The sequence below is a fragment of the Vidua chalybeata genome, chromosome Z (genome assembly GCF_026979565.1).
Source record: "Vidua chalybeata isolate OUT-0048 chromosome Z, bVidCha1 merged haplotype, whole genome shotgun sequence".
Classification (NCBI taxonomy): domain Eukaryota; kingdom Metazoa; phylum Chordata; class Aves; order Passeriformes; family Viduidae; genus Vidua; species Vidua chalybeata.
In genome coordinates this window covers 11,432,158-11,576,336 of record NC_071570.1, presented here as the reverse complement: position 1 = coordinate 11,576,336, position 144,179 = coordinate 11,432,158, and the positions used below count along the sequence as shown (strand labels likewise).

At 37.3% G+C, this 144,179-nt stretch overlaps 1 protein-coding gene across 8 annotated transcripts; it reads left to right on the top strand.

The window, feature by feature from the left end:
• The first annotated feature begins 67,072 nt into the window (after positions 1–67,072).
• ERCC6L2 (ERCC excision repair 6 like 2) lies at positions 67,073–120,866 on the top strand. 8 transcript variants are annotated; one of them, XR_008428619.1, is made up of 20 exons: positions 67,073–67,306; positions 69,800–70,224; positions 74,440–74,559; positions 76,008–76,201; positions 79,231–79,392; positions 80,561–80,768; positions 82,181–82,321; positions 83,857–83,970; positions 85,399–85,518; positions 91,608–91,679; positions 92,852–92,997; positions 97,883–97,978; positions 99,344–99,443; positions 100,406–100,558; positions 101,212–101,292; positions 102,599–103,751; positions 104,455–104,609; positions 107,434–107,564; positions 117,284–117,453; positions 117,816–117,901. XR_008428619.1 is itself a non-coding variant. In XM_053932076.1 (19 exons), the coding sequence occupies exons 1-19, from the start codon at positions 67,285–67,287 to the stop codon at positions 120,539–120,541; spliced, it is 4,584 nt and encodes a 1,527-aa protein (XP_053788051.1). In that variant the 5' UTR covers positions 67,073–67,284; the 3' UTR covers positions 120,542–120,866. The 8 variants fall into 8 exon arrangements, 4 of the variants coding, with proteins under 4 accessions (XP_053788051.1, XP_053788053.1, XP_053788052.1 ...); XR_008428616.1 differs by having other exon boundaries at positions 107,428–107,564; XR_008428617.1 differs by lacking the exons at positions 117,284–117,453; positions 117,816–117,901 and adding an exon at positions 108,492–108,724 and having other exon boundaries at positions 107,428–107,564.
• Positions 120,867–144,179: the final 23,313 nt, after the last annotated feature.

Below are 144,179 nucleotides of genomic sequence, written 5' to 3'. Positions count from 1 at the left end.
AGATTAGCTGTACTAAGAAGCTTTGTAAGAGTGGGCAGCCATTTGTGGGTTGGTTCTGCTTTGTTTTTTCATGCAAACATTTTGAAAGGGGGGAAAAAAGTTGGTGTCTCAGAAGTTGTTTGCTATGAAAATTAATTTGGTTTTTTTTTTTGGTTTGGTTTTTTTTTTTTTTTTTGAGGATTTGAATATTTAGAAGTAGTATGTTTCATAGTCTTTGAAAGTATAGTAAAAGCAATAAAAAAGAAAAACAAAAGAAAATATGCTACTTAATCTCACCTCTGTAGGAAAAATGTCTATTTGGGTGAAGAAAAAGAAAAGAGTTGTGAGAAATTCCCTTCCTTGTCTTCTGATACAGGACAGTATGTGTCTTATAAACACATACTCCTTCTGTGGTAGTCTACTTCAGGTTGAAGGAGCATCACACCAGCAGTGCAGACTTTTGCTGACACTACTTCCTACATATGGTAAAACCATATTCTTAATTACTTTTAGCTGTTGTTGACCAATAAGCATTTCCCATTTTGGAAAGCTGATCAGGCCAGCAGGCATTATATGTTCTAATATGGAAAATGAAGTCTCCCATCTTCTGCTGACATGTTTTTGGGAAATAGGTTGATTTGAGCTTGTGGGTGATGTCTGGCATCACTGACATCTCTGCTAGAGAGTGACAGTTTATAAGCGTACTTTTCCTGGAATAATCTATTTTTTTCTAATAAGGATGAGATGCATTTTCAACACATTCTGCTAAAACCAGATACCAAACGCTTGAACTATATATAACATGTGGTGTTCTCTATAGAGGTTTACTAAAAGGGATATGGGAAAATCTCTCATTTATATTCCTCCATCTACTCCTATATTTATATAAAAGCTTAATCTTGTTTCAAAAACTGAATCATGTACATTGGCATTGCAGGCTCCTTGTGTTTGCATATGAGGTCCATAACTATGTCTGTAACATCTGGCCATACACCTTACAAATGCACACTGAAATTACCCCTTAAGAAACCTGAAATACTTAATAGTAGCTACAGGTTATAACAAAGAAAGGTTCTAAAACTGTAGACACCACAGAGATATAAACCTAGCCGTGGTCCTTGATAATCAATTCAAACTGAAACAATTAAAATTTAGCTGACAATTAAGTAATTTTAATAGTTTTACTATGAAAAGAACAGTAAGTATGAAAGTAATTAATCCTGACTATGAGGTAAGGATGTTTATCTGAATAGGACCTGTAACTAGCATGGGCTTAAAGTCTGAGAAAAATGTGACTGTAACAATTAAACTGCTTTGAAGCTTTGGTTTCAAATGTCTACCTCCCCCTCTTTCAGTTTCATCATAAGAATCCATCCACTTTGTGACATTTAACTATCACAGGTCTTCTGATCAGGGAGCTGTTAAACCAAACATAGACAAGTCCATACAAAGTCACTCACATACTCAGATGTGTGTTACCCTACAGATCTGGAGTGCCTAGGAAACCCTGCACATAGCAAGTGACTTCTTTGTGACATTGCAGGCGGTAACCACCAGTGATCAGAGGCTCTTATGTCTTATTCTGTAGACATGAAACTAAGTATCCTATTTTCTCATGTGACAGTCACTCACTGTGCATCTTGGTGGTATGTACAGCACAGCTCCTGCATGGGCATGTCAGCAGCTGCTCTGCTTTACTGGCCGATGTTTCTCAGCCTTTCTAGATAATTACCTGGCCCTGCACTTCATGAGTTTGCAGAGGCACTGCAATTCCTCCTACGATCCATGATTTTTCCACACAGCTTTTTTTTTCCTGTCTTTTGAGCCAAGCAAAGTAAAACAGTAGCCATACGAACTGCTGGGAGATTTCCCAGTGGCAGGACTCCAAGTACAGCGCCTTGCAGAAATAATGCAGACTCAAGCTAGAATTGCTGCATTTAAGACCAACTCTAATAATATCTTTTATTCTTAATTATTTCAATATAGACAACATTAATATTCTCTCCTACCTCCATGGAATTAAAAGCAGCCATCTATGTCCACTGAGACCTGTTTAACATTTTTTCCTCTGAACCTTCACTTTTCAGTTCACAGGACACTTAGCTTCTGCATTAGACATGAAAGGAACATCTCAGACATCAATATTTGAGATCAATGTACATTCACAAAGACAATATATGGAAATTCTTACCTTGCAGCTCAGGCTTTTAAGTTTCTCCTTCATGATATTTCATGGAGTGCTTAAAATGTTCTGCCTGGCTAAGCACAAGTTAGTCATAGTGAGACCTACAAAAATGCTGGTCTCACTCAAAAGTTTCAAAAGAGAGAGATGTGCTGCTCAATGAGAGGGAATGATGAGCTATAACAACTTTTTTTACAGAATACACATTCAAATTTTTTACCTGTGTAAACACTAATGTCAGAATCAACTCTTCATATGTTCCAACAGTTTCTGGTTTATTGTTTTGAAAATGAGAATCGTAACAAAAACATTCACTTAAATATAAATGGAAATATTAAGTGTCACAGTTATGTTTATTTTAGCCTATGTATGTCAACACAGGACTCAGTCATCTTATCCCAGGGATGACATTCTGTAAGGTAGGCAGATTTGCCACTAGACTCCCTGAGGCCAGAGGACAGGACTCATAGTTTTTTGACAGCTTCCCCAACCTTTTAAACACAGAAAAAAAAACAGCTGGTGATTTTGCTGCTGGTAGCATGTTGGTCACAGCAAACCAGTCTTGCTGGTAAAACAGCACTTCACTGTCTGGATTCAAAATAATTCAGACAGGGGAATTTTGCCCTCTCTGTAGACACTGCTGAGCCTGAAAGACAGTCTCTAATGCTTTTTTTCCATCAGGTACTAACTAATTTAATTTTCTCTAGCTGAATGACTAAGACACAGTTCAGTCTTGAGTAAAACATAAAGTAAAGTTGTACTGTATTAGGTGTGTCCAGGATCTGTTGTGCTTTAATTCTAGACATTTCTGGGTCTTTCTAGGTAAATTGCCTTCCCCTCCACTTTGTAAGTGTACAGAGACATAGTAATTCTGTAATTCTTTTCCATGGCACCTTTTTTCCTTTCCTCTGCATGAAGAAAGCAAAACACTGCAGTGTGAAGCCTGTGAGTTACTTTGGTCCTAAACTGTTCTCAGGTTCTTATGGACACACAAGGCTGTTTTTACTCCACTTTTATGGGGGAATTTACTGTTCTATATTAGAAAGATCTCTTCCTTTGAAATGGTTAGTTTGTGGGCTTTTAGCAATTAAATAAAAATAATCCTAGAAGGAAAGAAAGAGTTTCAAGCAACCACAATGTGGACTGTGAACTTGAATGCCAGTTGAACCTAATCCTCAGCAGTATTCGTGTTGCAGTAATAACAGAGTAACTAGAAACGGCTCCAAAGGAGAAGGCCCCTAACCCACTTTAAAAAGCTGGAAATAGAAACACAACATTTAATCTCTTTTGGTTTGGTTCAAGAAATTAAGAGCCAGTGTTAAAACTTTACAAAACTAGCTCATGAACTGTCCATTCATTGCACCATCTACTATGAAACCACTTTGACATTTAAAGCTCAAATTCAGACTCAGTTAAGCACTTTTGAGTGGAAAAGGAGAAAATAGGAAAATATGCAAAATGTCTTAAAGCATTATCTGCCAATTCTTTCTCAGTTATTTCCATATTAAACTTAGATCACAAATTAAACTATTTATCCTTACTTGTAACATGAAAAACAACTTCAGAGTGGAATATTCTGCCACTTGCACTGTCATTAATATTAATGCTCTCTGTATGTACTTAGACTTTAATTAACATGTTATTGTTACATAGGAAAAAAAGGCCATTTACCACTTACATATATTGTATAGGACTACAGAACAGACCGGTAAAATTCTTGAGAATTTCTGAAAATCCACTTAAATTTACCACCTATTTTATGTGCAATGCAAACATTTCAGTTTGCTTGCTCTTTTGCAGAAGAAATTCAGGTAACTTTAACTTTGTTTTTCCATAAATGACAATTTCTCAAGAGGAAGTGTGTATGATAGCTTTATGAACAGAAGAATATTCATTTTATCCATGTAATAATTATTTATTGTTTCGATCTAGTCCAAATAGAAAACAAAATTAGTTTTATTCTTTAAAGAAAACAAAAATAATTGTCTGCTGCTCTCCTTTTTGAAGAACATTTACCAAATGCTTCAAAAGGACGATGCAAGTGTTTCCTATATGCTTGTTGAGCATGACATGCTGAACTTTTTTGTTTTTATTAAGTAATATTCATCACTTTTAAAGATGTCAAACATATAATCTATTTTAAACAGTTGTGAGTTTACTGCAGCAGCCATTTATAGCTGTCTTTAGGTCAGATTGCTTACCAGAAAGCATTACTAATTACCCCTCACAATTGTATTGCTATAGGTTCATCACAGCATAAAACTATACATATTCATTCTTTTTATTGAGTTGCATTGAAAATACCAAGAGGGGCACACATGAAGGCATCAGAACACATTGTCCCAGGACCTTCATTTTACTTTTTTTATTTTAGCACATTCTCCTTTTATAAAGTCAAATGTGGTTTTTTTTTGTTTTTTTGTTTGTTTTTTTTTTTTTTTTTGTTTTTTGTTTTTTTTTTGTTTTTTTTTTTTGAGGGGCCTTCTCTCCGTATTTAGTATTTCCTTCCTCAACTGAACTGTTTAAATTAAAACAGTTTAAATTAAACTGTTTAAACCTGTATTTTTTGTAGTGTAATAGATTTTTTGTGAATCATAACAACATAAAGAATTGCATCAAATGCAAAGAGGAAAATTTTAAAGAACTTGAGTCTGGATTATGTTGCATCCTTTCAATTGTAATGGTGATAATAGAATAAAAATTGTATTTTCATAGTACCTTAGAGTCATTGTTCAAAGATTCAAGGAATGAAAGAGCCAGGCTGATCTCAGTTTTACAAACAGAATGAGTAACAGGGACATGGAGAACATACTGGTTGAACAATTGCTAATAAAGTTACTTGTGGTCCTGATACTGACAGTGGAGATAAGTACAGCTGCAGAGAGTATTCTTGCAGCACAGAAAAAAAAAAATCAGAACTGTTTCTTTTATTCTTATGATGACTGGTGCATCAAAGAGCTGAAATTAATGTATTTTTATGAACTGTTTCTTGCATGTATTGAATGACTGCTCATTTTTGGACTTTTACAAAGTCTGTGTTCAAATGAACACAAGCATCTACTACTTCCTTGTAAATTATGACAATTTAGCCATTAAATGTAAGTCCAGAGATAAAAATAAATTTTACATAAAGAATCTTTACTCTATAGTAAAGATTATTTGCATGATGATGATGTAGGGTAAACATATAATAACAAAATATAACATTTTTGTCTTTATTGCCAGTTATATGAGCCACATAATTGTAATAAAAATCCCAATATTCAACTCTTGCCTTGCTTTTATTAATTCAAAAGTTTTTGCAAAGAATAAGGACCTTGTTTTGAAGACGTCAAGAAGAATGGATCATGTAAAATCCCTTAAATTATTTCCTATAAAATTCTGTCACCCTTGGCTACTCTGAACAGCCAGACTCATAACATTTTTTTCCCTCAGTGAACATATACAAAAATTGCTGTCTTCTATGGTTAATACTTTAGAGAGCATGTTATAATTCCCCATGGCAAAGTTTTCATAGTAAAATTACAGCCTAAGAAAATTAATGATGAGCAGCAAAGTGCTCCAGGGATGTAGTGCAATTATTTTCATGATAACTCACACACACCCTCTATTTGCTTTACTTCCTCTGTCTCACGTAAATTTTATTTTAACAAAGAACTGCTCAGTCTATCAGTAAAACATGAAGGTTTATAGAAGGACTTTCAAAAGGCTTACATTTAATTGATGTCCAAACCCTCTCAGTCTGCAAATCAGTAACAAAAGATGTTTTGCCTTCTTTCTGCAAATAGAGCAGATGTCTAAGTAAAATATCACCTCTGGAACAGAAGCAACTGACTTTTATGTTCTCATCACAAAAATGGAAGCTCTACACTGGTGGTCTTTCTTATTTACACCACACACATGGCAATCTTTGACATTCATTTCCTTGAATATAAACAGAAGATACAGCCTCCGTCTCCAGAAGTTAATGAATTGAATGATAAGACCCCTTAATTCACATGCCTAATGACCCTTTAGTACTTCCACAGTTCTGAAAAGTAAGTGTGTTAAAACTGATTTTAGGATAAAGCAGAAGATTGGTGAAACAGTACCTTTGTGCTTACTATGAGAGGACTTGTTCACATACAGCCTTAAGCCAAATTAGACACAGCAATTTTAATGCTGACTAAAACTATGTTTTCAATTTGACTAAAAGCCAATTTAAATAATTGGAGCACCGGGGTAAAAGTTTTGTAACTTATCCACAGGACCCTTTAACATGAACAGGATACCCAGTAAAAGGATGTTAACAGTATTGAGATTACTGGACATAAATCAACAGATTGAAAACTTCAGAGAAAAAATGCATTCATTAGAACTAGTCAGATGTTTTCAGGTGGGCTGTTTAGACTTAAAAAAATTACAGAACATGAAACCTTCAAATGTGTGCCAGTTATGGGGAAAAAAATGTATTTCAAGTCACACAGAGTAATACATTATATTACTGGAGGATGTTCGGGATATTCATCTACAGTGTAGAAAATCTGCCTGATTCAGATGGAGGACTTAAACCTTGGCTCTATCTATGTCTTTGGGGCTAAGCAAATGTTTTGTAAAAATATCTGCTTTGATTCACTTAATTTTTGTGGAAAACACCTAAAATTCCTGTGAAAATCTACATAATCTTTTTTGTCCAACTGTGATGTGAGAATTTTTCTTTTTTTAAATTTTGAAAAAGGCTTCTCATCCAACTCTGACATGATCCCCTGCTGAGCTATTGGTCATGAGACTTGTTTAGTGTGTAGGAATGACTTAGCATTCAGTTTCCCATAAACTCTTTTGTTCCCAAACCATAAAAATGGAAACAGATCTTTAATTTAAGCAAGATTTTAGTTGCTGTTTGTTTTGTAACTAGCTCTGCATGAAAAAAAAAAAAAAAAAGAACATTACACAGGTATGAAGCATATTGGATTGGTAAAAAAAACAGAAAAAACTGTCCATATATGTAATCTTTTGGCATGACCAAGAATTATAAAAGATCTCCATAATCCTATCCATTAGCAGGTTAAACATAAAACTTCAGCAAATTCATGCCAATGAAATTGTCATTCATCGAAAACAAAAGCTACTTCACTTGCATTTCTGGTGAGTATTTAGGTGGCCAGGAAGGCAGGACTGAAATAATGCAGAGAATGAGGATGATCATACAGGTTTTATTTCATAAGACAGCAGAAACTACATCTTAAACTCTCCTTGCGCTGTGATACACTGCCTTCCATGGTGGCATCCCTTTTGTAATAATCAATTATATCAGCAAAGGATAATTATTTGAGAAGAACAACCTTATGTAAGTAAGATGCCAAATCTGAAAGCAAATATTTAACTGTTGTGTTGTATCATAACCTGTACAATGAGAGATATTTCATTGAAGAGTAAAACTATGTGTTTCGCCAGTTACTTACCATTTTCTCTGCTTTTTGAAAAAAAAAATCTTAAATAAAGGTTTGAAAATCTATAAGATTTAAGTTTTATTTTATCCATCTGTTAGAAGAGTATGTTATAACTAGAAGACACTAGTAAGGCTGAAGGAATGTGTTGCAAAACTGGGCAAAATGAATATAATATTAACTTTAATGTAAATATACTGAATTCAGCAAACTGAATTCTATTGCTGATTTTTGGTCTTTAATGACATGGGGGACAATGAGGCATTGCAGCCTTGATCCTTTAGCATATGCCCGTCCTCTTGTAAAGTCTGACAGAATCCCAACCTGCTATAAAAAAGCAAATTCTGGTTTTTTGAACCTGATTTTGTGTAAATTCTCGAAACGCATCTTGTTGACTAATTTATATTTTTACATTGCTGATTGACTCCAAAGCATTTTAGTGGAGAGCAATTGAATCACCATTGCCATACTGGCAAACTCTGTTCCACTGTAAAGAAGTAGCAGAGCAGACAGGACTACCAACTAGCTGAACACATGAACTTTACTCTAAAGCAGCATGAATTACACCTTACAGTCCTTAGAAAACAGTGGACTGTGCTGGAGGGGAACCACCAAACAATGAAAAAAGACTTTACATGTGTAATCTTTCATAATAGCATATGACTTTAAACTACACATGAATAATCAAGAATGCAAACGTTCTCCAGTCATTGCTTGCTGTCAGTGTACAAGCAGTTCAAGTTTCAGGACTGCTGTCTTTTTTCCCTTGATGTTAATAGAATAGAAAATGAAGTTTAACAAAATTGATTATCAGTGATAACTCTACTACACTAAGGCAAAAGAAATTAAACTCTTAAATATTTCTGAGCAATTTAATGCATAGCATTTGATTTTGTTTTTCATAACTGGTGAAGCCTTGCAGTTCCCCCTAAGCTCATGTGAAGTAGTGATAAGTTAGCAGTTCTACAAACCCTACTTGTTCTATTGGCAGTTTACAGGTTAAATGTAAAAGGATTTCAAACAGTGGCCACTTGAGAAATTTTTGCTTTTACATGCAAACTACCAAGCAGCTCTTAGCCCATCTGCTTGGGAGCCTCATATTTTATAAACATTTATATTTCACTCAGTTGATGTTTCAGAGGACTTATGCTCATTGATTTACTGTACTTAAAAGGCAATGGTTGAGAAATTGAGTTTTTATGCATTTTTATCCATTACTGTCAATGTTGTGTGAATGGTTCTACAGCTGGCATTATTTGTAGAGCTGTGTAAACTATGGCTAGACTTTGTTTCTCAAACAAGTTCTGAAGCAGGCATCAGTATTAGCTCAAAAAGAAAAAAAAAGGGAAAAAACCTCTCAAATACCCAACAAACACATCCTTCCTCTTACAGATCACTGTTGTTTTCTGAACACCATACATAATTTTATTCTAATCTTCTGATGCAAGTGGGAATCTCCAGAAGAAGCAGCTCCACACCACCACTTTCTTCAGAGGGCAACTAATACCAATACAGATTTTAGGACAAACCTGACCAATTATGCAGTACGATGCATCAAACACCCTACTGTTCATCCCATGACTGAGGCCTTTTAGATGGAAAAGGAAAACAGAGTTTAGTTTCTTTACTGCAGGAAAGAGTTGTGTTTTTTCAGTTTGTTCATTTATTCCTGTTTCTCTCACCAAAGAAGCCCCTTTTTTAGGAAAGTTAAAACTATAATGCCCTCACTGGTACCCTAAAACAGTTCTATATCAAACACATCTCAATTTGTTCTCCATATGTACTTCAGCATTTCTTAGTTCCTAAACACATGCACACTCATGGAGATTTGGAAGCAATTTTTACAACCACACAGCTACAATGTGAGGAGTAACAGCTGAGCTTAAAGAACATTTGCACTGCACTGCAAGATTCACTGTAACGGATGATGCTTTTTTTGTCACAAATCCCTTACAAATATGTGATGATCCTTTGCTTCATTTATATATTATACTGCCCATAATTTCAAAGAAAGCTTGAAAACTTAGCCTAAATATAGCCCAGTGCCTGAAAGGTAAAAAGCAAGTAAAAGATCTCAGTAACAAGTTTCTTCCTATGTTAATGCTGTAACTTTGCTGAAAGTACTGTCTCTTGTCTGTTTTAATTTGTATTTAAGGACTATCTTACTTGGCTAGGCATCATTATTAGCTAAGATGTTTGCAGAAACTTTATGTTCAATAAGTTAGTAATTAATTTATACCACTGACTTCACAAGTTCTGTAGAACAGCAGTAGTGAAAATTTCAAAAATGAAATCAGAGTAGATAGGAGTATATGTCAATATAAACACTGTTGGCATATATTTCAACTTCTCCTGAACTGGGTATCAAAGTAAACAAGAAAGCTATGAGGAAAGTTACTGGGAGGACCAGTGGTAGTGTTTCCATGTATTACCTTCAGTCCTACTGCTAGGAACTCTTAGGTAGGCACACTCATTTAACATTCAAGCCTTTGAAAATCTGTTTTCCCTTGTTTTCCGCAAGTATCTGGGGCCTACAGCACACATAATCCCCAGCAGCAGGGACAAAAAGGCACTTGAGTTAGACCACATTTGTCTCTACTTTTTTCCTCTACTTTTCCAAACAAGTACAAGTTCACAGTGTCAGTTGTCATGGGGATACTCCACAAGTACAATCTGCACTGCAAAGTCACCATAGTCCATTGTGTCAGTTATCTTAAACTGTATTAATGAATTTGATCCTTTAAGAACACACCATTCCTGCTGTAATAACAGCACAATCAGTGGAAGCAGCCTAACATTTCTGTTATAATTCTCTATATTCAGTCATTTCCTGACATTGATAAACTAATCACTTGAACTGAATTTCCCCTTTCTGGTATTCACTGCAGACTGAAATTTCTTAACAAAAGCTTTAATTAAAAAACACAAAACTTTTCCAGCATGCAAATAAGGGAAAATAGCAATGAAAAGCACACATCTGAAATCACTAGATGTTGCATTCCCTGAATAATAGCTGTTGTCCGTGCTGCCAAAGTTGATGATCTAGTGGAAAAATAACTGAATGTTTTCATAAAAACTTTTCAAAAGACTCCCAAAGTGGATAAACTTATCAGAGACCACTTTAATTCTGCAGCTTACAAATTTCTGGACATGTGATTTTATAATTTCAAAGTATTTTTGATAGGTTCTTTTGACATGGCCATGAAAAAAGAATAACATATTTATGTCAGTAACAATAGGAAAATGAAAAAGTGCTTTCTTTTCAATTTATTTTGAAAGGGCAAGCTAGAATTCCAATATAAGCTCATACTGGAAGTGTCAGAACAGTATAAATTGTAAATTTTTTGCGCACTACACAACCGTAGTCCATTAAAACCTGTCTCTTTATTTGTGTAAACTCAGACAAATAGAAGAATATGGTAAATTAATATTGACATACAGATGTAGAAAACATTATTTGTAGAAAGAGTTAGCTTGTCAAAAATTATTTCATAGCCAAACAGCAAGAAACTGATATTGGCAGTAATTCTATAATATTTAAGTGTGAGCAGCAGGCATCACTTCTTGCCTGGAATTTTAGAAATTATCAACAGAAAACAAAACGGTATTTATTGTCCTACACTGACTAACATTCCGGACTATTTGAAACAAAAATTGCAAGAAAGAAAAATGCCAAAAGGAAATCTGGTCTTTAGGAATATGAGTACAGTGACTTTAAGTGATACTTAAAGTATCACTTAAAGTCATTAAGTATGACTTAAAGTCATTAAGTATAATTTAATGTTATACTGTAAGTTATACGGTATAACTTTAAGTTATACAGTATTTTAAGTTATCTGTATTTTACTGAAGCACAAAGGAATTCTATGAAGGCTGTATAGCCAACCTTTCTGATACATGCCTCATTCAAAATTATTATGGTTCATGCACTTTTTCTCTACAGATTTACTATTTGCCCAGCTCAGTCAGTAATACTGAAAACATTTTGGTAAAATAAAATGCATAGATCTGTTGTTGAACTGTTCTTGGAAGTATATGCATTGTAGACAGAAGACAGCACATGGTACTTAAAATCTTTTACTACAGTGCACGCTCTTTTTCCTGAACAGTAATTGGAAAGGGGACCTGGATAAATACAGCTGTGTTGAGAGGGAGTAAAGTGATGGAAGGGGTAATACAAGACTCTACCATCTGTAGAATATCCTCTCTATTACTTTGCTCCTTTTAGTTCTTCAAGAGTTATTTTAATGGCTGCTGAAATCCGAGATGTGCATTCCTATTGTAACTCTATGGCAAATATTTGAAGTCATTTTTGTTTCTGTACAATGGTGAATGGCACCCGTCACATCCAAATGCAGGGAAAAAGTGGAACACACTCCGAGCTGTACTATCCCCATTAGAGAGAAACAGTCTGACAGCACTTACACTGTCCAAGGCAAACAAGCCCTTATCAACAACAGCATTGAGTTTTGAAATTACTTCAAATTAGAAAACCCCTTTTCTTAGACTAAAAAGCTTTATACATGTCATAAATAATTTGCAAGGTTTTACTGTTAGTTTAATTCTTTCTGATTGGATTACTAATCACAACACTTTATTCTTGTTTTGCTAAAATAAAAATCTGAATCCAGAGTCAGACAGTACTATGTCTTTAAAGGTGGATATTTTTAACTGAGTAATAGGAACTTGCAAAGAATCTTCTCTAGAATATTTCTATGATGAAACTACAGAAGGGTTTTATCCCTCCTTGCAAAGAAAATTAAACAACTCATGCTGATATATCTCTGAAAAGCCAACTTATTCCAGCAGGCTTTGCTGCAAAACCTCTAAAGATACACTGGTAACATGCAATTCCTGCCTTGGCCAACTGATCGCTTTCTGAGCCTTGATAAGAAAACAGCTTTACACTGTATCACTGGACAGTTACTCAACCACACTGATTACACATGTGAGATTTAAAACTATTTTCAGAGTTGCATTGAGTGAAATTTGTTCTTAAACATAGATTTTGATAATTCTGAACTTTTAACCCTTTAGCAAAACTATTTACAATCCAGAAAGACCCCACCTGCAAAGAAAGTCCATCTAGGGCAGTACTCAGGTACAGAGGCTGATAATGTAACTTTGGGACTTTTACAATGCCTTTGTATGTGGTCAGTGGCTTTGCAAGAGACCACACACACACAAACAGAGGCTCTCATAATTGCCTAACATTTTCACCACCTGTTCTCAAGCCATGCTATCAGATGTGAAGGAACCAGTAAAAGACAGTTTATAAGCTATAAATGGAAGTAGCTGCGTCAGAGAGCTGATAAATATTTCACTGCAAGTTATTTGCGTAGCAGACTATAATTTAAATGGTACTAAACTGCTTTGAAGTATCGGTTTCAAGTTACAGGATGTCACAGTTGCTGTTTTGGGGTAGGAGATATGTGTATTGGGATGATCAAAGAGGTGATATTTCTTGTTTAACTGATCCTGTCAAAGATAAGGTCATCTTTCCCTTGCCTTTCTACTTCATCTTTACCCCTGTCTGCTGCTTAAGTGTGAACGCTTGGTTTCATTTAGAAAAAAAAAGAAGAGTGCCTACTGTGTTCAGTCATTCCACAGCCTTCAGAGGTGTTGAGTTAGTATGGAAACGCTGATATCTCTATCCTTATGGGAGTCAATAAAATTAATCTTTAAAAAAAGATAACCTTTGCCTCACTCTTAGTTTAAATAGACTAAATCTGAGTGGAAAACATATTTTATATATGACCTAGGTGATTATAAAGAGGAAACTATATCCAGATCTAAGTAGAGCTATAAATTTCTTACATGAATCTTTAAAGGCACTTGCTTTAGAAATTATTTTAATAGTAGGTCCTCTGTCACTGCTGACTTGTGCAAAAATTGTCTTCTATAACTAGATATTTGGTATGATATATGATGTAAATGAAGCATTCATTAGGGATATGCTGAATATGTTGTGAATTTCACACTTATTTCCCTTCACTTAAATCCTATTTGTTACTTAAGCCCAAAGGTCAGAACTGACTGATTTCCAAGAGAGAAGAGAAATTAAATATTTTCATACCCAGATTCAAGTTGATCCAGTTAGTTTTGCATGTCTCATTCAAGAAAAATCTGACAGAATTTTAGTTTGGTCTCAGTGACCTTATTCTTGAAATTGCATCCATATGCGCTGGCTTATTGATTTGGGTGTAAATTATCAGCGTAGTGAATCCTTGCCTGTAATGGACTTTCAGTCTAATATTGTATATATAAGGCCTTACAATTACAACAGGTAAAAAGATTGTTGAAAAATTTTTCATAAATTACTTGCTGCATTGTTTTTGGAATTTTAGCCCCTCCAAAGTCATATTCCTAAATGTGATAAAACTATTCTTACATTGAAATCTTGTAAAATCATTATTTTGTAGCTGTACAGCTCTGTGGACATCCAGACTCAGCTTAAGTTAGCACTGAAAGTATTCCTTACTGTTCTGGGTTATCAGTTATGATATTTTTTATTCACTAGCCAGAGCATGAGTATTGGCATTAATTTTTATCAATGAGTCGCTCACTGAACAGTGTACTTATTTGGGATGATTGCTTGGAAATTTAATTAAAAATTAAATTCTCAAGTTTTACTCTCAGATCATTATCCACATGATGTAAGAAGTGTTGTGCTGTGGAATATTCTGTATCTAGATTTGACAATTTTGGGCAGTTTTGGTACTACTCTCTTAAAAAAACTATTGTAGAAAAAGGAAAAAAAAAAGCAGAGAATGATGACAAAAGAAGAAGACTATAAAAGAACTAGAAAATAAAGCTCATACTAGAAAAGATGAGTAAAAATGATTCTTCACTTTGCAACATGAGGAATGGGGTAGGATGAAGATAGGGGAAAAGAATCACAGATGTTGATGACATTATTACTGTAGTGAAGAGATGTGAAGAAGGATTTAATGACATGAGTAATGGGGACTTGCACAAAATTATCATAAACAGACCTAATAAGAAGTATTGACTTTCTCCACATCTCCAAGTTCTGGAACTTAGATGCTTGAGATATAAATATCTCGAACACTGGGTACTGGAGGCTGGGTAATGCATGCTAGGAAGTCATGCTATTCTCACTATAAATATATCAGATGCTTTTCTAGACTGTCTGTGGTGCTAGGTAGACTTGGATCAAATCCATTGCAGCAATTCTCTAAGTTAGATTGTTTGCAAGGGCGTTAATACTGCTTTTCAGTATGGAAAGCTTCTTTTTTTGTGCTAATTAGCTGAGGAATGAAAGTTTGAAGCTTTGTGCCTGCAGAGATTACAGCATGATCTAATTCTCCCAGCTAAAGCTCTTGTGCAATATTAACCTTTTAAATTTCAGCAGTACTTTCTGTTCAGATGAACTATAGTTTTCCTGGAAAGGATGCATTTTTCCATTAGCAAAACCCCCTTTTAAAATACTGACAAAATAAAACAATGTTTTTGGCAAGATAGGCTCATTTACAAGTTTGAAATGAAGTGTGAAAATTGCTGAAAACTGTTACTTTTATTGCAAATATTTCCTGTGTTTCTAACAGAACAGATTTAGTTCCACCAGACAATACATATTGAGGAAACCTGAAAATATCAGAACCTTAAAGGGAGAAATTTAAAAATAATAGTTTGTCAAGTTTTTATTTTTACTCAAGTTCAGGTTCTACCTGAACTTGGAGTGTTATTCTGTCTTCTTGTATCCATTGTCTCTCCCCTCTTTCCACTTCTTCCCATGACTTTAATCTCATGACCCATGAACCTTACTGTCGTAGTTTAGGAATAGTACTTCCCAATACAGTGTCCCTAGTCTCCTTCTACCAAACCGGACACCCTGGCTCAATCCCCATCTCATCCTGTCCCCCTTCCTTTGGAGGCACAAAGGTGAAAATTACAGGTTGAGAGAAGAACAATTTACTGGGAGCAGCAATGAGATAAGAAACAGCAACAGTAACAATGTTAGTAACAATAACAAAAGGTATAGGACAAAGAAAATATTTACATGGAAAGTGAGGCAATACCCACCAACTAAGTCTCTTACTTCCACTAAGATTCCCTTACTCTCACATGAGCTAGTATTCTAACAGTAGTATCTGACCATGCGTCGTCCTAGCTACTGTTAAACATTAATTCTGTCCTGGCTGAAACTAGGCACTTACTAAGGAGGATATTTTATATTTTCTCTAATGGATGACTGTGTTCTGTTTATCTAATTTTGTCATGAATTCTATAATCTCCAGAATGCAATGCATCATTATGTCCTTTCTAAAGAATCAACAAATTTGGTATTTATTATATCTTTTACTAAAAAAGAAGCTTTTTCCATCATACTACCCTAGTCATCTGCTTCCCTGTCAAATGCTAGGAAAGGAGCTTCTCCTGCTTCTTACTACCCCCGATTTATTGCAATAACTTTGGATATTCACTATCAAACATTTAAAGTGAATTTATCCTCTGAGGCTATCACAGATCTTGGGAATTCTTCTCCAAGAGCACTCAAGCAGCAGGAGCTGAACCCACATAGATTTCAATATAACCTGACAATAATCACATGGAAGAGAGCTTGGAAACTGAATGAAGTTTCTGAAGTGAAAACAAAGTATTGCACTTCTTTGTTAAACAGTCAGGCAGTGTCTTACTTCCCAAATAAATTAATTTCTCATTAGAATGTGCAATAACACCTAAAGCAAGGATGAAAAGCCAAAGCCAAGTCCAAAACAGGACAAATATATCTTGGATGGCCAGAATTTTTTATACACAAACCTGGATGCAAATCTGTGTTCTTGAGCATGGAGCTGCAATAAGAATTGATAACAAACTGAACTGTGAACCCCCCACCCACCCCGAGGATCCCCTCATGGAGAAACCCCTAAAAAATTCTGTCCTAGGACTGAGAAATGAACGAGACTTTTGGGTTTTTTTTGGACTTCAGGTTACTGTCTATTTTTTCTCTTATCAGAAGTTCAGTACCCTGTCTACATGCCAAACTTAGCATACAAAGAGAAGGCACCAAAAGCCACAAGACATAGGTTCAACATCTTTTAAAACTATTTTGTCCAATTAACTCTTAGAATGTATTTTATTTCTACCTTTCTACCAATAACTAATTATTTGTCTGTTCACGCAATATCTGCATTGTGGCTCTCCCCAACCAATCACTCTGTGCTACCAACACTGCAGATAATGGAGTAGATGAAACACAAGGAGATCAGGCGACGCCCAAAATCCTCCATCTTCTCTTCTATCTACCTCCATACTAAAAGCCCAAACCAGATTTTTCACCCTGTGATAAACCACACTAGTATCTATTTCACACACTCGTAGATTCCAATTAATCCCAAAGTCTTGGAGGCTTTCTCCATGGACAAAGGTTAAAAGCAAGTGTTCTCCTGGAGATCAGAACTTCTCAGGACAGGCAGAGAAATATTCCCTGTGCCCTGGGTTCCAACACTGAACTGCTATCTCTACAATTGGAAATAGATGCATATCATCAGCTCAAATTCAGACCAGGATAGCCATAATTGAAGCTCATTATGTCATGGGAACAACTGTGTATTTGGTTAAAGAGTGGTTAATGAGTACAGGAAGATTTTCATTACACAAAACTATGTGGACACTATTGTGGAGGATGAATAGTATGACACAGTTCCTCTCTCAGTCCTTCCTTGGATGCATTTCAGCAAAGTGAAAGCTAGGTGGAAAGACTTGCACTGCCATTACCTACAGTGTATAACTTATAAAACAAAGGGAACACCAAGACCTACTAATTTAAAGAAAGATATAATTTGGAAATTGTTTTGGAATTGTATCCAATCCCTACTCATCCCCCTACTTAACTGTCATGTTGGTTCCATTCAAGAGGTGACTCCATTAGATTCAGAAGGGATACCAAATAATGGAGCAGTGCCTTATGTATTCTCAGGGTATTAATTTTGTTTGGAAAGAATACAGACATCATGACCTTTAAAGAAAATGTACCGTTCATATGTTTTCCTGTTTTTCTTTAGGTGGCTGGGAATCACCTACAGTACATAATTTTCAAGATCAAAGTTCTCTGGTCATCTAACCAGGCAGAACCCTGGTTATTACTGCTAATACATTACTCAGCATGGCTGAGCAGACAGCTTTCTATGGCCTTTCAGAACGGGTATTACAAACAGCTGCTGTAAAAGCATGTGACTGGCTCCACATGAGGAACAATGACATTTGCTGCACAGTGCCATCTTCTCGTGACGTCTCTAATGTTTTCCTGTCATGTCTCTAATGTTAATTCTGTGTTGGTAATAATTTTAAAAGGCCTGTCTCTATCATGAGGCAAAAAATGTTCTGTACATGTATCATATGTATGCTGAGTACATACTGTTGCATCCTGGGTTTTGGGTTCAGATTTGGGGTTCTGGTCTTTGTTAGCTTACCAGTTCCATGTGTCCTCATGCATCCCCCATGTTATCCCCCCCCACGGAAGTCACCCCCAGGCTGCCGGCCATTGAGTTTTCTCCCCTGCCACTCCTGTGACCACTCCCCCATCCAGTCCCCGGCATTTCCATGGTCGTCACCTCATTCGCGTGGTCCCACCGGCCCTGAACCCCCATGTCCGCCCCCGTCATGTCCCCATTGGCCATTGTGGCAGCATCACAGCCAGAGTGTCTGTGTTCATTGGGCTGTGTTCCTGTCCTCCCCTGTCCCACCCCTATATCCCTCCACAGCACCCCAGCCTCGGGGCCAGATTCGTCCAAGCGAGGCTGGGAGCGGCCGTGGCTTCTCCATCGCGGCTCCTGCAATAAAGCGTCCAGCCACGATGCAGACGGGTTTGGACAATTCCCTGCCTCTTCGTTTCCTTCCCTCGCGACGACGACAACGCGCAGCCAGCCCACCCGGAGCGCAGCCGCAGAAGCACCTGGAAGTAACAGCAGCACTGACCCTGATGAGAAGCTGAGGCGCCAAGCAGCGTTCTCGGGAGCTGTTCGGGGCGGGAAAAGTGACGCGCCACTGGAACATAACTTTCTATTACTACTTTCAGGAATTTTAATTTGATTGATTTTTTCTATTTACACATAAAATATATGATGAATGCTTTTTTGTAAGACTGATTCTTCCTTTACCTGCAGCAGAGGGCAGAGATAGAGAAAACATATTTTGCCTTTGATAGCCAGAATACAGCTATGAAATTATTGTGAATAGTTTTTGAGATCCACATTTTTCATTGTTCATTGTTATTGTTTCTTCATCTTGAACAGAAGTAGTATCCTATCCACTTAGTGCAACCATCCACCTAAACTATAGTCTCCCCATTGTTTGTGGTGTTTTTTGCTTTCATCAGGAGACACTCAGACTTGGAGATTTACTCTGGATTCAACCATTTCCCCAAGCAGGTACAGCATTACTTACTCTTTGCTCTCCTAGGCTCTGTTTTAAACTTCTGATCACTTTCCCATTATCAGAAGGCTCTCTAATCTCTGGAGGCAGGAAACACCATTAATCCCCAGCTGATCAAGAGCATGGGAGCTGGGCAATGAACCCTAATTTGGAGACCACCTCGCCATATGGTTTTCAATTCATTCTGTAGCATCATCAGCAAAAAATTACTGAAATAAGATGGTAACATCCTGAAATTTCTCACCTGGGAAAAAATTCTACAGTAAAATTTTTGTTTAAAGTGTGATATGGATTTGTTCTAAATTAAAAAATGATTAGGAGTAAAATAGTGACCTCATCCTCAAAAAGTTGTGGCATTGAACTGAGATATGGAAACAAGATTAAAATCTTGCCATTACTGATATCTCCTGCTTATTGGTTGCAACAAACCCATCATGAATAACCAATAGTGCTTTTCCACCTTTGGAAGGTGGGAAACTCAGGCTGATGTCACTGTGCCAAGTGTTGTGACATGTGGCCTCCAGTGATGCTGTAGGCTGCTGAGTTCAGAAAGGGCTCTCTGCTTCAGGCTTGGCATTCCTCACATGCTGGAGTTGCGTGTGGTCTCTCCAGAAGAACACTCTGGAAAATAAAAAGGTGCATTTTTTGGACAAATTCCTTACTGTCTTTCTCTTAGTGCTGATTTTGGAGCATGCAGTAAAAGGCTCAAAACTACAAGAGAGCAAAGAAATGGTAGACAGAGAGGTACATGCACAAGATACATAGAACTTGTTCCCCCGTCTATCCACTGGGACTGATTTCAAGATTGAATGAGAAGAGGAGCGCAGGCTTCTGCTTTCTTGTGTCTCTTATTTCAGGAAACTCTGGTAAAGCATTGACCACAAGAGCCAAAAGCAAAATATAATTTATGGATAAAAGAGATTGGGCTCTCATACAAGCCCTTGAAATACTGAGTGACTTTCCCTCTTGGAGTTGATTTTACTTGCCTCATACACTACTGGCATAACTGTAGGCTGTTCTCTTTACTTCATTTATCTAGTTACAGCACACACACATGCACAGACAAAGGCATGTGGAGCCTAAGGCCTGCAAGACACAGTTAATGATGACACACATCACTATTACATCTGTGTGGAAAAACAGAAATAGACAGACATATATCCCCCTTGCCTTGAGCCTGGAAATCCACATATCCTAGGAACATTTTGCATATTCAGCAAGCATATTGTATGTTTATTTCTAATATAAAGCTTGTGCTTTCCATTTTGTTCCATCTCTTTCTCAGTTTTCCATGACAATCTTTTTGATGTCTGTGGAGCTGCCTGAACAATAATCATAAAGGCCTTAATCCTAAAGCTTTTTCTGGCTCTGTGGGTGAAGTGCAGATTTTTAGGATGTTTGCCAAGACAGCCTGTGCAAAGGATTTGTTTTTGCAAGTGTTTGTGTGCATATGCGTGCATGATCCATGTGTGTGGCCTGTGTGAATACCAAGTGCATTTACCCTTAAGGCTCTCTAAACCTCTGCCTGTGTAGAAAACATCTCCCTGCTGCAACGAAGCAGAATTAGTTATTTGCCTGTTTTTTCTTTTATGTACATGCAGTCTGAGCAGCAGCTGGACGTCTCCTCATGTTATCAGGCAGATAAGGCAGAGCTGAGAGGGGAGGAACAAGGCACTGGAAGCACATTCATTACTGTTCTTTGTCTTGAAGAGCAACTGCTTCAAACTTCCTCCCTGTTGCATCAAGACTCACAGAAAGCTGCTTTTCCAGGCATGTTCCTCCTTCCTGCACTCTTGTTGTTACTCCATCTACTTCATCTCCCTCACTTGTGTTATGCTTTTCCAGCACTGTAATTGATTTAAGACTCTCACTCCTCAGAGGCTTCATGCATGAACTTCTTGGAGAGTGACATAGGAGCTCTGCTCCAAGGGCCATGAAAACATTGTATTTTTCTATGCTATTAAACTGTTTCTTCTAAACAACTAAGAAAGACATGGAATAAAACCATAACAAACTAATAACCGCCCTCATGACATGATTGCTATAAAACTTTGGAAGTGATTTGTTTAGTTGCTTTCTTTCTCATGCATGCTTGCTGCTAGGAATCTACTGAGTTCAGTTAACTATCAGTGCAAGCAGTTTTACACCTCATTATAAAGCCTTGGGTAAATACTCTAATTTAAAAAAAAATTAATAAAAATGTTGCTTGCGCATGAAGTTCATTGGCAAAGTAATGATTCCACTTCACTGCTAACATACTGAAAATTAGATTTTTCTGTCTTGAAATCTGACATAATTGCAATTCACTTTATTGCGAGTAGTCAAAAAATTGAAGTCCTGTTTGCTGCACAGCACAATACTTAATATTCAAACACTGTCTTTCTTTTAATTTCATTATTTTTAAAAAAGATTGGGAGTGTTTTATCCCCATTTTTCTGTTAGAGAAACTGGTAGAGGGAAGATAAATGACTTTCACAAGGATTTGAGAATCTTGCTGGTCTAATGGTTTTCCACTAGCCTATATAGCTTCCATTTTAGGAAGGCAGATTGCTCAGATTCTTGTATTTATGTTCCCCACCTCAAAGCTGCTTTGAGATGATTAAGCACATGGCCTGGAACCACAAGTTCTTCCTCCTTCCACATCTGGGTGCTTGTCATATTTTATGACTCTGTCAAGCTCTGAACACAGTACTTAACTTTTAGGAGTGAGGAAAAAAGGGTTTGAAAGAGTGATGATGCACAACTGTCCAGGAAACTGGTACCAGTATTTTCACCTGCAGATACAATATAGATATATAGGAGACCACAATAACTGATGATGAAATTGCATCAGTGCTTTTGGTGGAAGCCTAGATCCTTTCACTGTATGCCTCAATGGATCCAAATCTTCCTCTTTTCTCTTTATTTTTTAACTTAATCAACGACATTTATATTGGTCTGTGCCTCTGTACCTTCAGACTCATGACACTTAGCACTTTTATTTCAGACAATTGTTTCCCACTTATAAAGATCAAGAAAATTTTATCACAGAAAATCAGTGAAGCATGCGTGTGAGAGGAACGCCTTTCAAAGGCATATGAAGAAGCAGGCTGGGACTGGATGTTTTTTTAATTTTGTCTTTGGCAAATCAAATATTGCTTACTGTTTGGGAAATTGTGATGGAAATGCACCCAGGTAATTACATCCCAGTCACTGATGTAAACAATGTAATAATGAAAATCTAGCTGATATAGTGGTGCTGTCATCTGAAATTTTATTGCAGTTAGCTTCAGTTCTACATCCTTTTATGTCTGAAAGTACACAAAAAAACTAACTCAGCATTTTTAAAAGACAAGGTAAATACATCTCTCAGAACCATTTGTGTATTTGAATAAAAAAATGCAATCTTGTGCAAAGGAAATGAAGTATAGAATAATCTCTCGGATTAACTGTAGTCTTTGTAATGTGTAAAAGTGGTGCTGATGATGGAGGAGATGATAAAACTAACCTGTATTTATACTACAGGTTTGTAATCATAATAAAGGCTAATCTTTGCTATTTAAGCCAAGCAATATGCTACAACTGACAGCGTAGCATGGGCAGCAGACTTCTCCCTACAGCACAGTCTCTACTTGTATTATCACCAGACAAACTGAAATGGAAGTCCCCCTCTGTCCTTCCTTCCCAGTAGCAGGCCAAGGGTGGTCAAGAAGATGGAATGGGGTGGAATCTGGAGAGCTGACCAAAACTAACCAAACCTTAGATTTGCTTATCTTAGCTAAGCTTAGTTTAGTTTAACTTAGCTTAGCTTTATCTTAATTTAGTTTACCTTAGCTGCTGACTGGCCCCAGAATTCATTTATTTAAATAAAAAAATTTAACTCTTCCAGCTAGAAGATACATATAATAGAAGGTCCTAGTTTTGGTGAATCTGGAATTGGTCATTGATAAAAACACTGCTGCACCTACTTCATAGAAAAAAATGTAAGTATTATTTAATCTATTAAATAATAGCAACATACTTTAGAGAGCACTGAATTACCAGAGCCCATGTCATGCTAATTTGTCTTGATTATACATGGATCTTGTGTTCTCCTCTAAACTTTTCAGAGAATGATTACTATTCCAAGGGATCTTTACTCCAAGTATTACTGCAGATCTGATTTGTTAAGGAAAGAACCATCAGGCTCAGACTCTGACAGTTCACCTAATTGCTACTGCTACTATACTCCAGACTTCTCTAGTTTCTTCTCTGTTTTCAGCTGAAGAGCTCAGAAATATTTTCAGAAGTGCTTTGTTCTTCTCCACATGCACTTTCCCACAGGCATGAGCACAAACAGAGCTCATCTGATGTGTGTTCTTCAAAGCAGCCACATTATATATCAGAAAATGACAGAAGATCTGTCATTTTTCTAGATAATTAAAGTACTCAACAAAACTTTAAAATAATTCTTAGTAAGTATTTTAACTTCTCTTCCATACTGTTAATATTTTATAAATTTTTGCCTGGGTTAACCAGTAATGCACATTATTTGAAAACAAAAATCGTGACAGATTTTAATGCTACAAAACTAGCATTTAGCAAAACCTTTCAAAGATATACTGTAATTTCAAAAATATCAAGCCATTTTTAGCAGAAAGTCTGAGGCAAGTACTTATTTGGTAGTGTGGTAATTTAGAAGAAGCCAGCTTGTAGCTGAATTATTAATGAAAGTTTCAAAACCTGGGGAAAAACCAAGTTTATAATTCCATTGTTTCTGGTCCTCTTGCTGAGAGTGTATAGAGAAACATATGCAGAAAGATGTGGATGTGACAACCAGGTCAGAGAGTGAGAAAATGAGATTCGTTTTCTCACAGTGGACTTGTGAGACTTTTTAAGGAGTTGTAGAGAAACGACAATAACTTTTTAGTATAAACAACCTGTGGGTGGTGTTTTCCTACTCTGTTTTTCTGTTCTTCTCAAGGACTGTTTGTGAGAAAGATGTTTTTGTTAATTAACCAATAAGTAAAATCTGTCAAAACTGATTATAAAAAAGAAGGCTTTTCGTATTAAAGCGTCTGTTGTGCAAACTAGCCTTCTAGTGAATCTGTGTCATTTCTTGCTCAACAGCAACAGAAAGAGACAGATCTGAAAAGAGAACTTAATTCCTCTCTTTGCTTATTGAAATGTTAATATTTTGATTTCCCAGAGTAAAAAGGCACTGCCACTACCAAGAGCAATATCTTCAGAAAGAAAAGCCTGTGTTTCTTTGTACCCTTCTTTGCTTTCTCTGAGGATAAACAGACACTCATGGCACAGGAATATGCTCTCCTTTCTTCATAAATCTTATGCCCATATAACATGTTTGTTAGAGCCCAAGAGGAGTTCTCTTGGAGTATGCTTGGAACAGCACCAGCATCAAAGGTGAAGTAATTATCTCATTTATTAAGATTCAACTTGTACAGCAGCTAATTTCAAAGAAATCGGGAGGAAATTCAGCAAGATGTTGTATTTCTTGCTGCAATTTCTACTTAAGTGACATAGGAAATTGGCTTGTTTTATTTAAATGGATGTCAGATGTTGCTAAAAGACGAGAAAACTCAGCCATGGGAAGCAGTTTCCTAATACAGCAGTTATTGTAACTGCTGGCTAATCATGTAGGTAGAGAAGCCAGTGAACTGAAAAACACTTTACCTTCCAGCTTTTCTGAAGACCCTTTCTGGAGGACATCTTACACCTTTAGGTGATTTGTGTAATTTCTGCACAGTGGAGGTAAATGCCGAGGTTCTAATGACTGGACTAGTATCCCGTAGCAATCAGGACAATAGTATCCCTGAGAAAAAAATTAACATTTAGCAGTAGGTCTATATACTTGCTATACTTCTGTTGCAAAGAAATCTATTAAAATGTTCTAAAACTTGATTAATTCTTGAAATAACTAACATGGAACATCTTTCTTAGGAAAAAGCTGGTAACAGATCTATGCCAGATATGCCTGATTTTCAGTAGCAAAGTACATTATTTTTTTTAGAGATTGCAATTTTAGAGACTGCAAATTCAGTTATGAAAATTAACAGAAGCAGAACCTAGAAGGGACTTAAAAATTAGCACAGGTGAGCTAAATTCATTAAATCAGTAGGAAATTTAATTGAAGTGAGCATTCTAGTTCAGCTTTTAGGGGAGCCAGTGGGACAGGGGCCATACTGAGCACTCTGTTCACCATGCTACACAGCAAAAATAAGTATTTTAAAAAATAAGTATTTTTGGCCTAGGCCAAACTTAGATCTGTCCACATATTGAAGTTTCATCCACATGATTTTGGTTACGATACTGGTGAGAACCTATATGTATACTTTATTTTCACCACAAATATTCCCCTTTAGCAAACCTCTCATCTGTGAGGCCACTTTTGCTGCTCAATCTACATGTAAGCACTGCAGAAGAGAGGGCTTTGCGAACTAGCAAGCAGACCCAGTTGTTTGCATTTAGAACTATCCAGCTTAACTAGCATTAGTTTATACTTAGTCCATGCCATATTAACTCAGTATTTATTTCTTAATGAGAAAAACATTATCACCAATGCACAAAAGCTGGTAGATTTAATTAATCCAGATTCATGGATTCATGGAAGAAGATATTTTTTATGCTGGTGTATCAGAAATTAAGTTATATATGATTAGCAGAAGAACTGGAAGATATGGAAAACATTAACTACATAGGAAAACACTGTGAGTTAGGCTTAAAGGGAAAATTCTTGACTAAAATAAAGCCATTCAATGGAAAGTAATTATTTCAGGAAATCCATTCTGGGGATAAAAATCATTATTCAGATAAAACATTCATGTTTTATCTGACTAAAAGATCATTAATACGTGTACAGATAAAAGCATTTGCTGTTGACCTAGAGAGTGGAGGAAGATGACACTCATCCAGAGGGGAATCCAAACATGACACATGAATTAGGCAAGTTTGAGGATGGGAGCCATGGCATGAACTCAACAGTAAAAAATGTAAAGTCATGCATTTAACACCTGTTAATAAGAATTTTCTCTCTCCCAAGAGGTTGATTTTTGGTAGAACAGGAGGTCTAGTGTTCTGCAGTAAGATTTGAAAAATACTGATTTTTTAATGAGATGTTCCTGTGTTTATTAATACAACCCAGGTACAGTAATCATTACAGTTCCTCTCTCCTGTGATTCCCATGAACAACAAAACTGGGAAAAGAGAAGGGAAAGCAGGAGAAAGAACAAGGCAGCAGGAGTGTTTTGAAAGAAATGTTTCATGAGCATTTTTATTTCAGTGTGACTTTAAGAACGAACTGAGCATAGCATGCCTGAGTCTAGCAGAATCTTGTGTGGCATATTCACTCACATTGGTGGTATTCCACACAATTTAACACGTGACTGTATCTCAGCTGAAGCCAGAGGCGACTCAATAGTCTTTCACACACAGACAGACACAGGCAGTTACACTCCCTGGCTGGCATGCTCACTTTGTCTCTGATGCTAAACAAAAGGTCTCTGTATGAGGTCACTATATAATGAGCCATAGTTCAGTTTTAAGTGCATCTTCAATGTTTCCATCCCCGTGCAGAACAAAGAGGAGTGCCCCAATTCAGGTCAACACTTTCCAACATCACCATTTGAGGAAAAAAATTATTTTTGTCATCAGTTGTCTCAGCATCACCGTTTCATTGGAAGCAGGCTTCCTGAACACATTTGATATTGGCTGTGATGTCAAATGTCTGTCACTGGCTTCGTTAATCTTAATTGGTAATCTCCTCTTTGAGCTTTGCCACATTTCTGCACACTCAGTATTATATGAATGAATCCTGTTTTGATAGTCCTTCAAAACTGTATTGTTTTGGTTATCAAATATTTGCTTACTTTGCTTGCAAGCATGTGAAATCTGGGGTGCTAAACAAAGAAACCAACAAAAACATGCTGGTAGGTTTGTGCTTATAAGAAGGTGATTTTTCAAGTTGCACTACATCATTAAGAGTCCTTTTCCAGAATGTTAGCTCAGCTTTCAGGTCTGCAGGCTCATAACATAGTGTGTTTTCACTTACAGTTTCTACACAGACTTTATATCTTAATTTTGAAATTTTCTCAAAACACTGAATTTCTTCTAGTTTCTGGGTTGGAATTTAGGATTTGAACTGCTGCATGCAATGTCTTAGGTGTGCTAATGTACTATTTTCAGACAGTACCATTAAACATTAGGATTTCAAAATTAGATCTGCTTTAATAAGCACCAAAGAATACAGAAATTATTTTTTCTGAATTTAAGATTATAGAAGACTTCCTATGAATCATCTAATTAATGCTGTGAACTAGAAAAAACAGTTTTGTTTTCAGCTGAATATGTTTACATATATCTCACTGCAATTTACAGGCAGAGCAAAATGGAGGGCTATTTTAAAAGTATTCAGCTTTATTTCAATAATTCTTCATCACAATGGGGCTTAAAGAGGTCTGTTGCATTAGAAAATCTGAACTTAAAATCTTTGGCAAATCTCTCTTCCTTGAATAATCCCAGCTCCCTGGTACATCTCAGTTCTGCTTTTGCTCTTTTATGTTCTTGAATCTGTATGTACTTTGCTTAGCAAGTTTACAGGTAGATGCACAGCAACAAGTGATTAAATGTTGCAGTAAGTATTCTACGCACTCCAGTAGTATATGAGTTTTGCTCTCCTGGAAGTCCTTACTGAATGGTTTATATGATATTGGTCTAAGCTTGCAGTAGAAGCAAAGCATATTTTCAGGTGTCACAATCCTAGTATCAGATAGATCTTTGCAATTACACTGCTGAAATAATGGACTTGGAAAATATACCCTACTGGGTTCCTAAGTAATGAAACACACAGACAGATTTTCTTGGCAAATTCTAACCCTAACATACCAGCACATTAACAAGGTACTTTATAGCAATATATAGACAGCCAGGCTACTGTGCAAAATATTTCATTATAGGAACACCAGTAACTTTCAGTGTAACCCTCAAGCTCCCTCAGTTTTTAGTGTTTTGCATGCTTTCATTCATTCTCTTCCTTGACTTCCAGAATATGTTTGCATCTTCTCATGGCTTTGATTATCCAAACCTCCTTCTGTGTCTTGTGGGAAGTTCCTGCTGTCTGATGACTGCAGTCTCTTTAGAATTAGATTTTTATTCTCACAGACCTGCATTTGTACTGCAGCTTAGACCCAGGCACATTGATGGGGTTTCAAGCCTCTCACAAGAGACTACCTCAGAAATGTGTCATCAAACAAGGCAGAATGTGAAATATTCCTTGAGGAATCAACTGGCTAATCTTCAGCCCTGCTCACTCCTCAAAAATCAATCAGATCTAGGTGTTCCTCATCTCTTTTTCTGGTGGTTTCTAATGCACCAGAGCTTTTTCTAATTATGTAATGGCTTATCAACTGGCATCACATCAGAGAACAAAACATGGCATGGAAAAGGCTGCAATCTGGCTCTTGTGTAGCTGAGCTTTTATTAGAAAATGGAATTAGGAAGCTTTGGAGAATGGATGTATTTTTCTCCCTTCCCTCCTCTGGCTGGTCAAAGCAGTGAGGCTTCTGACTTCTGTTTTCAATTGAGATTTTATTTTCTTTGTTTTACTGTTAAAAACAAAAAGATTCTGTGAGGGGAAAACAGCTTTTAAAAGAACGTGTGTGTGGCTTTTGCTCCTCTCTAGCTGGTGACACAGCCTACATGATTGTACCTTAAAAATGCTTTTCCTGGGAGGGAATGGGGAGTCTGAATGTCTCCTGCAGTATAAAAGATTTTGTCCTCATAATCACAGAAACAAAGACAAGGTAACATTTAAGGATTTCAGAGATTTGCAAGGACAGTTCCTCATGATGCAGTGCAGAATTTAACAAGCATGTTAGATGTACGGCTGATTTCTCTGATCCTGCAGTTCTCTAAAGAAAACTCCAGCAAGCCTCTCTTTTCCATTTATGAATCTACACCCCTTCATTATCCCTTTAGCCAAGGAAAGCACAAGAGTTTTAACATTTAAACATAACTGAAAAAAAATTCAAGGAAAATTTACAGAAGGTCTATTTACAAGGGTCTCAGGAACTTCAGTCTTTTCATTTGGTAAATTAAATATATCTTTATGAAACAAGATGTAGAATTAGACCTCTCTTTCTTCAGGACACAGTAACACCACAGTTGTAGAAGCCCCTACACTTTTTCTATTTCTTTTGAGTGTTGATTTTTTTTCATAATAAAGGACTTAAGAATCTTTAAACTCTTCTGGAATAGAGGAAACAGAGCAACTGGAGCAAAAAAGCCCTGAACTTCCGTGGTTTTGTGTTTATTTCAAGCATGACATGGAACTGCAAACAGATCAGATTAATGTCTGTCTGATAGCTGGTTTTCACAGACAGTTGTATTTATTAGTAAACTTCATCCAAAGCCTGTTTTCAAGATATTTCTTGTTTTACAAATACAACTAGACAAGCAAGAAATATAGATTGGGCAAAACTGAGTATTTGACATACAATTGAAAAATTATACCAGTGCCAAAGAAATAAAGAAATACAATACCAAAGCCTTGGTTTTGTTCTGCTAAATTATAACCTTATTTTAAAAGTTGGTAAGTGTTTTGTAATTTTTTTTGTTTTCTTCTTATAACAAAGCAGAACATTCACTGAGATTTAATTCACTTCAGCATGCTTTTTGGGGATTTTTTTGGAAAGCTGATAGTGAGAAAACAGCTTTTGCTTTTTAAAATAGTTTTAAAAAAATTCTAGGTATTTTTATAGTATTTTATTTAGTAGATTTTGATCTGAAAGAAGGGGAAAAGGATTACACACAAGCCTCCATGGTTTCTAACACAGATATAATTCATTTTTTAATTTGAAAAATACATTCAATTTAGCCAAAGCCTATATTTACATATATAAGATATAGTACCAAAAAACTCCAGTGAAGTCAGTGAAATTTCTCTGGTTTTGCAGGTATAACAGGCTAAGCTATATCCATATGTGTTTATGTTTCATAACAAGGAGTATACATTTGAAGTATTAATGTATATAAGCCCTATAAAGCTTTATCTAGGTATAATGAGTAAATCTTAATTTATGGCTAGGGAAGAATTACAAATACAAGTGTCTTGCTCTTCAAAGAAACTGTTCATTTTTCCTCTGACTCTAGTCCTGATTTATATTTGGAGTCTTTAGTTTATAATTCTTGTGTTGAAAGGGTTATGATTTTGACAAAACTATTTATAAGGCCTTTCATATATTTACAAAATCATCTAGGCTGTCCATCATTCCATAAGGTACTGTTTTCCTCCTTAATAAAAATCTCACTTCTAAAAACCATCATGTATCTAATACTACTCCAGTTTTCTGATTATTATTTGATTTCTGCCTAATATTGTGTAAAATCAGTAGCAAAGCATTAATTTCTTAACTGAGGCCTTAACACATAAAATTGCTTGTTTTATTATGCTATACTTCTATTTAGAAACATAGTCACAGAATGGCTTGAGTTGGAAGGGACCTTCAAAGCTCATGTAGTTCAAACACTCCTACCATGGGCAGGGACACTTTACACCAGGCCAGGCTGCTCAGAGTCTGATTCAAGCTGATGCTGAACATTGCCAGGGGTGGGGTAACCACAGGTTCTCTGAGCAATCTATCTTCCTACCCTTACAGTAAAGAATTTATTTTTTATGTCCAATCTAAATCTATCCTCTTCCGGTGTAAACCCATTGCCCCTTGTTCTATCACTACAAGTTCCTTGTATTTCTTATAAACCCCCTTTATGTACTGAAAAGCCGCAGTAAGGTCTCCCTGGAGCCTTCTTTTCTCCAGGCTGAACAACCCCCCTCTTTCAGCCTGTTGGCATAGCAGACATGCTCCACTCCTCTCACAATCTTCCTCTGGACCCATGCCAACCTGTTCATGTCTTCCTTCACCTGGAGACTCCACAGTTGGAGACCTGAGTGCTGACTGCAGCGCTCCAGGTGGGGTCTCACCACAGCAGAGCAGTGCAGAGGGACAGAATCCCCTCCCTAGCCCTGCTGCCCACGCTGCTTTGGATGCAGCCCCGGACACATTTGGCTGTCTGGGCTACAAGCATACATTGCCGGGTCATATGCAATTTTTCATCTACCAATACCCAAAATTATTCTCTGCAGGTCTGCTTGCAATCCATTAATCTCTCAGTCTTTATCAATAGCAGGAGTTGCCTTGGCCCAGGTGCAGGACCTTGCACTTTACCTTGTTGAACTTCTTAAGGTTTACTTTGGCACAGCCTTCAAGCCTGTCAAAGTCCCTCTGGACAGCATCCCTTTGCTCACGTGCAGAACTGCACCACACAGCTTGCTGTCATTTGTAGACTTGCTGTGAGTGTTCTTAATTCCACTATCTATGTAATAAATAAAGATATTGAGGAGCCAAATAATGACCTCTGAGGGATACCACTTGTTACTGATCTCTATCTGGGTATTGAGCCATTGATTGCAACTCTTCAGGTATGGCCAGCCAGTTCCTTAGCCATTAAATAGTCCCTTCATCAAACTCAGATCTCTCCAATTTAGTGACAGTGTTTTGTAGTTTTTACAGAGAGGTCAAAATAAATCCATGGCTTTTCCCTTATCTACCAATGTAATTATTCCATCCTAAAAAGGCACTAGGTCAGTCAGGTATGATTTTCCCTATGTGAACCCATGTTGCTTACCTCTTCGACCCCTTTACCTTTCATCCATATGCCTTGACAAAAGTTCCAGGAGGATCTACTTCATTTTATGTACCACTGGAGGCAAGGATGACTGGCCAATAGCTTCCAGGGTCCTCCTTTCTTCCCTTTTCAAAAAGAAATGTTTCCAATGTTTGAAAAAAAAAAAAAAATCCAGTCATTGGGAATTTGCCTGACTGCCATGACTTTTGACTTTGAACAGGCTATAAATACGGTGTGGTTGACATATGACAGTCTTCTACAGTTAGTCTGCTATCGACATTTTACATAAATTCTAAGCAAATCTTGTGGTTCTCTTCTATTTATAAGAAAAACATAAATCAAGTGTTGTCAATGTCAGACTAGAATAATATTTATTCTCCATTTCCTCTTAGAGTACAAATGCTTTTATTTATGCTTAAAATATTGCATTTCCTTATTTAAATAACTTTGTCTCTTACTACAGTAGATTTTTATCCTTGAACAAAAAATATTATTTTTGCAACAGTGGATATCAGAGCTTCAGCATCTGTAGTTATCTTCCCTATCCTCCTTCCCTATAGGTTATTTCATTTAAAGGTAAAATGCAGTAGGCAAGATTATACTTTCCTTATGAGACAGAATCCCATTGCTATAAAAGTCAAACTTATTTATCACACCTTTCAGGAGAAATTCAGGGAATGAATGATCTGTATACCATGGTCCTAAAAATCAGTGTGCTTAGAATACCTTTAGGAACAAAGTATAATGCATCATCAAGTTATGACATTAGAAAAAGGAACAAGAATAACTTCAGAAACTAATGCTAGAAACTAATGTTAGAATTTATAATCTTCATATGGTAAACTTAATGTGAATGTGAGCACTTATGTCTACAACATTATTCTAAGTAGCTCCCATGTCATGGAAAAAGTTCTATATTTTGAGCTCACCGTATCTCTGAAATGAATGTCATAATTTTTTCCTGGTTAAAACAACGGTAGTAATCCATACAGGAGATGTTAGGACCAAGGGCTTCTATCAGAGAAAAATCATGAACCATCAAAAGGATTATGGAGATTTTGATCATTAAGTCCATGCCAGGGAACTTGGGCCACAGATGTTTCAATTTAGTTAATGGAAGTAGTATGACATATTTCCCCCTACATAATGGAATTATATATTAATTTAGGAACACTAAATATGCTTAATTATCAGAAGATGTTCACTTTATAAACAGGAAATCTGTGTGGAGGACAGCTCTGCAACAGGGTGAAAAGTTACAGAAAACAGAATTAAACAAGTTGCTAGAGACACACATGCAAATGACAACTACTTCTGCCAGAAGTTTATCATTATTAATGCTGAAGATGGTTCAACAGCTCACAGCAATGGTGATGAGAGGAAATATTTTTTTTCTGAAAATAGCTTTTTTGGATATCACAAAATCCTCATTTGAGTGAAAAGTAGAAGCTCACAGATATGAAATCTGGAAGACCCACTACACTAGTTTTATTCTGGAAAGATGGAAGAAACTGGTTCATAGGAACTGTTTGGACCCACTCAAGTTATCTTAGCAGATAAATCAGTGTGAACAAGAAGGCTGAGGACACATAGTTATTCTGGAATAAAGATCAAGAATCACTGAGGTGTCAAAAGAATGGAGCAATGTACTTAGTAGTAAAGAGATTTCTGATTGTTTGTGGTAGACCATTGGGCTGAATTGAGATAAAAATATTACTAAAATTAATATATTTGTCACAGGACAGTGAGAGAGGGAAGCATGTCTTAGCATGTTCATAGCACTGTCAACAGAAATTTTGGCAGGTAAGACAAACATTGGAGACAAATGCATTATAAGACAAAAGCAAGGGCTCAATTCTCCCCTCTCTATTGATACAAGGTAGGGTAGCAGATGAAGCAAGCTAGTTTCCCTGGAGGGTCTTTTGTCAACTAAAAACATCAAGGGTGATAGGGCCTTGGTCTTTTCTCTAGATAAGCCATCTCTACTCCTTGTGTCCCTTGTGGTCTGCATAATGCATTATAGTCCAAACCCTGCAACCATAAAATAATACATTTTAAAATAAAAATAAATTTAATGGCTCAGCTAGATGAAATAATTTTACTGTTTTCTTACAGCTGCACTTTAATAATTACATTTCCTATAGAAATGGAAAAAAATCAGAAACTCTATGTATATAATAAGCAAACTACTTAACTAGTTCAAAAGAAGTAATTCTTCTAAGTATTATATATGGCTCCTTGTGGAAATCAGGTTGATCATTATTGATATTTCAGCTTTTTTGATGCATTGTATATATGCACTTCTAAAGTTAATATTAGACCACAGGCCTTAGCTAGACATGTAATGTTGTGGGTAAAAATGGCTAATGCATAAAGACCATTTCTACAGACTTTATTATCAAAACTTACATTGTTCTTCTTAATTTATTCTCTAGGTTAACACTTAAAAGGTCTTGTATTTCATTCTGAATTTCCCTTAGAAAATCAAGATCAAAACATCTCTCTAGAAGGTTCTCATGACAGTTCCATGAAATTCTAGCAAAGTTTCCACACAAGGATATATTAAATTTTCTTTTAAACCAGTTCTCATCTTAGAATACTACTTAAAATTTCATTGAGAAATTTAAAATGTGAGTTCAAATAGTTTGAACAGTTCTTTTGTTAACTGTAATTTAATGGTAAATGAATAAAATTGTAAAACAAAGTATCTGAAAAAAGGTTTTGGAGTAGTTCAACATAGATAGATGAATTATTGAAAAAAAATCAGGTAAGAGACCTTTACCTCTTCTGTGATATTGGACTTCAGATCCTTACCCTCACCTCCCATTAAATTCATCCCCACATTCTTCCTTTTCCCGCAGTCAGTGTACTATAAATTGTTACCGGTCTTAAACTGACTTGTCGTATTTGGCATCAGTTTAATTAGTTTTGGCAGATGATTTTTAGTGACTCATGGGAGAGTACTTTTGGTCTCTATACTAACAGATGTACCATTTCCTGTGCTAAAAGAAATTACAACAATGTCACATGGCTATAAAATTGTAGGAATTTGCTACTCCTAGTCCAATAAAAACAACTTGCTTTAAAAAAATTGAGTAGATAAGATGGAAAATACACATCAGCAGAAATGTCTGGTTGTAAAAGAGTTGATCCTTTGTCACTTCTCTAAACTTTGGGTGGTGAACTAGAACTCTGTATTATACAAGGCATTAGCTTGGTAGAACATTACTTTTTGTGACCAAGATCCCCACCTCATTGCAGAAAGCTGCCTCTTCAAATTACACACATGGAATAAAATGGACACATATAAACAACTATCACTTTATTTATCAGCTGTGGTAAAATTTGCTAGACATTCTCTTGTTTATCCTAGCATGTAAAAGTGTTCTCCTTGTTAAAGACAAGAAGAGTAGAGTAATGCTAGTAGACCAGAGGATGCTCTGCAACAATTTCTAAATAATGATTTATCCACGTGCATGTCCTTAGTCTCCTGCTCTACTTAGTTTATACAGCACAGAAGCCCTCAAAATGTAAAATAAGAAGCTAAAATCTAGCAATTAAACTATGGCAGTTTCCTTTCATGCATCTGGCCTGCATGCAGTATTCTTGTTGCAGAGAGGGCTCTGGAGAGGCCACTAGGTTTTTGCCAGACTTTTCTCAAGCTTTTGGGGGAATGCAACTTAAACCAGTGGCTGTAGAAATGATTTTTATGCCATACCACTCAAAACTATTGGTACAAGTAAAGTCCTACCAGCATGGGTGTATATTAAAGAAATTTCCTGACCATCCAGAAGGCACTCTGGCAGTCACAGTCCCACCACCACAGGCTGTCACTGCTGAGATGGCAGCCCCTTCAGAGCAGGCAGCTCCAGTGACCCAACAGGAGCCCCACATGACTCCCTGCACACCCCACTCTCACAAAATCAGACCAGGTTTCCCATGGCCATTTATTCACAGTGCAGTAACACAGAAACAGCTCGAGCTCGTGCCTCCGAGGACAACCCACAGAAAAGGAGCCCCTGGGCCTTTGTATTCTCACAGTCCAACGAAGCTCAAGTCTCACTCATCTGTCGAATCGGCTCCTGTCTCCCCCTCTATCCACCTCACTGGCTGACTCACAGGGCTTCATCTCCTTGTTATGCTAAAGGTCGGCAATGCCAGGCTCCTGCTGTGTCTTTCAGTGTCCATTGACCTGGCTGGTGCCACTCATCTTCGTGCCCTTTGTTATCCCAAATGTTGGCAGTTCACCGAGGCCTCTTGTTTGAGGGGCTTCTACAGAGAGGTCAATCTGCATTTACATCTGCACCTTCTGTGGCTTGCAAGCCCGGCCACCTGTGTCCTCAACAAAACTTACGAGTAATTTCAATTCATTTTTGTAAACAATCTGAGATTTTTATCTCTTTTAAAGGACAGGAAAATCCTGTGAATCTTAGAGGGAGATTTTCATATGAACATCCAACTGACTGTTCTGAAATGCTTGTCCTAGGGAGAACAGACACAACCAGGTGGCTTCTGTCCAGCTGCAGCACACAAATAACCAACCCTTCAAGGTGTGGTACAGATAGCTGAATGCAGGTAGAAGGGAAAGAGTCTTCTGCTGTTATTAAACTGTGCCCTTTAGAACTAGCTGAAACATTTTTTAGATAAAACATGGATAAAAAAGGTTAAATAAATGCCTTTTATCTCTTTGGAAATGCTCAAGCCCAGGCTGAATGGTGCTCTGAGCAACCTGGTCCTGTGAAAGGGGTCCTGCAGCAGGGAGAAGTGGAACCAGATGATTATTAGGATCCCTTCCAACCCACATTGTCCTATGATTCTATGATCTTCAATGACTTAATTCCTCAGTGCAATTAACCTGCCACTTTTATCAGAGCTGAATTCAGCAAAACAAAACAAAAATGAAGGGAATGTATTCATCATTTAATTACAATTAAAGGTGCAGATGTAGACAAGCTACCACAGGGAGATGTAATTTGCACTTCCAGATATTAGCCACTCCTCCTGTGCCAAAGGGGGCAATTCATCACTGTGGAGGGGTTATGACTGTGTTTCGTGAGAGCTTTGCTGGCAGTAGGCTCCAAGTCAACACCACTGTTAGACATCCTAGTCACACCCCTTTTCTGGAGAGCCCTACCCACTCCTCAGGCTGCTCCTTCAGCAGCCTGGGGTATCTAAGACTCTGTGCTGATATTATTTGTATTGAATCAGCAGTTTGCAGCTTTTACACACATCAAAAAAGAGGGAGGATAAAATTCCTCAGCATTAGAAACATAACTTCATGTCACAAATATAAAATCACATGCATTAATCCTTTTAATCATACATGTCTGCATAGAAGAAGACAAGAAAGAAGAGGTCTTTCAAGACTGAAGTTAAACCTGGAATTGGAATGATGTCAAATGTGTTTCTTGAATCACCTTATTTTATGTTTTCATGGTATTTTCACAGATTCCTTCTTTCTCCTTTCATCTTTTATCATGCAAAAATGAAGTGATTAGAAAAAAGCATCTATCTACTGTAGACACGACCACATCCTGTAATATTTATTCAGGTCTCAATTAACCACAGTTTTGTGTTTCTCAAGTAACATTCCAATATTTTAATGATGTGTTGAATATTTGATAGAATAGGTCTAGCCACATTTAATTTGTAATGTGGAAAATCTCTTCAAAATAGAATTGGATGCTCAGTGTTAGAGATTTTCAAACATGACTAAGTTTCTTTTGTATGAAATTAAGGTTAACATTGACTGTGATTTTGCATAATGTTTAACACAAAAGGACCTATTATGCTAATAAAGAAAGCCAAATATTACCTTTACGTTTTCTGTGATAGAAAAACCTCTCACCATTGCAGAAATGAATGTCAGATTTAATTTAAATCCTTGCAATTTGAACTGTCATCAGTTATAAGCCCTCCCTCATCAGCAGTAGGGGAATACATGTCCAGTAGTTTGGAACTATGTAAAAAACCTTTCACGTTAATGAAAGCAAGTTGAGTATTGATTTCCAGGTTAAAAATTTTGGTTGTATAAACTGAAGATGAGTAAGTATGATTTTAATAGAATAATAATATCATATGTTAAAAGACTTCAGCCCACTTTAGACATATATTAAAAAAAATCAACTTGTAATATTTTAGTTTCATAGTGATAATGCAGATCAGTATAATTGCCTGCCTTTGGAGGCAGATAAACTGAACAAAGTAAAGATGACCTTTTCTTAGAGACATTCAGAGATAATTTCATTTTAGGCATATAATTTGGAACTAAGAACCCTTTGTTGATATGAAAATGAAGGCTTGAGTGCCTCATTTAATGTTTACAGATATTTAAATCAGTATCTAATGGAATTATGTGAATCTCAGACAATAATTTAGTCTCCATTCACATTATTCCTGTTACGTCTTCAGAAATTTGTAGCCAGGATCAAGAAGACTTATTTACAAAATTCCTGGCAGTACTAAATAGTTCATGTTGTCTCCAATGGACTTATATAAACATTCATTTCACTATAGTCTTATCACTACTTAGCAGCAAAATCAAAATATAAAACATTTTATCCTCTCCTTGTGAAAAGTCCAGATCATACTTATAATTAAAGATTCAGCTTTTAAACCGCACATACTTTGTGTATGCATGGTCATTATAATATTCCTTTCTTCTGTCTTTCATATCCACTCTGTAAACAAAGTAAATACTAGTCACAGAAAAAGGATAAGTAACTTTAGTTTAAAAATATGACTTGTATTTTCATTGCTGTTTAAAACACACACTAGATTTTATATACAGTACATAATACGCTTTACTTCTTACCAGATCTTACTATTTTTATAGCACATATCTTCTTCATTTTTCATCAGGCATGGTTTATGTTTCTCACATTATTAAAACTTGTTCAAGATGGCCAACTGATTTTTGTATAAACACTAAAAATAGTCATAGGACATCATGCTGGGAGTCTAAATTACCACCCAACATGTATCTTATTTTTAGATGTCATTACCCGTGCATTTACATTTTTTAGATATGTTTTTGGCTTTATTTCCAATGTTAACTATATGACTAAGATTGACTTCCCTGCCACTTTTGTATACAAAGTGAATCAAATTGCAGTCCTTGGCTGTGTCAGAGCATAGAATCATACAATAGTTTGGAGTTGGAAGGAATCTTAAAGAGATCATACAGTCCCCACCCCCCCATCACAGACAGGGAAACCTTCCACTAGACCAGGTTGCTCAGAGCTCCATTCAACCTGGCCTTAAATACTTCCAAGTATGGGGTACACACAATATTTTCCAGTGCCTCATCTTAAAATTTTTGAAATTGCAGCTTAGTTTCTAATGGTCTTTACTCCCAAAACCTTAGTTCTCCTACTGTGGAGACATAAGAGGTTTTTAGGCAATATAACCTTCTTGAAGCGTTGGGCACTTAGGGACAGTTGCACTTCCCCACACCAGGGAACAGGCACCACTGCCTTGGAGAAAGGCAGAATAAACATAATGGTAGCAAATTCAATCCAGTAAAATTGCTCACCAATGTAGGTGAAATATAGAATTCATATAGTGCCAGGAGATCTGCCACAAGGATGAGGGCTGTGTTGGCAATCTATTATAGCATTATCCAATAGGAACATTACTGAAACACTACGCTTAATAATTTTAAACACTTAAAAATTAAACAGAAAGCACAGGACAAGTCATCATTCTTGGTCAATATAAAGACTAATTATTTCCATATCCTACTGTATATTCAGTTAACAGCGGAGAATTTTACTTCTGTGAAGTTTTGAAAAACAATCTTTGTATTTACTATTGTTTTTAATAAATGGGAAAGATTTTAGTGCCAATAGTCACGAAAGTGTATTTTGCCCATCTTGTTGGATAATCAAATAAGTAAAAAAATGTATAGTTTTTACAGAATAATGAATTTGGGAATGTGTATTTGAGCATGTGAATGCATATGTAACACATACAGGACAGACATGGCATATTTCTTTACCCAAGGTTTTAGATGTCTTCTGTGTTTATTACAATTATATAGTGAAAAGAAAAATGAAATCATCTTGATGATTCTTCTCCCACAGCTGGGATAGGTATGCACAGCACTCTAGAATATCTATGAAGATTGCAAATGTTTTTTCTGTACTCTCAACTCTTAGCAGGTCACTGTGAAAGCCTTTTTCTTCTTGACCTGTCAGCTTATACATCAGACCTCCGTATCTCTTACAGGATCATAAAGGTCTGTCCCTTCTTGGATACTCTGAGTCCAAAATAGGCCTCAACTCCCACATTCTTCCACCACTTTTAGACACAGACTTGCATTAGACCCTTCAATGCTGATAGACTCTACAAATGCTTCTATCCTGCCCAGGTTTAGGCAAGGCTAAGCTGTTTTTTGGCAGCTAAACAAGTAATCATCTCCTGTCAGCCTCTCCACTGGAAGCAATCTTGCTTAGTTTCTGGCGCTCAGGCAATGCTTTTATAACCACAGTAACAAATTAAAAACCCCACTTTTTTCTCCCATTCCCAAAGAAAAAACAAACAAACAAACAAACAAACAAACCAACAAAAAAACCAAAAAAAACAACAAAAAAAAAAAAAACAAAAAAGAAACAAAAAAAAAAACAAAAAAAAAAAAACAAAAACAAAAAAACAAAAACAAAAAAAACCCCACAACCTGAAACCAAGCAAAACCAAATCCCAGTGCTAGGCTTCTCCCCTTGAATTACTGAAGAAGCTCAGTATTGGTTTAAGCTGCTCCAGCATCATGTCTCTCATGTAATTCTGACAAATCCTGCTAGAGTTGTCTGAAACTTGGAATGCCCAGCTCAAGAGAAAGATGTTTCTACCAGAGATTAAAATGAAGACCTTGTAATCATATGCGGTCTGTTCCACACATTTTGGGGCAAGTAATTTCTAAAAGCACCTTTAAGTGTCTGTATCTGTCATATATACAAATATATTGGAGGAACATGCAAGAAAGGATAGAAGTATAGGCATTCCAAATATTTCATTTTATCAAGGAAATGACAAAGATAAATTTCTGGCAGTAATTAGACCAAACAGCTGTCATCCTGGTGTTGGCTGGGATACAGAAGGAATGCCCTAATAGGTAAGAGGATGGGTTCCAAGGCAACAGTCTGGTAAGATTTTCTTGATACTGTAATTACTGTCCCAATCCTACCGTAAATTAGAACTAACACAAAAAAATGGTCTAGGAAACTGTATCTATATGCCAGAATCTGGCAGAATAAAATTTCATACATCAGTTCCACTGCACAGGAAGATCCATTTGCTGGCATTTGTCGACACCACTGTGCTGATTTGCCCTAAAAGTTCAGGTTTTCCTATCAATGTTTATTGAGTAAAGCAGTGCTTTAGGTTGTCAGTACTCCATATCCAATTTAATATGCATGTTGGGGAAAAAAAAAAGAAAATAAAACCCCACTACATTGTATAGATCTTTTGTTTATTTTGCTGCTTGATGAAAGACTTACTATATATTGCCTGTGCTGGCTCCATTGCAGATCATATGATTGTGTCAGTGTTGTTTCTTAAATGCAGCTGAATGCTTCATATGCTTGTTCTGATTGGTGGACAACTCAGTGATGACAGGTACAGTAGCAGGAAGTACTGAAATTGTAAGAGCAGGATCTGAGAATTCAGGAACATTACTATTTGATATTTTTGCTCAGTTATCATACTTCAACACAACACACACATATTTCAAATAATACAGAACATGGACAGGGGTTTAAATAATGACCCTCTAGTTCTGGCTGGCTGCTTCGTATATGTGATGTAATTGTGAATCACAGTATATCACAAATCAGACCTGATTACAGAACAGCTTCTTTTTAAGCATTCTTTGAATCCATATTAAAAAAAAAATTCAAACATATTTCTAAAATTAATTTTGTGCTTGGGGTATTCTTAGCCAAAGAATGGCTTTGTACAGATTAAAGCAGCTGCTCACCAGTACTTGGACCGTTCCCTATTACAACTGGCAGCATCCCGTGTCTACACTGCTAGTATTGTGCCATTGCAGACACCGCTTTTCAAATGAGACTGACACAGTACACTAAGACCAGCTACAATAATTAAAGGACCTATCATCTTTTATTTTTATTTTTGCAATAGTTGTCATAGCTACTATGGTTTTCTGACCAAAATCCAGACAAGAGGATCTAGTTAGCTCATAATTTCTGAATATTTTACTCAATTTAATTAGCTGGATGCAATATGGACTTCCTGACCTACACAATTATAGCAACAAAGGTCTAAGCACAACCAAGGAAAGACAGACATATGAGATTTGCCTTCCGTGATCTGATGTTCATACATTGTATTGAATGGATTTCTCAGAAGAAGTTTCTATCCTCTTTGTTTCAAAGAGAGGTCTGAAAGCTGGTATGTCAAAATAACCCAGGTTTATCCTTTCTTTTTATCACTTGTACATCCTTCCTGGAAGCAGATCTTCAGCCTCCTAAGCTTTCTGTGGCTAACAGTGCATCTTTGCAGCATGTATATGATATGTTTATACCACCAATTAATATAATGTAACTGAATCAAACTCTTCTCCAGAATTAATGGGTAAGTATGGATAAAAAATTATGTTTTTAAGCTATTGGAACTGGAGTTAAATACAAATGGCATTTAAGCCGTAGTCTTTGGAGTCCACAGCAGTGTTTTTGACAATGTTGCCCTGTATTTAAGAGCATCATTCATAAGTACATATTAAGGTGTAGGTAAATTTGTATGTATGTTTAGCATAAGTTATATAAAATCAATACAAATTTTGTTTCTACAGGTAATAAATGTGTTCACAAATTGTTTACTTAAAAAAAAAATCCAGTGATTTTATTCCATCATTATTAAAGTTTTGTGTCATTTTTTCAGAGTAAAAAACCCCACATCTTTTCAAGGAGACTATATTTCAGCATGTTCAGTTAATATTATAAAAATTGCCAAAGTTTTTGGTGACAGTCTGAAATCAGCAAATATTTTAAATATGCAAGATTCTCCTGAAGAAAGTATCAGAAGAACATGTTGAAATGAAAATTATAGCTCTGCCAAGAGCAGTTTTACCTAAAAAATTTAAAAAGGAAGCCAGACTTGAGTTATGCAAATATCTACCTTTTTTTCCCTGCATTTGCAGGTTGCTGGTTTAAAATATGGTTAATACAAAAATATCTTTCTTTTATTTCTTTATCAGATTTAAAAGCAGAGTAAGAACGAGGAACATTCATGTATGAGCAAACTCTCCATCTTTCACTGCATGCACCTTCTGTTCCAGATAAAGCTTTTTTAGCTGCCACGTTTTCCTTTCTGCCCATTTTCATGATTTATTTAACATCTAGTATCTTTTACAAGACTAATGTGGTATGGATCCATTGAGAGACTGCTTTCAAGCCTTTTCTACTTATCTTCCTGTACTTGGATGCTCTCCATGTTAACACACTGAGGATAGGAAGGCTTTCTTCTTGAACCTAGGCTTATGCTTCAATCCACCTTACAAGTGAGAGTTGTTTATTAAGGAAAAAGATCACACATTTCAAACCAAAACTGAGAACTTGCTTGACAAGAAGCAGAAAAGAGACATAGGATCAGATGGTGAAGTCTAGCTAAATGGGGTATTGCCATTTCCTCTCACTCGACACCTAGGCTGCCCTCCCAGATGTTGGTGTTAAATATCAAGCAAGTGTAGAGTGATTTCTTTTGGCTGCTGAGTTTGATTCTTCTGGAGGTTATGTGGGACTCAATATGAAAGATGGGTTATTTGATTCAGAAATAAACTGTATGACTGAACTTTAAATCTGAAAACAAATCTTGATTTGTTATTCTTGAATGCATACCTTTATAAACTTCTACAGCCAAGGCAGTACTGTGTATAAATTTCAGGTCTAGGTCCTGACAAGGAAACATGCATAACTGAGATCAGTAAGAGACACAGCCTTAGGACTTCCTAATAAACTTCAGATAAAAATCCTCCTCAGTTACTAATGAAACTCTAAGGAAGAGGAACAATGCTGATAACAAATGTTATCAATTACCAGACCTTCTTAGTCTGCTTTTAATTTTGTATTTTAATACCACAGACCAGCTTCAAGCCTTCTAGTCCAGGACCCATATGCATAGACATGAGGTTGTTAGACCATAATACTTTAGGAAGCAAGATGCAAACTGAGACACAAAAAAACTAAAGTGGTTAGAATTGACTAAAGTAATAGTTAGACTGTGGTAAAATTGATAAATTACTGCAGAATTTTAGTTCTGTCTAGCTATAAAGTGAACAAATTCTTCAGTAGATTGCTGGGACAAAGGATGTGCTAGGTTTTAGAGGGGTCAGCAAGCAGGGAACTAATTAATCTTTGGACTTGATTATGGCATAGCACATCCTGCTCCATATTCTGAGTTTGCTTTTGTGGCAGTGTGCTTTTACAGAGCACTCACCTTTCCATTTAGTTTTTACATAGTGTAGACTTTACAAGGAGTGCCCGTAAGAGACTACTCACGTAGCACTGTCTGGATCCTGATGAAGGCTGTAACCCTTGTTCCCAAACAAAGCACAAAGAAGTGTACAAAATACAGAGAAGCCACATGCAATCTGCTGCTAATGACTGCTTACAGTCATTAATGCATTTCCTGCAGGTATTCAGATATGAACTGTGGGGCCTTCCTATGAGCTTGAAAGGTACAACTCTGAAATGATAAATGACAATGCCTCAGGCAACCAGGGGAAGGAAAGGCAGACAGTGTGTTTCCTTCATCATATTCAGTAATTTCTGTAACAGAAACACCCTCCCCCCCCCCCAAAAAAAAAAAAAAAAGAGTATTCTTTAATTCCTTAAATACCTGGAACTCTAAAGAGAGCATCTCAGTTGCATCTTTTCAGGGTAGCTTTCAGTTTAGATGGGAGATCAATTTTTGAAAATGCCTTCAGTTTTACATTAGGAGGATGTCACTGGAGGATAAAATTTTAGCATCATTTAAATAGAAAAGGCTGCATTATTGACACAATCTGCCTTTCAAGAAGCAAAATTCCATTTTCTTCTTATCATTAAATTGTCTTTGATTCATACTTTTGATAATAACTGTCAGAGAAATCTCACTGGTGCTGGCCACAAGTGTATTGTCAAAAGAAAAACTGACTTAACTCATGACAAATAGAATGGAATATAGGAAACAATGTTTTCCCTCTTAGTACTAGAGGTTTTCCAAAGTCATCATTATACAAAGTAATAACCATGAGTTTAATCTCTCAATAAATGACTACTTGGGATTCAGATTTTTATGATTCACTTCTTGAAGAGCTTGTTTTCAAAGAAAATAATTTCCATATTCCGTAATATTTCTGAGTTTAGCTCCTTGAGCACAAAACTAATAGGCCAATAATCCAACTGGTTCATATATGACCCACTGAGAATAATTTTTGTTACTTTTAGTCACATGGGACACTTTGGAGGCCTACCTCACCAGACAAAGGAGCATTTCCATTCTTTGAAGGGTGCCAGATGAATAGATATGGGTCACAAATAGATCATCTTCTGCAGCAAGACAAGCATTTACCATCAAACAAAATATAGGGACTGCAGCCTAATATTACCACCAGTATGGACCATAAATTCCAGTGGAAAATATTCTCCCTGGTATTCTGGAGGCCCCTTACCTATATTCTTAACCAGTAAGAATCCCCTCTCCAATCCTATATCTGTCCTCAGCCCTTATGTTTTAGGCAAAATTATCTGTCCCCCCAAAATGGATTCCTAGGGCCTCTGGCAGAGGATTTTTCTGCTTGCATTTCACATATGATCAATAAATCAAAACAGGCTACTCATTAATAATAATCTAACACTAAGCAAAAGGAGCCTACCTTCTTAAGTAAAAAGGTTTGGCATACAACACTGTGTCAGGATGCAGTGCTTTGTTTGAGGCCTGAGGAACACCTTATCTCAACCTACTCTTGAGAATCCACTTCCTAAGTCCTCCGGTGTGGCTGATGTAGGACTGCACATGACCAAAAAATCCCAGTGTATCAGCAAGGAGTTTGGTGCTATAAATGTGTGACAACCTCTTGAACATTAGATAAATGACAAGAATAATTTTAGGATGCACACACCACACAGCCCCCTCATTCTCGTTTTTCAGGTTTTTCTGATTAGTCAGAATGGCTAATCATAATGCAGTGCTGAAATTCCAAAAGCTATGTTTGAAGTATATTACCCTTTGCAGACAGAAAATGTCTTCCATCTTCAATCTGTTTCTCATGATGAAAATAGAAATAGAAGTCCTCACATGCCACAGTTCTTGTGGCTGAACTGTATTCTCGTAGGGCTAGAGCTTTATGTATTTCTTAGATATCAGCAAAGAAAAACTCTGCAGGGAGCAAAAAATGTATTTTGGAGGGCAAAAGACCTCAATGCTGTTGATCCTATTAATCTAATTAAATATTTTAAATATTTTAGTTACACCCATGACAAAGATTTGTCAGGAATATACTGTCCACTACTCCAGCCATTTCATAGGGGGCCTCTGTCCATGGTGCCAGACCAGGCTCTTTCTTACTCTCTATCCGCTATATAAGTGGCACAATAGAAAATCCAAAAAACAAGACTATTTTGGGAGAAGGTGTCTGAAGAGTCAGAAAGATACAGTTTAAGATGTCTCTGTAACTCCTTGGATGACTCCATGAAAAATCAAATTGCGGCAATTCATCCTTTTTCTAAAATAAAGGCTGAAGAATATTATCCATGTAACCCCACACATGGAAGAAGTGGATTTGGTCCCAAAAGTCTACATTACAATAGATAATAGCAAAGGCAAAATGTCAAAAAGCATGCAACAAGAAAGAAACATTTGTCTTGCAAGAGCAAGAAAACATTGTTTTCTTCAAATATCCTCTTCATGATTTTTTTCCCTTCTATATTAACTGCCATGTTGAAGAAAGGATTTAAAGAAGGAATAAGCTAAATACATTCGCATTGAATAGTTAGAAAATGAAGTTCTTTAATCTCAAAAGTTTGGGGTTTTTTTTGTATAAAACTCAGCATAGCCTTTTAAATGAACCTTTTCTGAAAAATACTCTAGAAAAGACAAGTAAATTGGAAATACAATGTAAGGCATCTAAACAAGAAGCCAAATTGTGAAGATGCCATCCCTTTCCTTTCTGTAAAAGTAACCTGGCCCTTACAAACTGCATTATAGCTCCATCTGTAGGATGTTTGGACATAAATAATTTTGTGAGTCATTAAATACACGTAAGTATATATCTGTCAGCCTTGTGGTTTCCGGTACCTGAAAGTGATTTCTTGTGTTTCTCATTTCAGAAGAAAAACAAGAGAAAGGGAAGATGAGGTAAAAAAACCCAAACAAACCCCAAAGTAAGACCATAACCTCCGTCTTTATCCATATTCACTGAAATAGTTTATATTACTCAAAGGTTAGAAAAAACTTTTTGTAAGATACAGATTTGCAAAGTGATTGGAAAACACTTTTCAAGTTTAGTTTCTGCACCTTAAGCATTTGAACTTTATTTTAACTTAGCCCAACAACAAGAAGTGTTGGGAGAAGCACTCAGGGTACTGCATACCTGTCAGCTAGATCTTGCTGCTGAGGAAGGTCATGGAGCAGATTTTCTGGAGTACCATCACATGGCACATGCTGGACAGCAAGGGTACCAGGCTTAGCCAACAAAGGTTTGTTGGCTAAGAGACGCAGGTCCTGCTTGACCAACGTGATCTCTTTCTAAGACAAGGTGGCCCACTTGGTGGATGAGAAGGACTTTGGGTGCTTTCTGCTTGGACTTCAGTAAAGAGTGTGAAGTCAAGCATGGAGCAATGTAGTATTTTCTGGCTACCCTGAGAAAATGGCCTCACCCACTTTAGTTGATGTACAAGTTAATCAGTGTTTATATAAGATTGTTTTCTTGGCATGAACAATGCTGTTTCACTGCAGATTTGTATATTTTGTATTTTTGCAGCTAAACGTGAAGGTGAGTTTACTGCCTTTTTTTAAAGTAGAAAACAATATACTACCAGTAAAAGTTGACCTCAGAATTTGAGTTTAGCAGTGCAGATCTATAGCGTAGAAATGAGAAACTAAAAATCAAAGGGTACTTTTCCCCTGAATACTGTAAGAATTCTTTTTTTCTCTGTGTTAAGTCTTTCACTCAACCTCCTCACATTTGATTGCTTAGCTGTGAAATACTTTGCTGTCTTCTGTATATGCCACAATATGTTACTGGTAGGTAGCAGAGATGCCGTGACAGAAGGTATTGTTCCTGTTAAATAAAATATTTGAAGAAAATTAATTAGCAACAGCTTCACACAGTTTATGGTATATTTGTTCTTCAGATACAGGTTTATCCTGACACCTGTTTTCCACTAGTATGTTATCACACAGTTGTTTCTATAACATACTGTAGTTTTGCATTTGCAAGCTACAGTGTCTGACAACAATTTTAAAATGCTTCTAGCATTTTCCCCAGTGGCTTGGTTTGTTTCTAGTGAGCAACACAAAGGCATAGAATCTGTTTGCTTTCTGACTGTAATCTGAATAGCACATTGATATCAATCCTGATCCCTGAAAATATAGTGATCTACATTTATCCTGCAGAAAACTCCATCTAGTGAACAAGATGAAAGAAATTAATTTCTCAAATATAATAACTTCTCACATTCTCTGAAGTATGATCAGATTGTCAAATGTGACGTATTTAACAAATTGTTAACCAGGAGATTTTGACAGAATGTCTTCTACAGAATGTATTATTTAAAGAATTCTGGTAACAATGAATTCTGAAAGATCCGATGAGAGCTCCATGGTGGTTCACAGGATGAATTGTTATTCTGCTATGTGCACTCTGCACTTTGGATCTTTTATTGGACACTGGATCATATATATTGCAATCTTCCAAGTAATCTGGCAAACCAGGTGTGATTATATTATCTACTCTTATATTGTCTACTATTATTTACTCCTCTTGTAATTCTTAAATTTTTGAGCCAATTTCAGCAAAAAGGAGGACAATCTTTGACAAGTCTTGTCAGAAGATGGGTGATTATACATTCACCCTCTTGCTAAAAACAGGACTAATTTCACATTAGAATTTCAACAAAGAAGCTTGAAGAACTTCAAGCTCAAAGCCTAATTTCAAGCTTGAAACCTAAATTCAAGCTAGAAGCCTACTTTCAGGTTAGAAGCTTGGTATTTTGTCCAGTCAAGTTTTAAAAATATCTAAAAAAGTGATTATCCATTTCCTCAAAAAATCTCATGTTATAATTACATTTCTAAAATTTAGTAAAACCTGTCTTCTGGGTAGAGAGGTCAATAAAAGTATCATTGTCCAAGAAAAGGCACATAGAAAGCAATCCACATTTTGCTTGACTTTCTCTAGTTAGCTTAGCTCATGGATGAGGTTTTTTATGGAGACAGAGAAACTGTCAAGAAGGAAACTAGTGAACACATCAAGGTTAAAAAATAAACTTTGTTAACTCTCCTGTTATTGGAAAATTAATAAACACATGATGGTAAACAGAATTTTTATTTTCAACTATTTTTTTCATCTATGTAATGTAGTTCCACTTCCTGAACAGCATTTTACATTAGAGCCTTAAAAAGCAGATATACATAACTAGCCCAGATTAAGAAATCTTATTTGAACCTGTTTCAAATAAATGTAAACCACTTAGATGCATTTTAAGCAGTATTCAGTTTGTTTTGGAGCCTGAAATCAGATTGGCAGGTCTGTTATCTACTGTCTTATCCTGAGCTTCTTTCACAAGTCCAAGAATGTACTTGATGTAACATAATTTTTTTAGAAATGTGCAAGGGTAAAAAAGTATCAAACATTACAGAATGAATATCAGTGTCCCATTAACACTTGTAATTCTGCACATTTCTACAGAAGGGAACTAGAAATATACAGTCAACACTGATGTGTACTCAGACTTCAATATTCAAAACCTCAGTTTATGAGTCAACACCATGGAAGATGAACAGCAAAAAATGGCCATTTGTACTGGTTTTGGTTTTCATCTGAAATAAAAACCATTCTAAATATAATATATTAGTATAATAACTGAGTGATTTTAGACTTCTGGACCTTTTAATGACCCAATATAAGAAGAAGAAAATTTATGTTTTATAGGGTGGGTAGCTGTTCTGTCAGTTGTCCAGCAATTGAAGACAAAAGCCTTTTTTATGTAGTTTTGCTTGAAAATTTTCCTGCATTTGATCAGACACTCCAATAAAAACCCTCCTAAATGATTTTACATAATTTTGTACATTACATCAGAGACAGCAACAAATTTGAAAATGTCTGCAAAGCAAACAGCTTAGGCAAAATTTGTTTTCCAGACTGATTTTGTTTTTGTTTAAATTGGTATCTAGCCTCTAAGTATTAAAGAAAAATAGCTTAAAATTATAGAAATAAATCTCATTTTAGAGTTAAAGGCTTACATTAAAATCACGCTGAGAAATTGGTTATAAATAAGCATAGCAACTGTGGTTTCTGCATACGAGCATTGCATCCAGCTATACTTAGCAATCCAGCACTATATATTCTTGAAAGGGAGAATGACATCAACACCACTAAGCATTTCAGAGATCCAATAATACAGACGGATTATTTCTTATTTCAGATGCGGAGGTTTGTTTAACTGACAAACTGAATTTTATTTCCTAGTCAACTGTATCTTTCAATGACTGATCATCATCCAGCCCTGAAATAAATGTTACCTGATTAAAGTAGTAAAGGTTAAAACACTTAAAACACATGCTGTAGACCTCAGAAATCAAGTCAAGATGTGTAAGGGTATGAATTATTAGAGGACTTATGAAATCTGCCCCGAACAAATTAATTCATCAGTTTAGCCAAAGGCCTGTCAATGAATTCAAGAGCTTTTCAAAAAATGAAACATCTGTTGCATGTTTAAAGGTTCTGTGTACATGTAAATGTGCAAATGTTGTAGATTATTCTTTCCAAGGTGGGATATGCAGTTTAAAAAAATGCGTTTGGAAGTTACTTTGTAATTGCTGTAATGTTCTTGAGGATCAGGGGCAATTCATGAAGGGTTCCAGCAGCCTTTGAATTCTCAAACCTTGGGAGTTATTGAGGCAAATTAAATCTTGAGTGAAGCTGAAAGATACATCCATAAATCTGCATAATGACATCATTGTCAAAACAACCTATTACCCCACAAGAGTTAATAGTAGCTTGCCTTTTTTTTTAAGCAATCAAGATTACATGGTTTCTTAGAAATAAGGTGAAATTCTGGATTCTGTTTTCTTTCTGAGAAGACATAACCAAGGGTCTCATCTGTTCTACAACTAACTACTGACTAACCTCATTCTGTTTAGAAAATAGTTGGAGCATCACTCAGCTAAAAGAATCTGATGTTCTGTCTTCACTGTGAAAGGATGGTAGTGATCCAAAAATTTGCATTAAGCGGAAGTTTTAAACACTTTTTATCTTTGGTATATTTATACAAATTTTGTGCTGTAAAGGTACACCCCAGATTCTGTAGAAAATTTACTTGAATTGTGATAGTTTGTACTAGTTACATAAACCTAATATGCACACAGTGTAATGAACACGGCCACATACCAATTGAGATATTTTAATCTTCTGATATTTTACCTAAAGTATTCTAAGAAAACATTTACATGAATGCAACTGAATTAAAATATTTTTTGTATCATGTAGATGAAATGTAACCTCAACTATCTGGCTTAGAAGGTGACTTCTTTGCCTCAGTATCTATGGTAACAGCTGCTACTCCATTTATTTTTATGCTCCAGTAGTTGTAGTAGTTAGGTGAAAGATATCAAAGGAATCATAATAACAACAAATTTTTCTTAAACCAGAATTATTCCCTCAGACCTACACATACAAAGTTAGGTTAATATCTTCTTTAAGAAAAAGAAGAAAAAAGGCATGCAATGAGTGACTGGTTCTTGAGAACATATTCTGCTATTTTTTTCCAGTTAATTAAACCTATGACTGCAAGTCGGGAGTTTTATCACATCCATTTTTGGTCAAAGTCACTGGATCTCCTTTTACATTTAGCCTAGGTAGTCAGTTCCTAGTTCATTTTACCCAAAGACCCACATGGAGAGAACCAGCCCCCAGGTTCAACCACAACAGACAGCTGAATTTGAAGAAAGGCTGGTAAGGGCTGGACTGGGAATAATCTTGAATGTTGTGAGAAGTCCCTGGTGGGCATGTTCAGAAAGCAGAAGCAATAGAATGCTGTATATTTTAGGCTTTTTTTTCTGGTTACATTTCTTTGGTTTGGACATTATGACTTAGCTATTATGGCATAGGGGTAAAGTTTGCTATTTTGTGGTTTTATTACATTTTAATTACTGATACTTGCATTTGAACAGCCTTAATTTCAAACTAGGAAAGGGTTTCAGTCTGGTTTTGGGCCAGGAACACACAATCTGTGTGGCAAGCACATTTCTCTCTCTCTCAGGATTTTTTATTGAGGTGCACAGAGAGAAATGAAAGATAAAACAATTTCTATTTCTGCTCCTTGTTCTTCCTATGTGGAATGTGCTTGGAGAATTGTTTACCCAGAGTGAGCACTTGGTTGGACCATGGTGGATTGTTTGGGCCTGATGGCCAATCGGATCCACCTGTGTCTGGACTCTGGAGAACAGGGTCACGAGTTGTGAGTTAGTGAGATATGATAGTTAGAGAAAGTAGCATCTAGTATTTAGTATCCTCTTTTATATAGCATATTAATGTATTATAACATAATTATAATAAAGAAATCATTCAGCCTTCTGAAATGGAGTTAGACATCATCATTCTTCCCATTGGGTTCACCGACATCTACAACAAATCCGCATATGCACTTATATGTACAGGCCAACAGATTGCTTTGGATAGTCTCAACAGAGATATTACCTATTAGAATGATCAGATACCTAGCAACAATTTTAAGTTACGCCTATACATTAAAATGTATGCAAGGCAACTTAATTTTTAGTATAGAATGTATTTCTCATTATTCCTTTCAATTAAAGTAATTTTTAAGATAGCTGGCTCAGTAAGTCCTTTGATGCTTTAGAAATCATATCATGATATTTCTCCTATTTTATCTTCCATTTTAGTTGTAAGCAAATACTTGAAGAAATCTACTACAATTTTACTCGTATTATAATCTCTTGCCAGTGTCACAAAAGGTTTCATACTTTTGTAACACATTTACTTTTGTAAATCATTGGACAGAGGCTGAAAAATTGTCTAAATATACATTGCAGTGTAGTTACCATTATATTATAAAATGTGCTTAGGTTACCGACAATACATTTGCTATATTGAGAGCTGATTCAGCAGAAATAATCTCTGACATACTGGTCCCAGACGTTTGTGGTTTCTGGCACCACCAGCAGTCTGATTCCCCTAGTAAAAGAGGTTAACTGACTCCAGAGTTAGAGAAAAATACCCTCAGGGATACAGTAAAAATATCCTTGCCTTCCACATAAACCCCCAGCATTCTTACATGCTTTAGGGGAGCTGACTGATGAATTGTTTGACAAGACCCCAGTTTAGCCTGTCTCTAGTTTACATCTCTAGCATATTTGTACACAGCTATAATATTCCCCTAAAAACTGCCACTTCATCAAGCTACCCTACTTTGCTAGATGTATAGACAGCACAAAGAAGAAACACAGGAAATAACTTGTAAAAAGCACTGGATTCTACTCTTTGTATTGGAATGCAATTTTTTGTGTTTAAACAGGAGTCCTATACTTAATGGAGCTCCAGAGTTGCTTCCTAATACACTTTTTTGTGCATATTGTATTTGTGTGTCTCTGCTTGTTTCCTCAAAAGTATAACACATCAGGTTATGGTTCATAAAATTAATGATGTAAACTGCTGAAAACAGGTCAGAAAGAAAACAAGTTTTATCTTTAAGAAAATCACTATACAGTTTTTCTTTATTTTTGGATCCTCACAGCAGCCTAGCAATTTACAGCTGGCATTCACATGTCCTATACTTTGATTTTGTTAGAGATATTTTGGCTAGGTTTGACCTTACAATTGAGTCAGATAGCTGCTTAGAAGGTTTTATGATTTTAGTTACCTAAGATGCATTTTCAAGTCTCCCACCAGATGACATTTTCATTTCATCTTCTTAGGAGGCTTTCAATGAAGATTTTCTTATCTCTTGAGAATAGTTTGCTATATCACCCTATCTGATCCCTCCCATTTAGTCTTTTTTGCTTTCTTTCTGTGTGCACTGCTTTTAAATCATTCCCTTCATGCTTTGCTGTCAATCAGACCTCAAAAAATAGTGAAATTAAACCTGAGGAAGCAAGTACTTTTTATTTTTTCCTCGGGGAAAAAGGAGATTACAAGAACCAAACTCAATTGTAATTAAGCATAAAGTATTTCTATAACTACTAGACCTAATGGAAAGATCTGTTCCCTTTCTAAAATAATTTTTATTTGTAAAGTGAAATGTGTAACACATAATAAAAGATCCTCTGAAGAACAATTATGCTGATTTCATTTAACCATACCCAGAGCATAACTGAGACTGGTCCACAAGCCTTTCAAATGCTCCCAGATTTTTCCAAAACATTCAAAACTGCTCTATACAAACACTTGCTACAAATCCAGTGGAGCTGACAAGTCTCATTATCCAGTTCCCACTCCAGGCAATCATGAAATCTGAGTGTTGCTGACATGATCCATTTATATACAATATTTATTTAAGAACAAAACTTGACATTTTCCTCAAGTCACCCTTTAGCCAGACACTCAAAGGAAATGAATCAATACTTCATAACACTTGTGGAAGCAGTCTCTCAGGTTTATTCAAGCTGAGTAACACATCATCTGGCAGACAAACTTTAAAGGACAACTTTGCAGCAGTTATAAGAATTATACTACCTTGGCTTATAAGAGTTAGTATTATTCTAAGAGTTAGTAAATCCTAAGACTTAGGACTAGCCAGAGTATAATTTGAGGGAGAATGAGTTAACAATACAAGGAATATCTGACTCACTGAATTAAACTCTCAAGGTGTTATCTATTTTATGGGTTGTGCCCATGTTTAAGTGGGCAGCATTTCCAAATATCCTTAGTTAGCATTTTCAGGCTTTTATTTTATAATTGAGAGTTCAAAAGAGAGGAATAGCTTGAATATCTTAAAGTTATTAAAAATAACCAGAAGATAATATGAGAAATATGTATACAAATAGGTTAGAAATGGTGTCTATCTTACAACACTGGGCAACAGGACAACTGGATTCTGTCTAAGCAATCTGCCTGGTATCTACAGCTCTTAGTTTTTAAATAGTACAAGCACTTAGCCAGAACTCAGTTTGACCTAGACAATTCCTCATTCACAGAATGACCAAGGGTGGAAAGCCCTAGAGAACATCAAGCCCAACTATGCCTACTCCAAGTAGGGTTACCTTAAGCAGGTTGCTCAGGCTTGTGTACAGATGAGTTTTGACTCTCTTCAAGGATGTGGATTCTATCTCTCTCAGCAAACTGTGGCAGTGTTTGGCCACTTCCACAGCTGAAAAGCTTTTCCTTATCTTTAAATGGAACTTCCTGTTTCAGTTTGCACCTGTTGCCTCTTGCCATGGGGACCACTGAGCAAAGTATCCTTTTAAAACCCTCTCAAGTGTTTCTGCACAGACAAGATCTCACAAGACTTTTTTCAAGGCTACACAATCTCTTAAACCTCATGGCCTTGGATTTTCTCCACTCTCTTCATGTCTTTCTTCTTGTGTGGAGCCAAGAACTGTATACAGCACTTTAGATGTGGTCTAACCTGGGCTGAACAGAGCAGAAGGCTCACCTCCCTTGGGCTGCTGAGCAGTGCTCTTCCTGACATAGCCCAAGACACTGTTGGCCTTTCATGCTGCTGGATGCACTGCTGGTTCGTGGACAATTTGATGTGCACCAGGACCCTTAAGCCCTTTTCTGCAAAGCTGCTTTCCAACTAGTTGACTTCCAGTCTATAGTGCTGCACAGGGTTATTCGACTGCTGGTGTAGGACTTTGTTGAACTTCATGAGATTACTACTTACCCATTTTCCAGCATGTCACTACCCCCCTTGTGTGGGACCATGAGTATTTGGTTTGTTAACCACTCTTCCTGACTGAATATCTATCACCTGTTGGCTTGTTGAGGATGCTCTGTCCCACCATCCAAGTCATTAATGGCCAGTACTAGGCTCAGTACCATACACCAAAATAATCCACTAGTAATGGGACTGCAGCTGAACTTTGTGCTCCTGATGACACTAATTTAAGTCCAGAAGATCAGCCTGTTTTCAATCACCACACTGCTCATTTACCCAGTCCATTTTTCATCAGCCTGTATATTGAGGATGTTACAGGAGAAAACAGTGAAGGCATTGCTGAAATCAAGACAAACAACATATACTTCTTTCCCCTAATCCCTAAGCCAGCAAACTCCTGAAGTTCAGGGTCATGAACCTACTACTAGATTTGCCTTGTTCCCTTCTTTCAACATACTGGACTCCAATACCTCGTGGTCTCTACAGGCCAGGCAGAGCTCCACGTATCCCTGCTGCTGTCTGACATAAAAAAACAAATCTGCTCCCTACTGTCCTGACCTGTCCTTTCTATATCCTGCCCACATCTGCCCACTGTGGCATTCAGCTGTGTGAGCTATCCTTCCACAACTCTGTGATCCCAAGGAGGAACTGTGGCCCTGCAGCTGCACACCAGGGCTCTAAAGTCTTCTCTTTGTTCTGTATGGATGTGATTCAGAGCACCCAGTCAGGCTCATTTTCATGAAAAACTCTAAGAGCTTCTTGAATACTGTTAATGGGTAATTTTTAAAACACTTTGGCAAATAAATTGTTGAAGATACAAAAGGCTTTCCAATATGTTAATTTGGTGAATATCACATTGTGAAGTTCCTCTTTGTGGCACTTTTAACGCTGTCCTGCTTAATTGATACCAATTAATCGAACCACCTCTTCTTTCTCCTAATATAGAATTAAATGACTAACATTTAAAAGAATTCTAGGTGCCTGTACTTTCTGTGGCTTTCAAATGCTGAGTGTATCTGAGAATCAGTCTTGCTTTGTTTTCAGACACACTGATGTGGTGGATGCTGTAAATGTAACTAAGCAGCCCTTTTTAGATGCACATCAGTTAATTTGTCTCCTCTCTCTGACAAAGAAGAGTGAACAGGAAGGCCACAATGTTACATGTGAAATGCTTTCAGGGATATAGCACATATTTAAAAAGTGCTTATCCCCATTATGGTATTCGCTTTGGTTGTTATCTGAGCCTAACACTTCTCTTATGAAATCTAAACTAAGTCAGATATGAACAGAGTTCAAATTTTAATATGGAGTTTGGATGTATTCAACTTTTCAGTAACGGCAACAGCTTTTCAAAATAAAATCTTACAAATCTTTTCCTGAAGAAACATGATGTGAGATATTTTTGACATCCCAGAAAATAACCTCTAACTTGTGCTAGAAAGATTCCTGAAAGGACTTACATATTCCAAAAACTTTTAAAGATATGTGACAGAGCTAAACATTCTTTGGCCTTGGGAAACATTTTCATTATGGGCCCAGTCCAAACACAGCATTGCATGAAAGAAGTTCTTATCTCAGTGGGACAGCTTGTTTTCTAGCTTCTTCTTTAAAGTGAAGACACAGAAACTGCTTGTAGGTGGCTAGAGAAACTTTAAAGGTAAAAAGAAAACTACCTGTTGACACACAGCCACCCAACTGCATGGGAGTCCGTGTTCAGAGTAACAGGCCTGGGATGCCCTGGGAGGATACTTTTGTTTAACGAGGCTCCCCGTTCCCCTATGTTGGTAGCTACCAGCCAGTCACCCGGGTCTCACTCCCACAGCCCAGAAAGTTCTATTCTCCCCGTTTCCCCATTGGCTCCTGTGTTACAGTCACTCCCCTCATGTTACACCATTGGTTAGATGTATACCACCCCCACCTCAACTTCTCCTTCTGCCCCTATCCCCATTGGTTAATTGTACCCTGTCCCCTCCTACCTTCCCCCAGTTTATATACTTTGTACCCATGCTGTGTGGGGGCTCTGAGCAGACTCTCGGCTGTCAGCTCTCAGCTCCAGCTCCAGTTTCTGCTGTCAGCCTGCGCTCCCTCCCTGGATCCCTCCTCCTGAGGTTTGTCTCCCTCCTGCTTCACCTGCCTCCCTCCCAGCCTACCTTCACTCTACCCCTGTGGACCTTCTATTCAACCCTCAAATAGAACCCAGTTGTAACTCTACACGGAGTGTGCTCCCATTTGTTTCTGGTGAGGAAGATTACTTCATCTGCGCACCGTCGACTGGTTGACAGGGGGATTGGTTCGTGGGTCCTGTTACGGTAACGTCGCCAACCCTGTGGGTCACCCTACAGGACACGGTCCGGGGCGGCCTGCAGTTGGTGCCTGAACAGACTGGACACCTGCCCTGTCCAGTCAAAGAGCAACCCTTAAAGATCAACAGCTCTGTGAGCTGCTTTCATCGAGGAAAAAGAGCCGTTCGCTGCCAGCTCAAGGAAGATCTGCACCTTTGTTGCTGGAAGGACTGTTCACTCCTTGCCTGTCCACAACCCTCTGGGGTTCCCCACTCTTCAGCTTCGGGGGGAAGCTCCTGGGACCCGGAGGACGGACAGAGTCCCACCAGCCTCCACAAAGTTCTTCCTTTTGCCTTCGCCTTCTACTGGGTGAGTCACTTGGGTGAGTCACTTGTGCCTTAGGGGTAGGCACCAGCGTGGGCTCTTCTCTTTTCTGTTATTCGTTTACTTCGTGGGGGGAATTCTAAGGGCTTTGGGGGAAACCATGGGTAACCACATGGGCAACCACCTGTCCCTGGCCCAACGGGAGATTTATCTCCAAGTTAAAACAACCTTTGTTTTGGGAGACATTTCTTTTTCAAAAAGGGATTTAAAAGCTTTCGTTCATTTTCTGTTTGTCCATTTCCCTGGGATCACCTGGGAAGATGTTCATTCTGTTTCCTTTTGGGGCAGAGTGGGAAGATGTTTATATATATGATGTTCAAGTAAGGGGAGATGTTAAAGTGGGGAAATTTTATTCTTTATTTTATTCAATTTTCAAGTTATTAAAAGAAAAAGGGGAGAAAGTTGTGGACCCTGTTGTAGTGTGTTTTGTTTAAAATTCATGTCTACCCCCTGTTTTCCTCCTTAATCCCCTCCTCTCCCAAGCTGCCAATCTTCCCAAGGTCTTTCCTAACCCCCTCCATTCCAAGTTGTCAGTCCTCCCTTTCCCCACCCCTTTCTCCAGAATGTTCCTTGTCAATCCTCCCTATCCCTATCCCTCCTTCCAGAGTGTTCCCTGTCTATTTTGTTGTACTTGGCACCCTATTTGTTACTTTGTGTTATTCCACTCCCCTACTTCTCCTGATAGGTTTACAATAGTTTAGTCCCACCTTAGACCACTCCTCAGCTTTACCCTCATTGGTTAATGTTCCTGCACCCCTCCTCCTGAGTTACTGTATAAAATTTCTGTTCACCACCCGAGTCTGGTCTTGGGGCTCCATCTTGTCCATCTGATAAATACACTCTGGTTTACCCCAAGACCCGTGTCTTCGTTATCTGTCCGTGCGCCGAACCTGCCGATAGCTGGGATTGCAGAACTCGCAGGGGGATGGTCACGCCCCTGCTCTCGCTGCCCAGCACGTCCTGCGATGGTGTGCTGCGACAAATGGTAGCAGAGGATGGTTCCCTTCTTCGTCCTCTAAAATAAAAGGGCCAATCTGTGGGGGCACCTGCCTCACTGAGAAAGAAGAACATCTGCGACTGGGAACATCAACGAGTTCTGCCTGAGACTCTTAAGAGGAGCCGGGTGGAAAAGATTGAGGCTCCGGGACTCTCCATTGTCCTTGCCAGCACGTTCTCTACCCTCCTTCGGGTGGACTTACCCCAAGGACGAAGAGAGACGGCTTGGTGAACGGTTCACATCAGGCTGAGCCGAGGCCCTGGGCAGAAGGCAGGATAACATCAAGATCTCTGCAGGGCAAGGCGCTCGTACTGGGACAAGCACACCAGGGACTGACAGTGGCCGCGCCCAAGGCTCCGGGGACGGGCCTTGAAGCACCGGGAACACCCAGGTCCCTGGAGGAGCCAAGCTGGGAAAGAAAAGGTCCCCAGTTCATCAGCTTTCCACCAGGTCGGCGCACCCTAATAAAATCCTCCTGATCACCTGGGCTCAGAGGGTAAGTGAGTCAAAGCAGGGTGTATCCCTGCTGGGTGGGTGGTTTTGGTTTCCAAAAGCTGTGGCCGAGCTTGCGGAGACCACAGGGTACCCTCCTGATCCAAAGGGAAAAGGATACATTTTTCTTAATAGGAGAGCGTTTTTTCTGCTCTCTCTTCCTAATTCTGGGCTCTCACCCAAGAAGTTGGGGCATCCCATGAGGGTGGAGGGGACAGAAAAGACAAAACTGGGACAGAAATTCACTGGCAAACGGTGACATGTTAGTGACTATGGGAGAAATTCTAATATTGTACGAGAGGCCCCCAACCCCCATTCACTTCGTCAAAATCCAGCTGCGTCGGGCCCCTCTCCTGTAGATTCCCCTGTAGCTTTCGTGAAGCTCTCTATGCCCGCTGTCCCTCGGACTCCCCAAAACCATACGCTATCCTCCCTTGGGAATGGTGTTGGCCACACCACCCCAAGTGCCCCACCAGACACTGTTCAGACCTCTCGAGGAAACTGCAGTGTACCCGGCATCCCTTTCCAAGATAGCAACAGCCGCGCCTCTTGGAGCCCCCTTTCCGGCCTTAACCCTTCTTTTCCAGCCCCGAGTTTCCTGCCAGCCCCACCCCTTCCGCAAAGGCCCTTACACGACTTGCGTGTAGGAGGCCAGTCCCCTTTGTTGGGAGGCGGGGTTGGACCATCCCCCAGTCCTTCTGGCTCCTCCTATGGGGAGAGGATCACCTATGGGACCTCCTGTCAGAGGACCTCTCTTCTTAGGAGACCACTCCTCCTTCTGGAGGGACCTCCTTCAGAGGAAGGTGGAACCAGAAACCTGGACCAGGAACCCGCCATTTTGTTTCCCCCTAAGATGGTGGTGCCCAGGTCCATCTGTTTACTGCTACCCCATAATACTTGGTGCAGTCCTCAATATGATCATAATTTTTCTTGTGAATTGGACCAATTTAGAATTCAATTGGCCTTCAGTTTTTGGCGAGATCTCCCTAAGGGTCTCGATCCTTCGAGGCCTTTACGGAGACCTTTCCAGATCATGGATTTGCAAACTCCCACCATTGAGATAAATGATCATGAAAAGGGGAGACAAAAGAAACAATTCAGAACGTGTTTCAAGTGCGGAGGAAAGGGACATTGGGCCATTGGCCCATTGTTTGCCCTTCCCAAAAATCAAAAATTTGTCATACCTGTAGAAAGAAAGGTCACATAAGAAAAAACTGTGCAGAGTCAAAAAACTACTATAATCAGAATGAAATTAAAAATAAACAACCAAATGAAAGTAAGAAGAAAATTATGCTAAGGTGACTGCCTAAGTTCCCTTCCATTTCACTAGCCTAACCTTACTCAATGTTCCTTTTGATTTCCAAATTATTAATGAATTTTGTGGTTTTTATAGTTCAGTAATAGTAGTCCTGACCTTCATCAGTTAACCTGATTTCATAAACTCCCTCATGCTCCGAATATTGCCCCTTTTTTTGCGAAGGGCCCTGCAAAGGGACAATATTCACAGTGTTTACAATGAAGGGTGTTGTCTTTTATATACTTGACTTTAAGGAATTTTACTTAGCATTTAATAATTTAAAATATGATTTTCATTTATAGAGGCAATTAGTACATCAATTCTTATTCGTTTGTCTCTGCCTCAGTTTTTTCATAAATGTTACGTTTATTCTTTTGGGCATACCTGGTTTCGTAAAATATCCTACAGTAATTATGCAGTCTAATTTGTAGTGTGAGTTCTGTGTTGCAGAAAGAAAGGCAATAAAAGGAAGAGAAAAACAACTCAAAGTATTGTATCATCAGTATGATAACACCAAGAGCTGTGAGACATTGAGTTGACCAATCAGCCCAAATCAGGAAGAGGGCAAGTAGAGACTCCTGCAGCAGAGGTTTGTGAACGTGCCAACACAGCCTGGACAACACAGAAACTCCAAGATCCTTTCACCATAAGAACAGTCAACATAGACTGCTTATATAAAAGTTGTTGAACTTTGTAGACGATAAAAGCATCCTTCATATTCCTGATAATTTTGGAACAATTTGTTTGTTGAGTTATATATCATAGAAAGAAGAGTCATTATGTTTAGTTAATACCCACTGTTCCATGCCCAGCTGTCATGTCTACCCATCAAGTAGAAAATAAAGTTGGCAAGACCACATCCCCATGTGCGGAACACGCCCTACAAGATGAGTGACCTCCGGAGTCACTGTTCGTCACACAAAATTTAAAGTTAGTCCTATTCGGACAGCTATCAAACCTCAGAAAGTCAGATTCTGCAGATTCCCTGTTGATTCAAGCTTCAAGCCCAGCTCCAGCTCAGAATAATGTTTCCACGAGTTCTGCTGCAATTCTTACTACTGATCCTTCCTCTGTATATGATAATTTTGTACATTTTATACTAAGTTTCTTACGTGAGGAAGATTCTTACCCAATGCGTGATAATTATGATTATCTTTTTATGATAATTTTTAAATTTTTCGTTATTGTTTAAGTAGTTTGATATATATGATACCCATATTCCTCTTTAATTTTTACTTATATATCATATCAGTAATTAGTTTATCTTTGTTCAATAAGTCTTTGAATTACTTCTGTCGTTATAATAATTTGTATGAATCTTGTTGTATTTGTTACATGATGAATTTTGTTGTAATTGATATATGAATTCTATTTATACTCTTATTTATTTGAACCCTAGAGCTCTCCTCCCTTTTTGTAAAAGAAAAAGGGGAGATGTTGTAGTGTGTTTTGTTTAAAATTCATGTCTGCCCCATTTTCCTCCTTAATCCCCTCCTCTCCCAAGCTGCCAATCTTCCCAAGGTCTTCCCTAACCCCCTCCATTCCAAGTTGTCAGTCCTCCCTTTCCCCACCCCTTTCTCCAGAATGTTCCTTGTCAATCCTCCCTATCCCTACCTCTCCTTCCAGAGTGTTCCCTGTCTATTTTGTTATACTTGGCATCCTATTTGTTACTTTGTGTTATTCCACTCCCCTACTTCTCCTGATAGGTTTACAATAGTTTAGTCCCACCTTAGACCACTCTCCAGCTTTACCCTCATTGGTTAATGTTCCTGCACCCCTCCTCCTGAGTTACTGTATAAAATTTCTGTTCACCACCCGAGTCTTGTCTTGGGGCTCCATCTTGTCCATCTGATAAATACACTCTGGTTTACCCCAAGACCCATGTCTTCTTTATCTGTCTGTGTGCCGAACCTGCCGATAACTGGGATTGCAGAACTCGCAAGGGGACGGTTGCGCCCCTGCTCTCGCTGCCCAGCACGCCCCACAACAGCGCGCTGCGACAGGACCCCAGTTCACCTTCCCCGTGTTCCACCCCCCCCATTCCTAACCCTAACTCCTCTATGAGTGGAATAGGAGCTAGATGTCACCCACGGGCACAGGGTTGCCGTCTGTTCCCTGCTGCCTCCTGCTCCACTCAGTCCCTTCTTCCGACCGGGACTGGCCACCCTGGCTTGGACCCTCTCCGCTCCCTCTCTCCAAAATCTCCAGATCCCAGTTCTACCCCAGTTGTTCATGTTTGTGTAGTTGTTCATGCACATGTAAAGACCATGAGGGAAGGGTTGTCACTCAAAATGGCCCCCAGGATGGCACTCAAAATGGCCCCCAGGATGGCACCAAAAATGGCACCAATCCACAAAATGGTGCCTCCCCTTCCCCCTCAATTCCCTCAGCTGTTCCCGCCTTGGTTGTTCCCACCTCCACGGAGGTGTGCCCCGCTCCGTCAGGTTCTGCCCTGCGTTGGTCCCCTCTCCTTCTGCGTCGACTACGTCAGCATCAGGTTCCACCCCCTCCGCCCCTCTGACCACACCCCTGGGTGGACCTCTTGTGGGTGGGATAGGCCTGCTAGAAGGCCATGCCCCAGTGGGTGGGTCAGGCCACACCCCCTCTCCTGCCACTTCCTGTTCCCACACTACTGGAACCAGAAGTAGGCCTGGCCGGAAGCAGGCCATCTTGGCCTGCAAGGTCTCTCATCACCAGGACCCGCTAGTCAAGGAGAGGCTCCGTGCCCTAGCCCATCCTGCCTCATCCTCATCTGAGGATGAGGACAGTGATGACCCCTGACCTACCACCACATCGGGGGGAGGCTGGGCCCAGATACAGGCATAGGCCATTAAGGATGGGGACCTAGATCTCGCAAGAGATCTAGGATCGTTTGTGGCACCTGTCATTCATAGGAGGGGGAAGGAACCAAAATGGGAATAATTACCTTATGCTGAGGTGAAAGAGCTGAGGAAGGCCGCCAAGGATTATGGGCAAAATTCGCCATTCTTTAAAAATGTTTTGGACTCGACTTTCTTGGGACACATTTTAGTACAGCATGACTGACAATACATAGCTAAGGCTTTGTTCTTTCTCACGGAGCTTCTCCTGTGGGAGATTCACTGGAAAAAACTATTAAAGCCATTCCTCAAAAAATATGATTTATAGGAAGTACTAGGAGACGGCACTGAGGGCCTTGAAGCTCTTGCTGGTGGAGAAGAATTTAATAAGCCGGAGGATCAGATTTTGCTGCCCAATGACTTATTAGATGAAATCCACGATGCCAGCAAAGCGGCATTGTTGAAAATACCGGACGGCACAACCCTTCTCCAGAACTTTTCATCTGTCCTACAAGGCCTGGAGGAGACATTTATTAAATTTGTGGACAAATTAAAGGAGGCCATTGACAGACAAATAGAAAATGTTGAGGCCAGAGATGAACTCCTTCGAAAGATGGCCATGTCAAATGTGAACACGGAAACAAAAAAGATATTGAGAGCACTGCCACAAGACCCTGAGCCTACCATTTTGCAACTGTTTCTGTTAAGGATGCTTTCCTTCCTTTGCTCTCCCTCCTCACTGGAAAAGCTTCAAGAGTCTCCCTAAATGTAATGACTCATCCTAGTGACTTCATCGGGATTATCAGGTGAAATTCTGTTTCCAGCTAAGACTGAGGTCTTACCACTGACATAAAAGCACAATGAATCCTTGAACTGTATGCAGAATTTTTCTGCCTTTTTGATCAAAGAAATTGAAGTGCTTAAGGAAGAATTTAATGCTTCTTGGTTTTTATATTGTCAAGCAATATCAAATTTGTCACTGTAAAACAGCAGCTCAAGCCTGCATCAGAGTCCTTGTTAAGCACAAACACTTTTATAAGAATCAAATGCAACCTTGTAGAATAAACACACATTTATCTTCAAACACGACACATTTTAAAAGCTTCCTTAGAATCAGAACCTATATTCTTGCTCCTTTTTCAAAGATGCTCTCAGGAACAAGGTCTGTTAGGTACCTAAGATCTTGTACAGTTTACATGTGTTTCTTCAGTGAGAATTATAGAATCTGGCATGCCACTCCTTTCATTTTTGTGGTTGGCATAGTTCCTTTCATCTTCCTTTGGAATGAATGCATGACTACACACTTTTTAAAAATAATGTACCATTGGTACTATATTATGTTCTATTGCTGAGCAACCTCCTGCAATATACATGGTGCTCAATATTCATGTAGTTCATAGTTGAACTTTTGAACACAGCACTAACATAGCTAGTGCTTTCATGCTTGCTGTTTTCCTATTAGTCTAGTTTAATTGGCTGAGCATCCACCACCCAGCTTTCATTAACCTCTTTTAGAACAAAATTCTGGCTAATAGCAGACAACTTAAAAAAACAACTTAATGCTGATCTACGCTGCACAAGTCTGTATTACTCTTAGAGCAGATAGGCAGCCTGCTTGCATGTTTGCTGTAAGCAGAAACAGCATGGAGACCCATATCTACTGCTTTGCCTTGCTACTGAAAACACTGTAGGGTGCAAAATTTTGATAGTCTAATTACCCATCTTCATTGTACAGAATTTTGTGGCATATGCCAGAAGAATCCAGGTTTTTTACTGCTAATGCTCAATCCCTTCTAAAAATTCACCAAAATTATATAAGCTGAAAGATAATTAAAAGGAATGGAGAAATTGTTCCAAATTTGTTGTCTTCTGCATTAAAACTCAAAGCTGATTTAAAAACAATCTTGCATGCTCCTCACACATATGCATTTAACTTTCAGACGTGAAATTAGTATAGCACAATTAAATGCATGCGAAGGCATTTTGTCAAAGTAATAGCAAGGATCTGGGAAGCCATACCCTTCATGTAATACTGCATTGCATTGCTACTGAGATATGAGTCCACCTGGTTAGATTTCTTGGTGGGGCCAAATTTCTTTTAAGCAAGAAGAGCATAATGGCTACTGACTGTCTTTGTAATCTGCAAAATTTAACTGTGTCCACTTCAGCTCTCCTCAAAGGAGAGAGGTTTTCATGGATGGAGGTGGAATGGCTGTAAATAAATGGGTCTCTCTTGATTTTTCATCTTCCCAAAAGTCAGATCCTTGGCTCTCTGCACCCATCACCTCTGTGCAGCTGGCTGCTCTGTACTGTGCCAGCTGTGCCTTCCATTGCACCAGCTCTTTGCCTTGCTTCTTCACCTCTCCAATTTTTTTCACAGAGAATAACTTTAGATCTCCTTCCTCTTGCTGCCCAGAATCACGGAACAGGTAAGGTTAGATGGGACCACAGGGTCTAGCTTAGTCTAACTTCCTTGTTCAAGCAGGGTCATCCTTGAGCACATTCCACAGGATTGTGTCCACTCAGTTCTTGAGTATCTCCAGCAAAGGAGACCCCACAACCTCTCTGGACAACCTGTTACAGTGCATGGTCACCTGCCCACAGTAAAGAAGTTCTTCATCACATTAAGGTGGAACTTCTGTGCATCAGTTTGTGACACTGCCTCTTGTCCTTTTGCTTGGCAAACTGAGGAGAGCCTGGCTCCATCCTCTGACACCTTCCCTTCAGGTATTTATACACATTGATATGGTCCCCTCTCAGTCATCTCGACATTGAACAGGCCCAGCTCCCTCAGCCTGTCCTCACAAGAGAAATGCTCCCAAGGCCCCTAATCATCCTCCTAGCCCTGTGCTGGCCCCACTCCAAGAGCTCCAAGCCTCTCTTCTCCTGAGAAGAGGCCAGAACTGGACGCAGCATTACTGGGCAGCACGGGCCCCATCGGGCCCACACGCTGCACCGGCCCCGCCGCGCCCCATGCCGCTCCGCCGGGACACCTCGCGATATTTCCCGCCGGCCAGCCGGCGCCGGTGAGCACGGAGCACCATGGCAACGCACTTCTCGCGATACCCGCGCGGCCGCTGCCTGTGCCGGGCGGGGCGAGGCCGACGTGCAGCGGCGGGCTCGGCTCTCCGCGGCTGCGGCTGTCCCGGGGCGGCCGCGGGGACCTTCCCTGAGGCGCTCCGGTGGCTCCCTCGGCGCCCGCACCGCCGTGACCCGCCCGGTGGAAGGGCGGCGGTGGGTCCCCAGCGCGCCGGTGCCCGTCCGCTCCCGGTGCCTCCGCCCGCGGGCCCCGTCGGGCTTTGCACGGCCAAAAGTTAAAATGTGTGATGATGGTGTCCCAGGTAAGCGTCTTCCGTGTCTCTTGCTCTACAATATCCTCGAATTCTGTTTTTACAGTCATTTGTTAAGAGTGTAAAATAAAAAAAAAAACGAAGGAAAACGAAACCTTACACTCTAAATTAAGTGGTCAGCCCTCACTAGTTAGAAAGCATTCGACATAATTTCCTAGAGGAGTAGTGGTTGAAAGGAGCTAGTGTGTGACAAGATGCCATTATCACCATGATTTAGTATAGTTAATGTTGACAGGCACATTTTTTCCACCTGTAGTAAAAGGTGTAATACAGGTAAGCATCTTAAAAACCAGCTTTCATCATTGGTGGTAAGTGTACTATACCCATTCTAAGAAGCCGTGTAAGATAATTTTCTTTGTTTTTAAAGATTCGTCCATGTGAAATACTGTTTTAATTCAAAAGCCAAGAAGTTGGGGTATCAGGCTAGTTAAACTAAGCAGTTCATGCTTTGGCTTTAACAGCATTATCTTCTGGCCTTTTGTAGCAATGGTGTCCTTAATACCATTTTTTGTCTCAGCCTTTTTCTCATTCTGTTCCCTGCTTCTCACTAAGTTTGGAGTTTAGTAACACTAGTACTATTGCCCGGTGTAATTTATTCCACTTTGCACCTGAACTGTAGTTGTGATGACCCATATGCAGCTCCTTAGCCTCAAGTAAAAGCTTCACTAAAAACAAAAACTCTGTTGTCTTAAATAATGGTTTTAACTTGAGAGTTTCTGAACGTGTTGCATGTCCCTTCACTACTGTAAAAAAAATGGAATTACAGAAGTGCTCTGCTATTTTAATTTTGATTTGCATGTCTAACAGCGTGCTGTACATAGCTCGTTTCAGCTTTTCAGTTTTGGTTCCTGTTCTCATGAAATTGCAGAAAGAATGAGATAGTACTGGAAGAAGTTAATGTACTCATCTTTTTGCATTGAGATAAGAGACATGTACAAATGCCATGAACTTTAAGGATTAGTTATGTATGATTTGTTGAACATGCAGCCTGTGCTTCACCCTTTGCCTCAGAAAGTTACGTTTGAGCTTTTAGTCTTTGAGAAGGTGTGAGGGAATGGCTGAGGGTCTTGGAGCAGCTTATGTAGCAGGTCACAAGGTATGGGGCTGACCTCCAAATAAGGATAATCGGGCCGTTATTAAAGAGATCTGCAGAATGGTGAATCGAATGGGAAGGCTGTGGTTTATGACCTTGTTAGTGTAAGAATTAGTGGGCCATCAGTTTAGGTCTTTGGATTGAAGTTCATATCAGGCAAAAGTGTGACATGTAACAATATTTTTAGTCAGAAGTCACCAAATTCTAAGAATCTGCATATGTTGAAAGGGGAATGGAGCTACTTGAAAGAGAGCAGTCTACTGGTATTTGCTAAACAGATAAATCACCTGTGGCCCATGAAACCTCTGTAATTAAAAGAATACTTTAGCGGCCAACGAATTTTGGAATAATGGTGTTCTGTAGGCTTGTACTATTTCTATTGTTAACTGCATGTCAGCTTAGGGCCAACGCTGTCTGTGGAAGGCTTGGCTACATGGATGTTTTTGTTTTCTCTAAGTGTATATAATTAAATCAATTTAGTAAATGAATTATGGTTATCATTGATTTAACTAATACATTGTGGACATTAGTTCTGTAAGCGTATGCTTCCAGGTGCTCAGAACTTGGTGAGGAGAAGAGTTTTCTTGCAGTTTTTACACAGAGACGTTAAAATGGGTGGAGTTTCTTGCCTTCAGAACTTTTTTCCTTACCTCTGAAAAATGTCTGGATTGATGCGTCCAGGAATATATGCCACCACTGGTCATAGAATGATGAATACTTGTTCTGGTGCAAGATTCTTCCTGGCTCGCTCCTTCCTGTAAAAAAGGTGCACCTCATGGTAATTGATAATGACTTTCTTGTAAGTATCAAAACTTACTCCAGCAAATAGATAAGAAACAATAAAGGTTCTGAAATGAATCATGTATCCCTTTGTTTTGGGACGGGAAAGATTAAAAATTGTTTCTGCAAACTTGAAAGAGCACCCCTTTTCCTCTCAGTTCAAATTTGAAAAGAAAACTTTGTGCGCAGCCATTACTTGCGAGATCTTTTTACTGTGAAGAGTGAAGACCTTGTTTTTTTTAGTAGAGGTATTTTGTATTATTATTCATTGTCAGTGTGATGTGAGGTCTTTCCAATTTGATACATACTGCTGTCTTTGGCTGTGTGAAGCCACTGTGTTAACTTAATGCATCACAATCTGGATTTTGCTTTATTTTCCTATACACCTTCTGTTATTTCTAAAATAGTGGTGTTAGAGCAAACTGTAATTTTATGTCTAGCTATAAACAGTGACTGCTATTTTGATTCCAGTGCTACCTTCAATAAAGTGTTTGTATGAAGTTGTATGCATTTTGTCAACTAAATTTATATCCATTGTTTTAATAGTGAAGAAATGAAACACTTTGTACATCAGGCCAGTTTATCACTATGTGTGTTTGGTTTTTTTATAGACCATTGGCTTATTGGGGAGAAATGCCTCGCACCTTGTTTTGAAAATGGAAAACTTCACAAAGGAACAATAACTTCTCTTGAAAAGGACAAGAATGGAAAATCATTTGCTGTTGTATCATTCTTGGAGTCTGAAGAAAGGAAAATACTAATTACAAAACTTTGTAAAATCAAAGACAGTAGAGGACCCTTGAAGAGCTTAATATTTGATGAGGGTGATCTGGAAAAGCCATATTTTCCTGACCAAAATGTTCCGTCTCATGGAGTTGCTTTTAAATTATCTGACAATGGCAATTTTATCCCATATACAATTAACAGATACCTGCGTGATTATCAAAGGGAAGGAGTCCAGTTTCTGTATAGACACTATGCTAATAAAAGAGGGTGTATTCTTGGAGATGATATGGGCCTTGGAAAGACAATACAGGTATTCTTTTTGTTTGTTACAGTGGGAGAATGTAGTATTTTCTGGCATCTGTAAATCTGTTTTAAAAAGCTTTGTATTTTTGAAGTTTAAACCTCCCTCTGCTGTTACAGAGGTGGATGAGGCAAGACATGATGTCCAGGACAGCACTCAGATCCAGGAACCCATTGCTGATTTAAGACTCACTCCTTACAGGCCATAAAACTGGGATGGGACTTCTTTTAGTATAAGCATGAGTAATTATGATAGTTAAAATGTTAATGTGTTGAATTTACTTTGAGGATTGCTACCTGTTCATCATGAAAGCAATTTGCACTGGACTACAGTAAAAGAACTTGAGACCCTTATCTGACTCTTGCTTTTAAAATACCCTTTTCCTTTTTTTTTTCCTGGAAACAAATAGTTTCACTGTTCTGGGAATGCAAAAGAACTGACACTTTCACTCCCATCTCTGGAAATAGTGCTTTGGTATTCCATGCTACTTCTATCACTTTTGGTAATGCAGCTTGATTGATGAGAGGACAAAGTGTAGGTGGATTTTTTCATTATGCTTTGAATCTGTGTGACCTAAATTTCTTATTTTTTACTTACTTGCATTTTACTTGCTTACTTGCTTGCTTACTTGCTTTTTACTTGCTTGCTTACTTTTTACTTACTTACTTTTCTGTAATTAAGATGATTTTATGTGTGGAAATTCTCTATAGTCTGTCTGATTTAAAGTTAGCAGTTTGAGTTCTGTGGGAGATAGTCTTTGTCCCACTCTCTTTTGTCTTGGTCCATATGTCTAATGCAAGCTCATTCCTTCACTGAGACAGGTACTGGTTGTGGTATCTATTGCCCTTCCATTTAGGAGAATGTTGACAGATGCTTTTCAGCACAAAAAAGTGTTGTCCTCTAGCAAACTTAACAAGAGGAATGGGTAAACTAAATGGTCAAAACTCTGCATAGAGCATTTAGACATGTATCATGGATTTGTATAAATAGCTGATGATGCTCTGTTAACAGATGCATGTTAAAACTAAACTGCATTAATTTTAAGCCTGGCCATGTTTCTTGTCCATGGTAGTTGAAAAAGCCAGTAGTTATGGAAGACTGTTTCTAGTCAGAACTGCAAATAATCTGATTTCATGTAGTAAGAAATATCTATATGTATGTGAAAGGTAATAGTAAACTTGAGGAGGGGGAAACTAAATTTAGTTGTCTTGATTGCATCTTGCATTTTTGAATCTCAGAGCTGATTCTCTAGGCACATTTATCACAGTGACAGTGTGTTCCTATGTGGAATTCACATCTGATGGTTATTTCTTTTAATCTGTGTCAAGATTTCAGAAGAAAGGTAGAGATTTCAAAGAATATCTTATGTGAAGACTATCATATAGGAGAAATAACAAGAAGGGATTATCTAAGTACATAGGTCAGAAAAGAAAGGTTGAGGTGACTGATCTGAGGCAGTGGCAAACTTGTACCTGACTGGTCTGGTGATGTTACATGATGAAATTGGGGTAATGGTCAATATGGGAAGATGGACAGATGTCTCTGCTTCCTGTAGGGCCTGGTTCCACATGACATCCTCAAGTCCAAACTGGAGACATCTGGATTTGATGGATGGACAATTCAATGGATAAAGAGCTGGCTGGCTGGCTGGCTGGCTGGGTGCAGAGAGTTGTGGTCGATTCCTCCGTGTTGAGGTGGAGGCTGGTGATGAGTGATGTCTCTCATGTTCTGTTTTGGGACCACTGTTCTGCAGTGTTTACCTCAATGACACAGACAGTGGGATTGAGTGCAATCTCAGCAAGTCTGCAAATGTCACAAATTGAGCAGTGCAGTTGACACAACAGAAGGATGGGATGCCATCCAAAGGGACCTGGACATGCTTAAGAATAAGGCCCATGAGAACCTTATGAAGCTCAGCTAGTCCATGTGCAAGGTGCTGCATGTGGGCTGGGGCAATCCCAGACATGAACACAAACTGAGAGAAGTTGTACAGAGCAGCCCTGAGAAGGGGGACTGGGGGATTCTTGTGGATGAAGAGCTGGATATTAGCCAGCAGTGTGTGCTTGCAGCCTAGGGGTACATCTGAAGCAGCATGTCCAAGCAGGTCAAGGGAGGTGGTTCTACCCCTCTGCTCCACTCTTCTGAGACCCTACTTGGAGCACTGCATCCAACTCTGGGGTCCCCAGCACAGGAGGGATGTGGACCTGTTAAGGTAGGTCCAGAGGAAGCCATGAGGTGTTCTGAGGGATCAAGCACCTCTTCTGTGAGGTGGAGAGATTTGGGGCAGTTCTGCCTGGAAAAGAGAAGACTCTTGGAGGACCTCATTGCAGCCTTCCAGTAACCTTTGTGTTCAAGGCCAGGTTGGCTGGGGGCCTTAGCAATCTGCTGTAGTGAATGGCATCCTTGCCCCAGGGATTTGAACTAGGTGATCTTTAAGGTTCCTTCCAACCCTTACCATTTTATGATTCTGTGATTTTGTGTATTTTTTATTAAACACAGTGTTTGTGTTTAAGTTCAGCATGGGAAAGGCAGTTCAGTGGATAGGAAGTAAAATGATAGAATTCACTTGTTTAGGAAAGGTTAGTACACATGAGAAAATAAATCTAAACTTCATTGAATAACTGATATAGTCTTAGAAAAAATTGTCTTATGATTGTCAGTTGGCTGAAGCTTACTATTTCTGAATTATAAGATGGTTCATGTGATAAAAACAATTCTGGAAATCCTTTGAATTTTAATGGTCTTTGTATTTCTGAACTGATTTTTCTTTCAATGTCCCGACCATATGTTTCAGTCATACCAAGCTGAAGTTTAGGTGAAGGCAAATAGAATAATGTTGTTTCTTAGTGTGATTACAGTAAACTAGTTTGCTGTCAAGGAATTTAGATTGCTTCTTGCTTGATCTAGAAGAGCCAAAGGTTTTTTTTAATGAGTTGCTGTTTTGCTGCTTTTGCTACTCCTAGAAATTTGTGATGCAAATTCTTCCAAGAATGGAGAATGTGGAAAAGACATAGAGATTTATTGTTCAGTTGAATTTGATTCTAATTCTCAAAGGATTTAAAAGTCATTAGTTAAACAACATGTGCAAACTGGCAGTTCATCTCAACCTCAATTTATGAGATATTATGTATAAAAATGTTTGGGTTGCTTTTATTCTACATACCTTTCTTTCATTCTGTGGCCATACCTATGTTGGATTTCTTCTTTCTTCTGTCCATCCAACTATTCTTTTCAGGGAGGTATTTTTTCTGCACTCTGCTCTCCTGACTAGCTCTTTCTCCCCATCATTAGAGGGAGAAAGTTCTTTTTTTTTTGGACATCAACTTTACCTCTGTCCTCCTATGAGCAGCTGTGTAGCAGCTGCACAAAGGAAGTGGCTGGAGCTGGCTGTTCGGAATAAAAGGGGCCTGTTGAGTTTTCAAAAGAAGGGCACCTCTCTGATGATGCGTCTGGTCCTTGCTGCTGCTTAGTCCATGGATACCATTTATCCCAAGTGAATTTTAAATTTGCATGGTCTGGCTAGATCTTTCTCTGCCTTCTTCCTGTTTTGGATTACAATAGGAGCAGTTTGGAATAGCCTGTGCTGGGATGTTTGTCCTTGCTGTGGTGTATTGTAATAAATGTGTTCTCATAATCACCTTGACTGTTTTGAGGCAGATGGGAGAATATAGCACAAAAGGAAAAAAAAAAGGTTTTGATGTCAGCAACTGGAATTTGAAGGAATGGAACATATAGGAAAAAGTGTATTAGTAAAAAACTAACCTGTAGAATAAGTCTCTTCTTCCTTTTGCAGAAGTAACATTGAGAGGATAGTTAGAGGATATATGTTCCTTCTGTTTTCTCATCTGAAATTCAAGTACCCTGAAAAGGAGGAGAGTTGCAAGACAAGCCTCATCTGTATTTTTTCCTGGATCATTCATACTCTTGTCTTTTGTGTATTTTTGTGACATTTCCACTTCAAGAATAAAAGAGTGAGATAGAGCAATTACTTGTTCTTAGCATTAGTTGAAGGAGATCTTAGGAATCCAAAGGAGGGAGGGGTCCCATTTTAAAAACAGATTTATTTAAAGCCAACAAACACCTCGTGCCTGCACCCCCCAGAAAAAAAATCTCCCCCCTACCAAACCAAACCAGAGTCCTGTCCAGGATTTTGTCTTAAATGTTTATTTTTTGTGGAATTCATTCAATTGTACATAGTCACTGAGAATTGTTTTCTTTCTCAAGGTAATTTCATTTTTGGCTGCAGTGTTGCACAAAAAGGGAACACGCGAAGATATTGAAAATAATATGCCGGAGTTTTTACTGAGGACAATGAAAAAGGGCTCAGATTGTAACCCCAAGAAGGTACAACTTTTAGTGATACTAGTTTAAAGATTTTGATAAAAGGCAATACTTGAATTTGTTTGTTTGTCTCTTCTAGGCGTTTATGTACATTAACTTTTAAAATTCAGCTGCTGAAGTAGGATTTCATGCCTTTCCTAATAGTGTTTGGGAAGCCTTCAGTTTTCCTGACTGCCATAGTGCCCTCTCTCTCTAGTTATTGTCTAATCTGTTACTACTAGTAACTACTAGTTCATATGCACTAATGGAAAACATTTGGAAGTGTCTGGGTTAAATTTGTGGCTAGAGAACATTGAAAAGTACATGTCTGTGAGTAGAAAATTAGTGTTGTATGATGATATTTTTAAAGTAAAAAAGCATATATATCTATAATAACAGGATATTTAATTAAGACAAATCCATATGTTTGGAAAGTGTATTGCTAATATCCTTGTGATGTCCTGGCTGTCATAACATTGGAAGTAAATCTGGCTGATAATCTAGGTAATCAAATACAGTGACAGCAAATAAAACATACATGTAAAAGTTCTGTGTGAATAAATCTGAAGATCATTTTAATTTTACCCATTACAGAAACCATGTGATTTCTATTTTCCATTGTTATTTTTATTTTGCTGCAATAGTTAGAGAATTTGACTGGCATAATGAGTCATATGACTTTAGATCTGTGAATAATGGATACATGCTCCTCAGGAAATAACAGGCTGAAAAGAAGGGGTAAAGGGATAGCACTTAATGTGCAAAGAAACAGGAATGGTTCTGACTCTGACTATGAGTGAGAGAAGAATGTCACTTGGAGGACATTTAATGTTGAAAGAGGTCACACAGAGGTTATAGACCCCATCCATCCTTACAGGGTTTTGAAGACTTTATCTGGCTAAGCCTGGGTTTGATGTCAGTGTTGCCACTGCTTTGACTACAAAGTTGGGCTGAAAATGTCCTAAGGTCACTTCCTACCTCTTTGATTTTGTTATCCTGTGATACTAAGTGAATTGTATGAGCTGTCATAATTATTTAAACTCTTTTCAGGACTATCTGTTTTCAAGTCACATGATGACTAGACTTACAGATTTGAGGAAGCTGCTTAACCTCTTCCTTTTATTTTCTCCATTTGTAAAACATGTTATGGTATACAGATGCTATGACAACGCAAAATGATAGTGTTTCACATCTTACTGCATTTAAGAGTATAATTTAAGTAAGTAGTGCTATGTAGTATTTAATTTTAGTATGACAATATTTTTCTGCTGTATTATATACATACTCAGGGTAAACTGATTACTTTTGAATTTATATTAACTTTAGATATGTTCCATACATCCTTTGAAATGGCAGAATTAAGCAGTCAGACTGCTCAGAGGAGTAAAATAGTCAAGATCTTGACTTCTGTTATTGAGAAGTTGCTATGTTTTAGTTTTTCAAGTGATACTATTATATATACTTGATTTCAGACTTTCCTCATAGTGGCCCCTCTTTCGGTGCTGTACAACTGGAAGGATGAGTTAGACACATGGGGATACTTTAAAGTCTCTGTCTTACATGGCAGTAAAAAAGATGATGACATGAGTCGCATCAAGCAAGGGAAATGTGAAGTTGCTCTTACAACATATGAGATACTTCGCCTGTATTTGGATGATTTTAACAGGTAATAGTTTTAATATGTTTTTGTACACACTGAATTTTAACTGTCTAATTGTGCATTGTTCTTTTCGAGGACTTTTTTCTCTACAATATATTTGCTGTTAAATCCATTGACTCACTGTGCTGCAGAGAAGAATCCCTGTACTATAGAATTTATCCTGCACTACTGAATTTAACCTGTACAGTTCTGGTGGGTTGACCTTGGCTGTACACCAGGTGCCCACCAAGCCACTCTATCAGTCCCCTTCCCAGCTGGACAGGGAAGAGAAATTAAAATAAAAACAAGCTCTTTAGTTGAGATTAGGCAGTTTACTAAAGCAAAAGTGAAAGTTTAGGCATGCACAAACACAGAGGGGGAAGAAAAGGTTTATTTTCTGCTTCCTGTGAACTAGCAGTGTTGAGCCACTTCCCGGGAAATGGTGCTTCTGCATACATAGCAGTTGCTCTGAAAGGTAAACATAAATAACAAATAGCCTATTCCTTCTCCTTTCCTCAGCTTTTAAATCTGAACTAATACCATATGGGATGAGTTACCCCTTTGGTCAGTTTGGGTCAGCTGGCCAAGTTTTGTCCCCTCCCAGGATCTTACCCATTCCCAATTTACCGTGGGGGGAATGTTGAGAGACAGTGCTGATGCTCTGCCAGTGCTGCTCAGCAGCAGCCAAAGCACTGGTGTGTTAACAACACCTTTCCAACTACCCACAGACTAGTGAGAGCTGCTGTGGGAAAATTAACTCCATCTCAGCCAGACTCAATACAACTGTCTTTGTAATGAGACACTTGGTAGCAGTAAGTGTTTGAATAGTCCCCATAAAACCAGTCTGTGGCAAGCACATTTCTCTCTCTCAGGATTTTTCATAGAGGTGCACAGAGAGAAAGAAAGAGAAAACAATTTCTATTTCTGCTCCTTGTTTTTCCTATGTGGAATGTGCTTGGAGAATTGTTTCCTTGGGGTGATTGTTTGATTGGATTCTAGTGAGGATTGTTTGAGCCTGGTGGTAAATCAAATCCACCTGTGTCTGGACTCTCAAGAAGAGGGTCACGAGTTGTGAGTTAGTTAGATATGGTAGTTAGAACAAGCAGGTTAGTTAGATATGGTAGTTAGAACAAGCAGGTTTGTAGTTTTAGCATCTTCCTTTATATCGTATATTAATGTATTATAGCATAGTTACAATAAAGCAGTCATTCAGCCTTCTGAACTGGAGTTGAACATCATCATTTCTTCCCACTGAGTTTGCCTGCATTTTACAATACCAGTCTTTGCTGGTAACACAGTTATGAAATGCTTTCTGAAAGATGTAGGAATTGCCTGCCTGAAACCTGATGACTGCTGAAAGATACATAGAAAGTATTAATATCTTTCAGTACAGTGTAAGGAGAATAATCACCTGGAATTTTTACCAAATGCTCAAAAAGGTATTTTCCTTGTTATTTGCTCTTTTCACCAGCTTGACGAGATTATTGAGCCCTAAAAGCTTTGAGATTTAAGCACACACATTTTTCATCCAATCCTAAAGGTCCTTTTCCCCTATGTCATCTTAGAAGTAGTGTCCGAGTTGTGTCAATGGATGGTGGTAGCAGCCTGCCCTCAGTAGCTGATATAAGTGGATCTGCAGATCTTGGCATTTCAGGTGTTAGGAAAGGTCCAGGCCCCAGGGAGTACCTTAGTTGTCTGGAGATCCATCATCAGAATGATCAGATCTTCGTTTCTGTGCTCAGGTCTGAAGTACAGAGAGTTGAGAAGTACAGATAGAAGAGTAAAGTAGTTTTGTTACCAGCCCCCTAACTGTTCGTGTTCTTTCTGAGGAACTCTTCATGCTTGGAATAGACTGGTCAGGAAACAGGTGCATGTGCGGAGCAGATCTAATTTGTGACTGTGTGCAAATACATTTCTTCAGCATGCAGATTTATCAAACTGTTTCTGAAGAGGATATGACTGGTTGGGCCTGTGATCTCAACACCAGGAGAAGCTTTGTGTCTTGCTTCACTACAGTGATGGATTGGCCTCAAAAGCTGCTCTTAAGTAATTACTTGTTAGGAATAAGAATACGTATGCTCAGTTATACATGTAAATCTGTATGAGAGATTTAAGTGGAAGGAGCGAGGATATGAACATATATTAGACTTTTCAGAAACTCAAATTTTTTAGCATATTTTGGGAATGTAGGAACTTGAATATGAATGAATGTATTTAGTGATTAGCAAAAATGCCACAAGATCAGCCTTCATTAGTGAACTAAATGCAGCTTGCTCAGGAGACACACATCTCTAAACATGTCTGTTTCAGCTTTTTGCAGCATATCAATTTGGATATGGTTGTGTTCTGAAGCATTCATATATATAAAATGAACTCATAAGTTTAGTAAATCTCTTCCTAGGGACTTGAAGACTTTCTTTGTTATTATCTCAATATACAGGTCATTCTACCCCTAAGTTTTATTCTTGAACTGGCTGCAAAATATCTTTTGGTCACTGCTTATAGCTATGTTCCTTCTCATCACAATCCCCAAATATTAAAATTCGTCTGCTGTATTGATACTGTATATATATGTTCTTAAGTGATACTTTATTGTAGAAAACCATGCAGATTGAAATGTTTTCAGTTTGCCTTGGATAATTTTTGTTGGTAAAATGAAGCATGTTAAGTGTATTTCAGTAATTTACCTTCAGAGACTTACTTATTTTTTGTAAGTCTTAATTATAAATGGAGTTAATTTTAGTGAGATACGCTGGATTCATGGGTCCACAGATTGAAAGCTTCTTTGTTCACGGAAAACATTTGATACAAGTAACAGTAGTTCATTTATTTGACAATGTAGTTTAGCCATTATGTTTGACTATGTTAATTGAATTTACTAAACAAACAATATAAGGAAATGGAGTGATATAATATAAAAAAAACAGGTAAATCAAAAAGTAATAATGTGTTATAATATAATCACAGCTATTTGTGTGACTTACTTCACTTTTTGTATGTATGTAGGATAATGGGACAATTAATGTCAATTTATTAAATCTTTTTTTGGTCTGCAGTATAGAGTGGTCTGCTGTGATAGTAGATGAAGCACATAGAATCAAGAATCCAAAGGCTCAAATAACTCAAACCATGAAGTCATTAAAATGCAGTGTTCGCATAGGTCTTACTGGAACCATTCTTCAAAATAATATGAAGGAACTTTGGTGTGTTATGGACTGGTAAATAAAAAACTTTCTTTTATGTTTAAACACCTCTGTGTGTTGACTGTGCAGTGGGGTTGGGGCAAGACTGGATGATATGTACCCATCTGTGTTATAAAAAAACAACAACAAAACACAACCTCAAAACACCTGCTTTTTTTTGAGAATGTAACTTACTGGGGAGGTAAGCTCCTGGTATTTTGCAGTTACTTAATACATTTGGAGTTCATCCCAGATGGCTTCTTTGGGGATCTTGGGAAGTAGTTAAAATTATTCTTCCTCCACCTCCCATATTACCTTTTTTTTTTTTTTTTTTTTTTTTTTCCCCCGAGGGACACTCTTTTTTCCTTCTATCCTTCACCCAGTAGATAGGGAATCATTACACAACCTTGACCAACATAGTGCCTTTGCTCTAGTATGTGCAGGTCATTCTGACCTATTCGGAGGATGAAAGTAATATTTTGCCTTTTTTTTTTTTTTCTCCAAAATGCACAAGTGCACATATTTGAAAAGTAACAGTCTTGTCCAGAAAAACTTTAATGGTCAAGGAGAGGTGCAACTGACCACAGATACAAATCTAAATCTCCTGGGAATGCTTTGCAGAGAAAGAACAAAGCAAACATACTTTAAATATAAGGACATACAGAACAGAATTATCAGGAAGAATATTTTAAGCTTAATGTTGAATCTAGTTCATTAAAACTATGCTGATGTTGTTAGTAAATTGTTCCAATGTGTAATACTGCCAACAATTACTAAATTCTTTCTACTATTGGGTTTCTCAAGATTTTATTTTGTTAATTGTAATATCTGCATATTCTGATTTCATAAAACCAGTAAAAATTGAAAACATGACTGCTTAGCTTCCAGTTTAGGCGCTTCAACACTTGCAGCCTTGTAGTTTAGAACTTCTATATAATTGTGATTTCTGTTGTTCTGGTAAACCTTTTTTGTTTCGATATTGGAACCCTTTTCCTGAGGGGTATGTCTTAGCATTTGAGGATCACAGAAAACAAAGGAAAAATGGCATGTCTTAAAATAGTATATGTTTCTGTTTGCACTTAAAATTTTTAGTAGTTTCACTAGTGACTGCTACTTTAAGATATCTTGCTGTTAGTCAGAAAAAAAATTCATGGTATGCTTTAAATCAAGGAATAAATCCCCCATCCCCTTTCATTTTTAATAGGGCTGTACCAGGACTTTTAGGTAGCAGAGTACATTTCAAGAAGAAATTTTCTGATCCAGTGGAGCATGGCCAGAGGCACACTGCAACTAAAAGGGAGCTAGCAACAGGTCGTAAGGCCATGGTGAAGCTGGCAAGAATAATGTCTGGCTGGTTTCTGAGACGTACCAAAGCGCTTATCAGTGATCAGTTGCCAAAGAAGGAAGATAGGGTAAGAGTGCCTTCACATTTCAGATACAATGCTAATAAATGTATCTCTTCTTTTTTGTTTTCTTGTTGTATTTTCTCTCTTGCATCATGTCTGTAATTTATGGTTCTCTCTTCATCTTTTTAACTTAAGAAGAATCCATAGCCTTGGAAAAAGTGCACTTGAAGTAGTTTGCTTTGTTCACGTAATTACTATGATTGCACATTGAAATGGAGTTAATCAAGCATGGAAATGCTCAGCTAGTCTTCTGATTAGTGATTTACACATCTGTTTTATGTATGTTTTTGTCCTTACCTCTGCAAGCCCAAAGCAATGTATATAAATGTCTTGAAATTCTATGCAGAACTTCTGAATTTGCATCTTGACACTTTGTGTATGGAACAGTATGCTTTTAACTCCCTTGTTTTTAGATCCTGAAATAAAAGAAAAATACCAGACAAACTGATTGTGTGATAGGTCTGTAATCCTGTTCATCTGATGCAATTGTAAATATTACATGAAGTGATAATACTTTATTGATACAGCTAAGAGTTCTGCTAAATCTTTTCTTCGGAGTTGACAAATATGTACGTTTGCATCTGGTTTTATTTTCAAAATTTGGTGTTTTTTCTTCATCCTTAGTTTATAATAATGTCATCTAGGCAGTCTTCTGAAGGAAAGATTAACACAAACATCAGTCAGTCTCCTTTCTGAATCTAGCAGGTTTTATTCTTGCATTATCTTGTTAATGTGAGTATATGTTCAAGTTACTGCTGTATTATTATAGCTCAGCATGGTGCTGCTGCTATGTGGATAGTGTAGGTTAAGGAATGATCTTGGGATTTCTGTCGCCTGCTGCTTAAGACTAAAGATGTCATGGAGATGCCACCCATGGTCTTTCAGAAGAAGGATCAGAGTTTTCACCATAGCACTGTGTAGTTCCTTGCCTTCTCATTGTTTATTCTGTTTGTCCTGCCTGTGGTAGTGCCCTACAACAGCTAATGCCTAAAAAGGGGAAAGAAAGGGCAAATTAAGCGCCTTGCAAAACAGAGAGAAATCTGTAATTAACATTATGCATTTACTTCTCTCACTTTTCATTCCTCCTCCTATTCCTTCACAAAAGCCATGTTTAAAAGTTTTGAGCAAAATAACAGCAGGTTCTTGTAGAATGACACTGATACTCTTTGTAGAATTTTGGTGTGGAATAAAATAAGTATGCATATATTTTTGCTACAGTTTCATGCTCTTTTGGTGTCAAGATGCACCTTTTTTTGCATTTGGTGGTAGAATAATTTCCTGTAACTATTTGAGCAAGTATACGATTTATTTCTACTTTATTTTCAGCGATCTGTGATTTGTGTTTTTTGATGCAGTGTTTTTTTACCTTTCATTGTATGCTGCACATGATAGTGTTTCTTGTGTTTTCTCTTTGGCAGATGGTGTTTTGTTCCCTAACTGAATTCCAGAAAGCTGTGTACCAGGCTGTGCTAGAGACAGATGATGTAACCTTGGTGTTAAGAGCAGGAGAGCCCTGTAGCTGCAATAGTGGCCGGAAGAGGAAGAACTGTTGTTACAAAGTAAGAACTTGGCACTGTTTGGATTTTAGAGCATGGTCTTCTGAATTTCTCAAGAGACCCTCTCCTGAGGAAGAGCTGATTTAAATGTTCGTCTAGTTGTAGCTCATCTGTTTGGGAAATCCTGGCTGGAAACATGGAGAGCTGCATCACAAGCATCATAGAGTTAAGCACTTTGGGGTTACTGCAAAGCTGCTTTGCATGCCCTGAGCAGGTGATTGTTCCCTATGTAGTAAATTCTGGATCTTTTGTATTAATAAATGCATCTGTGATTTAGTTGATACTGGCAAGGGTACTGCATTGAGATGTTCAGTACGTGTCAGGCATGCTGCTCCCAGGTGCCTCAGGCGGTTATTGCAGGAGCTGTGAATGGGAGGCATGCTGAACTCAGCAAGTTGCCGGGATAGTTCCTTGTGTTCTAACTGCTGTCGTGCCTTTCTGTGCCCTTAAACATTCACTTTGCCTTGCTTCATGAGGGGAGAACTGTAACAGCAGCCGCAGAGCACCAGCCACACTTTGTCCATGAGTAACAGCTTTGCAGATTTCTTCAATCTTCTCTGGACCTATTTAAACCTTGATCGGTCTAGCTTTGTATTTGTTTTGCTTACCTCACTCAGTAGGCTCAGATTAAGCACATCTTTTAAACATTTAGAAGCATACGTCCCATGCCTGTTTCTCCCTTTTATCTCTCTGGCCTGCTCTGATTCTTGTGTAGTGTTTTGAGTTTTTTTCCAAATCATGTAGCTTCTTCAGTCTCCTGCATCTTTCTTTATGAGCAATCCCCTTATCAGTTTTGTTCAATATTCCATAGATAGTAGCCCTCTTTGCAGGCTTTTGTTTCTAGTGATGTTTTGTAGAAAAAAAGAAATGCTGGTGGACTTGATTCACAAAAGGGCAGTAGGCAGGGCTGCAGATAGTTGAGTGCTCTTACGGACTGTTTTATTCCAAAGTTAACTGTAAAATTTAGTAACTTGAGAAGGCAAAGGAAAACAAATATTGATCAAGCCAGCCAGCCATAACTAGGAAGATAGCTGATGCTCTTGTACAGTTGCTGTTGCACTGTAGAATGTTTTGAAGCTTGAATTATGCTATTTGAGACATTTGTAAAGCTTTATGGGCTTTTGCTGGAGAGAAAAGTAAAGTTAGCTGTTGAAAGGTAAGAAGTTATTCAGACTGCTCTTGCTGGATTTAATTAGCTATAAAGTTACCATCTTCTTGTTTACTGAAGAATTCTTGGTTATCTCCATGGGATGTCTGTAGAAGTAACTGTCTGAAATGTTTAGCAAGTAGTGAACATAGCTGTAGGGTTATTTTCTTATTGAGAAGATGTTTCTATTAACAGGGTGACAAAGCTGAAGGAAAAACAAAACTTGATTCGTTTTTGTGAGAAATGCAGTATTCATCTCTTGGGGATCAGTTATAGTACTAAGAATTGTTAAAGCTGTTAAGAATTAAGCCTGGTAAGAATAGCACTTATTTGACATTATTACTTATTTTCAGTAGTATTTGTTTGCATAAGCTGGGGTTTTTTTTTGTAGGTAAATGCACATGGTGAAACGATTAAGTCCTTGCGCTTCAGTTACCTAATGATCCTACAGAAGGTTGCAAATCATGCCGCACTGCTGCAGACAGACAACACTAGCAAGCTGCAGGTTAGTCTCAGAAGTATCTAAAAAATAGACTTTTGTAAAATGAATTGGATGAAAACTCTTGAATGAAAATTGCTGCTGACCTCCTTTTAAGTCTTAACTAACCGCATTTAAGATATTTTGTAAAATTCCTATTCCATTCAGTCATACAGAAAGCATACCTTGTTAAGATGTTATATAAAACAATATGTTCATTTAGTTGATTCGTATCTGAAAGTAAGGGTTATAAAACATTGAAGAGCTTAGGAGAGAAAGTAATTTTTAATGATTTCTAATAGTGCCATTTTTGTTACATTTATGAAGAGGTGCCTATAAGAGAATGTCTTGGTGCAAATAAACAAATAATAGATAATTAGAATGGGTTTTTTCCTCTAGTACTTTATGTTAAGAGCTGAGTTTGTTTAAATAATGAGAAACAGGTTTTAGAAGAAATTGCTCAATGAAAGATCAGTATCACCTTATCTTGTTACTATGGCAAGTAACAAGACCCACAAAGGGCAGTTTCAGAAATGCTTGTTTGTGAACTTTAAGATCCAGGAATGAGGAAAGGGATGTAGAGATGTTACAACTTTTTCTTAGAATCTATCAAGGAAGAGAAATCAGAATGTCCTAGCTAATTTTGCAAGTTTGTTCCATTAAAACATGTTTGCTTTTTCATAAATGTTACTTTGAGTATCCAGCACATTACACACAGCATATTCCCAAATGTTTTCAGTGGGCTTTTTTGTGTATTGCATATGTAGTTTTTCTTGTTATAATGTCTGATATTTAAATAACCTCTGAAATCACGGCATACAAGTATTTTGTGACTTACAGTCTTCTGCATCATGCATGATTACTGATTTTACCAAAATCTACTAAAGAAACTAATACTTCGTAGTGTTTCTTACCTTGAGTATTGAAGGCGCTTACGTATGTTATTCTTAGGTGAGAGATGCGATCTTTTCTTTCTCTCTGGAAAAGTGGACTTAAAGTGTGAGGTTGTGTTTTAAGTGCAGAGCTAAATTTAGCAATGGAGCTTTATGTGGCTTTTGAACACCTTAAGTCCATTTCCCGTACCGTTTTTGTTGTGGAACAATATGTAATTCCCATACTGGCTTGTTACCTGAGAAAGTCAAGAGAAATGTTGGTGCAACCCTTGGGTAATGCAAATCTCAAGGCAACAGAATTTTTGAAACTGACAATTCTGGCCAGGAGAAGAAATTTGAATACGATCCATGATTTCAGATTAAGAAATCTTTTGGTTTTAAATGAAACAAAGCAAAACACACAAGATATGTTTTATCCAGCAGTTTTGTAGTGGACTAAATTAAAAACCACATAACTCTTGAGATACTTTAGCAGATCGTATTTCAACCTGTTTAACTTCTTGCATTGCTTAATATAACTCTGATTTTTAACACCTGTTCAATCTTTCTGCTTTTCTTCCAGGAAGCGCATATCAAACGAGTTTGCAGCCAGGTATTTTCCAGTTTTCCAGATTTTGTGCAGTTAAGCAAAGATGCAGCCTTTGAAACTATTTCAGATCCAAAATATAGTGGAAAAATGAAGGTAAACCCCTTCCTTAGAAGAAATATAAATTTTATTAATAGGAATAGATTTGGCCTATATTATATGGATAGAAGAAAATATACACCTAATAGTTTTAGGGGTTTCAGTTATTCTGTTTACTGTTCATCATACATAAGCAGGAATCTCCTGTCATGGATCAGTATTTATCTGGGCAAAGACTGGATAACAGTAATCTGCGATGCTAAAATTTTCTAAGATTTTAGCTTCACATGTTTGATGGTGGGCATGGAAATGACCCTTATAGTCAACAGAACTATTGTTTCTTGAAACCATGGATTCTGGTGACAGTCAGAAATATCTGGCAAAGAGAAGGAAGCAAAACAAAATCATTTTGCTCTTAATGGTTTGTGCACAGCTTCAATTTTGTGTGTAGTTCCAATCTCTCTTCTCAAAAAGCAGATGTTAGATTTGAAAAGATTCAGCGGACAGTTCAGAGAAGGGCCACAAGTGTGGTTAGTAGCTGTGTCAGAAGCAGCCAAGGAGGCTGGGACCCTCCAGACTGTAAAGAATGTCTTAGGGTAAATGTGAGTGGGACCTACACAGTCATGAATGGCATGGAACTGGTGAAAATGTACTGAGTGCTTACTGATTTCTTGAACCCTTTGGACATTAAATGAAAATAATAGTTGTGCTGAAGATGACCAAAATAAATGTCTCTAGTATAATTCTGCAAAACTCCTCATGTCAGAAACTGTCTGTCTTTGGTTTCAGAGAGGAACAAAAGATGACGCGATGACATATAATGTATCTGAGGATGATGTTGTTTAATGTAGATGAAAAGTATGTCTAGTATAACTAATTAAAAAGAAAACCATACTAGTTTTACTAGTTTTAGTAGTACTCTGGAGCTGAGAGTAGGAGCTGTGCAGAATTTTGGCTCTCCATAAGCCTGGATATTAACATTTTCCTCATGGGACTGGTGGTAGTGGGAGGACTATGTTGCTGTAGCAGGAATGGCTGTTATCACTTGACTGATTTGTTACTATGTAAGCAACATCTTTCTTTACTGTTAATACATATGTGTGAAATGCCTGCATATTAACTTTGCTATATACACTTGATTATTTTGAGAAGGTGAATTTATCTGTTAAATTAATGCATAGCTTTAAAAACCAAATCCATCATCTTCAGAAGCTGAAGAATTACTTATGAAGCAATTCTGTTACTGATTATTTTACCATGACATTATTCACATTACTATTTGACATTTTTATTATTATTTTATTATATTTTTTTTTCCATTACATTCTCCTGGAAAAGCTGGCAGCCCATGGCTTGGACTTGTACACCCTTTGCCAGATTAAAAACTGTCTGGGTAGCTGAGCCCAGAGAGTGGTGATGGATGGTGCCACATCCAGTTGACATCCAGGCACTAGTGGTGTCTCCCAGGGTTCACTTTTGAGCCCAGTCCTGTTCAACGTCTTTACTGATGATCTGGATGAGGGGATGAAGTGCTCTCTCAGTAGGTTTGTAATCTTAAAATGGGTGGGATTATTGGTGTGCTGGAGGTTAAGAAGGCTCTGCAGAGGGATCAGTGGGCTGAGACCAATGGTATGAGGTTCAGCAAGACCCAGTTCCAGGTCTTGCAGTTGGCCACAGCAACCCCATGCAGTACTTACAGGCTGGGGCAGAGTGGCTGGAAAGCTGCCAGGTGAGAAAGGACATGGAGGTGCTGGTCAACAGTGGCTGGACATGAGCCAGCAGTTCGCCCAGGTGGCCAGGAAGGCCAGTGGCATCTTGGCTTGTATCAGAAATTTTTTGTCCAGCAGGATCAGGGAGGTGATTCTTCCCCTGTACTTGGCATTAGTGAGGCCACACCTTGAGCACTGTATCCTTTTCGGGGCCCCTCTGGACAAGAAGGACACTGAGATGCTGCCTGGAGCATGTTCAGAGAAGGGCAAAGGAGCTGGTGCAGGGTCTGGAGTGTCAGGTTTATGAGGAGCAGCTGAGACAGCTGGGATTTGTTTAGCCTGGAGAAAAGGTGTCCCCTGAGCTTCCTTATTGCTGTGTACAACTACCTGAAATGAGGTTGTGGTAAGATGCTGTCCTGATTCTGGCCAGAGTTAATTTTGTGTGGTAGCTGTGAGGGAATGGTGCCTGAAGTGGTACAGGTGTGGCCAAAGGGTTATTCTGTACATCCGAGAAAGCCACTTCCAGGTGTCCTGGAAAACAGCAAAGAAGATGTCACCAGCAGGGCAAGAGAGGTGATTTTCCTCTTCTGCTCCATTCATGCAGTGTACTGTATCCAGCTTTCTCAGCACAAAAAGTATATGGAAATGCTGGAACAAGTCCAAAGGGGCCATGAAGATTATTAGATGGGTGGAACACCTCTTCTATGAGGAAAGGCTGAGGAAATTGAGGTTGCTGAGTCTGGAAAAGAGAAGGCTCTTGGGTAGTCTTATTGCTGCCTTTCACTGATGAAGGAAGACTAAAGAAATCTGGAAAGGGATATTTTACAGTGGTAGGGAAAGGGATAATGGCTTCAAAATGAAACAGAGTAAGTTTAGATTGGATAATAGGAAGAAATTCTTCACTGTGAGGGTAGCGAGGCACTGGAGCATGTTGTCTGTAGAAGCTGTGGATGCCCTGTCCCTGGAAGTGTTCAAGGCCAGTTAGGATGGGACTTTGAATCTAGTAGGTGGCATCTCTGCCCATGGTGGCATGGTTTGAAATGAAATGATCTTTAACTCAAACTATTATATGATTCAATGATCTTGGTGCCTGGAAGGAGGATAATGGGATATGTAGATTAATTGAAAATAAGCTGGGTTTTGGGTCCATTAATTTTAACTTCATGATGCCAAAAACTGGTTCATACATTTTTTGATATGGTGACTTGCTTTTTTTTTTTTTTTTTTTTCCCTAAATTATAGAATGGAAGCTATTTGTGATGATTTTGCATTTTATACTGTGAAAGCAAAATAATTCAGGAAGTATGTAATTTAGAAAGTTGTCATACCATAAGAAAGTAATCACAGAGGAGTCAACTGGTACTAGAGCTTGGAAATGGCTTTATAAATTTTTAATGTGTTTATTTGGAAATAACTGAGACAAATTATAGTAAAATGTTTTTAATAACCTTGTTGCACTGTAGTAGTTTGCATTCCCTAAATAAATAAATTCATCATTCATTTCATAAATAAATTCTAGAAACTAAGTAACATTCTTTTGTAACTTTAATCTGGTAGTGTAGACTGAATAAGCATTATTTTATATTTTAACTTAAAATTCATTACAGACTACACAGAAATTTTGGTATAGGTGATTATTCTTTTGTATATAAGCATAGTTGCAAAGGAATAGTTTGCAGCATTTAAAAAAAATTTATTCAGGAAACAGGGAAAGGCTGTGATTTTTTTAAATGTTTGTTGGTTGAGCAGCTGTAACTGTTTTGCAGAGTTGAAAAGGTTCCATCTTCAGCCTATCTGTTCTCCAACCAACCAGAGATAAAACACACAGGGTAACATTCTGTTATGGGATATTAATTACTTCCAAAACTAGATTTGCTCGTACGCAAGGGTTAAAGAGTATTTGTGTCCTACCTGTTGTTGTGAGTCATCTCTCTGTGTTTTGTAAGCTGTAGCATTAACATGCCACCCCAGGCTTTTTGTTCTGAATTTTGGATTACAAGAGCCTGGAAAAAACAGTCCTACAATCCAAATGTACAACATGTATAATCATTGATGGTGTACCTAATACGGTATAAGAAGGACACTAATATATCTGTGTTACAGTGGGAGATGGGTAATACACAGTGATTAAAAGCTTCAGCTTTTTTTGTGAAATTATCCCCTCCTTTTCACATGTACTGCAGAACATACAGTTCGCAAGCTTTGCTGACGTGTTTTATTACACAGTAAATTTCATGCTTAGATTTTTAAATAGAAGTAGTTGAATATATGAGAACTGAGTGAAAAGAATGTCTTGCTTTGTTTGGAAACCACTATTTTTCTGTTATGATGTTGTAAAATAGTGGGGACCTGCAAAGTTTAAGGACAAGTGGTTCATTGCTTCTGAAACCCAACGATTTCAGATTGTCCACACGGAAGTATTGGGGACTGCTTGGAAAAGAAGATAAGTGAGGATAGCTTTACAATCCTGCAGTAATTCTCATTCAGACTACCTTGTTTGATTATTTCTACAGTTTTGTTAAAATTGTGTCTCAGAGAGATTCTATAAGCTTTCTAGGTGTAAAGGTTTCTTAATTGTCTGGGCAGTTGAAATATTTTTTTTTAATATTTACTTTTTTTTTTTAACTGCATACATTTCCACAGAGAGCCATTTGTGGGGTTTGGGAATACTGTTCTTAATACAAATTTCTTAGGAATAACTGTTGTATTGATTTAATTAGTTTCGCTTGGGATATCATCATTCAGTAGGAAAATGGAAGTCTATTGGAACACTTTGCACAAAATGGTAACCTCTACCATTAGACATAACCCTGACCCAGGCAGGGCTGGCTTTAAAGACTTAAAAAATACTGTAGGCTAGCTTGAACATCTCTATAGAAAAACTTCTCAAAAGCAAGAGGTAAAATTTCATCACATACAGATGACTCACAATGTGTAGCAATGGGGAGACATATGTTTAAATCCATGTGGAGTCTTACAAAGAACATGTGACTTCTGCTTGAGTATGAGCAAGTGTTTCTGTTTTGGGCTAAAAACATACAGGATAATATTCTGGTCTGCAAGTGTAGAATTTACTTCTCTTTGGTGCAAATACATTCATTATTTTTCCCTGTTAGAGTTGTATCTTACTCCAGAATACCTAAATTCTCAACGGGGATGAAATCGATCCATTTCATTTAAGCAAATTGCATGGATTTATTTTTGTATTCTCCTATAGGAAATTCACTATTTGACCTGTACTTTAATAATAACAACAGTAACACAGAAGCCAATTCCTTCTAGTTTAAAAGAATGTCACTTCTGTTTCTTTTCTTAATGTACTAAATAAAATGCAAATGTGAGTGGTATAGCTCCTGCTAAATGACCTGTTGTGTATTTTTCCCCAGTAAAATAAATCCTGGTTTATATGTTCATGTACAATGAAATGAGGCCAAAAAAATCTGTCATTTTTACCTTGTTTTCACTTTTAACAAGCTGGCTAACATTTACTAAGGAGCTCATAAGCGACATATAATTACCATTTTATGTTCTACATATTGTCCAGAATTGTAACAATAATACAAATATTCATCATTATTTAATTGTCAAAGATTTATTAGGCTTGTAGTGAAATAGTTCTTGATTAACAGTTTATCTATTTATCCATGAATAAATACAATTTCAAAAATATTTATTGCCCAGTGGGAAAAAGCTACAGTCATGGTACAGAAAATTCCTCTTTTCCCATTGTGTATGGCTTCAGCACAGTGCTCTGGAGCTGCCATTGCCAGATGTGGACATGGTTCCTTTGAAAATAACAGTATCACTATTATACACAAGGCTCTGGATTATTTGCTTCCCCACCAGAAGAGCATTGTGTGTGGGCGGATTATTGGCATTTCAAGGTCTGTGCAGAGTCTGGGAAGCTGGATCCTACTGTAAACAGAGCAACAGATGAGAGTTGGAGTGGGGAGGGGCATACATCTTACTGATTATTTTAAGAAGACAAGTTCCAAGAAGCTCTGAACTCAGATGTAGGACAGAAAGTTCAAACAGACCTTGGAGTTTTCAGGATAAATATGTGCATTTTTTAAATGAAAAACCTCAGAATCTGAGCTAGTGTGTGATATTAGTAATGTTTTGTTGCAGTCTATGCACTGACACAAGTAGCTTCTGAATCTGCCTCTTAGTGGTCTGATGACCTTTTACAGTAGAATTTCCATGTGCGTCATTGAAAAATGCAAATTTCCAGCATCTCCATTACCTTTGGGCCATTTATTATGTTAGTAATGATTTTTGTTATGGCTCTGCTTGGCTTTGCAAATAATTAAATTCAGTGTAGCCTTTTTGGAGGTTCAAAACATGAGTTAAATGTGTGCAAGATAACCTGATAAAAAATTAGATAATTTAGATTTTAGATAAAAATGTCTTTATTTTTCTGCTGTGCTTCATTTACAGGTACTTCAGCAGCTTTTAAATAATTTCCGAAAAAATAAGGATAAAGTTCTTCTTTTCTCCTTTTCCACAAAGGTGAGCTCCATGTGATTTTTATCAATTAACTGCAGCGGTAAGTTCTGAAGCATGAATCTGAAAGTTGACACCTTGTCAACCACATTTCCTTATTGCTTCTACTGTTAGGAGTAATTACGAGGACAGTGTGCCATACTCCACAAGCATATTGAAACTTTATGTTACATCATGATAAAAATGGTGATAGCAAAACAAGTGTAACACTCTTCTGTTTTCCCTAGAGCTTTCTGAAATAGTTGTATTACTTCAGGTGCAGATAGCTAAGTTCAGCTGGTGTGTCTTGAGTTAGGGCACTGTCATAGCTAAATATGACTGCCATATCATAAAACCTTTGTGTTAGCACTGAAAGTTAAGTTTCCTCATTCTGCTGACTTTTGATCATCATCAGCAATGAAACTTCAATTCTTGCTACACTAGTTGATTTGAAGTTAAAACTCTCTAATTGGAGCAAGACTTACATGTACATTTTACTTTTAAGGTACTTGCTCCTTGGTTTCCTTATTAGGGAATAATGTGTTTCCTGAAATAGTGCACTCTATTGTATTGGGGCTTTTATTTAAATATTTGTAATGATAGCACTAAAAAGTATTTTAAAAAATAGTAATTTGAATAGTAGTTCAGGAGTCTTAAATACCTCTTTTTTTTTTTTTTACTTTAAGAACAACTGCTTAATGTTTAGATGCAGTAGTAGAGTACTCATGTGTCTTAGGTTATGTTTTATGGTGTCCAAGACCAGACTGACTGTTGGTTGCCGCAGTGTCTTTCACTCCATACCCCCTGAACTCTGACTGTGCAACTCTGTGCTGGCTGTAATGCTCATTTACTGTATTTCAAGTAATTGCAGCTTGCTAAGATGGGAGGAAGCTGCTTAAATGGACTGCCTGCTGATTGGGTTGGACTGAGTGACAGGTAGCGATGAAACAGGCAGCCAGGGTGGGATGATGGAGTCAGACCACAGCATACCAGTATTAATCAGCTTGAGTGCTGTAGAATCATGGCTAAAGAGAATCATGAATGTTGATACCAAAATAGCAAATATTTATCATAATTAGCAATGGTGGTGTACTAAAACTGTATTTGATAAACATGGTCCCAGTGATCATGTTTAATTAAAAAGATACTAATAAGTGCTTAACTTTTTATTTTCCTTTTTTCTTCATTTTTCCACTCAGTTGCTAGATGTGCTAGAGCAGTACTGCATGGCATCTGGGCTAGATTACCGAAGACTTGATGGCAATACAAAATCAGAAGATAGAATCAGAATTGTAAGAGAGTTCAACAGCCTTCAGGAAATCAACATATGTCTTGTATCTACAATGTAAGAAAATTTAACTTGTAGTTTGTTTCAATATGTCTGTCTAGTGTTAGTAAATTGGTTACTCTGCATTTTTCTTGCTGAGTTTGTGAGGGATTACTTTTTGAGAAGGTGAGAATAAGTATAGACTTACTGCTTTGGTCTGAAGCTTCTTAAAATACACGGACACCTTCTCCCTCCCTCCTTTCTGCTTCGTGAGGATTTCTAAGATCAGAAGGAAGTGGGTCTTCTGAATCCTAGTTTAAAGTTGTTGTAGGATTGAAGAAGCAGTTCTAAACATTACTATTAAAACTTTATTATGTCATTATCTACAGAAGGCTTTTAATTTTATTGTAGACAGACTCAGTTTCTTGTTTTACAGTAGTAGAACTAGCGAGTGTGAACATGAAGTGCCATATTGAACTGAAAAATTCTCTCACTATTACTGCAATTTATTAATCATGTTAATTAGTTAGCATGTCTATTTAAAATATTTCAACAAGGTCTTTTATTGTCTTTTTAAAATATGTTTACCTATCAGATTTGCTTATCAATTTATGATGGATAACAAATTGTTTTGAAATAGATTATTATGTTCAACTAAAGTTATTTTTACTATAATGACTATTTATTTGTTTTATTCAGGTTACTTCCTTGCTTCATCTTGGATGAAATTTTTTACTGGGCAAGGGCAGAAAAGGAGCAAAGAGAAGCTTTGCTCCTTTTGCCTCCTACCCAGAGGGGAAAACTCAGTGAAACTTGATGAAATCTGAGTATTTGGGCACTGTAGTTTTTACTGGAAGTGGGTGTGTTTGAATTAGGAGGATCCAAACTACCTCTATATAACTAGAGCAGACATTATCTTAAAGGCTGTTGCAAGTGGATATCAGAGCAGTCTTCACATACTCTGGTGTTTATGTACAGGGTTGTGAAGAGATTTGTGATACTGATCATGTACATTGGCTTGTAATCTCTGTTAACCGTGAAATCTGGCCAAGAGCTTCCCTAAGACCTTCATAGGTCTATACCCCTTGTCCCTGAAGACAGAGGGAAATTTCAGAATCTATAGGACTAATTTTTGCTTCAGTCAGTACTGTAATCATAGATCTGTTAGTTCTCTTTCATTAATTTAAATCAAAATATAAATGAAGGTCAACTAAACAGAGATGGACTTTCTCCTATCTGTTTTGAGAGCTTCTGTATAGAGACTAGTGAGCCTTCTCTGCCTGCTGATGGTGCTGGAGAAAAGGCTTGATTCTGTTGTTTGTAGTTTCACTTATCTTATGAAACAAGTGAAAGGAACTAACTGTAATGGAATTATAGTCAATATAACTACTGTGTTGTAAGCAAAACAGAGGGTGCAATTGTTTGCCTAGTTTATTATAGATAGCAGGAAGTGATCTTTTTCCTTGCTTGATGAACAGTAATGGAAGCATCTTTACATTTGTAATCCTTTGGAAATTAGAAAGTGATTTATCCTATTTCTTCTGTACAAGAGATTGATATTTCCTCTCACTCAGATTTCAGACATATATGAAATAATTCTATGCTTTAGAGTATATTCTACATTTTTCATTACAGAGTACATTGACAGAATTGGTTCATACTCTTCTGTCTATACTTGCTTGCGAAGTTTCTGGCTGATTGCTCTGTGTAGTCAATTCATGTGTGTTCTGAAGGTCTCATTGCTCAGAGAACCAAATGTTGATTTTCACTGAAAATACTTGCATGGTCTTCTGGATGTATAAGTGCATTCTGAAATGGATGAATTCTCTGCATAGTAATCTTGAGACTGCCATTATGTTCACTGGCACAATTAATATGCAGCTTAGAAAACATAAAACACCAATCAGAGAACTACAGTGCAGCACTGATGATAACTTTAACTATTAAATTTGCAATGTTCGTATTTTATATTCCTTTTTTTTCAAAATCACGTATATATAGTCCATAGAGATTTGAAAATCCTGGTTTTAATTAATCAGTGACATTTTTTGAGAAATGGGACCTTAAAAAAGAAAATAAAAGGATAAAGAATAAAAAAATAAAAGTTTGTCTATCTGTAGATTTGACCTCAATGTTGAAGTTAATATTGGTACCAAGCATAGTCGCATGGCTATTCCTAATGCTTTTATTGACAGCTGTGACTAATACAGCTTTATGGATAAATATATTTTATAGGTGTTGAGAGAAAATGTAATTGATTTCTTCAGAGCTTAGACATTTAAGCAAACCATTAGATCATCAATTTCAGGTTGAGCACTAGGGAAAAATAGGTATACACCTGTTGGAACTTCTAAGTCTTATGAAGTAATACCTCTTGGGGAATACTTCAGTCTTTCACTGGTGTTGCTGGGAAAATATGTGATTATTTAGAAAAAGAGAAGAGGATTTTTAGGCATGCTTAGAAACCAATTAAAATAATTGGTGGAGTTGCTGTAACTTGATAGGAGAATGTCAAAGCTTTCAGTTCCAGTGGTGCTGCTTAGCCAAAAGAAGGGAAATTGTATATGTACCAGTACCAAAGTCAGGACAGTTCTGTTCCATCCTAGTTTTCTGGAATAAATAAAAGCAGCAAGTATGCCTGCCTTTAAATCACTGTTTCTGGATTTTTTTGTGCTAGTCTTTCTCTAGGTTGGTTCTGTCAAAATTAATTGTTAATGAAAATCCATTTCTGCTTCTCAGCTTTCTTTTTATGTAAAGAGAAGTGTCTAGAGAAATTTGTAGGTAGCTTTTATCATGTAAGGTCCACTTCCATTCTACCTGCAGCATTCTCTATTACTGTCCATTACTGGCCTGCTGTTAGTTACTTTTTACTTTTACACGGCTTCATTTAGCTTTAATTCTTTCAGCAATGTTTTGAACAACTTTTAGTGTGCATATGATTACATCCAAAGAACATGCAGCCACAAAAATCTCTCTGAAACAAAGAGCATAGAAACTATAGAAAACCTAGCTTGGTAAATAGAATTACATAATCAAAACTTTCATAGACCCTTTCCTAATGTACTATTGTTCTGTACCTTTTGAGGTACTAAGTTGTGCAGTTTTAAGTAAGATGGTCTTCTGAAAACTGTTCTTTTTAACAAAACTCTTTATTTAAGCCATATCATAGTAATTTGCATGGACCAAATTGCAGTAAACTAACTGCTAGTTAAAGGTAAAGTGGAGTATGTAACTCACAATGCACAAACTTCTGCATTTGTTCTGTCTATGAAGGATATAGGAGCCATTCCTTTCTGTTTTGGACTAACTAAATTTTTGAGTCATATCTAAAAACACCGAAAGGTAAAATTATTAGAAAGCTAGATATCCTGTTTTTTTAATTTTTATGGACAGTTAGTTTTATATCTTGACATACGTTTTAGTCCAGCTGCAGGGCTGGTTTGGAAACAGGAGAGGCTGAACTCCTACTAAAAAGATTTTTTTTCATTAAAAAGAAACACACTAAATGTGAAAAATACCATAACATATTTTTCAAAAGAAAGAAAAATCCAACCCAAATATTGTTACTCAGTAGTTCCCAGTTTGAGAATGTGAGTTCTCTAGAAATATCCATTAATACTGGCAAGTTTCTATATCCCCTCCCTTTCCAGATATAACTAACCCAGAGCTACACCATACTTAGAAGCGAAAGGCCACAGCTGCATTTGCATTGACATGGACTCCATGAAAACCAAAAAGTGGTGGGGCTCCATAAGTTTTTGGTTTCTGTCACCATTCACTCTTATACCTGAAAACTTTTACTTTTCTTGTATTTCTTGTGTGCTTCAAAGAAGCAAAATTTAAAGTAACCTGTTAAACCAGGTGCTTGATAAGTTAAATGGGATTGACTTTTTCAATTTTGCAGTACCGCTTTCAGAAAAATAGCACACTTGGAATTAGTGATGCATATGCTAATGTGAATAATTGTTTTAATAGTTTATTTAATAATAATATTTAGCTTGTGCTTGTGTAGGAGCTTGTGTCTTTTGTATGATATTTGGTTGAGCCAGTAAAAAAAAAAAAAAAAATTCAGTATTTGCTTCCTTTGCAGCTGGATGAGAAGTGGTATTTTCCTCACTTTTGCTCCTATCAAATCATTCATCTATGCACATGCCAAACTCCAAGTAACTGAGCAGTTTTGAAGGGTTCAGCTGGCTCAGATTAGATGTATGCTCAATTTCTTGTCTGGATTGCTGGTTTTACCTGAATCACTCTATAGCTGTTGAGGGTTATAAGATGATGCAGGTGGTACGCTTGTGACTCCTAACCCACAGAGCAGACAAATTTCTGACTGTGACTTTTTTCCTTTTAATGGCTGGTACGAATGTTGCTCATATGCAGCTATGTGGCCAACAGCTGAGTAACTTACTGTACAAATCCCCTTGTTAGTTGTTAATGCTTACAGGTATGGCTTACCTGAGATTGTGACTACTTTAGTGAAAGTTGCATAACATTATTGTCAAAAACTATGTACTGGGATTAGATGAAATAAAATTTCACCTGTAATTTTCCTGCTTCCATAATCTTAACTGGCATAAAACTGATTATGAATTTCATTATAGTATTTAGGGGTGTTGCCCTGTGTAGGACTTAAGGGGAATGAAATAGCAACAGGGATTTTTACTAAGTAAGTTGATAGCAGTAGGTTATGACTCAATTATTTATACAGTCTGTAACAATCTTGATATTTACATGAGAAAACGGTATTTTATGGCAGTGATTATTTGAGTACCTGGTGGTTGTTAGTACAACACTTAACACAGTGCTGTACTGCACTGTTTTCAATATCTTTCATTTGTTCTCTTTTTTTTTTTTTTTTTTAATTGGGGAAGGGCAGGCAAGTATGGACCTAATACAGAAAAATCTAGTTGCAATTTTTTTCTTACTATCATATAGTTCTGGTTTTTCATTTTTATGTTTTCAGGGCTGGTGGACTGGGTCTTAATTTTGTTGGTGCCAATGTTGTTATACTGTTTGATCCTACATGGAATCCAGCAAATGATCTTCAAGCGATTGACAGGTACACTCTCCAAATACAGAACTTGATCGATGTTGCACTCTTCCATTCATTCTCTAATCTGATTGTCCAACTAAAATTTTTTCTCAAGTAAGAAATTTTTTACATTGTCTGATTAATCCACAAGACAATAGGAAAAGTCCAACTAAATTAGGTTTTAGCTTTGATGTGATTATTTTAACCCAAATTTTACAATATATTTTCCTTTATTTATTTTTTTGCAGCAGTGGGCCAAACAAAAACTCAAAAAAAACCTCCTTGTGGTTACTATAACTTTTTATGATCTCTAGAATATGTGTGTAGATGACATTTTTCTTGTGTTCTTCATGAAGAATACATTGCAGTTGGCCCTAGTTCAAATGGTGTTTTGAATTCCCAAACCCTAAAAGACAGGGGCTCTTTATGTTCTCTTCTATTTCACCATTGTGGAGATTAGTGTCTTTTTAGCACTCATATCTGTCTCTGATATTATGGTGTTGGAGTATTTCCAGTAATGCAGATTTTTCTTTCAAGGCTTTTTGACTGTAGGCTATTTCCCTAGGAATGCAAGGCAGACCTTTTAGTAACTGAAGTAAAGAATATTAAAAAACTATAAAGAATACTAAAAACCTATAAAAGAATATTAAAAATTCAGTAGATTTCTATATTTTCATGAGCAGAAATACACTTGTTCCTGTTGTCTCATGCAATTACGTAATTCTGTTTTAAGGGTCTTTCTGATTTCTAGTATGTGTATATGTGCACCTGTTCTAGGGAAGTGTATTAGAAACATGTATTGAGGACTGTTTTTAAACAATCTTTGTAAGATCACATTACTATGATTTGTTTTAGCCTCCTGTGAATTTTGTGGAATATAGTCTATTAGAAGTCTCAGAATTTACCATTTGAACAGAACACTGTCAGTTCATTACCTGTTTTTATGATGTTGTATCTTGTAATTTATGAAGTTAAGAAAGAACCGACAGCTCCAAGTAATCGATGAGTTAATTCCTGTATAATGTAAGTAGGAGAATACTTTGAGGAAAAATAGGTGGAGACACAAAAGGAAAAAAAAAAAAAAACAACAAACCTGAGATAAACAGAGAGGATGTGTTTTGTGGAGAGGTGGGAGACAGTTCTTGTGATATAAAATGAGGAGAAAGCTTTTTAAACTGGACAGGCCTGGGGAGAAATATGAAATACTGAAGGAAAAGGAAATCAATTACTGAGGAAAATTCAGAAAAGTAAGGAACCCAATCAACATATGCATAATTTCAAATAGTCCTGTTTTATTAGAATGCCCTTATATATTTACTTTGTTTACTGTTTATTACTACCCCTAAGAGGTCTCATTTCTTAAAATGTTTTTAATGTGCCATGTCCTTGCAGAGCTTATAGAATTGGCCAACACAGAGCTGTTAAAGTGTTCAGATTGATATCATTGGGAACTGTGGAAGAGATTATGTACTTGCGACAAGTTTATAAACAGGTAAAGCTCACAAACTGTTTAAATGGGGAGCTCTTCCCAGCAGTTTTAGTGACTAAAAGCTAATCTAGCCTGTAGTAAAATTGTAGTTTACCTTGTGTTTATGGTATATGATGTTACCTTAATGTACTAAGCCAAAGTGCGTAATTTAGCAGCTGTTAAAGAATGGAACAGAATTGTATTTGTATTGAAGTGTTTTTCTGTAACTATTGACAGTTTAATTATGCAGTGTACATTATTCAGGTTATACAGAGAAATGCTTTTATTTGAAGACTTATGAAGTACAACTGTGATAGTTGTAGTAATTATCTGCAGCAGTTTGATTCACGCAACTTTTTCTCATGTAAGTCCGGAGAAAGTAGAGCAGAAATCTTGCTGATGCTATAGAAGAAAAGTTGGTGATCTCTTAGAAAAAGAAGAGTGGGATTTCTGGTCCAATATGCTTGGATTTCCAAATGTCTAAGTCTTGAAAGGATGTATAAATCTTTTTTTCTTTTTTTTTCAAATTGACTTGTGTTTTTCTAGTTGAAGAAGCAGTAATAAACAGAGTAATTGTAAGTCTGAGGGTTGGGGTTTTTTTGGCTACACTTGGATTGCTTTCCCTTAGCGAGCAAATATACAGTGCAAAGGAAGGTGAAAAAAATGCTAATAATTTAGCATAGTGGAAGCTGAGCTGTCAAGATAGAGGAGTGCCACTAACATGAATAGTAGGTCTCTGATAATAGGCAACAAGGCAGTAAAAGTCTTTGAATGTTTTATTTTTTTAATTCAGTAAAGCCAAGCAGGTTCATATTATACCACAATCTATTATACCAACATCTGCCAGGGAAATTAAAACAAAATATCCTTGCTTAGGATTTTCTGCTTGTTCCAGCTAAAGCTGTGTATATAATGTGGATGCCAGGAAATTCTGATGTGTTGTTGTAGCAAACACTTCTGAAATCTTTTGTGTTGTTCTGTTTTAGCAACTTCACTGTGCAGTGATTGGAACTGAAAATGCCAGGCGGTATTTTGAAGCAGTGCAAGGATCAAAGGAGCATCAAGGAGAGCTTTTTGGTATTCATAACCTTTTCAAACTTAGGACTCATGGGTCCTGTCTTACCAAAGACATACTGGAGGTATGGAGTACTACCCTTTTACTTTTAGATATTAGTTTTACATTTTTCATTTCTTCATGAGGCTTTTTGGTCATTGTTTTGAATAGAAACATTATAAAACAGAATGATGAAACTTAATCAGTACTTGTCTGTGCAATGACTTGAATGGAATAGGCATGCTAATTTCTTATTCTGATACAGACCAGATAAATTTCTCTAAATCCAAGAATGGTAAAAGCTTGTTTTATAATTTGCATAAATTTCCTAGTATATTTTTTTTTTGTATAAAAACTACATAACTTATTTTTTGATACTTTCATGCAGCTTTGTGCACAGATACCTTTTGTTCATCAGTAACTCATACTGACCTTTTAAGCCAGAATTCTTATCATAAAAATACTTTTTATGATCACATTAACCTCTTTAGCATGCTTTTTGAGATGGCAATAATTGTTAAAAAAAGTTTGCTACAGCTAGCTTACATCTTCAAATTTACTGCAGCTTTAGTCCATGTTTCTTTTTCTTTCCCTTTATTTTGTTATTTTTCCCCTCTAGGAATTTAGTCTGGACTTTGCTTATTCTACTTCTGGTGCTACACTTCTTTTTCCTGTGCTTGTCTTTGTTTAATCTGTTTGTGTGTAATCTGTTTATGTTAACATATTTGATTGTCTTAGAGGGAAGGACGGGTAGAAGCAGGAGTCATGACAGCAACTACATGGCTGAAGGAAGAGAATCGTTCATGCAGCTCAGAAAAGGTGAGATGTCTTTGTGGACTGTACACCAGAGCATGACATGCCTTTAGTTCCCAGTATTGCAGTGGCAAATGTGGGCAATATATCAAGAGGCTGATAATACTTTTACCCTGTTGTTAAGAAGATTTTGTTTAAGGAGTTGTGGAAAGGAGTACAGGGGGTTTAGATGATCGAAAGCTTCAGGTTTTGTGGAACTCTAGAAGACCTGGGTTATTTAGTTGTTGTAGTCAGACAATCAGAGTGATTCCCACTGAACCAGTGGTCTGTTCAATACTGTCTTTTTTATTTTTAATGTATATAATTATCTAATTATTTCCTTCTAGAATAAGATTTTTTTTTTTTCCCCAACAAAGGTCAGTTTTAATAGGAACATTGCGTTTGTAGGAATGTTTTGACTGAGCGCCATGTTCAGGTACTTTGAGTAAGGTTATCATTAGATTAGATTGCACTGAGTAATATTACAAATTAGCCACTATCTCTTATGCCTGTTGGAGATTTGTGTGAGTATATGTCAGTATTTCATGTGCCCTTACATTGATCTGATATTCATAATACATAACTGGATGGTCATGATCTCACATATGACTTGCTGACAAACAACAACTTTTTAAGCTTATGTTAAATGCTTTTTGATGAGCAGAATGATATCAGGATTAATATATTAATTTTAAAATGTCTCTGAGTACAGCATTTTGGTATTTACTGTTCTTCCATTTACAGGCTGTCATAATTCTTACCTCAGTAGTATGCAGTTTTGGACTGGTGTTCTGGACTTTAGTATCTTTAAAATGTTTTAAGATTGCCTGGGCATAATTTTGTTTGATTACAGTAGGCCTCGATGAATTTTAGAGTGGAATGTTAGCACTCATATACAAGGAAGTAAACCACTGCACAGAGATTTATTTTTGTTATGAATGTCATTACACACAATATTAAGGTCTGAATCATGAAGTCACCTTCCAAAGCACCCTTGAAAGATGAAAAGTAGCAGTGAGATTAGTATAAACTTGAAAAATATGGATGTGGATTGGGAAGGTATAAGTTGTTTTAGCAGTGTACAGCATAGATGGTCTCAAATACATAATACTATTGGTTATTTTCAGTGTTTTTCTGCTAAAAATATTCTGCCAGAGACTTCAATAATTTCTCATTATAAATTATTTTGCATTTTATAATACTATTTTGCATATTTTTTGCTTGAGTAACAGTGAAAGCGCACTTTTTTTGGACTTCCATGCTTTGGAATTAGGCATGTTGTGTATACTATAAATCTTAAATAACTTCGCAGTATTTTCTTTTTTTTTTTTAGTATGAACAACCAGACTGTCAAGAAGATGGAGATCCTCGAAGCATTCAGGCACAATTAAAAAGAGAAGAAACTGATTTTTGGGATGATTTGAGTGATGATGATGATGTTCTGGAGAGTTCTGTGAAAAAGTCTGACAGAAGGAAGCCATGCAGTGAAAATAGTTTTGTGGTAACAAAGGGACAGCTTTCCTTAATGCAGTGTGGATTCTCTAAGTTGTTGCAGAGAGAAATTGAGACTACCAAAGAAGGGGATCATAATTACAACTCTCATCATTCAAGTTCTGATGATCACACTATAAGAAAAAATGTAAATAGCAAGCATGGTGGTTTTCAGAAATGTCAGACCAGTGTGCCTGTTTTGGAGCATGGGAAAGCTGTTCTGTCTCCAAATGGAAGTGATAAACAAGTTATGCATAGAACAGAGTGGCTTGGTTTATCAGGCTCTGAGGAGGAAGGGGACAGAAAAAATGAGGATCAAAGCATTTTAAAGCAATGTGACATAGTCATGGAAACTGAAAGTAGTTCTGAAGCGGATGATGATGTCATCTTTCCTACCCAAGTTCAAGTATGCCAGCAACCAGTGCTTACTAAAGAAGATGAAATACATAGGTCAACATCTGAAAATTGTGAAGAGTTAGCAAAAGAAAAAGCTGGGTTTGTGTTTAAGGGAAACAGTAGACAATTTGGATTCCACAGTACTGAGTCAAATTTCACCATGTCTGTTGAAGATGTCAAGAATGACATAGATTTGGAAGGAGTGAGTGACGTAAGTGATGAGTCTGATGATATTGAACTTCCCCATAATTCTGAATCAAGAAAGCTAGGAACTCGGAGTTTTCCAAAGTGGAAAGAATCTCTGCCACAAGTAAGGAAGCCCTACAGAAAAGGAAAGGAAAGTGGTTCTCAGAATATAGATGAATTCTCATCCTCTGAAGATAACTTTCCAGTTGAGAAAATTAATGCCAGGAAGCAAAGCTATAGGAGTAAACAACAGAGCAGCAGAATTCAGTTTGGGTCTAAAATGCTGTGTCCTATTCAAGATACCTCTGTTGCACAAATGAAGTCTAGCAATTATGCTATGCATAGAACTTCTGGAAGTAAAACTGTATTTGAGCATCAAGAGAAAAATATTGAATCAATGGACAAATATTTAGGTAACTAATAAGTTAATTTGTTAATTTTATTTTAACTAAAGTCATAACATATGTCTAATTTACTATTGTCAGCAGGTTTTAAGTTCTTGTTACTGTACATTATTTTCTGTCATAGGATCTAGTATGTTCTGCTAAGTTATTATTCAGTAATATCTTTCTGTATCTTTCTCTTTATTAGTCTTACTTTTATGTCTTATAGGCTGACAGGCTGCTTTGTAATTCTTGCTTAAACTCTTACCATCTCTTGAAATATGCTGAGATTGAAGATTTATTAAAAATTCACAACCTAAATATTTGAACTGTAAAATCTTATGAGTCTTGACAGGGCTGTTAAATAAAATGTACAGAAAAAAAAGTGATATGGGCGTTTTAAACACCATGTAGAAGTCTTGATTCCTAAAGACTTAATTTTAACCATTGATGTTGCAGCTGTTAAGCCACAGATGCTTTGAAACGTCTTTGTCCATCTGAAAAGAACCACACTGAAATTAAAGTAGTATTAAACTATCTGGTTAAATCCAAATAAGTCTAATGATTGTTGTTAATTTCATAGAACTGAGTAACTTGGTGCTGAATGAAATCATAACGAATTTTATAACTTCAATAGAATTTTTTTTTTAATTACAGTATCCTTCAGTGCCAATGTGTACCTTCAGAGTTTTGGTATAATTAACATCCTTGTATTTTTCTTATAACGTATCAGATGGTGTTCAAGAAGTGGCATATATTCATTCGAATCAGAATGTGGTTGGATCCAGCAAGGCTGAAAATCACTTGAGCCGATGGGCAGTGCACGACGTATTTGAGTTGAAGCAGTTTTCCCAGCTCCCTGCTAATGTAGCTGTCTGTAGTGCCAAGGTAAAGAGATATTTTTGGAAATGTCATTTTAACTGTTATTTATCCTCATTTTTCATCGTAAAAAGCTCTAAAAAACTTGTTTTTCTATTACTGGCCACCATGAATGATCAAAGACACTGAGGATGAGAGGAAGAGAATGCTCAGTTGGAAGTCTAATAAATTACTTTGATTTTTTTGGGGGTGGCTTTTACATTATCCAGCTTTGAAAGAGTTGGGAATTAAACAGCACAGCACCCTCTGTGGGATTTTTCTGTGGAAGAAATGTTAAGATTAAAGATAGGGTTTTTGAAATCAAATTCTGTGCCATGTTTTTCTGATTTGAGCCTTGAAAAATCTTCAGTTTGTCCTGGATTCGGTTAACAAAAATCCAGTTGCCAGAGTATATTCTGGACACACTGTAGCATAGGAATTTGAACATACATCAGTTTGCAGACTCTCTTGGGGAGGTGAGCATAAGCAGTTGCTATAATTAAGTCAAACTGTCTATCTTTAATGTCTTAAACATAGAAGTAGAGTTTATTGGGAATTCTTATTTGCAGTAACGGATATGTTAATGGTTTTTGTTGGTCCTGTAGCTTGTTTAATTGCATTTAATATACACACAAATCTGGAATAAATTCAGATACATCTTTCATATTTTTTATTCTTACTACATAATGTTTTTAATCTGCTCTGATTATCTGGGTATTTGGTTGCTTGCTTTGTAATAAACATTTGCAATTTCCTAGACTGATTTTTAAGATAAACCACAAGCACAGAGTAAGTCACTGATGAATGTGCAGCTTAGTCTTTACAGACACATTAGCTATCCTTACAGAAATTGTAGACATACGACTGTGTTGTTCTGGGGTGTTGAACATCCTCAGTGGCTAGAAGAGTTTCTTCCAGTGCTGTTGTTATACTGTATTTAATTAAGCCATTAGCAGAGTTACCAAGAATTTTTACACTGGGAAGATCAAACCAGGCGAATCAGTAAAAGTAAGGCCTTTTCAATTCTAACACATTTGCATTAGAATGTTCCTTATTAGCAGAAAAGTTGGTCAAAAATACACAAGAGTACGGGAGGAAGGTACTTCTCAATTGGCAATGGCTAACAACATTATTAAAACCAAATAAAAATGAAAGAAAACTTCTAAGAGAGCATTTTGACTAAATGTCTGTTGATCCACCTCTGTTCAAAACTAGTTTGTGGTGCTTATGTAACTTAAAGCTTATTATGTAGAGTTACGTCACTGCAAGTATTGCAATTAACTTACCTTGATTAACTTGTCAAGTTTTTTAAGGTACGCACTTTTCACTCAGAAGCAGCAGTAGTATCACTTCTCTTGGAGATCTAAGTAACAAGAAGAACATCAAAAATTAGGCTGCCTCTTTTTTCACTTCCTGTTACTCATTTATGTAAAGGCACTAATGTAGAAATAAAATATAGATGACTCCCTATTCTTAAATGTGGAATTTTGAGCTTTATGTGGTTTGCTTAAAAGAGAGCTTTGTAGACAACTTTGAAAGGTCCTCTACTTAGAATTTAATGCTACTGTTTTTCTTTCTTCATTACTTTGTATTTCCTTAGAAGACATTCTGTGAAAATAACATAGTCACTGTTGTGCTTCTGGCCATCAGGCTTTGCTGATAATTTTTCACTTATTTGCCATCAGTTGAAGTTAGGGCATTCACTTTCTGAGCACCTACCTGTTTTATCACAAATAATGCTACTTAATAAAAATGTTTTTCAGTAGATTAAAGTAGCATCATGTGTAATATTAATAATAAGCTGAGTCATTTAAATTTCCATACTTGTTTTAAGTAAATAAAATTACAGTTTTGAATGTTGGAATGTTAATTGGAAACTGAGTTATTGAAGGAAAAACAAAGTTTTGTGAAAATATTTGAAATTCCTTATTAATGAAGATTTCAAGTGTCATTGGTCTAATAGTTTCTCAAAAATGTTGTGTAGCTCTTTCTGTTGGCTGTGGGTATCAATGATTTTAGATTCTTAATTAGAAGCTTTTTTTTACAGTTTATTTAGGCTGAAGCTTTATGAAGCATCATGAAGGCATCTGAATAATATTTATGTTCTGATAATATTTATGTCCCTTCTTAGCACAGCTAACCTAATTGTTTTATTTCTAAGTAGAAGCAATCAAGAAAAGTTATTTTAATTTCACAGACGAGTCTGCTCAGGACCAAAAAGTATAATGTCCTTTGTGCTCATTTGTGTCATGTGTGTTCATTTTACCTATGCCAGCTCTATCTTCCTGCTTTACAATTTCACTCAGCAGTCTATAATAATACATTTCTGATGTAATACATTTTAAGTACATTTTCCAAGGAACGACTAACATCTCTATGAAAGGGGTTCAAGAATTTTGAAAAACTAGAAGTATTCTGTTGAATTGTATGAGATGGGAAATACAAATTCCTACAATTCTTGGTGGAAGAGTGACATTTTTGTTTTATGTTTCATAGAAATCTGGAATGACAGGGATAATAAACAATGTTATAATAAGCTAAAGCAATTAATAAGGAAAACCCATTGCAAGAACAATGACATGTTGACTTCTTGCTATTGACTAGCCATCTAATCACATTTTGGGTTCACTACTTCTCTTGAATTTTTAGAATCTGGGTTAAGGTCTTCAGTTTCAGTAGCCAATTTTTGGAAATTATGTGAGTACAAGTAACAGAAAAAATAAGTTGCTAGAAAGCACTATAAAACAATGTCTTCTTCCTGGTTGCCTACCTGTAGCTGAAAGTATAAATTAGGTTTATTAGTGCTTCATTTATTGTTGAGTCATGGAGACTAATGTAGTTGCTTAAGTTGTAGTAACTGCTTAAAGCTGGAGCAGGCTGCAAAACCTGTGAGGTCTTTGAAAGTGAGAGAGGTTGCATGGGAAGAAGATCCAAGTTAGAACGGATGGGAGGCAGCAAGTCTTGTTCCACAGAAAATAACTGAAGGTATGTAGAACATCCTAAGAACATGAGTAACTAACAAGCTTGTATTCAAATTGGTTATAAAAAAAGTGTAAGACTTGAACACCTTTTCTTACCTCAAATTTCAGCTTGGTGATAATTTCTTTCCTTGAGTTTAGAAGGCCAGTGTTAAATCTGCACAGTTGGCACTAGTGTAGTTCTCAGTCAAGTCTCTCTTAACATTTTAAACTGTAGGCTTCAATTAAGCTAATTTTTTTATCCAGTAATATGTCTATTATCAGTCTCTCCTTAATTTTACCTGGCCTAGTATTTGTACATCCTAGCTACCTTTTCTCTGAACAGGTAGCTGTTATTTTAATCTCCTATTGCTAAAATATATTATTTTAATCTCCTATTGCTCTGTACCTTTAAAGGCTTAAAGAGACAAAACTTTGATTCTTTTTATGAGAAATAGATCTCGCTACTGTTTTTTGTTCTCGCTTTCTTTGTTTTCCAGGTTCTATAACAGTCCTGGATTCAAGTCTGCAAAGCCTTTTACACTTTTCCCTAGAGCTGGTGGGGAGTGTAGTCATATTGTCTATATATGGTTTTTAACGGAATTTTTCCCACTGACCAGTTTAGCTAGAATGTTCACATTTATGGTACTGAGTGCTTGTTTGGTCTGTATAAGTACTGCATGACTCTGAAAAGCACAGTTTGGTAGCAACAACCAGAATATAAAGTATGCCATCAAGAAAAAAAAAACCCAAGACATCATGATACGTGTCTCACAACTTAGTAGCTGTGAAAGGTGAGATAAAATCCAGAAGTAATAAATGTAACAGTGTAAACTATGCATTAATTAGTCAAAATAAATCCTGTCTAGCACCTGAATAACAGAAAGTCTGTGTATGACAATAGTAGTAGCAAACATATGTGGAAAGGTATTTTATCATGTTTCTTTTTTCATAGAAGTCCATGAGATTGCATAAGAATAGAAGAAGATGCTCTAGCTGTTAGGTGAATTGAAGCAGCATTCTCAATGAAGAAAGACATTGTCAAGCTGTTACAGAATGGTTTTCATAAATAGTTATCTACAGCAGTGGAGGTTCATTTGTAGTTTATTTTGCAAGTATAATGAGCGAAGTACTTTAAAGACTAAGATTTACTGGATTTTTTGACAGACGTGGCATGATATCTCTTAAATGCAGAATGCTTAGAAATAGAATTATAATAAAAATATTCTAATACCAATACTTCCTGTATTAAATGTAATTATCCTTTGTGTGAAGATTATCTGTATTCTGACCATGGCCCACGACTGTCAGTATAAGATTGATGCAGATTTTGAGAAGGAAATACATAAGACCTATAGAGTATGACCCTTAAAATTCAATTAGTTCAAACTCCCTGCAATCAGCAGGGACATCTTCTACTGGATAAGGTTGCTTGGAGCCATATCCAACCTGACTTTGAATGTTTCCAGGGATGGGGCATCCACTGCCTCTCTGGACAACCAGCTGCAGTATTTTACAGTCTTAAAGCCTTCTTCCTTATGTCTTATCCAGATCAAAACCAGGCTCTGCTAAAAAGTCTTTTTCCATCTTTCTTATAGACGCGTTAAGTACTGAAGGGTCTTGGTAAGTTCTCTCCAGAGTCTTCTTTTCTCCAGGCTAAATAATCCCAAGTCTCTCAGCCTTTCGTCATAGGAGAGGTGTTCCATCCCTCTGCTAAATTTTGTGATATTTCTCTGTATGAAGAGCAAAGGGACAGAATCACCTGCCTTCACCTGTGCCCACACTTCTTTTGATGCAACACAAAGCAGTATGACAATCCTCCTTCAAAGAGTTATGTTTCTGATACTGCTGCTTATGCAGAAGGAACTGATATACTTGGAACTCAATACTTGGAAGTGTTTAGAGTCTCAGTAATCAAAATTAAGTCAGGGATTTATGTTCCATGCAGAAGTGTTGCAGACAGCTGTTTCTGAAGAAAATTTGGAGATATGGATTACACTGTATAATAGGTTAATAGTACCTTATCTTCCTTTATAGTTATAAACTTTGTTTGCATGTCCTAGAACCTAAGTGTCACAGAAAGTAGACAGGTGTGTTTCTGTGCAGTTTGAGATCTCATGCTACTCATAATCTTTGCTAAGAAGTCATGAGTGCTAAGGCATGAGTTTCCTTTCTATTTGTGATGCCATGATGCAGGGAGAATCACATGAGGCTATAGTAAACACCTTGAGGTAGAAAATGCATGTCATTCATTGTGGTACATGGCCACTCCAGTAAAGATTACTAAGAGCTGTTACATGACAACAAAACACACTTGGTATGCTGCTTCACTGAAGATTATTCATAGGAAGGGTTTTCCAGTCTATTATATACAAGTGTGAAGGAGGAAGAAATGAAATAAATAACTTGTTTTTTTCTGGGATTATTTTGTTTGGTTTAGTCTATTTTGATGACATTGAACACTCTGTGTTCTGTGCTTGAGTTGAAATTCAAGTCTTGTGCAAATAGACTTTTTAAACATTGTGTTTTCATTAAACAAATTGAAGATTGCTGTCTATTATCACATCACTGTATGTTAGGAACATAGATGAAAACCAAAAAGGACTATCTTGTGTAACCACAGAAAGAATCATAATGGAAAACAAAATCTTCTTAAAGCAAACGTGTGGAATGAACTTTGTAGATTGTACATGGTGGCCTTGCAAAGCTAGACTTTTTTCAGAGCAGACCTACATTTACTTCAGCCTTTCAGAGAGAGAGAAGTCTTGAGTAATTCATGTGATACTTTGCTCAAAATTATTCTGACATTAATTTTGAGGAAAGAAAAGAAGTGTTCACAAACTCTATAAGGCCTTAGTCATCTACTAAGTATTTTTAGAGGTTTTATTTTCTTGGTGGGCTCCAGGTTCCAAAGTAACCTGATTTCAGTGCAGAAGGTTTTTACGTCCTTGGGTTTTTGGTAACTTGCACTGAAACTTCTATTTGTGAAACTTCTTAGCTACCATAAGAAAGAGAAACTTCTCAGAGACAAGATTTAAATATCTTCTTCTAATGTTTCTACTCTATTCTGAATGAAATGACTGCATTTCCTAATGAATTTCCTAATTAATTTCTGTGTTAATTGGCAAAAACAGCTTGCGTTAAATGTTTTGCATAGAATGGAAGTCTGGGATAAGCTTTCTCTAGTTCTTATACAGGTGAATTTGTGTAGTATTTCTTCAGTAGGAATCCGGGGTGTGGAGGGGGGTATTGTGTGAGCATGGGGAAGTCTTTGGAGAAGGCTTGGAGATTTCACAAAAAAGATGGAAGATGGGAACAGGATATACTAATTTGAAAAACTGATGATGTCCCATGTTAGAGCGAGTTTGCACTTACTAATATTTGGAAAAGTATTAGTCACAAGAACTTGTACTGTACCTGAATATGTGAAGTCTTTTTTTCTGTCAACTGCATGTTTTCAACTTAAGTTTACTTAAAGTTTTACTGAAAAGAAATGTAGAAAGACAGCCATTCAATTGAGGATTAATCACTATGGCAATAGAAGTGTGGTGACTGAAAAGGGGGAGGATGTATTCTCCCCTCAGCTTCCTGCCAGCTGTCATATTCAACCTCTGCAGCATGAATTCAGGCCAAAATACAGACTGTGGCCAGCTCTAAGAAACTTTATCTGTATTTTTATAAATTTGTACAAGAATTGCACTATAAAGGAAGCCTTAATCCCCTGGATTGGATGACAGACATTTGGCACTATTGCCAGTGTTTGACAGAGAAATAACGAGATGCTTTGTAGTAAAACCTGGATTAATGGTAAACCCCTCTTTATGTTATTGCAATGTGGTGTAAATGAGAAAACTAAGCATGCTGTCAGACTAGGAAAAAACATGCCCTTTGTATCTCCAATGCAGATTTAAGTACTGTTGAGAATACTGTAAATACAAAAGTTGTGTCATTAAGAACTCTATCTTATTTGTATTACACTGGCATTTTGTAGATTATTTAAACAAAGACTTTCTGTCAGTTGTAGGAACTCTGATTGCAGTGTGTTTGTACAGCTTTCAGATTCAACAAGTTAGTTTAGATAGTTGTTTACAAAGAGTAGGCTTTTGGGAGATAACATGCCTTTGTCCTTGGTCTTCTAGGATGGAGAAATATTCAACTTTAAAGTAATTGTTCCCAAATGATTGGCCTGTAATGCTGCTTTATTGATTTTACTGGGTCAGTTTGCAAAGGAATTAACCATTCCACTATTCTGCTTTTGGTTGGGTTTTTATAATACAGTGAGTTAATATGTGGCATTCTTTGAAGCTTGTAGTGAAGTTTTTTTTATGATGTATGTGCATGGCCTTTCGTTTTGCTACTCTTTGATGGAAGGATGAGAGGGTGAAGGAAGATGGGTGCAAGTCCACAGCTTCTGCTGGAATAAGCAATTATCTTAAGCTTGGAATTCTGAGACAGGCTGACTATCTCCTCTCATTCTCAACAATAATAACTATATTGATTCAAGGTCAGCTTTTTGGTGAAAGACAGTTATATGTCTTATAGGAGTTAATTTAGGTAAAGGTTCAAAAACTTAAGATTGCTCCTAATGAAAAGTTCTTGCTCTGTTGCCTGATTGTAGAAGAAACAGACTCAAGTAAATATGAAATAGAGAAGATGCAATCTGTTCTCAATTGATATAGTAGTCAATTCTCCAGTACCAAGCAAAAGATTACAGTTTGATTATGCAGTAAAGCTACATGAAACATACATGGAGAAATGACTGTGTATTACTCTAAAATTTGTGTAATTTTATCAGCTTTAATTCTACTGGTCTCTTGGTGTTGGCAACATGTTTTGGAGGAGTAATTTGGATCTATAATAAATTTTAACAGTTTTTATATCTTGAAAAATATTTCTGCCGGTACTCTGCTGGGATACATTCAAATATTAGATACACTTCTAATTGTAGCCAACATATTTTGTTTAACTGAGAAAGCTTAATATAAATGTAGTTATCCTAAAGTATTCTAAAATTTTAAGCTAGGTTAGCTTTATTTTCTAAGACAATTAAGGTATTGACTGTTGACTATACATTACTTGTAATTCTCAGTCAACAACCTTATTTTGTTAGAACAGCAGATGCATTCATTCAGAGACTGCTTTTCCATTAAGAAAGCTAAATTCGAAGGAAAAACTAATGTCCACATCAAAAATAATTCTGAAATACTATAAGATTCAGACTAATTTTAAACTGGAATTTATAACTCACCATAAGTCTGAAGTACAGTTTGTTCACTAGTAGAAAAGTAATTCTAGTTTATGTAACAATCTTGTGAAAGTAGATACAGATTTTTTTTTGCTGATTGTGTTTTTTATCTTCAACATGTGGACCTCATTTTTAAAGAAACTGCATGAAATTTTATGTAGACACTATTACAATTTATCTTCCTTGACATACAGAATAATTTGGGAAGAAATTATGTGACATGTACATGTACAAGATTGTCTTTAAAAGGTCCTTTCAACTCAAACTACTCTATCAGTCTGTGTAGAAGAAAGAAGGAAACAAGACCAAGAATGGACAGTCAGGTATCAGACATTTCTTGGTACTTCATTTATGTCCCGACAGCAGAGAAACATTGGTAAAATAAAAATAATATGTAGTAATAGCATATGTTCAAGAAAAGCATATAGAAGAGTCATAATAATTAATATATATAATCAGAAAAACTGCCAGGGGAAAAAAAAAAGACCTAAACCAACAAAAACCTCCAGACCAAAAAACCACAAGGAAAAACTGCAAAGGAGAAAAAGATTAGTTGAAATAATTTAGAATTGTAGTTTATGTAGATAAAGACACTGGAATACAGTATCAAATTAATAGCAATCATCCAAAACCAACTTCAACTCAAAATGTATTGGGAAAGTCATGTGTTTTCTCAAGTTTTGAGGGAAATAGGAAAATATAAATTAAGATATGGCATAATGGCTTGTTATTTGTTGTAAGATGTATTTTAAGAGGTTAGTCATACTGAATTTACTGTTTCTTTTCTGGTTTTGGGTGACTGCAAGACAACTAGACATTTTAGAAGGCTATTCTTGTTTATTATAGAAATTTAAGCAATGAAACTGCAATTTTCATTGCTTAAATTTCTATAATAAACAAGAATAGCCTGGATATCTGACAGCAGTGGTTTCATGCACACCTAAGGAGAAAAGTCTTGTAACACTGGGGGCAAGTCAGAGGGATTACTGATGACTGGAAGTTGGTATCCTGCAAAATAGTTACTGTAGGGATTCTTTGGGTAATGAGGCTCTAAAAGAGGGGAAGGTGCTTGGACATGGTGCAACTATGGCTGGAGAATAATTATGCAAACATTTTCAGATTCAGGCTTCTGAAGGACGTTCATTATCCTCCAAGTCTGGTTTCTTAACAAATTGCCACAGAAAAGAGACAGTTTAAAAAATAAGTATCTCTGTTTCTCTTTTTTCTCTACTTAATCTTACTCCCAGCTTCTGCCCACTTACTCTCCCATACCTTTTCATATTGCTGTATTTAAAAAAGTGAACCATTGTTGTCCTTTGCCTTGCTTGAAGGGACTAAAGAAAAGGAAGTTACTGGCTTAAGGTGTCCAGTCATCTCAGTCATGTCTGCTGATGCATATACGTGGAGTAGCATTCATTGCTCCAGAGTATAGAGCTGCCTGTTTATGCCTGTTACAAGAAGGACAGATACTGAATTTTTGTATTGTCAAAGATAAACCAAAATTGGATTTGGTAGGTGTATACTGTTTTTAAGTAACTGCTGTAACTAGGCAGCAGGAGACAGATTGCCATACGGAGCTAACAGATCCAAGAGTTGTAGATTCAAGATGGAAACTTGAAGTAGGTATTACAGCTGCATTGTAGCACTTAAATTTTCGCTTGATGCCTGTGCTCATTCTTCTTGAAGAGTGTTACCCTTAAATGGGTTTTGTGACACTTAATGTGCGGATAGTCTAGCATTTTTGCTACACTCTTGATTGCTGCATTAGGTAATATATAATTCAAAGAAATCAAAACTATCATTGGTATCCAAAACTCAGTATATACTTTCAAGAGTAAGAGAATTACATAACAAAAGAAGACAGGATCGAAACCATCATAGACTCAATGGAACATGAAAGGGATTAATACATGTTTTCTTTGAAGTATTTTTCTGTTGTATTAAGAATCCCTAGGTTTTCTGAGTACTTTAGAAACAATTTCCTGAACAACTACTTGATCTGTCATCTTTCCCATTGCAATATATAAAAAGTGTCTTAAGTGTAGTAGATCAAGGGGGAGTAGGAGAAGAAAACAAGGATAATAAGACAGGAAGGACTGGCTACAATTTTGTGGGGTTTTCCATAGTTCACAATAGCACTTCATAATGTCATTTTATTGTACGTTCATTAACTTCTTCTTTGCATTTAGTTAGATATTTCTGGAGTGTAACTTTTTCTCATTTAATTTTTTCAGTTAAGAAACACTGCCTTCTACTAAACCACTTGCATGGTCTTTGTCTTCGATGTATGCCTCTAAAAGTAAATAAAGTGTGCATTTCTTCTGAACTTGCTGTGAAGGTTTTCTTGACATATTGGAACTGCACAAAGTTTAATAAAATATTAAAAATACTGCATTCAGTAGTTCAATCAAAATTTTTTATCTTTGATGTCAATATAATTATTTTGCTGCACCTTCCTGCCCCTCCCCCTCACATTTGTGAAAACAGAAATGTATAGTGGTGTTAGAGATAATTCAATATAGATAAACATAATTGGTCAGATGACAAACAAGTATTGGTCAAGTTTAAGTGAAATTTTCCACTTTGATCCGTAGAAATTTTATAACATGCACTGCAAAGGCATATTGTGTTTAATGTATTTAAATGTTTGGTAAAGACTTTCCTGATTGCTGTCATTCTCTCTGTCAATATTCTTTTAACATACAGCATACAGAAGGATTTTTTTTCCTTTATTATTCCGTCATGCAATATCCAAATACGAGATACTGAATATCATACAGAGTGTGACATTCCATAGTACAAACAGATTAAATGTGCTAGTGTCTGTAGAAGAACAAGAGTCAGAGGCTTCCAGCTGCATCAAGTTGTCTTGATTTCAGTCTTGCTTTGTGAGATTGTCTTATGCATGTAATAAGTGTGATAATTCGTGTGAATATGACCAGCACTATACAGTCAACATGGCACTTCACGTAGAAGCGAGGAGTGTGGACACAGTAATTTGTCAGTGAAAGGGCTTGAAGAACAGAAAAATACAGAAAGCTGTTGAAGAGAAATTTTCATTATGAGATCAGTGATTCAGAGGGCAAATATTGAAAGATAATTGAAAAGATACTGGCCATGAAATGAATGAATTTAGGAGGACAATACAGGAAGTCAAATTCAAAAGAAAGCAAAATAATGTAGAATATTGACAGTACTGGAATATTGACTGAAGTTTTCACTTTTTGATAGTAATGCTAATAGAAAGTTAGAATATTTTCATCTCATTTTTTAAATCTTACTTATACATATACCCTGTCATCCATTGTGTCATTCTGAGTATTAAGCAGCAGATTTTACCTTTAACAAACATGGAGACATCTGAAAAAGCTAAGTGTTTTAGGTTTATTTTTAAAATTTTTATTTTTTTAAAAAAAATAAGTTCCTGGATTTAGGAGCTGGGTGTTGGGCTTTCTAAAACTTTTGCCTGTTCAGCAGAGTCAGTTGTTGTGTTTCAACCTAACTGGGTATCATGTAACCAATTGCCTTTGCTCTGGGGAGCTGGGAAGTTTTTCAGGAGTAACTCATAATGGCTGCAGAGTTTCACTGGAATATGCTCCTGCAGTTCTTGCAGTAACTTTTTTTACAGTAATTTTTTTTGCCATGTGTTAAAAAAACGCCACCTTTAAACAACTTATTTAAGTAGAAGGAGACATGCTGTTTGTATGTATTTGATGGTATTTTGATATTGTTCTTTTGGGTGGTGCAGTGTACCTAAAATTTTATGCTTCCAGAATTAAATATTGCCTTTTGTGCATTTATATGCAATTAATAATACTTCCAACATTAAATGTGGTTCTTTGCAAAGACAAGCAATTTTATGACTTTCAGCGTGTTTACAACATTTGGCTTTTTTCCCAAAGATATTGAAAATCTTCTTGTGTTTGAACAGATGTGTAAACCAGAGTATTACTGCCTTATATACTTCAGTCTTGTTTAATGAGAGGTAGATTGATGCACATTTATGGGGGTTTTAACATAACTTTAAGACAGACATTTACATGGTTTGTCTTCTATTCAGTTTATACTTTCTTGAATTAAATTATACAGCTCTGATTTCCTAACAGGGTGAAAAATAGGCTGTCTTATCATAGTGAGATCAGAATACTGTATTTTTCATGCAAAAAATCCATAAAAATAAATATTTTTTAAAACTATGGTTGCTTTATTCTTTGAAAATACATTTTCCAAGTAAAAAAGTTTACAAATGTATAAAGAACGAGCAAGAGAAATTATTTATGCTGTAGGTAACATCTACTAATTAAATCTTAATTTTGTTTCTACTATTATACTATTACTGGGAGAATAGGGTTTATTTCTTAATTGGGGTGGAGTTTCAGTGTTGTGTAGAGTACCATAATGGTGTAGTAAAATTTTGGTCTTTGGAGCTATAGATTTGTCTTACAATGAAAATTTATGCCTGTAGGTTCTGTAATACTAACATCTCTCTCTCTCTATGCTAGTGTGAGGTTACTTACCAAAGTAGTGGAGTGAGAACACATGTGAGTTTCTAAAGCTCAAGAACATTGTGAACAGCCTGTGAAAATAAAGGAAATGGTCATGGATCAAGTAGAAAAACATTGAGAAGAAACAGGGTAGATCTGAAACCAAATTTTGAACAGCAGATGACAAGGTGTGAATGCAATTTGTGATTTAATCTCTAAAGTAGTGTTTGTAGGGAGACTGAGGATATCACTAACCAGCTATGTTTTGGCAAAGAGGAGGTTTTGGTGAGAATTTGTGAGAATTTCAGAAAAATTACTCAAGTTTAAATAGGATCATATTTTTGTGCAAGATGTCAGAGAACCAAGACTTCCCTTCAGTGTCACTGGAATTTTGTGACTGAGCAGGGAAGTCTGCATTTTAGCTCTAAATACCAATCCTAGTGTTCAGTCTAGTAATGCTACTTACAAGGGAAAGAATTGGGTGCAGTTGGGTGCATTGTTACATCACAAGCACAGCTGTTCTAATGATTTCAATGTCTCATTTTACTAGAAAAATTACGAAGTTCCAGAAGACAATACTTCAGAGAAGAAAGTTGTTAAGGAAAGGCAAGAAACGTCAAAGAACAGTAAGCAACATCATCTCTATGTTACATATCCTGTGACCCAGAGAAGCAAAAAAATACACAGAGTAGGTTCAACCACCTTCATGATTGGAAGGACACCCAAAGGAATACGCAGGTGAGACTGTTTTGGTGAGTTGGAAGTAAAATTCTAAGGTTGAAACAGACTTCCTTTTGAGTAGTTGCATTTGTCTTTGTTTCAACCCTATCTCAGGCAATACTGTTATTTTCTATGGCAAGAATGGAATTAGTGGGAAACTTCGATTCACACTACTCAATGAGTCCTGTAATTGATTAATAAAATTAATTGAATCCACAAATTACTTGAACGTGTTGATTCAATGGTCATATATTACATAATTCTGCAAATGTCATCACCATGAGTGTTCGTATTACGTGTATCGTGGGTTACTACAAAACAGTGTTTAAATTGTATAGAAAAGAGGCATTTTGTAACATTAGCTTCTGCCTACTGATTTTGCCCAGATCTCATCACTTGCATTTAATGGCTGTTTAAAAAACTGAGCTTCATGTTTCTTTTTTAGCATGGGCCTCAGTATTTTTTGATATTTCTTTTAATGCTTTGTCCCCCTCCTGTTATTTTTGGAGGGATAATAATTTTTTGTTTCCTCATTTTCTGTTTTTCCAAATGATTGCTGTTATGAATATTAATTTCCGTTGTTATGTAGATAGAAGTTCAATAAAAATAGCCCGGTGGTTTGTGGAAATAGAAAGTGGAAAGCTGTAGCTAGCTAAGCAAACCTACAGAACAGGTATTTGGTATATATTTTCAATTTGCCTTGAGACAATTAAATTACTATGTGAAAGTTGGTATCTAGGTAATGCCTGTAAGCATTCAGAAGCTGTCATATCTGCTAGCTGGCTTCAGTTGTCCATATGTTATTGTTAAAGTGCCAATAATTGTCAGGTTTTTTTTACTATTATAGACACTGAAAATTATAAGTATTTATTTATAAATAAGTGTTTATAATTTTCAGTGGTATAATAGTAGGTAAAGGAGAACCCTTCATTCTAAAAATGTTCAAAATCATAATAAGTTATGAAAAATTTATTGACGTTTTCAAAGGTAGTGAAGTGACTAAGGCTGTTATTCCAAGATCCTAAAGCCATAGCTAGCAAAAAGCTTAAACAGTTTACTCTTGAGCATTGAGCAGGTTATCTATTAGCACCTGGCATGCAGTTAGACTTTGTAGTACATGTGGATGTGCCACGGAGTGAATTAAGTTGATTACATGCCTCAGTTTGTTGTAACTGTAGGGCAGAATGGGAAGCTGTCTGCAGTCACCACAGCCAAGTGATTGGAGCTAGCCAGTCAAGCGGTATTTGAGGCAAACAGGGTTAAATCTTACTGCCTTTTGGAGCCCTCATAACAGGAAAGGCGACATATTTCATATCTTTTCTCCAACATGGGATTGAAAAACTACCTTTCCAGCCTTCCAGTAAGGTTCCCTGACCTCAGACTAGGGCTAACTCAACTAGAGTGATCTATTTTAATTAGAGCTTGGCTTTTTAGCAGAAACAAATATTCCATAATTCACTGGGTAGGATGATGTGGACAGTTTCTCCTGTGCATGCATTTATCCAATTTTTGTTTAGCAAGTCTTCTTTAAAAGGACTTAGAACAACTATTTCCTCCCCATTTTTCCCACGTCCTTGTTAAGGGTGTTAGCATAACACATTTTTCCTTCTTGATAATTACAGGAGACAATTTGAGGAAATGGTATCTCACTTTAATATGGGATCAGTGAAGGACCTTGCAGAACATATTGCAAAAGCTACATCAGAAACCAGGCAGAAGCTGTTGAAGGAATTCTATGTTTCCAAGCATCCAGAGATGGAGTCTTTCTTCTCACTTGAAATACCAGCAGAAGCTTCACATAACTGTGAGGAAAGAGTACTGGGTACAACACACTCCAGAAAAAGAAAATCCATTGTTAATTTTGGGAGATCTGAGTCTAGACCTTCATCAGCTAAAGGACTACTTCTGAGTGGAACTACAGAAACACAGACCCAGGAGAGCCATAAAAAAGAAACAGAACAGCTTCACAAGGACTCCTACTTGCAAGATATGTTTGTTGATGCAAAATATAAACAATCACCCACTGTTGCTACTCAACATATCCAAAGAAGAAACAGTCAGGCATTCAAGGATTTTATGGCATCTGGCTCATTAAGCAGTAAATCAGAAATAATTGAGGTGCTGCCTATAAAAAGTTGTGAAGGACAGCAAGAGTCAGGAAAAACACAGCTGCCAAAGGAAAGATCCATGTCTCAGTCAGAAAATGGAGAGAGAAAAGCTCAGAATTGGAAGAAAAATTCTTTTGTGGACTTACTTGGAGATACGTCTATTCTTGATGAAATCTTCAGAAATGATGGAAATGGGTCTACAGGATCACCAAGGAGATTCTCTTCAAGACAAGCAGAAAAATCGAAGGGGAGAGCAAAAGATTTCTGGGATATGCTGAATGAACAGAATGAGGACAGCCTCAGAAAGCTCACAGACGTAGCAGTCATAGAGAAGCTTTGTGAAAGAGCTCCTCATTCCTCAGTGACAGAAGAGAGAGAAGTGTGTGAAAGTTCTCTTTGGAAAAGAAATGAAACTTTTTTGTGGAAAAAATACAGTGCAGATGATTGAGATGAATCATCCACTGCTAAATATTGTAATGTAGTAAAATGAAAGTTTTCTATGTAACTTGCAGTATAACTATTTTATGTGAACTTTGACAGCATTATGCCACAATATATGGTAATTCCATGAAATTAAAGGTAAAATTATGCATTCATATTTATAGTAATACAGAATTACATTTTACAAGTAATTATTTACTTGTAATTATTTACAAGTGAATATGTATGCATTTACATATGCAGTGTGTAGTACATACATAGTCATGCATATGTACTATATGTTGTAACCTATGATATATAATGATTTTATATTAAATTTTTTTAGAATTTTCTGAGTGCACTCTACTTTCTTTAATTCTGATTATATTCCTAGGCTCAACAGAAGTACTAAGCAATTTTTTCCCTTTACTTAAATTTGGACACCAGCAGTCATCTCAACACAATTTAGAAAAAACAGGATTTGACAATGATACTACATTTATTTTCTGAGGTGCTAGAGACTGTAGGACTTCCTGAGACAGGGATAATATCTTTGTGTCTAGTAGCGTTTGATGGATTCCCATCCTCCATGAATTTGCTCAGTCTCTGAAGCTGTGGACCTTTGAAATCTTCATAGTATCCTATAAAAGTGAGTTTCTCAGCTTGGTTGATGTGAAGAACCACCAGGCTTTTTTTATTTGATCTTTCTCAAATTAAAAAACATTAAATTATGCTAGGTGTCAAATTTCATCTCATTACACTTTCATCTCCCTTTTTCTATGGACTTCTATCATGTTTTTGTCAGAGTATATGCAGCGCAGTGTATGTATCGGAAATAAGCAGTACAGTGTATATGTGATAAGGAATTTCAACATCTTGACAGGTTATTTATTATCTTACATGTGGAATACTGGATGTAATGAAACTTTCCGATGAAAACTATTCTTCACATAGAATACTCAGTAAGATACTCAGTGTCATATCTCATTTACCAAGTAGTCTGTCACATTTTTCAGTGCTACAGGACCATGTGAAGAGTACCTTGTAACACATAACTAGAAGAGACCAGGGTTTCATGTTGCTCTGGAAGCCTTAACCCTAATTTATGATTTTTGTAAGCATTAGTATATGCATTTACATTGAATATACTGTATAAATCGTTTTATGTGAAGGTTAAATTTACGAAATTTTAAAACCCTGGACACTGAACCTGCACAGCAGCAGTCTGTGAATGGTAGCAGTTTTTGTAGTTTGGAAGACTGCCCACTGGAAAATAAGCTTATATTTGATCTGGAGCAGCTTCTACTTTAGGTCATGGGAAGCTGTTGTAGACTACACTCTCTGGTAACCATTGTGCACATATTATAATAAGTGGAAACCATCTAAAATACTGATTGTGACCTGACAACTACCTGAACTAGGAGCTGAGTATTTAACATAAATGTTAAGAAATAAAAGCTTTGGGTTTTACAGCTAGCTAACATAACTAAGAGTAGTATGTTTCCTAACTTTTTCTTACTCTGAATATATGCTGTTACCACTTTACCAAATGGTATAATGGTCAGCTTTTAGAACAGCTTTTCAAGAAGAAGTATGAGCTAAGGTAAAAGAAGAAGCTGTAAGCTCTTTTTTGTTGGTACATTGGAATTATGTACAGCTAAAGGAAGTCAGCCTAAGCTAGGTAATATCTACACCCTCACTGATGTTAATAAATACGAGATAAATTAAGGCCTTTTGTTCGTGGCATCAATATTGATTTTCTTTACAGGTTAGTGTTCTTATGCTTAGACAGGCAAACTGCTTTTTAGGTCAGAAAGAGAAAGTTTGGTGGAATAAAAACTGTGGTCATCAAATATGTTAAAAAAGAGGAAGGGAATAACCCCTTTGTGTGTAGAGCAAAAAGAGGAATTAAGTGGCTTAAATTGCGCCAAAGATAATTGAAGTAATGTCTAGCTTTGGAAAGACAGGTGTCTGCTAAAGAAGGCAGGAGCCTCCCCTGAAATGGCAAAAATGTAAACCCCTTCCCTCTGAATTATTATGAAATTGAAATTAAGGGGGGCTCTCAGGCAAAAATATGGGAGTAGGAATAACAGTTCTTTATTAGGGAAGAAAATAAAAAGAAAAACAATGCAGTGAACCAAAACAACACTGACAGAGTCAGAATACAACCTGACACCCTGTTGGACAGGGTGTTGGTAGCAGTCCAGTTGGAATTGTGGCTGCAGTCCTTCTGGAGTGTCAGGTGTGGTTCTGTTGGAGCAGTGATCCTGTAGAAAAAAAAAGGGTGTAGTCTTCCTCTGAAGAGGCAGTGGGACAGGCAGTTGTTCCTCTGGGAAAATCCAGCGCAGAAAAAGCTCTGCTGGTGGACCAGAATCTCAAGATTCGCAGGTAGGAATGCTTGGCTCCTCCCTCTGGGTGGAGCATCTCTCAGTGGGATGTTACAGTTCTTATCAGTCACACAGTGACACTCAATGGCCCATTATCAGCAGATGTCTCCCCGGAGGGAGGATTGACTGTGGAAGAGATAAGGAAAAACTGCCCACTTAACACAAGACAACTGCCACACAGGTGGCAAATAGAATACATCTTGCTTTTCAATCTGGGACAAGTAAGATAATAGAGAAAGAAACCCTGTAGGGAGTTAATAGGTTGTGTAGTGCCAGTATTTGACAAAATCAAGAATAGGAGAGAAAAGTATCTGCTAAAAGTTGCATGGATGAAACTGTCCTTGTTTTAGGCCAGAAGGAGGGACTGATAACCTCCACCTGAGGGCCAGAAGGGGCTAGATAACCTTGTTTCATTTCAGCTCATACTGGTGGTGTACTGAAGAAAGGCTTCACCTTAGCACCATGTTTGTCAGTCATGGTGTGAATCAGTAGGTGCTAGACAGAGCAAAATCTGATTGGGGTAGGTAAGATTTCTATTGATGACCAAATATGAAGTTGTCATCATTTTCCTGAATGATCAGGAAATTATGTTTCTCTTGCATTTCTTACACCTCTTACAAGGTGGTGGTATGCATAAATCAAAACTTCCATACATGTGCATGTTTTATTCACATGTATGCCAAATACTGACAGTGTTATTTGTGGAAATCTATTTGTTGTATGCAATTGAATTGAGCTATGGGAACATGTCTTGAGGTAAGATTCATGTCACTCTGTTGCTTCCTGCAAATTTAATGTATTTTACAAGGAAATAGCACCTAAGCCATAAATATTGCAACTTAGTACCCTAGGGATCTATCTGTAAAATATTTTGGTTGTCAAGACATCTGTATAGTTTTAAAAAATGAATCTACACAAATTAAAAAAAGAAGAATTTTACCTGTGTTTGAGGATACAGTCTTGAAAAATTAGAACTGAAAAGATCAATTCTGTCTTCTTAGAAATCTGTGGTTATCATTTTGTTTGGCTTTAAAAACAAAAATCATTGTGTGGACTTCACACTTCCATGTACAGGTTCCATGCCGGAAGGCACAGACTACAGGAAAACTCTTAACAAACTCCTGGCATAAGGAAATAGCTTCATGGTAGTTGTTACCTGATCTGAATATAAATCATCCATGAGATGGGGTGTCATTGCTTTCACGTGGAAATGACTTGGTAGGTTTTATTATTCTTGATTGCAGTTCCCTTGTTTTTTTACTCATTGGTGTTCCTATGGGTCTGGCTGTGGGTCCCTGACCTTGCAGGTGGTACCAGTACTTCCAGTATTGTCTTCAATAGAAATTCTTTGACTGGAAAAAAAAAAAAAAAAACAGGTTGCCAGTGAAATAGTATAAAATTTGGCCCTGTCTGTGCTAACAAATGCAGCTATCCCAACAACAACCTCACAAGACCCAGTTAAAGACACTGTGTGTTCTGAGTCTGATTTGCAGTATAGTTTGGATCATAAGTTATTTTGCAAACTAGGGCTATTCTTAGAACTGCGTTTGGCAGTAGTTTTGTGGTACACAGATTCCGTATTTGATCTGGGGGAGGGAGACTGAATAATTTCTGATAATTAATATATTTGAGAAAGAGTGTAGATGCAAACATTTGTCAACACATTAAGACAGTTTGAAAGGATACATTTTAGCTTTAGCAGGTCAAGACTTCGAGCATCAGAAGACAGACTGATGACAGTGCCATGGCTTCAGCACAGGGAGTAAAAATCAGCATTACAAAGAGGAAAGGGTGATTGGTAATAACATAATCAGAGTATCACAGGATAATTCAAAGGTGATAATACAGTTACTGTGTAAGAAAAAGATTAAGTTACTGCCTTAGAAATCTTAACTGCAGAAGGAGGAGGAGATGTTGTTCTTCCAAAGAAGCATTTAACTGCCTTTGCTGCTACATATTTTTCCATTCCTGCAGTGTCCTGCATATCTTATTCACTGCATACCTTCCAGCTTATGCAACAAATGATGTAATACTGTTACAAATACTCTCTCCTCATATTTGCACATTCCCCAATTCAGTACATCTTGACTTGGTCCATTCTGTAAAAAAAGTAATGGCCACTTAAGTAGATATCATGTCAGAATCTACCTTTCTTATGAGGGTACCTGAAAAGTAGATAATTGGCTAGGGGTGACTAAGGAGATGTAGTTTCTGCTGTTGAAATTGCATGTCTGGATTGCAGATGAGAGAGGTAGGCAGTGATTCAAAGCATTTAAGAGACATGCCTCTATTGTAGATGTCAGTGAACCCAATGGGAAGAATGATGATGTCTAACTCCATTTCAGAAGGCTGAATGATTTCTTTATTATAATTATGTTATAATATATGTTATATGCTATATAAAAGAGGATACTAAATACTAGATGCTACTTTCTCTAACTATCATATCTCACTAACTCACAACTCGTGACCCTGTTCGCCAGAGTCCAGACACAGGTGGATCCAATTGGCCATCAGGCCCAAACAATCCACCATGGTCCAACCAAGCGCTCACTCTGGGTAAACAATTCTCCAAACACATTCCACAAAAGAAAAACAAGGAGCAGAAATAGAAATTGTTTTCTCTTTCATTTCTCTCTGTGCACCTCAATAAAAAATCCTGAGAGAGAGAGAGAAATGTGCTTGCCACATGCCTCTTGTCCTGTAGATCATGTGTGGATCATAGCAGTGTCCTTGTGAGTCTGTATCTCAGAAGGACAAGTGTGTGATTCTGACAGCTAATTCTGAAAGAGGAAGAAAGTGCATCTAAATGGATGATTGGAGGGCTTCAGAGTTGCTTGCTTGGCATCCTAACCTTTGTTTGGTTGGCATCAGAAAGCTGAATTTCCTTTTCAAAGACCAAGTGAAGACTGTGCTCTGAAATAAAAGACTTAATTGCGTGATGTATATGCATGATACTTGAGGACAGATTGTCTCAGTTGTTCTCTGAGTTTGCCTGAGCTGAGAGGATGGAATTGAGTGGTCAGAACCTGACGTAGTGTCTGTGTTAACACACAGTATGACTGAATTGAGACTGTACACAAAACTTGCACAAGCTGGACCATAAGCAGCCACACTGCACTAAAGCATTGTTTTCTGAAAATATGCAGAGACAGCTTAATTACGTTACAATTTGCATTGGTCTGTTGTAGCATGTCACAATAGCTGAATGTTATTTGTGTATTTAATAGCAGCATTCTCAGTCCCTAACACTGTACCTGGTGAAGACAATGACCTATCAGTGGGGATAGCTGGGATGCTGAACACATATCAGCTAACCTCAGAGTGAATTTGTTTTTTCTTCAACAGAACTGTTTATACGAGAAGGGATTTATTCCCCTTTGTTTGTATTGAATTGATTCCATCATGGGAATGCTCATGTAAACATGATCTACTGTATCATCCTGAAAATCATTCTATGCTACTTGCTTTAGAAACAAATACCGTATGTTTATTTATATTGTTTGAGGTAAGTGCTCACAACTGTCATCAGCACTTGCCTCTCCATGATTCAGATTATGATGGAACTTCTGTGACAGTTTCTGCTTGTTCTGGTTTATAACTGCGGCAAGGAAAACATTCATACTGTGGTCTGATTGGAAATGTAATTTAATTGCCTCTGAGAAAGCTGTTTTCTTAAAAGGTCTCTTTTGTGCTTTTGTCTCTTCACCTCCACAGCAGACTCAGAGATTAGCTTGGCTTTGTCCCTCGATATATGTGTACTGAAATAGCATAACTAGAGGCATTTATGCTCATCTTGCCTCTCTACCTTCTCTGTTTTGTAGTTGTGATTATATATATTGCTGTAATTACAATACGCTAATTCTAATTTAAAAGTCTCATACTTGGATGGAGTATTGAGGAATATCTCCTCATTAGTAAAATATTGAGGTTCTGTTCTGCTTCTGATGCATCACTCTGCACTATTTAGAAAAAACAGCCTTTGTTCCTTGTAATGGACATTTCCTTTACATTACTATGTGCCCTAATCATTAGAGGTAGATAGTATATATTTTATAGATATGTACTTATTTAGGTAGTCTTTATATTATATACTATATATACCTATGTATATATAAATTAGAATTATACTATATAATTAACTTCTAGCATACAGTACAAGAAATTATGATTATGAAATAAGGCAGAAGAAATATTAGGTATTTTATCTTAATATTTGACATACTGCTGTTTGAACCTTGGGAATAATTTAGTGGTTTAGAATTTCATGGTTCTATCAAATTATAACTGGGTAATTTGCGATTTGATAATCTTCTATGTCAAACCTTAGGCAGATGAGAAACCAATGAAAAACTGTAACATTAGAAATATCTGAATTCAATGCCATTCATCTCCCTGATTCTTTGTAAAATATCCAGAAGAGAATGTGCAGTCTCTTACTTAGTGCAGTTTCTTAGACTGTGCAGTCTAGGAAAATGTGCTTGGACAAAGCTGGTATTTCTCTTGAAACATTTCTGAATAGATTAAGGAATTCTCTTTGTAAATTCCATTTCACTAAATGAAATAGGAGCAGTAGGAAACCATTTAAAAGTGAAGGTTGTACTTACTATTGCTTGTGTAATGAAAAACTTAAAATAGAAATTTAATATTTAATAATTAAATAATCCTCTTTAGTAATGAGAAAAGCTGTTTAAAGTGGTGGGAATTTTTAAAATGTTTTCGTTTACTCTTTGGTTCAAGCATTCTATGCATTAATGTTCATGAATGCCAGTGAAAGGAATAACCTGACTAGTGACTGAAAAAGCCAAAGACATGGAACTTGTTTGCATCTGGAGACCCTGATGTGCAGTGTCAAAACTGCCACCGTTACCCTAATAAAGGTAAAGGTTTAGGTAAAGGTAAAGGTTTTTGCAGAGTTTGCTCTGCATGGTTAGGTATTTAGGCTGTGATGATAGGTTGAGCGTGGTTACAATTTTTCATCTCATACATGAAGTCTTTGCTTCTACTATGAGAAGAGACATTTGTAACCTAGTAGTCTTGAGGATGATGTATCTGAAAATAAAAAATCATAGCAAGAAAATAATTTAGGAAATTTTGGGGAGTTTAAAAATAGAATAAGACACTTTTATTTTACTTATCTCACCATAAAAATCTCAGCATTTTAGAAGATACTGTATTTAAGAGTGAGCAATAAAACCTTCCGTAATTGAATTGCTATACTTTAAGCATGTAACTTTTTAAGCAAAAGTTTATGTTTTGTTGTTTTATTCCTTCAGGGATGAGAAGTGGGTATTCAAAACCTCTGGGAAGTCTCAGTGAAACTGTTTTTCCTGGCAGCAGAGAATTTAATTTTTAACCTTGCAGGATTACAGCATAACAGATTGGAAATCTGTGATCTGTGTTTATCTTTTGGTTTTCAGGCAGCGAACTGGGAACTAACTAGAAGAGATTATAATTACACACTAGCTTGGTTTGGATGCATTGAGATGGTAGCCCACAGTGCAGCTGTGCTTCACAGCTGCAGAGACTGCAGCTGATCTGTGGTGCAACCTGGGATTTCTTCATCCTTGGCTTTGTGCTCAGACAGAGGGGAAAAACTATAAATCTTAAAGGGAAAGAAATAAAGGGATCTCTTTAGAAATGTGGTGATCTGCAGAGAGGGAGGGTGATGTCTCTAGGAAAAGTTAGTATTGCTAAGCATACAGTAGAAGACAGGATACATGAGAGGTTGTCATGCTATAGTTTTCTAGCTTCTGAGTCTTTTTATAACTTTATTATTTCTCGCGCAGTTCTGAAAAGTTGATTTTTGAAAACTTAAAAACCAAACCATAAAGAGAAGGGTATTCCTTTATTCAGAAGTGATTGATTCCTGTGTGGATCATTATGGAAATTTGGAATTACAATTCCAATAACTTGACCTATTGGAGTTGCTAATAGCACTGGATTGCAGTCTCTTTTGTAGACTAGCCATTTAGGGTAAGAAAGAATGTAATTGTTAGTAGATGTCCCAGAAACTGGTTGAAAACAAAAGAGTGCAGGTGTCTGTGAAATCTTGGTTCTATTCTGCAGTTTGGAGATGGTGTTTGTGTATTTAACACAGTGGAACATTTATGCCCTGCCTAGGTTTCATCTATCTCTTGAAGTCTGCTCTGCTTTCTATTTCTTTCTTGTTAGCCCAAGCTCTTCAGCTTGTTTCCAAGCTAATGAGTTTCCTCAGTGTCCTGCATGGGCACCATCAATGAGTATTGATGGAACAACAGGCAGGATTTCTCAGCTCTCAGTTCTGGTGCCACAGCAGCTTCTGGGGGCCAGTACTATAAATTGCATGAAAAGACCTAAAATGCTCTATAAATTCTTTTGTAATTGTGGAGTCACTCAGTTCATCTGTGGGAAGGACATGCATTTAGTCTGGTGATGGAGGAAGTGTATGAGGCAAGGTAGAAATCTGAACCGTAACAGAAAGTGTTATGCAAACTTCATTGGTGGAAGTATCGCCCATGTGTATGATATGAGTATAGATGTGCATTTGTATGCATAAGCAGATAGTATCAATGGCTCAGTTGTGTGATGGTATTACTGATCAGGTACAAGGCAATGGAAAAGGTACAGGAGTCAGTCTGTAAGCACCTATTCTTGTCCTATTTAAGCTTTGTGGGGGCAGTTCAACAGTGGTGCTACAATTGTTATGCAGGAGAACTCCTTACCTGTTGAAGACAATAAAGCTACTTCTTTTAGTCTAGCATAAAGGAAATATTTAAGGAGAGGTGAGCAGGAGTCCGCCTGCTGTCTCATTGTTTAAGTGTATTCATTTGGTGTATGGCTGTGAAGAATTAAGCTTAGGAGGGGATATTGAATCTGTGGAGAAACGGCTGTGGAAAAGTTTGCTATTTGCCTCTTCTGTGTGTAGTTTGTTCCCAATAGCCATACAGTATAGTTCCTCTGCTTAGAAGAGGAAAGAGCAATAAACTTATCTTCCTGGCTTACTTCTTTTTATAATTATAATGGAAAATAATATTTAAAACATTCAGTGATTTTAGCTTAACTAAACAAGTAGTGACAGAACCAACATTAGTGTCTAGGAAAATTGTGGGAAGGACTTCTCATCTCCCTATGCAGTAAAAATAGCTTTAATATGTTTGCATCAGCAGTTTCTCCTCTTGAAAGTATTTAGATGGCACAGGCTTTTTGCTATTTCTCTTCGGCATGGTATGCACATATTGTAGTAATCCATTTTTTTCATCATTGTGTTACTAATAATGAGCAACCTAAGCTCTGAAAACCTCCCTCTGCTCTTAGCTGTAAAAGAATGCTTAAAGGATTTAAGGATGTCAGTCATCATCTGGTTTTTTAGCAGGGGTGTGTGTATGTGTGCACAGGAACGAAGGGAAGAGAGCCCAAGCCGGAGTTCAGAAATTACACTGTGTGTGTGGTCTGAGGTTATTTCTCATTTCATGAAATGCACGCTTCATTCTTGGCTCTGACAAACTTGCACGTCACTGAATAAGTCCCTTATCCAGTTTCCAAAACACTGAAGAGATTTGAAAGGGCTCTGTGGGTGGACTGCTACTATCAGCAAAAGCAAATAAGCTAGCCTATTTAGTTAAGCATTTTTTAATACTTAAGCAGAATAACCGATAGCAACACTTGAACAGTTGTGGCCAGCCAAGGGAAGAGAAGGAAGGGAAAAAACCACACAAGTTTAAGCAGTCATACATTAATTAGTATTAAAGGCTGCATTATATTTCCTGGTGTGTGAAGGTGATGTCTGATCAGTCCAGGAAGAACACTAGGGAATGATTAAATTAACTGCCTGTGCCTCTAACAGTCCCCTGTGGTCTGCTGGTCCCAGTTTATTCAGCATTTCACCTTCCTTTAATCAAAAGCAGTGTAAAATTATTATTGTAAGCCCCATAAAGATCAATCTAAAGAACCCTTGTATCAAGCTGGTTAGCTGTCCAAAATATGTAAATGGCTCTGCCCTGGAATACTACAAATGTCCAGCAAAAAGCGTTATTATAGCAAATTTTAGCTCTGTAATCAGTCTCAGTATCCAAAATAAATGATAGTTCATTTCAAGGCAGAAAGAAAATACAACAAACAAACAAAATATTATTATTCATTTAATTTGAAATTGTTTGGCCAGAACATGGTTGAGTACTCCAAATCCTGTTTTCAATCTAGTATCCAGTGATCAGAATATCTCTATCTTGATACGTTGACTCCAAATGAGCAGTGTTGCCAGATCCATGTATTTAAAGATCAACTTCATTATAGCTCTGAACTAAATCAAAACAAAAGAATCTCATTTAAAGTGAATCTTAGACAGAAATCTTGTATCCTGAGAGATCAGGATCTGTGAAAGCCTAGGCAGGGCAAAATGTGATAGCATAATTTGATGAAAGCATCCTGTGACAGACATGCAACAATGGTCTCCTTGCCCTGGGTAGCATGGCCTGGGTCCACACCTCTCAGAGGTCTAGCAGAGTGCATGGCTAGAGGCTTTTGCCCCAGGAGTGAGGTTTCTGCTTCCTTGTGGCATGAGAGAGAAAATAATCAGGTTGTAGATAGGGGGTTTTGCTGAAACCTTTGCAACCCAGAATGCAACTTCAAATACTTCTCACCTTCCAGTACCAATGTTAAATTAGGTGCCAAAGGTCTCATGCTCTGAATAAACAGTAGAGAAACGAATGTTGCCAAGAGGCTGTTGAATCGTAGTGAAGAGTCAAGAGGTAATAGATGGTTTTATTTCCTTTGTGACATTAGCAACTCTTACTTGCTTAGCGTGGGCCAAAGACAGATGAAATGCCAAGCCATGTTGCATGTTGTCTTTCCAGGATGCATGGATCCAGAAAGAACTGGTGACTGTGTAGCTCTTGTCTGTGTTCACAGGCTACTGCCACAGGTTGTCTCCATCATATCTTCTGTGTGGGAAAGAGAGGGCAGGCTTACCTTTCCCTTTGATGGCATATCTGCATCTGCATCGTTTCCCTCTCCCCACAGGGAAAGTGAAGCACAAAACAGGCAAACTGTATGTGCAAAAACTCTTGTGGTGACCCAGGTTGACATAGACCTTAGCTGTGAAACTGTTCTTCCTTTCTTAGATTGTGTAATGTGTGATCTGCCTGCAGGAGATTTCCTGCTGTGCTGCTTGACAGATCTGATGAACAGTAGGCACTGGAGGGAGTTGTGGCATGATGGCATTCAAGGATGAATGGCATAAAATCCTAAAGCATGTGCAGTTACTCTCTGGACAGATTAGATAATATAGACCCTGAAAAGAAATTTTTTAGGGCATCCATAATGAAATTTAAGGATAAACAGATCTGAACAGTGAAACAAGTTAGCTGATAGGGAAAGGTGGCATTTGAAGAAATTTTTAGGATGTACTAGGGACCTATTGTAAAAGGTTCAGAGAGGCTTGAATAATAAAATACTAATTCACTGCAAGTCATTTTATGTTTTCCCTGCACTTGAATGACAGCAATTTGTGCTGAATATTTTCACATTTTCACCAGCCCCAGAGCTGAAAATTGTTGTATTGTTATTTATTTAGTCTGACTTGTTCTGGACAAGGTGTTAGTCTTTCATTCCTTTGTGCTTAAAGCACACCAGTGTGTCCAGCTGCTGAATACAGGGCTTTTCTCAGCAGTTGTCTGCATTAACATCTGGCTACTAAGACCAAGCTATGCTGCCAGACTTCAACAACACTGTCCAGACAAGGCCTTCCCAGAGTTGGATGAACCTAGGAAATAAACCCACCAAACCCAAAACCAGCTTAGAGAAATCAATGCCAGTTTCAAATACCACACTTTAAAGAGCTTCTGCTTGTGAAGCTAGCAATCAGAAAACCTCTCTCTGTCTGGAAAAGGGCTCTGAACCAACCCCTATTATAGGACCTGATGCTGAGTTCTTGGTGGTAAATGACCACATTACTCTTTGGGGCCTGTGGGTGTCAAAGAAAAGATGCATGTGAGAAAAGTCGCCAGCTGAAATCATGGATATGTTTTGAACACTGGAGGTAGTTTAGTAGCCTGAGCCTGTTTCTGATTAAAATAAGAGTCCTTCAGATGAATGGAATGTAAACCACATACCAATTATTGGAATCCCATAAAGGAAACTCCCTTTTCCGTCTGTCTATTCATCCATCCGCCCACCCACAAAAGTACAGTGTCTCAAAAATATCCCTCAACAGAAATGATGGAAAAATTCAGTGCTTGTTTCCTTACCTCCCAGGTGCTGGATGACAACTAAAGAGATGAAATTGCAGTAAAGCCACTTAAACAGTTACCAAAGAAATGGACCTGCTAATTAAAAGGATAGTATTTCCTGGCACAGGAGAAAACACACAAAGTCAAATCTTGAGGCTTTCCTCAAGCCAGCTTCTGTGGGAATGAGACTGTGTGAGGGCTGCAGGAACAAGTCTTAGAGTAAGACCCATTCTAAGTGAAAGTATTAGATCAGTGCACTCATTAGAACAAAGTACTAAGGCATGCATATACCTGTTTCATTTGGCAAATCTCTCACTCCTTTGTGTTCCTATTGCACTTTTCATTGACGCTTTTCCATGTAATTGATTGCAGTAATTAATGTTCCCATTGCTTACTTCTTTGAGATGGAAGGCATTTCTCCCAGGTCAGTTTTGCATTTTAAGTGTTACAGTATCTGTTTGACAGATGGTAAATCTAAGACAGAAAGTTCAGAAACAGCAAATCAGTGCTGGAGTATGTTAGAGTCCCATTCCTGTCTGTGACCACAATAAACACTGCTTCTCCTAAGTATGCTCTAATATCAAACACACTGCTTAAATGAGATCTTCCCTATATGAGTCAAGGCAATACATCTGTTTTCATGAGCACTCTCTAACATCCCTGACACCACATTGAGGAATCTAGATCTGTGGAAGAGGTAATGTTATGAAATGCTTTTTTACATTGCTTCTGTAATAGCAAGACAGTTGAGTCTCATTGCAAAAAGCAGGACAGCTGTAAGAAGTTTTAGATGTTAATAGTCTGGCCAAGATTTGGGTCTACAGTAGTATTATGGCCTAGTTCATGGTAATTGGTTTTTGATACTCTGCTGGCCTCTAGAGGGATAATTTATACAGGCTGAAGCCGTAACCAAGGGATTTTAAGCAATACTGCCTGCTATTCAATCTTCTTGCCAGGTAGTTCTTTCCTATTTGGCAAGGCCTTTAAGTGATGAGGCTTTGTAGCTCTTTGGAAACACTTTCTGTTTTAACCTCCATGATTTTCCTTCTCTCTGGGAAATACATGTAAGGTATGTTTCTTCTGCTTGAATAAATAAGGGTAGAAGATCCTGTAATAAACACCAGTCAAACACTGAAGTCAGAAGCTCTGAGGAAAATGTGCCAAAGGCAAGTGAGAGAGAAAAATGCAGAAAAGCCAAAAGCCAAGACAGCATTTTGTGCATAACATCCATAATTTAAAATCTCTTAAATGCTAAGAATTCTTCTCATGAATCCTGTCATGTTTACTGAAATAATGACTGCATTGTAAAAAAAAAAAAAATAAAAAAAATAAGATCATGACTTTGAAATTCCCAAAACCCAGTAGGTCTTCCTTGGCTTTTTCTGCTTTCTTCTTCACACACTGTAAGGATTTTCTGTATTCTCCAACTCACTGCCAGACTATATCTTCATGTTTTTCAGGATATGTGTATTAAATCTGAAAAAAACAGTGAACAGAAAAGGTGACAATTTACTGCAGAGAGCAGATAATGGTCTGTAAGCAGTAAGTGCTTTCAGGAAATATTGTTAACATTAGGTACATATATTCTTAATGCTTAAAGTGTACCTCTCTGTAACTTCAGATGATAATAGGCATCTTGGTGTATCTATGTGAAGGCCTGAGTTACTGTTTCAAAGTCATATATGCCCTTTATCCAACAGCATACATCCTTCAGATCCTCAGCTCTGTCCTGGCCCTTTGCCTCTATGCGCTATGGCCAATCTCACCCAGCTAAAGTGTTTCTTGTCTCCTCAGGATGTTCCCATTACCAGCTTATTGGCAGCTGTCCATTTGGAGTGAGGTTGGTTTGCCGGACTCCAATGCAAAGTAATTTCTAACTCATCTGTGCCTAGTGATATTATAATTGAGGGATATGTTTCTATTAACTTCTCCTTTTCTCTTCGAGGTGACTCGGAAATTTTCAGTGTAGGGAGGAACATTGTCTAGAGATCATCCTGATGTCAAATGCTATTTTAATAGTGTTGACCAGTTTCCCTCACAAAGTCCTTTGCACTGTTAAAACACGTATGGCAAATATTACTGGCAGCAAAATGGCTTTTGTGGCCTTGCTCTGGTAGGCTACATATCTGTCATTGGATTTACTTCTTGCCGTATTCTAATAAAATACTGAAGGAAGCAAAATGCTGTAATTTACAACAAAACTAATTTTGCCTTCCTGTCTTGTGTGGAAAAACAAAAGATTCTATACTGGTGTACCTGTCTCCTCTAGAAATATTTCCTCTAATTCCTTCCCTGTGTTGTTGCTCTACAGCTATGTCATCAAAGTTCAACAAACTGAGTTACTTATCAAAATTTACATACACTCTTCAATGTATACAGGAAGCTAATATGTCAAAAGAATACAGTGTACTGGATTGAGAAGTAAATGTTTGGTGGAAAATTGGAAAATTATCTAAGTACTGATGGTTGCTGTGTGCCACTTGAACTTGAGAAGCCAGTTGAGACTAGTTAGTCATTATAAATCTGATCTTCATATGGCTTTGTATTAAGAACTACTGTCAAAGTTTATGATGAATCTGTGTAGTTCACATGTGCTATTATTAAAATTGTGTTTCCAAATGGAGAACAAATGAAACAAAGGAAATTCTGGCTGTTTGATCCAATTAAGAATGCCAAGAGCTGTGTAGAGCTGCAGAGTCTCAATGTTGTTTTGCAGCCTTGGTTGGTGTGTGGTATATGAAAATAGGCAACCATAAAACAGTGATTGGCTGATGTGGCCCTTAAATGTGTACTAGAAGTAACTGGATTAGTGGTGATGGTAACTACAGGCAGGGAACTGCAACAGCAGCATATCATCTATGCAGCAAATAACTGGGGTCAAAGAGAAAGCACAAGGACTACATTCAGAAACTCTGTAGTTTGTTGTGGGAAACAGCCTCAAATGCAAATGCTTATTGGTTTGAACAAACAGTTCCTTGAAGGAACTGCTGGAAATTTAAACATAATAAAAAAAATACAGGTTTGTGTGAGCCTTTCAGATATAAAATGCCAGGGTGTTCTGGATTCATCACAGTACAGATAACAGCACAGAACTGGCTGAAAATGTTGCAATTCTGCAGCTGCTGTGTGACATAACAATAATCAGCATGTTAAATGAGAGTTAAAACAGACCTTGATATAACCTCCATGCTTCCTCCAGCTTCACAGCAAGACTGTGAAGGATGACCTAGAGGGATGAATATGCAAAAAAATCTAGATGCTATGAGCAACTTAAACAGAAGAAATCCCTCACTTTCTCTTGGGTGTTATTACAGTGAAGCTCTCATGTAGTTGTAAAAAGCTGACACTAAAAGTCTGTCTTGTGAAGTACAGGAGTGTTGAGTTCTTTGGCAGAGAACAGAAAAAGAATATTCATTTGATCTGCAGAAGTGCAGAATATCCAGGCAGCTTACAATAAAACATATATTATGTGCTGAATCTTACTACCTTCCCTCACTCAAGCTTTGGTCTGAATTTGAGCTCATGAATTTGGAGGCTGTAGCAGGCATGTAGTATTAGTGAATATGGCCAAAGTGCATGAGAACACAGAAAGAAGGAGGGGGAAAAATAATTCCTGCCTAAATAAAAATGGAGCTTCCGTTTCATTTGTGTCAGTGTTGGATCAAAACTTCTGTGAAGTCTGAGAAGCCCATTGTAGGTTTATCCACATGGATTAAGTTCATACCATGGACAGGAAGGTCCTTCCCCTCCTTTCATTTCAGTCTTCCACATCAGCAAAATGTCACAGTGCTTGACAGAGGAACTTAGCAGTTATTAAGGGTTGCTGGGTAGGAAATTATTTTCTTGTTTTGCAAATAACCAATTTCTAAATCTTGCTCTAGGAGTACATGTGAAGGTCTTATGAGAATGACAGAAAAATGTGATCATTTATGGTACCAGCCATTAGGATAGTCATTTCAAGCTATCAGTCAAGTTACAAGTGTTGGTTGTGCGCCAGTGGAAGAAGGAAGTAGCAGTGGTGACAAGGAGCTGGCAACAGTTCTTTTGTGTCATATTCTGATATGATGGGGTGAGATCTAATACAGTCCCACAATGTCTAAACAGTTATGGCAAAAGGATTGACTCATATACTGGAATGACTGCTCATAGGATTCTTTTGTTGAAAGCAAGTTAGAGTAGTTAATTTGTTTTTTCAGGTGGTTTTTGCCATGAATTGTGGGTCTTTTTATGCTTCAAGTAACATCAGGTTCTTGGGAAGCTGCTGAATCAGAACTGTCTGAAAGATGTAACCAGATACTTATATACAACTAGGAGGGAAAATACGCCTGTAACTTTTTTGTATCTTCTTATAGATTCATAAGAGTTTAAAACCAGAAGGGACCATTAATTTCTTTCACAACCATTGAATTCCATTTGCTCTTAATTTGGTCATAAAGCATACTACATTACAGGTATGTTAAACAATCTTCATTGTGCTTTATACAGAGTATAAAAATATATTCTGTATGAAGGTCAGCCAGAGCAAAATATGCATAAATAGCCTTCATTATAATCAGCAAATCTTAGTATTTGAAAGCCAACCAATATTTCGATGTTACTTTGCTGAATCAAGAACACAAGATATGTGTAGAGCCATCCCATCAGTAATTTTTATTCATCAGTCTACAGTGTCAAAACCAAAAAAAATAGACTTCCAGTAAACCGGTAAACTTTTAGTTGTTTTGTTTTTGGAAGACAGGAGGACAGGACTCCATGATAGCTTTGTATTTTCCAGACTCTGTACCACTGTCTTGCTTGGGCTTGAAATTGCCAAATAGCATTTCCAATGGGAACTCTAACACAGAGCCCACCTTTCATGACTGGATACTTTTTCCTCAGTGAGATTTTAGAATTTTTTCAAGAAAGGGAAGAAACTTGTTGGAATATTAGGAGAAAAATGCTACTTTCAGATTGCATTGGAGACTTTTTCTAGCAACCATCTGAGTGGGCCAGTTCAACACACTGAATGCAATGCACAAGGGGCTGGAGTCATTAATGGAAGACTTTGTTATCTGGAGAGGTTTTTTTAGCCCTTTGAGGAAACTGGAAGACATTTTCTGACTCAGGGAGAGTCAGATTATAAAATTCTGTCACTGACAACTGAATTCTCTCTCTCTTAACACCTTTTATGTGTATCATACTGTCAAGAATTTAGCAGCTTATTGCTTTCTGCAGAACTGCAGAGCACTCATAAGAGCTATGAAAGTCGATGGAAGGGTCATTTGGAAAATGTAAAATTCCTACTAATTCCAAAAAATTGAAAAAAAAAAATCTAGGAACCTCACTTTACACACCCACTTTAGACCCTGATCCTCTTGGTCATTAATCTGCTGTGCTTCAATTTCCATGTCTTATAGTAGTCCCTCACTTCATAGGTTTGGTATAAATGCAGTCTGTGAGGCACTCAAGTATTATAATGAGAAGAAAAACAGAGAGACATGCAAGAAACTCAGGGCTTATGTCTTCAAAGTTGTCTCTGAATCATGCAGAAGACACATGCTGAACACTGGGAACGGGGCACAGTGATGACTAGTAGCTCTTGCCATATCCTAAGGCACATACACAAGTGACCCCACTGGTATTCTTCATTTTAAAGAATTGAAACTGTGACTTCATTGTGGATTTTTAGCCCCAGATGTGCGCACCACACACACAGAATTATGCATCCCTAATAGCTTTTCTTTTCATCATCCTTGTAATCCTAACTCTAATCTGAGTTATTTCAATCCTAAAATATTCCTTATATTTCTATGCTTCTCTTTTACTAGAAAACTGCTTGTGGTTTTTTTACATCATGACATCTTTTATGTCCAGATCAGAAGAACAAGTATTTCTTTGTCCACAACATACCCACCCTCCCGAATCGAAAAGAAAATCTAGGTCTTTGCATCCCGTAGTATTGTCCTGTCCTTACCTGCTCTGGTTCTCACTTCTGTGAGTGGTCTTTTATGAAAAAAGGCTTTTCACCCAGTGGGTGGTTGGGTGTTGGGGAAGATGAAATAACAAAGCCCTATAAATATGATGGCCCAGCAAAAGAGTCAGAAAATACAGATATTGAGATGAGAACAAGATTTGAAATACCAAACCTTAATTACTAGGCATCTCGAAAACAATAATACAGCCAAGCTGAAAGCAATCCCCCCTTCTGATAGATCCAAAGGTCAAATGGAATGTTCTGTCTCACCCTCCAATGTATGGTTCATCCCACACCTGTAACCCTCCCCTGAAGTATCAGGTATCTGTAACCCCATTGGTCCAAGTCCTGTCCCAGCCCACCTTGAAGCCCTCTGATAAGGTGTGGCCGAGGGACTGGATGCTCTCTTGGACCTTCCTCTTGGGACGCTCACCTGGAACTCTCTCTCTCTCTCTCTCTCTCTCTCTCTCTCTCTCCCCGCTCCCCCTGGGCCTGCCACGAGTTGCGGCTGGCAACTTCAAGCAGGGCCCTTCACCCCTTCTAATAAACCACATGTTCTAAAGACCTGGCTTCAGAGATCCTTCATCACCACCCATCCAAACCGTCCAGGAGCCCAGCAGTCCCCGCAGTTGGGCACTGGAACAGGCTCTCCAGAGAAGTGAGGTCACCAGCCTGACAGAGCTCAAGAAGAGTTTGGACAATACTGTCATGCCCATGGTGTACCCTTGAGGATGGTGCTGTGCAGGGCCAGGAGTTGAACTCAATGATCCTTGTGGGTCCCTTCCAACACAGCTTATTCTATGACTCTGTAATCCAGCTGACAATTATTTGTCATCTGCTTTGGTTCCACTTCCTTACTCCCTGCACTATCCTTTCTGAGGATGTCCTGCCTAGTGTTTCAGTGAAGGGATTTCTCTGATAATATTAGTATTCACAAAAATTGCCTCATACAAAGCACAGGACAGTACATTATTTTCCCAATCCAGTGTGACTTGCATTCTCATTTTTTTCATGTAGGTGGTACTTAAATTTGCCTTGCGTCTCACTTTAGGTCTATCAAATACTAGATGTCTTTGTCTTCTACCAGTAAAGGAAACCTCATAAAATTTTAATGGCTATTTTTCAGTATATTTATTACTTCAAAGATACCATTATGACCTTATTAGAATTTCCCTTATTGAAGATGTATCCACCAAAAATTTCATTACATATAATCATCATGGCAAAAAATAAGCTGTCTAGATACAGTATACATTTACAGTAACTGTAGGGACATGGCTGAAAGATCACACTTACCCATGTAAGCCTCAGGGTGTGAGATCCTCTTCCAAATGTCTGTCCATAAAACAAAGGAATTTTGCAGTGTACTGCTTTCACAGCCCAAGTCATTAGGACATTTCTCATTGATTACATAGAAAATAGATTAATTTGTAAGGAAGCCAACAAATATTTAACTCATGCATGTGCTATATTTGACATTCATGTACATTTTGTACCTGTTCTTTATCTAGTTAATAGAAACCAAATATGGTATCCTTGGGTGAAACATTAGACCAGGGCATTGCTGGGCTTTTCAGGATTTGCAGCTTCCAGATGTTTTTACACAACTGTTTGAAACTGAGATGTTGAGTGTATGGCTTTCATTTTGTTTTTCTACATTAAGCTCTATTGCTCCTTTGTCTCCCTTCCTTTATGTGGTATTTGAGATGGTTTAAGGTAAGGGTGTACATTGGCAATCCATTTTTATTGGGGCTCTGGATCCAATCAGTGCTGCTAGTCATTGAATGAACTTCTCCATCTACTAGTTTTTTATAAGCTTCTTTACACTGAGTAGTTGTGTCTTTTTTTGACAAAAATATTTGACACTTGCTAGATTGAATGAAACAGAAGTTTTCAAATTAATTTGTGAACTCTGCTAATAAAAAAAAGTAATGTGAAAAAAGAAATCACTGCTTTGAAAAGACCTCTATGTTGTTTCTTGTAAAAAAGCCTTCAGATGTTCTTTAGTACAAACTGTATTTATTTTTATTACTCTTCCTAATATCTAATAATGAAACCTTGTATTTATGTGCCTCATCTTCAAAGTGCTTAGAAAACATTTGTTATCTGAGCATCTGCAGGATGGGCTGTCCATCTGCTACACAAAGTAATCTTAAATGAGCGCAGCACAACTTTACTACATGCCAGATTTTGGGAGGATGATTTTTCTTCAACTTTATCTACCATTTGCCCAAAGGTTTACAGTATATTTTAGACATTCTTGGTTGTAGATTCAAAGATGCTATAGCAAAATAATACCTCTCTCTATGACACAAAAATTGAATTTGTTTCTTTTGCGTCTGGAGTTTTCTAATATGTCCTACTTGGTTGCCTTAATCTCAGAATCCTGTGAAATTCTAATGCAACACAAATATGTTCCATTTCATCTGAGTTTATTTACCATGTTCTTCCTTCACTATAATAAATTTGTATTTTTACTGTTGTTTTAATTTTCCATCACACTCCAGTTACAAGAATTTAATGTGTTTCCTGTTGTGTGACCTGGTCAAATTCACGTCTTCTACAAGAATCAGACTTTGCCTATATGGTGTTGAAGGAGAGTTTCAAAGAAGATAAGTGAGCACAACTGACTGACTTTGTTCTAAAGTGCTCCCTCCCTGGACCAAGACTTCAGTGCCTAGAGCTGTGGTGGAAATGTTTAGTATCTAACAGGGCTACTCCCTGCTACCATTGTGATTAGCCTGTGATTATCACCTCCCAAACCCAGAGACAGAATGGTAACAGAGTTCTCCTTGATTCCCGGCCAACAGAGCTGGCTATAACCTAGCAGTGACTTCGGGTGATTTTCTGTGATTTGCACTAATAGGAGAGTATTGTCAGGAAGCAAAGCAGCTCACAAAGTCTATAGCCTTTACAGCTGCACAGCATCTCCCACAGATGCCTATACAGCAGTGGAGCTCAGGAGTAGCCTTCTGTATCAATGAGATCACACTTCTAAAAAAAAAGAATTAATTGAACTGGTAATCAAGTGAGCACTTGCTCTTGGACTTTGTATTCATTTGGATCTCACATTAATCTTATATGGGTGTGAGTCTAGTTTTTTCAGTGAAACTAACAGAGAAAAAAACCCTCCAAAACTTCAATTTTACACAGATTTTCAAAAAAAGAATGTAATAATTCATCAAACTGAAACTTGGAGCTGAACTTTCATCTTCTGTTCCCAAACAGTCATTTAGGGCCTGTTTGCCCTGCTTGAACCTATTTCATTTTTCTTCTTTCACTTCAATACTTTGGTAGTTGAGATTGGGAAATGGCAGATGAATGTGTTTTATGGGAAAGTTTAAAGGAAGGAGTTCATGTGCAGCATGTTATCAATCATGTCCTGTAAATATGATTACAGCATTTACACTGCTTCACATCAAAAGCCAAATGTTTTGTGATGTCTCCACCATCGTAAACTTGAAGGAAACTTTTTTAAATTGTAGTGATCCCTCTCTGAAACTGGATGCCTGCTGTCAGCAGTGAAAGCAGTAGCACTCTGATCTGAGAAAACTGGTAGCAGAGGGTGCAAATGCCAAGCTGCTGGTCAGTGCTGCGGTTGCCTAGGGAAGAACCAGAGATTTGCTATCATCTGCTCCAGCTGCAGTGAGGAAGTTGGCATCTTTCCACCTGCGCTTGTAATGGAATCAATATGGGTGTCTTGCTACAGCATCTGTAGAGCCATCTGTCTCTAACCACTGACCCCGATTATCCTAGGGGGGCTAACTTTGATTAATCTCCTTGGGTGTTTTGTTTACAAAACCTGATTTCATTGTACTCAAATTTTACAATTATTGCTTGGTTGGTTTTGGTTTTTTTGTTTTTTTTTTTTTTTTTTTTTTTTTTTTTATCAGAACAGAGCAAAAGTAAGTTTTTTCACATTGTGCCTGGGGACATGGATGTGAACAGAAAGACTGAGTCTGAATTTTTCACTTGTTATTGAGATGAATTTAAGTGCAAATATTTCTGGTTTACATTTTTGTCTAGTATCGTTATCACCTATTGTGTGCACCCATTGTGGGCAGTAGTTTTTACGCAAGAAAAAGATCCTGGGGAACACAGGGACTGAGCATGATTTATTTTTCCCTCATGAACCTACTCATCAACTCCCCTGTCCAGGATTCTGGGTAATGTAGTCCACAGGGACTCTCCTTGGGATAAATGGTTCTAGGTGGTTAATGTTTGTGCTGCAAGAGATTATTTGAAAAAAGCCCTAGGCAGAGGAACCTAACACAATACGACTGCTCTCCAAAGAGTGGGCTGTGGGCCCATGCTGTCTGCAGAGGCTGTTTCTCAAAATGAGAGCCTGTGAAACCCTACATAGCAGGACTTGTGAGCATGGGGAGGTGGAACAAGGACATGCACTGGAAAAGTTTAGCCTCTGGGTACTAGGATCTGGAATGCAGAAACAATGGGAACAAAAATGGTTGGTAACTAGGATTTCTGTTCTAAAGGAAATTCCAATGGTTTCAGACAAAGTTTATTCCAAAACAGAAGAAAATGCTAACATGTTCCCATTAAACAAAAGTCGGACAGGATTTGATTACTGTGGTAGTATTTAAAAAATTGTTTCAATATTAGTGTTGTAGCTCTGTGGAACTTTGAAAATTAAATTAACCTATATTATAGATAATGTTCCTAGTATGTAAGTATTTAGCATTTTCTCTGTGTAGATTACAGTGTTACATAAACTTTGTCACAGTCTGAGCAACTAAAGGTTAACCAAAATGGAGAAAAGAAGCTGTGTATTTCAAACACTTCCTGATGAATTTGTGGAAGCCAGCCTATTCCTGTAAATCTTTCTCTTACTGACAAACTGGATATTTTTAACTCATCTAAGTGGGGACATCAGTAGTTATGCTACAATTGTGACCTAATGGAAGCAGTTCCTTTGCTCCCATGTGTAGGAGGTCAAGAGCTGTTCTGACAGCCTCATCTGCCACTGTTGTGCTAAGTCCAGATATTCAAATCTATAGATTAGGATTTAGAATATTGGCAGGTTTTGTATTAATTTATTTCTTCAATTTGCAAAACCTAAGTCATGAGTTCTAGGCAGTTTCTGTGGTATTGCTGGCTGAT

What these genes read in the sequence shown, in the direction of transcription:
- ERCC6L2 (XM_053932076.1), top strand. Translation starts at nt 67,285, where the DNA reads ATGTGTGATGATGGTGTCCCAG. An exon ending in TGCCAAAGAAGGAAGATAGG is followed by an intron (nt 80,769 to 82,180) that starts GTAAGAGTGCCT and finishes TCTCTTTGGCAG; the next exon opens with ATGGTGTTTTGTTCCCTAAC. An exon ending in TAGCTGTCTGTAGTGCCAAG is followed by an intron (nt 104,610 to 117,815) that starts GTAAAGAGATAT and finishes TCATTTTACTAG; the next exon opens with AAAAATTACGAAGTTCCAGA.